This window comes from Lycium barbarum, chromosome 6, assembly GCF_019175385.1.
Source record: "Lycium barbarum isolate Lr01 chromosome 6, ASM1917538v2, whole genome shotgun sequence".
NCBI classification, from domain to species: Eukaryota; Viridiplantae; Streptophyta; class Magnoliopsida; order Solanales; family Solanaceae; genus Lycium; species Lycium barbarum.
Window position 1 is genome coordinate 132969285 of NC_083342.1, and position 143846 is coordinate 133113130.

At 33.9% G+C, this 143846-nt stretch overlaps 11 protein-coding genes, 1 long non-coding RNA gene, 1 other non-coding gene and 1 pseudogene across 23 annotated transcripts; 7 read left to right on the plus strand and 7 right to left on the minus strand.

Moving 5' to 3' along the window:
- The first annotated feature begins 10967 nt into the window (after positions 1–10967).
- On the plus strand, positions 10968–18033 carry LOC132599145 (tyrosine--tRNA ligase 1, cytoplasmic). The gene is made up of 12 exons (XM_060312380.1): positions 10968–11093; positions 11381–11480; positions 12039–12128; positions 12486–12633; positions 14959–15248; positions 15335–15431; positions 15907–16012; positions 16114–16196; positions 16388–16533; positions 16633–16738; positions 17284–17343; positions 17766–18033. Exons 2-12 carry the CDS (start codon positions 11398–11400, stop codon positions 17784–17786), a joined length of 1230 nt encoding a protein of 409 aa, XP_060168363.1. The 5' UTR covers positions 10968–11093; positions 11381–11397; the 3' UTR covers positions 17787–18033.
- Positions 18034–19042: 1009 nt separating this feature from the next.
- LOC132599146 (probable 1-acyl-sn-glycerol-3-phosphate acyltransferase 5) lies at positions 19043–22406 on the plus strand. The gene is made up of 4 exons (XM_060312381.1): positions 19043–19252; positions 19814–20513; positions 20684–20814; positions 21947–22406. The coding sequence occupies exons 2-4, from the start codon at positions 19954–19956 to the stop codon at positions 22354–22356; spliced, it is 1101 nt and encodes a 366-aa protein (XP_060168364.1). The 5' UTR covers positions 19043–19252; positions 19814–19953; the 3' UTR covers positions 22357–22406.
- Positions 22407–29229: 6823 nt separating this feature from the next.
- On the minus strand, positions 29230–41708 carry LOC132599149 (UPF0496 protein At4g34320-like). Of its 4 annotated transcripts, none has more exons than XM_060312391.1 (2): positions 41588–41708; positions 29230–30594 (listed from the first exon to the last, which is right to left on the minus strand). In XM_060312391.1, exon 2 carries the CDS (start codon positions 30549–30551, stop codon positions 29439–29441), a length of 1113 nt encoding a protein of 370 aa, XP_060168374.1. In that variant the 5' UTR covers positions 30552–30594; positions 41588–41708; the 3' UTR covers positions 29230–29438. The 4 variants fall into 4 exon arrangements, with proteins under 4 accessions (XP_060168374.1, XP_060168373.1, XP_060168371.1 ...); XM_060312390.1 differs by having other exon boundaries at positions 41532–41670; XM_060312388.1 differs by having other exon boundaries at positions 40873–41598.
- LOC132600251 (probable 1-acyl-sn-glycerol-3-phosphate acyltransferase 5) lies at positions 33705–37175 on the plus strand (annotated as a pseudogene).
- Positions 39338–44126, minus strand: LOC132599147 (UPF0496 protein At4g34320-like). Of its 5 annotated transcripts, none has more exons than XM_060312386.1 (2): positions 44082–44126; positions 39338–40667 (listed from the first exon to the last, which is right to left on the minus strand). In XM_060312386.1, exon 2 carries the CDS (start codon positions 40622–40624, stop codon positions 39512–39514), a length of 1113 nt encoding a protein of 370 aa, XP_060168369.1. In that variant the 5' UTR covers positions 40625–40667; positions 44082–44126; the 3' UTR covers positions 39338–39511. The 5 variants fall into 5 exon arrangements, with proteins under 5 accessions (XP_060168369.1, XP_060168367.1, XP_060168368.1 ...); XM_060312384.1 differs by lacking the exon at positions 44082–44126 and adding an exon at positions 41764–41905; XM_060312385.1 differs by lacking the exon at positions 44082–44126 and adding an exon at positions 41588–41711.
- A 15842-nt stretch (positions 44127–59968) lies between these two features.
- On the plus strand, positions 59969–60566 carry LOC132600252 (putative lipid-transfer protein DIR1). Its single transcript, XM_060313327.1, has one exon. The coding sequence runs from the start codon at positions 60038–60040 to the stop codon at positions 60347–60349; it is 312 nt and encodes a 103-aa protein (XP_060169310.1). The 5' UTR covers positions 59969–60037; the 3' UTR covers positions 60350–60566.
- Positions 60567–61382: 816 nt separating this feature from the next.
- Positions 61383–63933, minus strand: LOC132600253 (adenylate isopentenyltransferase 3, chloroplastic-like). The gene is made up of 3 exons (XM_060313328.1): positions 63712–63933; positions 63012–63266; positions 61383–62000 (listed from the first exon to the last, which is right to left on the minus strand). The coding sequence occupies exons 1-3, from the start codon at positions 63875–63877 to the stop codon at positions 61591–61593; spliced, it is 831 nt and encodes a 276-aa protein (XP_060169311.1). The 5' UTR covers positions 63878–63933; the 3' UTR covers positions 61383–61590.
- A 3821-nt stretch (positions 63934–67754) lies between these two features.
- LOC132601036 (small nucleolar RNA snoR83) lies at positions 67755–67893 on the plus strand. Its single transcript, XR_009567483.1, has one exon. It is a non-coding gene; the product is annotated as a small nucleolar RNA snoR83 (small nucleolar RNA).
- A 5527-nt stretch (positions 67894–73420) lies between these two features.
- LOC132599150 (dolichyl-diphosphooligosaccharide--protein glycosyltransferase 48 kDa subunit) lies at positions 73421–80357 on the minus strand. Its single transcript, XM_060312392.1, has 13 exons — positions 80010–80357; positions 79667–79803; positions 78939–79064; positions 77867–77920; positions 77653–77766; positions 77100–77155; positions 76978–77019; positions 75483–75558; positions 75235–75306; positions 75012–75137; positions 74827–74931; positions 74283–74366; positions 73421–73694 (listed from the first exon to the last, which is right to left on the minus strand). Exons 1-13 carry the CDS (start codon positions 80275–80277, stop codon positions 73647–73649), a joined length of 1308 nt encoding a protein of 435 aa, XP_060168375.1. The 5' UTR covers positions 80278–80357; the 3' UTR covers positions 73421–73646.
- A 781-nt stretch (positions 80358–81138) lies between these two features.
- Positions 81139–84978, minus strand: LOC132599152 (probable NAD(P)H dehydrogenase (quinone) FQR1-like 2). The gene is made up of 3 exons (XM_060312393.1): positions 84269–84978; positions 83467–83690; positions 81139–81846 (listed from the first exon to the last, which is right to left on the minus strand). Exons 1-3 carry the CDS (start codon positions 84545–84547, stop codon positions 81588–81590), a joined length of 762 nt encoding a protein of 253 aa, XP_060168376.1. The 5' UTR covers positions 84548–84978; the 3' UTR covers positions 81139–81587.
- A 1306-nt stretch (positions 84979–86284) lies between these two features.
- LOC132599153 (deSI-like protein At4g17486) lies at positions 86285–91637 on the minus strand. 3 transcript variants are annotated; one of them, XM_060312394.1, is made up of 4 exons: positions 91273–91637; positions 88632–88885; positions 87786–88073; positions 86285–86887 (listed from the first exon to the last, which is right to left on the minus strand). In XM_060312394.1, the coding sequence occupies exons 2-4, from the start codon at positions 88840–88842 to the stop codon at positions 86637–86639; spliced, it is 750 nt and encodes a 249-aa protein (XP_060168377.1). In that variant the 5' UTR covers positions 88843–88885; positions 91273–91637; the 3' UTR covers positions 86285–86636. The 3 variants fall into 3 exon arrangements, with proteins under 3 accessions (XP_060168377.1, XP_060168379.1, XP_060168378.1); XM_060312396.1 differs by lacking the exon at positions 91273–91637 and adding an exon at positions 91037–91179; XM_060312395.1 differs by lacking the exon at positions 91273–91637 and adding an exon at positions 89605–89741.
- Positions 91638–98561: 6924 nt separating this feature from the next.
- On the plus strand, positions 98562–99668 carry LOC132599155 (uncharacterized). Its single transcript, XR_009566775.1, has 4 exons — positions 98562–98656; positions 98783–98831; positions 99077–99202; positions 99502–99668. It is a non-coding gene; the product is annotated as an uncharacterized LOC132599155 (long non-coding RNA).
- A 21-nt stretch (positions 99669–99689) lies between these two features.
- Positions 99690–105671, minus strand: LOC132599154 (pseudouridine kinase). 2 transcript variants are annotated; one of them, XM_060312398.1, is made up of 10 exons: positions 105413–105671; positions 105191–105316; positions 103331–103433; positions 102660–102707; positions 102222–102319; positions 102021–102135; positions 101827–101909; positions 100637–101195; positions 100413–100480; positions 99690–99911 (listed from the first exon to the last, which is right to left on the minus strand). In XM_060312398.1, exons 1-9 carry the CDS (start codon positions 105470–105472, stop codon positions 100422–100424), a joined length of 1251 nt encoding a protein of 416 aa, XP_060168381.1. In that variant the 5' UTR covers positions 105473–105671; the 3' UTR covers positions 99690–99911; positions 100413–100421. The 2 variants fall into 2 exon arrangements, with proteins under 2 accessions (XP_060168381.1, XP_060168380.1); XM_060312397.1 differs by lacking the exon at positions 99690–99911 and having other exon boundaries at positions 100180–100480; positions 105413–105666.
- Positions 105672–128501: 22830 nt separating this feature from the next.
- Positions 128502–132845, plus strand: LOC132599156 (polyol transporter 5). The gene is made up of 4 exons (XM_060312400.1): positions 128502–128737; positions 129349–129711; positions 130717–131000; positions 131773–132845. The coding sequence occupies exons 1-4, from the start codon at positions 128587–128589 to the stop codon at positions 132571–132573; spliced, it is 1599 nt and encodes a 532-aa protein (XP_060168383.1). The 5' UTR covers positions 128502–128586; the 3' UTR covers positions 132574–132845.
- Positions 132846–143846: the final 11001 nt, after the last annotated feature.

Below are 143846 nucleotides of genomic sequence, written 5' to 3' on the forward strand. Positions count from 1 at the left end.
ACCTGTCTACAACCCCCCGCTAGATTATGAATCCACAAAAACTTTCGAACTAGACATGACCTTAGTGCAACCCTAGATATGTAGGCAACTCAAAACTAAGATTCAGCCATAATTTTCCATAATTCCTTCGGACCTCATCATATTTTCCATCAATTTTCCTAAACAGTACTTTCTTACAAACTCATTCGTCGGTCCGAACAAAATTGGCTACTACGTCAACTTCTTCGCCCGAAGACTCTTACATCATCTCCGTTCGAAGAGGGGCATCTGTTGACACCCAATTTTGTCCCTCTTTTATTTAATTTTACTCGGGTTTCTAAATTTACTGACGAGCTAAATACTTTATTTTTTTTTTACAATATTTTATTGCCACTACTACTAATATCATTACTTTTATTTTCGACATTACAAGTATTACTTTACTACAAATTTTAGATGATTCGTCGCCATTTCATTTTTTTCGGGTTTGGACTCGTTAAATTAATTACAAGACAACACTTTGCAAAATATTTATTTTTACATATTTATTATCTTTACACAATATATATATTATACCAGTTATTAAATTAGAAGCCCAAAAAAATAATTAAATAGCGGAGGAAGGAACAACAATTTTCAGCCAAATTCATGACCCGAAATATAAATACAATATCATTTCCCTACCCAAATAAATAACCCACATTTTTTATACCCAACCCACATTTTAAACCCACATTTTCAGACCATGTTTAAATTAATGGGCCAGCCCAAACGGACCAGCCCATTACCCGCGACCCGACCCGGTCCACTTCCACTCCTCTTCATCAGTTGAAACCTAAACCCATTTCACTCTTTCTCTTTCACCCTCATCGCGCACCCCTACCCTCTCTCTTCCTCTTCTTTCTCACCTCTGTCACCCCCATCGCTGCTCCACTCATCCCCACGTTCCCCTCCATTTCTCTGCACATCCACACTCCCTTGTCCCCCACGCCTCTCTGCTCCTCACCCTCCTTTCCTCACGTTCTCTCCACCATCGCCACCTCCACTTACCATCGTCTCCCTCACGTTCTCCCTCTGCACCCCACTCTCTCTTGTCCCCCCACGCCTCTGTCTCCTCTGTCGCCTTTGTTCCCCCACTCGTCGCACCCCGCTCCTCTTCCTCTTCCATTTAAACCCTAATCACAATACTATAAATAATCCTAATTTGGGGAAGAGATCGGGGGGGGATTTTTTTGGAATGGTTTATTTTTAGGAACAAAAGATCGAAAAAACGAAGGATCTAGAACCAAAAAGTCCCTACAAAACCCAAGTTTAATCATCAAATATAGCGGGATTCCAAAAAGAGCAGCCAACGATTACTCTATCTGTTGGTTGAAAAAACTTTGGTTTCTTTAATCGATTTCGAGTTCGTCGCGTTCGAGTGTAGATTCGAGACATTGACACCCAGTTCACTGTACCCAAACAGGTCAGAAATCCTCCTTCTCTCTTTGCTTTTAATTAGGATCTATACAGCTTTGGGTAGCTAAACTAGTTTAATTTAGTTCATTATCGTTGTCTATTTGATTCGCTGTGATGATTAGTAACTTAATTAAGTATGTTTACTAGTTTAGTTTGCACTAGTTATAAGAGTTATATTATGTTAGTTAAATCTGCCTTGATCGGGTCATATCTGTTAGCTTAATTGGTTGTTAAACATGTTGGTTATGATCAGATTGAATAATTCCCCATCGAGTTTAATAGTTAAATCTGTTTGGTATGCCCAGATTAGCTTAGTTCAGTAAGTCTTGTATGATCATTTTATTCAGTTAAGCATGATTAGGTATTAATTAGCCCAGTTTGTTCAGAATACTTATGTGTTGGTTTGCTTAGCATGTTTACTTGGTGGATTAGATTAGTTATGTTCCAGTCAAACATGCTTATATGTCGTTTTTTTTTTTTTTTTTGCTGAGTCTCTGGACTATGTCCAAATATCTGATGTTTGGTTAGATTCCCTTGCTTGTTTGGATTTGATCAGTAACAACATGGTAAATTTGTTCGGCATGGTGTTGTGTCGCCTCGTATGCTTGTCAAGCATGTATATCTTGTCGGAACTAAGTCTGATGCTCACTCTTAAATGATTTCAAACCAGTTAGCTACTTTGAAAGATAGTCATCTTATTTCGTAATCCCTGGCAGCCCATTAGTGTTGCGCAGACTTAATTAATTGGTTGAGATATTAAAGCATCTAAGTATTCTTTAAGTTTTAATTTAGATCTGTTCTGTACCTCAACCCTCTCTCTCATTTCTAACTAAATCATTCAAAGAACTCTTACTTTTGCTCCCACCATGATTGAGTATATACTCCCTGAACAAGAGGATTTGATTACTTTAATTTCCTTTGGGATTTGACTGTACCTATGTGTGGAACTTGAGAAAATTTGACCATTTACACATCATGCGTATATCATTGCCTCTGGTTGTTGTTCCTTTCCCTTTTCCCTGCCTATCTTTTCTAAAATCTGTTTTAGCGCGGAATGGGAGTATTCCATCTGATCTTGGCATGAAGTAGTAACCAGTGACTTGTGTGAGGTTAAAATATCAATACATTGCCTTAGTTGAATAGAGTTGCAAACCATTGAATGCCCTAGTAATGTTTCATACTGTTAACTGGTAATGATGTCGACGTGAGAGTTTACTTGATGTGTTTTGTTCTGAGTTCAGCTGAAGAAGCCATCTGTCAAAACTAATGTAATAAGGGGACAAATTGCTTAAGGATATTCGACAGTGTTATTGCGAAAACCAAGAATTGAGACTGCCTATAGAAACTTTGAAAGGATTTTTCTATCTGCTTCTTCTCTTATTTATTTATAACATATGATGTGTCGAGAAACTCGAACATGATCCAGTTTAACTGACTTCTTCTCTTCTAAATTCCAAGTATTAACTCTGCTGCTACTGTTTGCGTATGGGTGTATATGAAAAATGATGTTTGCTTTCAAAATATTTGGTTGCCTTTTGTATGTCCATGTCATTGAGACTTGATGATAAGCTGTACATGGATTGCAAAAGTCTCTCCGAACTTAAAGCTGTGCCCAGTTGGGATTAGGTGACATATGATCTTCGAACTAATCAGTCCCTGTTCCATTCAATACGTTTTTTTTGTTGTTTATGCTTTCCTATTTTCGCTCTACTTCTGGTTTAAAACTCAGCTCATTACCTCTACCCATCCTCCATTTACTTGTTGATTCTTTTGGCATATTGTTTGCATTCACGTGAAACTGTCAACTCGACTATCAAACTGATAGGGGCAGTAAGAATTATTTTCAGTTCGTAACCTATCATGTGTAAGATAACAAGGAGTTAATCTTATGATCAGTTTGAATCCTAGTTTACCAGAGATTTCAGAGTTTCAATGTTGAAAAGAATGATGTTATAAATAGTAGGCGTAGTAAGAATTGTTATCCAGTTTTTCATCTACTTTAGCTGCAATTCCAGTTTGTGGATTATAGTTCAAAGCTTATGGCTTATGAAAGATTTGGCTTTGATTTCTATCTTGTTATATGGACGTATATTAAAACCCTTTTTTAGTTAGCAAATTACTAACCAATGTCTTTTGTTATTTTTTTATTAGCACGATCTGTAAAATTATTTGCCTTTTTTTCCTTTAGCACAAGTCCTTCAATTTTCTTTTCATCCTCTATGATTATTTAATCGAGTTTTGTTTCTAATCCTTTTCGTTTCTCTTCTTTTCTTTTGCATGACACACCGGAGCCGAAGAGTCTCATTTTGAGACTCAACGACACCGCTACCGCATGGAATCCGCAGCCATATACTAAATTTGTTGGACCGAAACCCAAGTAGCAACAGTAACGCAGCAGCAGTCCTTAAAATGGGATGAGCCCATTCTCATCATATCTACTCCTCTATTTTTATTTTGTATGTATTTAACATGTATTGTATGACTAACATTCGTGCTTGTTAATTAAACTCTAGTAACATTAAGGGTTTTAGTTTAGTTGTGGGTAGTTAATTTCACAAAATTACATTCACTTCTAGTTATGTTTTAAACTACTTATATAGTATCGATAACATTTATTTGGAATAATTTTTAAATAGCATGACCATATATATTTGAGTTAAAAGAATGAATATTTATTCCTTTATCTTAGAACACTTGAAATACACATTTGTTAAAACATTAATGTAGATCTTGCAATAACTTTACAAATACATTTTAATTTGCTACATTTTCCACAAGTATTATTTTAAACATTATTATTACACTTTCGTTTAAAAATCAACAACATTTATAAGTCGTGTTTACAAAGTAACATTAGGAATATTCTTTTATACAACTTATTATTTTTACATGTCTTATTTCTAATAACATTATTACCTTTTACTTTAAAAAAAAACTTTAGCTATATTTATAGGTTATTTTCCAAACATTTATAATACTATATTTATCCTTAGCTTAATTAATCATAAGTCCGGTCGGTTAACCATTGTTAATGGGTCTTAAAGGATGCCTAATACCTTCCCTTTAGACTAATTGAACCCCTACTTAGAATCTTAAGTTTCGCAGATATTAAACAGAGCTAATTTTAGAAAATATAACTTTAGGTGTCCTAATTCAACATAAATAATTAGGTGGCGACTCCTTAACAACAAACAAAAAATAGGAATCTCTAATATGTCGTACTTCTACTTTAACTCCCGGGTTAAAATGGGGTGTGACAACTGGATGTTACATTAGATATTTGAAACAATACAATAAGGTAAGTTCCTCATTTCACTACTCTCTCATTTAACGTCGACTTTGTTAAACAAATGTTGCAGTACAAATTAAATAATTAGCTCTAGATATACTTTATTGATAAACTCACCTTGATTTTACGTTGTATCTCGTTAAGTTCATTAAGTTAAATTCAACTCACAGGTTGTATTACTTCCGGATAAGGGTCCTTCCGGATTGGATCATCAATATAATATACAAAAAGAAACTCCAGATAATTGAGATCTTTCTCTTTTGAATAAGATCTCAAATTCAATAGATACACTACAACTAGAATCCCTCTTTTTCAGATCAAGTTCCTTTACCAACGCGAACCCCAATTAGATTCATGCATGTTGTACTTTTTAGTTATTGGAAGAACCCAAGTGTTCTCTTTCGATTAATCCAAATACACATCGTGTATGACTTATTAAATGGGACAAATTCCCTCCATGGGAGTTTTTTATTTAAGGCTCGAATCTAATACATTCGATTAAGGGCGAAGATATCTCATTTATCCCATCACATTTCTTGGTGGTACAATATGTAAGTCGATACGCACAAAATTACACTTCGATGAGATTTGAACATGATCTCTTCGATATTAATATCTTAATCTTGATTTGTTGATCATTAGAATTTTTATTTTGTATTTATTCAATTTCCTTAGGTTATGTAAACAAAAACATCTAAAACAACAAGTTACATAAGTTATGATCGTACTTGTTTTAGCTTTCTTTTTCTCTACCAAGTTCCAACACTTTGCTGTAGTTCACTATAATTCTTCAAAATTAGAAACAAACAAGCAAACAAAAAAAGTGCTCAAAATCATTTTCACAAATAATTTTTATAATAATTATTAAAGGGTATAAAAGTCGTTCAATATTTGAAGGATATTTTGGTCAACAACATTTAGCTCCCGTCTGGGCATAGATTTTGGGAGCATATTTTGAAGATTAAATTTCAAATCTTTGTTTGAGCATGAAATTTTGACAGAATTTGAAAACAAATCTTTAAATGCCAAATTCTGGCTCAAACATGTTTTTGTGTCAAGATCTATGTTTTGGCCTTTTCAAAACTTTTAAAGACTATACCAAACTTTTTTATTTTATAAAAGAGCCCCATCTATTTGTGACCCAACTAATTCTATCTATCAAGTTCCTCCAATAAAGTCATATCTACAATGTTTCCACAATTAAAGCAATCTATTCTATTAAGTGAACGAGCTAAGTTGTGCCCAAATAGTAGAAGAATAAACTCTCGGAAAAATTTCTCTTCATCCTCTGTGAAGATAAAAATTGATCTTTGTATTGTAATTTAAGTTTTAGTAGCGAGTAAGTGTGCTAGTAGTTGTTGTTATTAAAATGTCATGTTCTGCATAATTTAGGATTAGCAAGTAAGTATATTTTGTTTGTTCGGGTATTCTTGATAATTTTTAGAACTTATGGGTATACGTAATGCTTTATGTTTTCCAAAACAAAAAGTGAAATATGTTTTGAAAATCTATGGCCAAACACATTTTCAAAACTTGAAAAAACATCACCAAAATCAAATTTTTCATTTTTTTTGTTTTTGAAATCTATGGCCAAACGCTAGCTTATTTTCATGCTCTTAAAATAGTATAGATATGGATAATAGCACAATATTTTTTTTTTTTAAATCAAGAGAGTAAAGAAACGCCGATTCAATTGGGTACCATGGTTGAACAACAAAATCATGCTTCGTAGAAAAATGGCAAAAAAGTTGTTATGTTTTGATTCTGACAGATAGGAACTCAATTAAAATATCATAAAATCTAAAATACCTGAATCCAAAAGTACACTAAAAAAAATCATCTAAAAAACCTGATCACTTAGGAAAGAAAAAATAAAAATATAGGCTATGTTATAAAATAAAAGCTATAAAGTAAATACATTTAAGATAAGTATATATAGAGATACCAATATATTGCTCAACCTTTAACTCAAGAGAGATTTCGTTGTATAATTCTCATATATTACAAAGTAAAAGAACCTCCTATTTATAACAGGAAAATAACTTGGTGGCCAAGTAACCAACCTTCTGTCAAATTAAATATGCTACCCAACTTGCTTTCCAAGCAATGGACATACTATTTATTTAACCAACTTGGTCTCGAAGTAATGGATATACATGATTAATATTTATAGCAATCTTCTTTAGATGTCCATTAATAGATCACATGGCTCGTTATAACCTTACTAGAACAAGTCCTAGTGAAGGAAAAAAAAAGTACTCATATCTAGTAATACGTATTGCTAGCTGCCTCATTAAAAATCTTACCAGGAAAATTCAAATGGGACAAAACCTTGGCAAAGGAAAAAATAGTACAGTGCGTATTTACTCATCCAGTGCGGAGGTGTGAGAGGTTGGCTATGGACAGTTTCAGAAGAGGTAAAGGGAGGCCGAAGAAGTATTGGGGAGAGGTGATTAGACAGGATATGGCACAGTTTCAGCTCACCGAGAACATAACCTTAGATAGGAGGTTGTGGAGGACTCAGATTAGGATAGAAGGCTAGGTGGCTTATCCTTTCACCATAGTAGTTGTAGTTTTGCTCATTTGTTTATTGTCATTTGATTGCTGCTTACATTTGTTGGGTCGTTGTACTTTGGTTATCTTATTTATCTATAGTAGTTAATGCTCCTTTCTTTCCGGACTGTTCTACCATGACTTTCTCGCTTTTGTTATTCCTTGTTTTCATATTGTTTTCGATATGCTTGGTCCTATCTGACCTTTTGTCTTGTTTTCCTCTCTTAAGCTGAGGATCTTTCGGAAACAGCCGCCCTACCTTTCAAGGTGGGGGTTAGGTCTGCGTACACTCTACCCTCCCCAGACCCCACATGGTGAGATTATACTGGGCTTGTTGTTGTTGTTGATGTACTCCGATCTTGTATACCAACTTATCATATCTTGAGGTTGGCAGAGCATTTGTGATCATATCTGTCAAATTATCATTTGACGAACTGGTTGATGATCTGCATCTTCATTCCTTAGATAGAGTTACATCATCGCCATATAATATTGTTGCAGTCACGCTAAGTACATTTTTAACTTGCTTTATAAATTGATGTTATCTATGATTTGACTGTCAGTAAAATAACACGATATGACAGTAATCCTTCATGGAAATAGATAGCATATCTCTATCGAACTCTTATATCGATCATATGAATGCCCTGTATATCCAAAACACTTGACAATATTTGTTAGGATAAACACATTCATGTCAGGGCTTTCATCTGCAATATGCAATTGATCTATTTCAATGTCTCCATGTAGGAGTAAAACTATATCATGCTCGTATTTATAGCAAGATATATAAATGCATCAATTGCACAATTGTACTTCAGAACCAATTCAATATTCTCATTTTAACCTCTTTTAGCATATAAACTACTACTTTTGGAACCTCTTCAGGAGCTCCAATAATGTTCAAGTCATCAACTTGCATAATAATATGAAAGACTCTAATTATCATAAAGAGACAATGGTAAACAGGATCATCTTTTTTCGCTTCGTCAATGAATATTCACTAAGGTGATTAAATCATATTCACCTTACCTGATTTAACCTATATAAGTATTATGAAAAAGTTCCCCAAGAACTTGTAATGTTTGGACTGCAGGTCCCATAAAGTTTACGCTTACCAAGATGTATCATATCACTTGGTAATTATTTCTACGTCAGCATGCTTTAAGGGGCGGAGAACTCCGATCCTCACAATCGTATAAAATATTGCGTGTCATATTGTATCAAAGATATCACTAACGAGATATCATTTTTTATATATTCGCAATTCGAGAAACTTATTGAGATCTCATCACTTTATCATATTTAGGTACCTTAACCTCCCATAAGGTTTTATGAAGTATTATGTCGTAGGCTCTTCATGAGCACATTGCCTTTTTACTATGATCATTTTGATCATTTGCTCCTCCCTTTTTCAAGGATTATTATATTTGGAACCAATTGGTCTACCATGCTTCGTGCATGTTGTAGACTCTGTCCTTCAGGGATATTAGAAGCATTTTGCAAATAGAAATATGAAATAGTTGGGTCAGCAAATGCTTGCAGCATTTGACTTGAATTATTGAGGATCATACTGATGATAATTCAAAACATATTTCTCAGCCGCATATTCTCTCCCCTTACATTAGAAAAACTAATACATATCCCCATTTTATTTGGGAAATCCATATGTGTGCACCACGGTATATCCATTAATCATATACCGCACATCAAAAACGATAAGATCGAAATATCTAGTTCCTAACCCTGGACCAATTATGAAGGGAGAATTTATCATAATTTATTGGTCTGAAGCAAGTGTGCAATATATCATATCTCTGACCAACATGTGAAGCTCTGTTCTCACAAGCAATGGTTTAGTTATATTATCGAGGCATCCAATACCAAACCAGCTTAGATATAAACCAACATTATCAAGATAAATTGTCTTGATTACATATTTTGGAAATTATGTTTCCATCTCAATTATTTTGAGCAAGCAACTTCGTAAATATCAAACTTACAGTTGACAATAAATGTATATGTGACCATCTCATAGATGCATCTTTCAAGACATCACATTGCAGGTGAATGGGCCCACATTCACCTTTTATATTTTTTTCCAGAATTTAGGGGATTCAATCCCAACATTAGCTGGTGTAATCAACTTATCATGAGAGCAAGCAACACAAACCAATTCTTTTGAATACTCAATTAGCACATCAGATTTAAATCAGGACAACCAAGAAGGTCATATCAACTGATACAAATATTTGTATTAGTAAACTTCAAGTTTATAATGACATGTGCTATTTATTTTAGTAAACTTCTGGTTTACTATTGCATGAGATTTTATGTCATGAACTTTTGGTTTATTGTGACATGTTATCCCATCATGCCCCCGGTAACGTTTCATATGCGTATTTCTTACCCGAAGTGATACAAGCCCAACTCCATCAAGCTTCATAAAGGTGGAGTCTTTGAAGATCATGTGAGGTCAACATAAGACGGCCTTCAAGATATGGGAGATAGCTTGGATGGAAGGCTTCAAGACCATCACATTCAAGATATAAAAGATAGCTTGGGAAGCTATTTGTGGAAAGAGGCTATTTATGCCAAAAGGGACTATTCCATATATTCAAGACTTTCATCCCCTGAGAAGACTACCGAACAAGACCATTGTTTCATTAAGGGTATGATTGTAATGGTCATATTAGTCTTCTTTACTTCGTATATATACTACTTTAGTTTATTTCATTAGGGAGCTTTTTTGATGAATTATGAATATTGTTGTTATCTCTAGAGAGAGAAACTTATGAGAGGTTTATGGAAGGCTCTGGTTGAATCTTGTCTTGTTGAGAGGATTGATTGCTTGGGAATACGAGATTAGGTGCTTACTTGTATTCAATTTGGAGGTCTTAACTAATCTAGAGTTTTGGTTGCCAAATTAGGTCTTTTTTGGGTCAATCTATCTATCTTTAGTTTCCTTTTATTTTCTTATTTCCGCGTATCCATTATTGTATCATGTAGTAGTAACTTGAAGATATTCAATAATCCAATCATTTGTAGTCTCACTATGATAACCAATTTAATTGCTAGTAAACTTCAGGTTTACTATGATCCATGTTCCGATCGTAACGATTATGATCTAGGACGAATGGTGCTATCATATATAACCTCTTCGATAGACTTTAATTTATTTATCATAATCAGATATTATTTGGACACTATTAGTGTCATGATACTTATAGATAAATAATTAGCTCTTCTGCAGCCCTTGATCATTAGTTTCTAGTACCGTAGTTTTGTAATACTTTAATCTTTCCAAAATAAGTGTTCAAGGCAGAGTTTCATACTGATAACGTGTTATAAAATAAAGACTATAAAGTAAATATATAAAAAACAAGTACATAGAGAGATATCGATATATTATTCAACCTTTAACTCAAGAGAGATTTCGTTGTATATTTTTCATATATTACAAAGTGAAAGAACCTCCTATTTATAATAAGAAAATAACTTGGTGGCCAAGTAACCAACATTCTATCAAATTAAATATGCTAACCAACTTGCTTTCCAAGCAATAAACATACTGATTATTTAAACCAACTTGGTCTCCAATTAATGGACTATTTACGAGAGTCTACTCTTTTCCCACGCGCGAACTGCAAGTATGTAAAACGTTTACTAGAAAATTCACACCCCTCGGATCCAGTCCTCGTTACCGACCCGACCCGTATTTCCACCGGTATATTATCTCCAAAACTAGTCTTCACACAAAAGCCCTAATTTACTTGTCATATCGTTTCTCTTCTCCTCTTCTTACGTTTCTGAGGTTTGGTTTTCTTTCTTCTTTTATCTGTTTGTTAAATATTTCAGACCAAGCTTCCTAATTCACCACTTAACTTATATTTATTGAAAGTTGTCAGTTTAAACTGAACGTGAATTAAAACATTACTTATGACTATTTGTATTATTTGAATCAATTTAAAATTTACCCGGATCCGCATTCTTGGCTGCACATGCACGTGGCATAATGCTATTTGTTGTATACTTTAAAGGTGGTAGGATCATCGTCTTCTTCTTTAACCCTCTCCTAACCCTAATTTTGTCTCTCTGCAGAAAAAAAGCTTTGAAAGATGGATAGCAAAGAGGCTTCAAAAGCCGTTGATGCGCTCAAACCAGCGGCTTCCTCATCTGACCAATCTATTTCCACACCCCAGTAAGTATCTCTCTTTATCTACTTGATTGTGGTTGAATTGCTTCATCAAAAGAAAAACAACAACATACCCAGTATATTTTCACAAGTGGGGTCTGTGGAGGGTAGAATGTACGCAGACCTTACCTCTACTTTTTAGGGGTAGAGAGGCTGTTTCTGATAGACCTTCGGCTCAAGATTTGAAAGAATGCAAGAGTAAAAGCTATGATAAAAGATTTCAAGAAAGAAAAGTACTGACAATACAAATATTAAGAATTCCGGTGCTAGGAGAATCGAACCCACATCTTACGAATGCATATGACTCCGCTTGACCTTATTAAGCTGTCATTCGCTGCTATAAACAATGTATGTTTTGTCAGTCCCCAGCCGCGGTGGTATGCTTCATCAAAATCAATCAGACTTATTATTTTGACTATATGGGATGGATCTAAATAGAAGCTTTAGGCTATAAGCTAGTTAAAATGTTGCCAAAATATCTTAAATTCATTGAAGGAACTCAAACAAGATTTAAAAACTTACCAGGAAAATCAGTTAATACTATATAATTCTTTGTGGACGCAGGGAGATGGATAATCAAGAGGCTTCCGAAGCTATTGAAGCACTCTCATTGAAAGCTTCCTCATCTGAGCCTTCTTCCGTTTTAGCTTCCCAGTAAGTATCTGTCTCAATATGATCTCGCGATCATGTAGTTTCTATTTGAAATACTTCTTTTTATGTTTAATTTCCCACGAGCATGTGAAATATGTTAAATACCTGTAATAATCTTGGAGAACCCCTACAAATTATTGAGTATTGGAATGAAACGGCACTGGATAGCACAAAACAGACATAGAAGATCCATATAGATTTTCCACTTAGTTCGGAATAGAGGATTAGTTGATTGATCTAGTGCGATAGTATGTGAAATGGGGGATTTTTTTTTTAATTCGTCTATGAAAGCATATTCCTTTAGTTTTTTAATCTTGTTCATATGTGAGATTGAATTTGTTGCATATCCTGATGTTTTAGGATGACTTTGGAAGAGAAGTTCAAGATTGTTAGGAGTATTGGGGAGGAATGCATACAGGAGGATGAATTGATGAATCTTTTGGAAAAGAAGCCATTTCCCGTTTGCTATGATGGTTTTGAGCCTTCTGGTCGAATGCACATTGCTCAGGTATGTAAACCTGAATTCCACCCACATTTTAACTACAGCAATGAAGATGATAAAATTTTTCCACTTGCTAAGTGTCTGGTTTGCAGAATTTGTGGCTTATTTTGTTTCAGAATTTTACTTGAACATGATTGCTTTTCCATTATCTCCCGATCAGCAATCTACTTCCTTCAGATGCAGGGTCTTTTCACTAGTTAATAAAGTAAAATAAAAAGCAAAAAGAAAGAAACTCATGTGTCGACTTCAAGTGGTTGTCAGATTTGGGGAGGGAATGGGCTGTCTTTGTTCAAAGGGGTGAAGTTTGACGAAACAGCCTCAACTATTTCATATAAACTGTTTGTATATCACAAAATGAAATCAATTCATGATCAATTACTTAGGTCGATAAGCTTATACATCATGTTAATGAAATTAATTAGTGTTTGAATACCTTTTTTGGTAAAAGGATACACCGAGTTGCAAATACAAATTACTTGTCTATAAGTCTCATTTGATGCTTAATTGGTTCATGCTTCAGTTTAAGTTTAAGTGTTTCCAGGCTCCAACGAAAAGAACTTCTGTAGCAAATTCGTGCAGTGTTGATCATGTAACTTAGACAACTTCTGAGGATGTATATATCAATTACTACTCGGGGTAGGTTAATGAGAACTAGGGGTGTTCACGGTATGTTAAAAACCGATCCAAACCGAAAATCGAACCAAACCGATTAAAAAACCGAAATTTACTTGGGTTTGGTTTGGTTTGGTTTGAAATTTTTAAAAACCGATAATATATGGTTTCGTTTTGGTTTTACTAAAAGCAAACCGAAGAAAAAACCTAACCGAACTGACAAATTTTATATATAATTTATATATCTATATATATAAAATATTAATTTTTATAAATACTTTTAAATAATTTGTATACCTTTTAAGCAATTTTATTTGTCTCTAATAGGCTAATGAACTTTATACCTTAAGCCCATCTTTAAAAAGAAATCCATGAATTCAAACTTATTAATTCTAAGAAAAAACTATGAGATTTAGCTAGATTTATTCTTTGTATTTCTTTTAAACTTTATTCACTTAATTGAAACTTAAAAATTCTAAGACATTTTCTCCATATTCCAAGAAAACTATAGCTACCACAATAAAAGGGTAATAACGAATTATAAGTTGGAAAAGAATAGAAAATTCTCTCCTAATTGTAGGGGAAAAAACATGAAAGAGAGAAATATCGTTAGTTCTCTTATAAACCGGAAAACCGTCCCAAACCGACTACAACCAAACCGATGGATATGTATTATATTTGGTTTGGTTTTAGTAATTTTAAAAACCAACTTGATTGGTTTGGTTTTGGTTTTGACCCAAACCGACCCATGAACACCCCTTATTAGAACTAAGAAGGGGAAAAAAGAACAGTCGAATGTAGTAGCTTTAAACTATAGACTTAACTGGCATTAATGTAAGACTTTATACCATTATAAAAGAAAATATAAACTTTACTGGCTTTAATGTAAGATTTTATCCCATTGTCAAAAGAAAAAAATCTCAACTTTACTGGACAGAAAAGTCTGGCAGTTCTGGGATCTGTGAACAACGAGGAAATTTGGGGGCTTGAGGGAAGGGAAAGTACAACATATTGAAAGGTTTATTCTTGAAATGTTATGATGCCATTACCATAACCACCATACTGCCAGTAAGGATAACTGGAGGATCAAAATTATTTGTTAACTATCTTGGCAGAGATTTTTGTTTGGCATGGCCTGCGTGCATAAGAAAAAATGATGACTGAAACATGATACCTTCGCATGATGGGGTCTATCAGGAGCCACCTTTCCAAAGCTTACATTCCTGTTCGTCTTTCTTTTTCTTTCTTTTGAACCCCTAAAAGTTATTTGCTTTTTATGTTTCACCAGAACTTACTTTTAATTTCATCTTTCAAAACTAGAGTTTGAACACCACTTGTAAATAATCGAAGAAGCATGACAGGTACAGGAACTACTAAAGGTACTAAAGAAACAACAAGAACAAGTACTAATTCATCAGCTAAGATACTCCCGTAAAGTTGAAAACCAAGTGATAAGGTCATGTGAAATCTCGAGATGTTAATGGGCAACCAACTAATTATTGGACTTCCTGAAAATGGATGTCAAATTAGATCACTGCTAGATGATACATTGTTGAATAAATCATCAGGAAAATCTATAGTTATGCCATTCTTTCTTCCTGTTACACTTGTACAGGTCCGTTATTGAACTTAGTGGAGGGGCTCCTGCGCAGTTTTGTATTTTTTAGCATCTCATGATTGTGTTTTTTTTTTCTCTTTTACAATTTCTTTGCTAAACAGGGAGTTTTGAAGGCACTAAATGTCAATAAACTGACTTCGGCTGGCTGCAAGGTGAAGATCTGGATTGCAGATTGGTTTGCCCAGCTAAATAACAAGATGGGAGGTGATTTGAAGAAAATTGAGGTTGTTGGTCAATATTTTATTGAGATATGGAAGGCTGTGGGAATGAATCTTGAAGGGGATCAAGTAGAATTTTTGTGGTCTTCAAAAGAGATTAACTCCAGAGCTCATGAGTACTGGCCTCTTGTAATGGACATAGCTCGAAGGAACAAGCTTCCGAGGATTTTAAGGTATAGGCTAAAGCATTTAAACCTCTCTTTTTTCTCCTGAAAAGGAGCAGTCAGTTATTGCTTACATGCTTTTTCTTTATTATAAGATGCTGCCAAATTATGGGTCGGTCTACGCAAGATGAGTTAACCGCTGCCCAGATTTTTTACCCGTGCATGCAATGTGCTGACATATTCTTCCTTAAGGTAATCTGCTTTTATAACTAACTGTTTGGAAATATTTTCTTTCTTGTTCAGTTAGCTGGATAAGTCAAATATAAGCATTTTTTTGAGACTTTAGTAGAAAGAATGGAAGCACCTTCACTGTTGTTCTTTTTTAGGCCTGCAAGTTACCCCTCTATTGTCACTTAATAATCTACTCCTTGCTTGTCTTGGTCAATTCTGCAATGTCATTATGTTTCTTGCTTGTCTAGGTTACCAATGAGTAAAAAACGCGTTGCCAATTGTTTCTATGCATATAGCTGGCTTGCCTTGAGTTTCTAGTTTCAGTAGCATATGCTTCTTGATATTGTCAAATATGAGAGCTGCGTACTTCTTGTTTCATTTGTTGCCTGTACGATTATGTGTGCTTTTGTTCAATCTTTTATGTGTATGCCACAATTGTAATTATTTGTTTAAATTATGATTTTACCGGCTAAATAAGGAATTTTGTTGTTTATAGGCTGACATTTGTCAACTAGGCATGGACCAGCGCAAGGTTAATGTACTTGCTAGAGAGTACTGTGATGACATCAAGAGGAAAAACAAGCCTATCATATTGTCTCACCGTACGATAGTCTTTTCTTTATTCTATAGCATTCAAACTCTATTTTTACTTGACTAACTCTTCTGTTTGATATCTTTGTTTCCTTATGATCTTGGCGTGCAGATATGCTTCCTGGTTTGCAGGAAGGTCAAGAGAAGATGTCCAAGAGTGACCCTTCTTCTTCCATTTACATGGAGGATGAAGAGGTATCTTCAAATTTTACCTCTAGGCTATCTAGCTATATATATTAGTCACCTGTAACACAGTGCTAGAATTGTTTTTAGGTTGAGTGTCAGTGTTAGTAATGGATTTTTCTAACAGTTGGTTTTGTTGCCTCCGAGGTTCTTGTGTAATGACAGTTTTTTTTTTTTTCCTGTGCCATGTATGAACACCAAAGGCAGAGGTAAATCTCAAGATAAAGAAGGCTTTTTGTCCACCAAAGGTTGTAGAAAATAATCCATGTCTGGAGTACATCAAGTATATCGTCCTCCCTTGGTTTAATGAGTTCAAAATTGAGCGAAGTGCTGATAATGGCGGTGACAGGTGAGTCATTTCATGCATTTGCTCATATCCTTCCAGCTGATTTGCTAACAACAGTACAATCATTTTAGCTCATCTTTCGTTTTATTTTTCCCACACTAGGACCTACCAGACTTTTGAAGAATTAGCTGCTGACTATGAAAGTGGGAGCTTGCATCCTGCAGACCTGAAACCTGCATTATCAAAAGCAATCAATAAGATATTACAGGTACATTTGATACAATTCATAATGCCAATCTCCTGGGTAGTCCTTGTATTAACTACAAATCGACACATTTGCAAATTTGCCCTGTTTGTTTTGCATTGACTCTGCATGCTGATATTCTACTTTTACTTTAGTAGCACTGAGGTGAAAAGTGATCTCTTGATTGTTGGTGTTATTACCTCATAGTTCTTTGAGTTTGATATATACAATTAATATATAGCCCGAACACCCTAGAATAACTTCTTTGTTTGTTGCATAGTCTCATGTTATATTTTCAATTTCAAGTTACAAAATCGTATTACTTGATTTAAAAAAATCAATAATCAATCATATCAGCAACTTAATATCAACTAATACTAAATTTTAAGATATTGCAAACTTGGTGCCTGGTATCTGATGAGCCTGAGATTGTATGGTTAATGTTGAATAGACTACTGTCTCTGAAGATCGGGACACCACAAAATTTTTAATCTTTCATAGTTCAATATATTTGTGATTCCACCTTTCTTTCGTTGTCCGCCTGACTTAGTTTTCAATGTGATATGCAGCCGGTGCGTGATCATTTTAAGAATGATCAGAAAGCCAAAGACCTTGTGAAAAGGGTGAAGGTATGTGTTCCTGAATTGCCTAAATGTTCTATGTTGGATAAGATGTCTTGTCAGTTTTAAGTACACTTTGCCACTTAGGGTCAGGGCACACCATTATTTACTTTTCAAAAAACTGTTCAGGGCACACCATTATTTACTTTTCAAAAAACTGTGGAGTGGAACATATTTCCTAATTCTACCTTGTCTAGGAAGTGGCAACTAATGTTAGTTTGTTTAAGTGGCTTTATTTATCAAAAGGAAGATTATTGAAAAAGTAATTATGATTGAAGAATAGAATAGGTTATTGAAGTTCTTCATGAGTTTTGAGAAAAGTAATTCTACTTGGACCATCTTCAAGTTGTGGGGTGGGTTACAATGATCCGCTTGTATCATTCTTTTATGGCACCGTTCTGATCTAAGTTTTGTTGTCTTCTTTTGTGCAGAGTTTCAAGGTAACTAGGTGAGCTCTAGCTGAATGAAGTGAAGTGGATTGAGAGATGGTAATGGCTGTCTGGGAGTTCCGCTACTTGGTTTCCCAAGAAAAAACAACACAGAAAACCCACCATTTTTGATTTCGAATCAGAAGTTTAAATTTTGTTAACTGTGATTTCACTGGGGAAATGCCTCTGAAACATTTGTTAGCTACATGGATGTTTACAGATAGCAATTTTATTCGGGACTTCTCTATATTTAATACCCTTTTTTTATGCACATGAATTATTTTGTCTGATTACAACTCAGAACTTGGCACTTTGATAACCACATTATCATATAGAATATGACGACATGGGAAGAGGCATAGGTGCACTCTTTTAGGCGTGGGAGTGAAGAAAAATTTAAAAATCAACTTCTAAGTGATTATTTTCATCCATTTGATAGCCACATTATCAAATATGATGCTATACTTGTTCCCCCTGTGTATTTCTTCTTACATCTTAATATGTCATGCGTATTTTACTTCAACTTTGTTTTCATTCTTCTTAACTGTAATAACTATATGTTCCAACTACGTTTCTTTTCCGGGCAGAATTGGTGAAAAAAGAATTGGCTAGAGCTCCATTACTTTTGCTCAGAATTTTTTTTGTAGTCAAAATAATCGAATATGAATAGTGTATTTCTTTTATTCTACATTTAAGATGCGATGACAATTTATTTTAACAAAAGCATCTCTTTCTTTTCTAGGTCAAATCAGTAGAAAAAAACTTGGCTGAAATTTCATAATGTTTAGCCAAATACAAAAATTGGCCCAAATAAGAGTTTAGGCCAATTATTTTAATAAAAATTAAGTCCGGAAAAGATCATCCAAAAACCTAATGAATTTAAAAAGGTAAAACATTACTTTTGATAAAATGATATCTGGACAAAAATTATTCACGTGCCATTACGTGAATCACGCTTCCTTTCGGTCGAGGCAGTTCAAGTATTACTAAGTGATTTTTTTTCTATTTATTTAATTTGAATAAATTATGTTATTAATATCTGATAAAATAATTCAAATGCTTGCAGTAAATCTGAACACCATCGTTATACCCATTTTTACAATTCTTTAATTTTAAATTTTCACATGACATATTTAAGACTATAAAATTTAAAAAATATTTTAATACATTTTATATATTTTTATTTTTTTTAAATTTCGTGTCAAATCAAAATCAGCAAACAAATTAACACGAAAATAATAAAATAGAGTAGTGAGAACGTGGTTGAAAGGAAAAAGCAGCCATCATAGATAAACCAACTACTCAAGGACTATAACAAGAGCAATTACTAGAAAGAGCTGCCAACATCATCCCCAGATACGGCCCGACCCGACCCGACCCGACCCGGGCCAAGCCCAATTTACATATACAGTGTGCTCACACAGCAAGTCTCAGCTGAAAGTGGAGCGACATTGGATCCTTCAACTGAACAAAATTTTCAGCTACTTGAGGTATTCTCTCGATTTACAGTTCTGACTTCAATAATTTGTGTTTTAGCCCAATTGCTTTTGTTGTTTTCTTTCTTCTTATAGTTATGTTGACTGCTTAGTGAATATTTTACCCTTAAGTTTTAAGTTGCTGAATTTGGTATTTACATTAGGAAGAGAGCTAGCTGCTTGTTTCTAAAATTAAGTCTCTGTGTTTTTTGAAAGAGAGGAGTTACAGTTATAGCCACATTAACTTTCTACTTAAGTAGGCGTTTGGCCATAGATTTTATAGCCACATTAACTGTCTGCTTAGGTAGGCGTTTGGCCATAGATTCCAAATATTTTTGACTTTATTTAGAATTTATGAAGTTGGAGTTTAAGATAGAGTCGTGTTTTGTTGTACTCTTTCCAAATTTGGATTCCAACTCCAAGTTGGATTTGGAAATTTTATAACTAAATACTGATTTTGAAATAAAGTGAATCATAGCCAAACGGATCCTTAATTTCTGATGAGTTTTATAACTAGTGTAGAGCTGTTCCCTTTCGTTTTAGCTAACAGAATAACATTTTCTTCATGTTTTACAGGGTAGGGGACCAGGGGTAGGGTGGTCTTTGTTTGGCACATGTACCGAATTCCACTTGGGTTGATTGACATTTTGATGCCTAGTGTATGATGGGTTTATGAGACAGATTAGTTGATCTTGTTGGTGCTTGTACTCTTTCCAATGGCTGATGATTCTGGAAAGCAACCAAGGCACCGTAACCTTACCCCGTTGAGGATGATGAGGGGTATTTTCTGTCTAATTGTGTTAGTACTCTCTGCATTTATGGTGTTAATTTATTTTGGTTTTTGGGCTGCTATTCCTTTGCGAACTATCAGTGTCCATTATAGCAGAGTGGGAGTATCCTTCTGTTTTGGATGTTGGTTAGCTTTGTGGCCCTTTTGGTTTGAAAAAATTAACAAAACCAAAGTGGTAATCTCTGGGGATTCTGTTCCATCTGCGAAGCGAGTCTTGGTTATTGCAAACCATCGAACTGAGGTTGATTGGATGTACTTGTGGGATCTTGCTTTGCGCAAAGGATGTGTGGGTTCGCTTAGGTATATACTTAAGAGCAGTTTGATGAAATTGCCTGTGTTTGGATGGGTTTTTCATGTTATGGAGTTCATACCTGTTGAGAGAAAATGGGAGGCAGATGCATTGAAGCTTCGTCAGATGCTTTGCACATATAAAGATCCTCAAGATCCACTATGGCTTGTTGTTTTTCCAGAGGGCACTGATTTCACGTATGTTCCCTTTAACTCTGACTTTCGGATTTATGTATATGTATGTGGGAGTGTGTCTGTGTGGCCTGAATAATTAGTTGTGGGAGTGTGTCTGTGTGGCCTGAATAATTAGTGTATTTTTCTCGCCAGTACTACTGCTAATTGAACTTACTTGCTTCCTTGCTTTACAGAGAACAGAAGTGCATTCGTAGTCAAATGTATGCTTCTGAAAATGGGTTGCCTATTCTGAAGAACGTACTTCTTCCCAAGACGAAGGGTTTTTATGCCTGTCTGGAGGAACTGAGAGGTTCCTTGGATGCAGGTAGCCCTTCTTTTACCTTCTTCCTTATTTAATTATTTGACCGATGTTTGTCATATTATTCCTGTTTATTAGTTTGTGATGCTAAATTGCATTACTTTAGTGGCCCAAGTTCTATATTTACTCTGATCATGAAACTTCCTTGTTGGTCCTGCCTAAACAATGAGGAGTGCTTAGTAAATTCATTAGGTGGAGTCTGCTTTTGAACTAGAAATTTATTTTTGATGGCAGTACAGTAACTAATTGCCTTCAGATATGGCTGTGTTTTGTTGCATTTTGTTGAAACTTGATTGTTACCATTTCCTGGACATCTAATATTCTGTTAGCAAGCCACATTGCATCTTGTACAGGTATTTAGTGATGTTAGAGTCATGCTTTTCCCCTGTGAAGTTAGAATTTGCTCATCTTGATTCGGGGATATTCTTAGATTCATAGGCGGACAGTGGATAAGATGCAGTTGATATATTAGAAGCATGCCATGTCAAAGCTGACCACGGTGGACAAGGATGTCTGATGTGGATAGATCTATTGTCTTTGCTGTTTTCTTTTCCTCTCCATGTATGTGGCATTATTGTCTTCTCGGAACACTCCTTGTCATGCTCTCTATTTATGCAGAGGAAGAGTATTGTATCTGATATTGACTCTTTGCTAGACCTTCTGCATTCCTTCAATCTATAGAAGGATGCCCTCATTTTTTATGTAATCTTTTCAGTACCTTCTTCGTACCTTTTTATTGTACTAATATCGTACCTTTTCATAAATAGAAACATCAAAGATGAACAGTTCTTTTTCTTTTAGATATAGATAGTCACACTCCACTTGAGAGATAGTAAAGAACCGTCAACACAAAATGCCTGTCTTATTGTTTCTTTTTAAACCAATGTACGTTGCTTTTTTTAGTTGCAGATACATTAGAACGAGAACTTCAGAGAACATGCTATATCCATTGTGGTCATGCCCTAATGGTTTTATTTTCATCATCATATTTCAAACGAAGTAGAGTTTCTTCATATACTTCTTTCAAAAGTATACTTTCATCTGTTTGGTAGTCCTTAATGAGGGTAGACTAATGGCAAGCAGTTGTCCCAATTTTCCAATTAAACTTCTTTTGACTGTCCATTTCGTGCTTTTTCAGTTTATGACATCACAATTGGCTACAAGCATAATTGCCCTTCTTTTTTGGACAATGCTTTTGGGGTTGATCCAGCTGAAGTTCATATGCACGTCCGCTGTATTGCTATTGCGGATATACCAGAATCTGAATATCAGGCTGCTTCATGGTTGATGGATACATTCAGTGACAAGGATAAATTGTTGTCCGATTTCCATTCAGAAGGTCATTTCCCTCGCGAAGGAATAGAAAATGAGCTGTCTACGGCCAAGTGTCTAGCAAACTTCATCTTTGTGATAACATTGAGTGTACTTTGTACATATCTAACGCTTTTCTCGTCCATTTGGTTCAAGATATATGTTTCCTCTGTATGTGCATTCTTGGCAACAGCTACATTCTTCAATATTCGGCCTTCGCCCATTGTATCTTTATGAATGCAGTCGCCTTTTAAGATTTTATATAAGCTAGCGTTAATTTAGTACAATTTTCCCTGTGCTATTGTGTTGAATTCACTGTCTGTTGTGATCCCTTGAAGTTCCTTTTCTATATTGTATGATCTGGCCCTATTCTGATTATGTCTTAATGTTCAGGTCAGAGGTTAACAAAGGAATTATTTTACATTTGGTAGATATTTCCAAAAAGAATAATAAGTAATTTTCCTTATTTACAACTACACCTCAATCCCAAAAAAGAAGCTGGGATTGGGCCGTATGAATCTTCACGGATCATGTTCTATATTTGTATTGTGAGGATATATCATAAATCGACTATCTTCATATTGACTGCCAGCCTAACACATCCCTCTTACTATAATTAACTATAATCAACAAGAGTTACAACAATGTTCTCCAAATGGCTACAACAACAAAGCCAAGCACGGAGCAACAATACATAAAAGATAGCACCAAAACTAGCGAAGAAAGGAGAGAAATCACCCCCAAAAACGAGCTACTGTTCGTACTCGAAAACTGGAGCTACAGACCACAAAATTCGATCTCCACCGTTGAAATCGAAGAACCAGATGTTGAAAACCCCCAGTTCAAATTTCAGCACGATCCAACGGTTAACGAATCGGGAAACACAATTTAAAGCGGATTGCTGTAGCAGAAACTTTCTGGACGAAAATCTGCTTTCTCTCTCACGTTTTTCTCTCTATATGGCTGCTATGAATTCACTCTTGTATTCTGAAAATAAGACCTAAATTGATCCTATATATAGAGGAAATTTTGGGCAAAATTGGCCTGGTCCAAATTGGATTGGATTTTATTAATCCAATTCCACATAGGAAGGGAAAACCCAAAAATCTAATTGGATTGGGTTTTATTAATCCAATTCCACGTAAGAAGGGAAAACCCAAAAACCTAACAATTCTCCCCCTCCCGACTATGTGGAGGAAACCGCCATCCCGACGATCAAGCAACAACACTCTAAATCGAGACTTACATCCAAGCCCATAACAACCTGAGTGGATAACATCTTCACAACTGGAGAAAAGATTTCATCAAAATCAACTCCCTTCTTCTGATTAAAGCCCTTAACAACTAATCTAGCCTTGTACCGTGGAACTGGGTTACCATCTTCATGTTTCACCCTAAAAACCCACCTGTTTTTCAAAGCTTTTCTATCTCTAGGAAGCTTAACCAGATCAAATGTATGATTATCATGCAAGGATTTAATCTCATCTTGCATAGCATCAAACCACCTTTCTTTTTCTTCACTATCTATGGCATCATCAAAACTTTCAGGTTCTCCCTAATCAGTCAAGAGTACAAACTCATTGGGAGAATAACGAGATGAAGGTACTTTCTCTCTAATAGATCTTCTGAGAGAACTCTTTGGAACATCATGTCACGACCCAACCTAGGGCCATGATGAGTGACCGAGCTTAACCTGCCCGATAACCCAACTTATGTTACCTGTACTCAAACATGGCATTCAATAGGGTTTATTTAACTAAGTTTGAAAGCTGTAAATAGAATACCAAAGTCGACCTGTAACTCAAAACATCCCAAAACATATTTATATATATACGTAACGTATGACAATGCAAGCCAACGAGGCTGCCAATACTTTTGTACAACAAAACAATGGCCGACAAGGCCAAACAGTATCCATGACACCCACGCTGTCCGCAGACTACTAGAAGAGTATGACCGTGCATAAGTGACGGGACAGGGCCCCGTCGTGCCCATAATGTATACACACAAAATTATACCAAAACAGGAACAGTCTCCGAAGCAAGTGGAGCTGTCTGACTCTCAATGCTGACTCCTCCTAGGTGACTGGATTGTCTGACCACATCCCTGAACCTGCGGGCATGAAACGCATCCCCCTGAAGAAAGGGGGGTCAGTACGGAATATGTAATGAATATGTAAGGCAGTACTGAATCATAAAGCAAGGAAAAGCGTAACAGTAAGCAAGTTTAGAAAGCAACCCGGGAGTAACCTGGAACAACATTTTGAACCATGCCATATGGTCCCTTACACAAATTCTAGCATACACAATATAAATATAGAATATCCTACTCGTAGCCGCTTCCGGCTAATAACACAATAGTCCCTTCGGACGGCCGCTTCCGGCGTAGTCATGATGGCCCCTTCGGGCAGCCGCTTCCGGCTTAGCTAGGGTGGCCCCTTCGGGCAGCCGCCTCCGGCTTAAGAATATCATAATCCAGCTGATCAGGTGGAACAATAACAATACATATGATATACAGTATGAATATGTAATGAAGTTACAAAACGTTGCACCCCTTTCAAAGTGGTTTCTATTACAACTTCCTTTGGAGAGATCTTGAGAACAAGTTTTAGAGTTTCCTTCATTTACCATTTGCTTTGTAGTGAACATGTAAGTATAATGTATCGCAGAAGCTTCCTTCGGATTATCAACAAGAGTATAGCATGAACGAAACAAGACATTGGATATCGACTCCAAATCCAACTAAGAATAGAGTATTTATGTTTTACGTTCTTTAGGAGTCATATAAAAGGGATCATGCCAAAATATGAAAGAAAGGTTAGCTTTACATACATGCTAGCGACTATTCGCAAACCCGTTCGCCTTGTCGCTCTTTTAGCCTATTTAATATAAGAGTAACGTTAACGTTAGTAACGATACTTTCTAGTTCATAATTCCGTAGCCCATTTCTTATAGAACTTATCCTTTAGCTTATACATTCTCGTTTAGGGTTTTCCATTAGTTAAAGACTTAACGAAAATCAGGCAGCATTTCCCCTATATATTCGCCTAACCCGAATTTCTAATTCTCCTCATGTCAACACAGAAACAACAACAACAGCGATATACACATAAAATTCTCACAACTCAGCTCATAACAATTCTAAATCCATTTCAACCCACGATTTCACATAATAACAATTTCATGTATTTTTTTACTTCCGATTTCGTCCAATTCAATTTTAACAATTACATTACAACATTATTAACACAACTACACCATAAAATAGGAAAATCTTACCACAATTTCCTCGGAGAAATTTGTACGCTTAATTGTTCCGATTTTGCAATTTCTTCTTCTCCAACTTAAAATTAAATGTTACTATCACCTCCTTGGATTTGTATTGCACTTGAAATTGATCACAATATTCCAAGATTGATTTTTTTGCTCACCACCATGGCTGGCCGAGAGCAGCCGTGGTTGATCCCTTTTTTTTCTTGATTTGTTTGTGAAAATAGATGAAAAAGATGAACTATGTTCATCTTATCTCATATATATGGGATCACCCCTAGGAGGACACGTGTCCCCCTCCTTGGTGAGTCACAAATCCACCTTTTTTGTTTTTTTTGTTTTTTTTTAATTTCAGGTGGGGCCCACTTAGTAATTAATCTTAATTAATTTAATTAATCACTAATTCTTACTTAGTAATCTAATCACAATTAATTAATCCCTAATCTCTAATAATATTTTTACACTAAGTAAAATTTATAAACAATTTATGTTCTAATTAAAATTGAAAATTAAAGATTTCTAGTTCGTGTCCGAAAATGATCCTGTCTTTAATTTGAGTCGACTTGCTTGCGAATATTTCGACGTATAAATATACGGGGTATAACACATCAATAGCAACTGGTTGCTGGCCAACCACATTATCTTCCACTGGAGCATCAACAACATCATGCTGGTCATTCTGAACATGATCACTATCTTCATTATCAACTTGATCTTCATCATTTTGAAGTTTTTCTTCAGGTGCAATAGTCACAGGAACTGGGTCGACATCAACTAAGCTCTTATTACTCTGAGAATCAACCTTCTCAGCTTTGTCAAAATCTTCAATTGTCTGGTCTTCAAAGAACACAACATCACGGCTTCTAACAAGTTTCTTCTCAACTGGATCATAGAAACGATAGCCAAATTCGTCTTGACCATAAACAATGAAGATACACTGCCTAGTTTTAACTTTCAGCTTTGACCTCTCATCCTTAGGAACATGCACAAAGGCCTTACACCCGAAGACTCTCAGATGAGCATAAGAGACAGCCTTACCAAACCAAACTCTGTCAGGGACATCACCATCCAAAAGCAACAGTAGGAGATAAATTGATAACATAAGCAGCAGTATTAAGTGCTTCTGCCCAAAATGAATCTGGCAGCTTAGCATCTGAAAGAAAACATCTAACCCTCTCAACTAGAGTTCTGTTCATCCTCTCTGCTAAACCATTTAACTGAGGAGTCTTTAGAGGAGTTTTCTGATGCCGAATACCCTGCTGTCTACAATAATTATCAAAGGGACCAATGTATTCACCACCATTGTTTGAGCGGATGCATTTTAGTTTCTTCCCTGTCTGTCTCTCAACCAAGGCTTGAAAAGTCTTGAACACATCAAGTACTTGATCCTTGGATTTCAAAGGAAATACCCAGAGTTTGCGAGAGTGATCATCAATAAAAGTCACAAAGTAAAGTGCACCACCACGAGAGCTTACTTTAAAAGGACCACACAAATCAGAATGTACCAACTCCAGCAAATCATGCTTTCTTGAAGGTGAATGACTCTGAAAAGAAACTCTTTTCTGTTTCCCGGCTAAGCAATGAACACATCTCTTTAACTTTGCTTGTTTCACTCCAGAAAGCAAATTCTTCTTAGCCAAGTTATCAATCCCCTTCTTGCTCATATGACTCAGCCTTCTATGCCATAATTCTGATGAAGTATCATTGTCCACTAAATTTACTGAGTCACCACAAATGGAGCCCTGAAATAAGTACAAGTCAGACATCTTGTAACCTTGAGCCATAACCATTGAACCTCTAATTAGCTTCTACTGGCCACCACTAACGGTTTGATCATAACCCTCATCATCAAGTTTTCCTACAAAAATTAAATTCAGCCAAACATCTGGAGCATGCTTGACATTGTTAAGAACCAACCTCGAACCATTCTTACTTTCCAAGCAAACTGTGCCAATGCCAAGTACCTCAACCTCACTATTATTTCCCATTCGTAAATTTTTAAAATTACCCGGAGTATAAGAAGAAAATAATTCCTTTTTTGGCGTGACATGAGAAGTGGCACCTGAATCCACAAATCAGGTAGACTCATCACAAACAATATTGATATCATTTTTACCACAAGCAACAAGAAGATCATTTTCAGCAACAACAACAACACGATTTTCATTATCGCCTTCTTTCTTTTGCCTTTTCTGGTCTCTCTTAAAATTGTAGCAACGTTTCTTGATGTGCCCTTTCAAGTGACAATAATCACATGTAAGATTCTTGTACCTGGAGGATCTTGACTTGCTTCTACTTTTGCCTCTGTCATTCTGACCTCTAAAGTTACTTCTCCCCCTGTCTTCAGTAACCAAAACATCGGAGTGTGAAGCTGAAGAAGACGAAGCTTGAGATCTTCTTCTCATCTCTTCATTCAAAACACCACTCTTAGCATATTCCATAGTTACACCATCACTAGGAGCAGAATTAGTCAAAGAAACTCGAAGAGTTTCCCAAGAGTCTGGCAGAGTATTAAGAAGCAAAAGTCCCTGTATTTCTTCATCAAACTTGACACCCATTCCAGACAGCTGATCAAGGACACCCTGAAAATCATTGATATGATCAGAAATAGGGCTGCCCTCTTTGTATCTAATATTCATCAATTGTTTCAGTAGGAACAACTTATTGTTGCTAGTCTTTGAAGCATAAAGTGTCTCGAGCTTTTCGCACAAGCTTTTAGCATTTGTCTCATTCACAATATGATTTCGAACATTATCTTCAACCCATTTTCTAATATAGCCACAAACCTGTAAGTGCTCAAATTCCCAATCCTCATCTTCAATAGACTCGGGTTTCTTAGAAGCGAACACAGTTAAATGCAACTTCTTGACAAATAGAAGATCTTTCATCTTGCTTTTCCAAATATGGTAATTACTGCCATTTAAACAAAACCATCTTGCTCATATTTGTCTCAATTATTTGAACAATCAACACAACCAAATACAACCACAAGCTCTGATACCACTTTGTTGGGAAGAAACAAGCAATAACCAAATTGCACGACTAGGTAACAGCGGAAGAAATACCCAAGTCGAAACTTCCCACACTATTTGAACTAAGAGAAGACAATAAACACTAGCACAAATGGAAATTCAGGCAACAACTATACCAACAATAAAATAGCAAAGCAAGCAAAAATAAATCGAATGGAAGAGACACCAAATTTACATGGTAAAACCCCTTCAAGGTGAAGAGGAAACATCCACGGGACCTCCAGCCCACAAAAGCTCCACTATAATCAACAGGAGTTACAACAATGTTCTCCAAATGTCTACAACAACAAAGCCAAGCACGGAGCAACAATACATAAAAGATAGCACCAAAACTAGCGAAGAAAGGAGAGAAATCACCCCCAAAAACGAGCTACTGTTCGTACTCGAAAACTGGAGCTACAGACCACAAAATTTGATCTCCACCGTTGAAATCGAAGAACCAGATGTTGAGAACCCCCAGTTCAAATTTCAGCACGATCCAACGGTTAACGAATCGGGAAACACAATTTAAAGCAGATTGCTGTAGCAGAAACTTTCTGGACGAAAATCTGCTTTCTCTCTAACGTTTTTCTCTCTATATGGCTGCTATGAATTCACTCTTGTGTTCTGAAAATAAGACTTAAATTGATCCTATATATAGAGGAAATTTTGGGCAAAATTGGCCTGGTCCAAATTGGATTGGATTTTATTAATCCAATTCCACATAGGAAGGGAAAACCCAAAAACCTAACAAACAGAGAGTACTTTGTGATTTTTTATTTATTCATGTAAAAGAATAAATGAATAACAAATAAAAGAACTAATTGATATACTTTAAAAAAGAATCCAATAAATCTTATTCTTGATAGTATAAAGGCTAAAGAGTCCTCTAACCATGATATATGTTTCAGATTAAAGTCCCATATTTAACTATGAAAAGCAGAGAAATGTGAAAAGCAAAAAAAAAAAAAAAACTATGAAAAGCAGAGAAATGTTTCAGTGCTAAGGCAAATTCAGCATGCTGTAACCTTCTGTATCTTCAATGGTTTGGTAGTTTGATAATCCTTTGTAAGATTACAGTTCTAGCCCTACGAATATCCCTACTACACACATCAGCTTGCACTCCAAGATCTTCAACATTCTTCATAAAAACATCCAACTTTGTCCTGATCTCTTCTATAGCAATCTTAACAGCATTTTCATCAATAGCAAACTCAACTTTCTTCAAGAGTGATTCGATCTCGATTTCCAATCGATCTATCAGCACCCTAATACTGTCCAAATCCTTAATTGTGATAAAAGTACCAACTTGCATTGTGCTGACCAATTCTTTCTGCCCTTTGAGAGCATCTTCATAGTTCTTGAGAAGGGAATCTATCCATTTTCCCATTGATCCCAACGGAATCGATGATGCAGCAGCCAGAGCAGCCGCGACAGGAGGTGCAGCTATTACAGCAGCCACGACTGAGCAAATCAAAACAGTTGCAAATGTAGCCACAAATATAACATTTGACACTTTTCTCCAAGAATGTATGTACTTAAGCCTCTTATCAAGCTTGTTCTTTTTTAGCTGCAGTTTTTCAAGCATAACCATTTGTTGTGTATAAACAGACAGGAAAATCTGGAAAAATTCCTCTGTGAAAGGATCCTCTGCAGCTCTGAAATTCTTCAGTTCCTCTAAAGTCTTAGTGTATCTATTCCCTTCAACCCCACTTTCCTCTTCAAATTGTTGAAGCGCTACATGAATAAGCAATTGGCTATCGCAAGCACGTTTTAGACATTTCTCTAAAGCAGCCAAGAAATCCAGAGTTTTGAGGCTATTATCAAAATACTCCTCGACTAGCTTGAACAATTCTTGATTCTTCCATATGTCTTCCTTGCAATCCAATATCACCTTCACAACTTCCTGATTAATTTCCAAAAGGCATCTGATGACTTCCTTCAACGAATCAAAAGACAGTGCTCGAACTTCAACCCCATCAGCAAGGGTATTGACAACATGACTGGTTCGAGCTTGTAGAGCTGTATCAAAGGATTGTAAGTCCGTGTCAGCTCTGCACGCGGCTTCATATGAATTCAGCTTGATTTTGTACTGCAAATTGTCGATTGCATCTGAAGTTTCACCAGGCTTTTTGCTCATGTGTCCTCCCATATTGTTTCGCAAACCTCAAATTCAGTACTAATCTCTGCACTAGCTGCAAGAATGCAAAATTTTAGACATGAAATCTCACAACTTGAAACTATGACAGAAACCCAAAACAAATAATCCTCCTTTTCTGTTTAGATAACAGCTGACATTCTTACAAGTGTCCACTGTTTGTGAAGTTTGAGTGCAATTGCTTTAAAATTTGTGTACTTAAGGTTCAGGTAGCAATGGTTTAAATATTGCATTACAATTGCCATAAAATATGCAAATGAAAGTTTGACAAAAGAAGTTCTATTACCTATGACGATGCAATAATTGTCAAGTTTTCTGCAAAATACACCTCTTTATTGTGACAATAATGTTACTATTGAGATTCACTAGATTTTCATTACTAATATCAAACTTTTGGCACCACATTAATTTGTATGCGAATATTATTTGAGATACATTATAGCATTGGAGAATAATCACTCGTTTTCGATATAGATAATTTTATACAACAATCTATACGATTATGTACAGATTCAGTTTTTAAGATTCTTAGCTTTAAACTTGTTAAATTAATTAAGAGCTCAAATCCAATTATGCATTAAATAAACTTTTAATGAATTTCACATGTAAATCTTTACTCCAGTCGAAAATACTGAATTCATATATTCTATATACTCAATGTTGAAGCGCTTGCACCTTATAAGTTTTAAATAAATGTTAATCAATGTAAAGCCAAGAAAATGCAGGACTATTAATCACCCCTTACCCCACCATACTTATTCGTCGACGTTAGTTATTTAAAAGACAAAAAAGAATTCTATTTATTCAATGCAACTTTTTAAAAAGTTATTCAACACAACTAAAGACTCTCCAACTTTGTTAATTGTTTATCCATATATTTATCCTTCTTTCTAGGATTTTTTGACCGAAATAATCCATTATCTAAGTCAATTAACAAAAATAATACATTTTTTTGAAACTTTACAAAACTAGTATAAACGTATTTTCCAGTAACGTATTAGACATTATTTTATTAAAAAATCCAACGGATAAAAACTAACGACTGACGGAGCAAATAGATATATAAAACGTTACTGTCAGTAACGTTTTTATAATTCGTTACTGTGAGTTATGTATTAAGGCTAATACGTTACTAACAGTAACGACTTATACGTGACTTTATTATGTCTTCACTTTTTGATATCACCCAATACTTTTAACTTGGAGTATAAATTTATATGTATAATTTGATTAAAATTGCATTGAATAAGTATGAACCAATTTTTAAAAGTACAATGGGTTTAATATATTAAGAGCTTTAAATATTGAACCAATAAAATTTATATCCTTAATCCAGCGGACCTTGTAGCTTACTATATGATATTTTGCTGTTATTCCCAGCTCTATCATATATGATCAGGTGACGCTACTAGAAAGTAGAATTTTGAGGGACTTTCGTAAAAAAAAATATCAGAATCGTACTCGTGGTAATTGTTTCCGATGGACTTTCAACGGAAATGTCGTCTGATATTCTGATAATTTTAGTCATATGAAGTATTTACATATCTGAAAAATCAAACTAATCGTCGTTATCGTACAAAGAACATAACTGAACACGGATCTTGAATTTTTTATGAAAAGGGTCCTTGTTTTAAAAGGAATAGGTGACTAGGTCATGTCCCAAAAGTTAATTGGATGGATTTTTACTAACTTATAAGGTAAATAAATGTCGAAGGAAGACCCACCTTATTTAATTACTCATTTTTCATATGTGGATAATTATATCAATTATCTTACAAAAATATACGAGATTAAAACTTAATGCTCTAGATATTTTTCGTGTCATATATAAGAATCTAATTTTAAATTAGGGAGATTATATTAATTGTTGTTGTTAAGTCTAAGTATGTTAGGCCGACCATAACATATGTATGAACTCAATAATATAATTCATACTTGATTATCGCAGATGTATTAGGAAACACGTATTAGTGATATCAATAAGTGAAGACATAATAAAGTCACGTATAAGTCGTTACTGTTAGTAACGTATTAGCCTTAATACGTAACTCACAGTAACGAATTATAAAAACGTTACCGACAATAACGTTTTATATATCCGTTTGCTCCGTCAGCCGTTAGTTTTTATCCATTAAATTCTTTAATAAAATAATGTCTAAAACGTTACTGGGAAATACGTTTATACTAGTTCTGTAAAGTTTCAAAAAAATATATTATTTTCGTTAATCGATTTAAATAATGGATTATTTTGGTAAAAAATTCTTCTTTCTAGGAACACACTCTGTGGGGAAAAGTAATGTAGAATCAAAATTTAAGAATGGCATATCCGTAATTTTAGTAATATCAAGGAGTATTTCAATAGAAGAGTATTGCGGTATAATATCTTGATTTTATTTGGTAGCATATTTGTAGGGAGATAATTACCATATATTAGTTAGTTTCCTTGTTTTACTAATTACCATATATTAGTTAGTTTCCTTGTTTCACTAATTACCATATATTGGTTAGTTTTTTTGTTTCACTAATTATCATATATTGGTTAGTTTTCTTGTTTCACTAGGGTTCAAGATTGTATCCTATATATATTCTCTCTTGGTGAATGAATGAACAGGTCAAGATTGTATAGTTTCTACAAAGAGTGTGGTAATGGGAGCTAAAAAAATGGATAAATGAGAAGCAAAGCAGTTATCTTACAAAACAGCACCGTGTGCTTTAACATACTCAGGGATGGTTTGGTAAGATGGATAAGCAAAAATAGTGATGGGATAAAAATTTAGTATCACTTTATCCTTTGTTTGGTTACTAATCATGGAATAAGTTATCTCTGGATTAAAAATAGTGCTGTGATAACTTATACCCATTAGAGGGTGGAATTGTAATCCTAAGATAACTTATCCCAGGATAAAACAGTGAAATTGACTGAAATAGCTCTGAGGTTCTCAAAATCTTTTTTCTACTACATAACGTGGAGGGTATTTTTGTAAACAAATAACTTTTTCTTAAAAGTTATGCAATATATGTTACTTTTAATACAACAAACTAAACAATTAATAAGAAATAATATCATGATAACTAATCCCAATATAAATAATCCAGCATAACCTATCCCACAATAATTAATACCAAACGACCCCAGCCTTATTTCGGAGCTGTTGGACAATTTTATTGAACTGGTTTTTAGGGTGACACGTCAGCTTTATGAATACGTGTCTGTATTTCAGTGGTTGCCGCCTTAATGAGGATTCAAAAGGATTCTACGCTACGTAATATATAAAACCAATCTTTTGGTTTTATTTCTTATCTCACGTGTTTTATAACGTTTTTTTTTTTTGGATGTGTGGGTTCGCTAAGGTATATACTTAAGAGCAGTTTGATAAAATTGCCTGTGTTTGGATGGGTTTTTCATGTTATGGAGTTCATACCTGTTGAGAGAAAATGGGAGGCGGATGCATTGAAGCTTCGTCAGATGCTTTGCACATATAAAGATCCTCAAGATCCACTATGGCTTGTTGTTTTTCCAGAGGGCACTGATTTCACGTATGTTCCCTTAACTTTGACTTTCGGATTTATGTATATGTATGTGGGAGTGTATCTGTGTTACCTGAATAATTAGTGTCTTTTTGTCGCCAGTACTAGTGCTAATTGACCTTGATTTACAGAGAACAGAAGTGCATTCGTAGTCAAAAGTATGCTTCTGAAAATGGATTGCCTATTCTGAAGAACGTACTTCTTTCGAAGACGAAGGGTTTTTTATGCCTGTTTGGAGGAACTGAGAGGTTCCTTGGATGCAGGTAGCACTTCTTTTACCTTCATCCTTATGTAATTATTTGGCTGATGTTTGTCATATTATTCCTGTTTATTAGTATCTGATGCTAAATTGCATTACTTCAGTGGCTCAAGTTCTACATTTACTCTGATCATGAAACTTCCTTGTTTGGTCCTGCCGAAACAATGAGGGTGCTTATTAAATTCATTAGATGGAGTCTGCTTTTGAATTAGAAGTTTATTTTTGATCGCAGTACAGTAACTAACTGTCTAATTGCCTTCAGATATGGCTCTGTTTTGTTGCATTTTGTTGAAACTTGATTGTTACCATTTCCTGGACATCTAATATTATGTTAACAAGCCACATTGCATCTTGTACAGGTATTTAGTAATGTTAGAGTCATGCTTTTCCCCTGTGAAGTTAGAATTTGCTCATCTTGATCCAGGGATATTCTTAGATTCATAGGCGGACAGCGGATAAGATACAGTTGATATATTAGAAGCATGCCCTGTCAAAGCTGACCACAGTGGACAAGGATGTCTGATGTGGATAGATCTATTGTCTTTGCTGTTTTCTTTTCCTCTCCATGTATGTGGCATTATTGTCTTCTCGGAACACCCCTTGTCACACTCTCTATTTATGCGGAGGAAGAGTATTGTATCTGATATTGACTCTTTGCTAGACCTTCTGCATTCCTTCAATCTATAGAAGGATGCCCTCATTTTTTATGTAATCTTTTCAGTACCTTCTTCGTACCTTTTTATTTTACTAAAATCGTACCTTTTCATAAACAGAAACATCAAAGATGAACAGTTCTTTTTCTTTTAGATATTAGATGAGAAAAGGACCAAAATCATCTCATAATGTTTGGATTTGGATCAAAATCATACATATTCTTTCGCATGGTGCACTAATAGTACATTATGTTTGCATAAGTGGTGCACTTTTAGTCACAATCCCAAATAAATTTAACGGAAAAGAACAAAAATGCCCCTGAACTTTTAGAAAAGGTATAAAAATACCCTTTATTCATCTATTTTGCTAAAACTACCCCTCAATTCAACTTTTTGGCTCATTTATTCCCCTTGACTAACGGACAACACTAATTTTTTTAAAAAAAATAAATAAAAAAATTGCACATGACATTTTATTACTGAAAAATTAATTTATTCTTTTAAAAAGAAATCTGAAAAATCGTTATTTGTAGAATAAGGAAAAATAATTTTTCAACATCCATTTCTTTAAAAAAACAAATGTAGTAAGCCTTTTATATATATATATATATATATATATATATATATATATATATATATATATATATATATATATATATATATATATATATATATATAAAAACAGAATTGGATTTTCATTAAAACATGTGGAATTTTTTTAAGTTTGGAAAAAAAAAATTAACGGGTGGAAACCCCATTTTATTTTTAGAAAATTCAATTTTTAAATCTGAAAAACTGATTGTTTTTTTAAGTAAAATGTGCAAAACTAATACTCCATAATTTTCTTCTAGATTTAAAAAAGGATAGTTTTCTGGGTTTTTTTTTTAAACACAGTTTTTCCATAAAAAATTTAATTTTTTCAGATTTTTATAAAAATCCAATTTTTCACATTTTGAAAAGAAAAAAAATTAGTGTTGTCCGTTAGTCAAGGTTTTACTCGTTAAAAAAAAGTTTTCCAAATTTAAAAAAAATCCAAGGTTTCAGATTTCTTTTTAAAAGAATAAATCAATTTTTCAGTAATAAAATGTCATGTGCAATTTATGTTTTTTTTTAAAAAAAAAAAATTAGTGTTGTCCGTTAGTCAAGGGGAATAAATGAGCCAAAAAGTTGAATTGAGGGGTAGTTTTAGCAAAATAGATGAATAAAGGATATTTTTATACCTTTTCTAAAAGTTCAGGGGCATTTTTGTTCTTTTCCGTTAAATTTATTTGGGATTGTGACTAAAAGTGCACCACTTATGCAAACATAATGTACTATTAGTGCACCATGTGAAAGAATATGTATGATTTTGATCCAAACCCAAACATTATGGATGATTTTGGTCCTTTTCTCGATATTAGATAGTCACACTCCACTTGAGAGATAGTAAAGAACCGTCAACACAAAATGCCTGTCTTATTGTTTCTTTTTAAACCAATTTATGCCTTGCTTTTTTTAGTTGCTGATACATTAGAACGAGAACTTCAGAGAACATGCTGTATTCATTGCGGTCATGCCCTAATGGTTTTATTTTCATCATCATATTTCAAACGAAGTAGAGTTTCTTCATATACTTCTTTCAAAAGTATACTTTCATCTGTTTGGTAGTCCCTAATGAGGATAGGCTAATGGCAAGCAGTTGTCCTAATTTAATTTTCCAATTAAACTTCTTTTGACTGTCCATTTCGTGCTTTTTCAGTTTATGACATCACAATTGGCTACAAGCATAATTGCCCTTCTTTTTTTGGACAATGCTTTTGGGGTTGATCCAGCTGAAGTTCATATGCACGTCCGCTGTATTGTTATTGCGGATATACCAGAATCTGAAAATCAGGCTGCTTCATGGTTGATGAATACATTCAGTGATAAGGATAAATTGTTGTCCGATTTTCATTCAGAAGGTCATTTCCCTCGCGAAGGAATAGAAAATGAGCTCTCTACAGCCAAGTGTCTAGCAAACTTCATCTTTGTGATAACATTGACTGTACTTTGTACATATCTAACGCTATTCTTGTCCATTTGGTTCAAGATATATGTTTCCTCTGTATGTGCATTCTTGGCAACAGCTACATTCTTCAATATTCGGCCTTCGCCCATTGTATCTTTATGAATGCAGTCGCCTTTTAAGATTTTATATAAGCTAGCGTTAATTTTGTACAATTTTCCCTGTGCTATTGTGTTGAATTCACTGTCTGTTGTGATCCCTTGAAGTTCCTTTTCTATATCGTATGATCTGGCCCTATTCTGATTATGACTTAATGTTCAGGTCAGAGGTTAACATAGTACAAAGGAATTATTTTACATTTGGCAGATATTTCCAAAAAGAATAATAAGTAATTTTCCTTACTTAAAATTACACCTCAATCCCAAAAAGAAGAAGAAGCTGGGGTTGGACCGTACGAATCTTCACGGATCATGTTCTATATTTTGTATTGTAGGATTTATCATAAATCGACTCTCTTTATATTGACTGTCAACCTAACACAACTAGGGCTGCATATCGGTCGGTTCGGTTCGGGTTTCAAAATTATCGGTTTAACTTATTGGTTATCGGTTTGTAGATATATTAAACCGTTAAAGAACCGTTAAAATATCGGTTAATGGGTTATCGGTTAATCGGTTGTTGTATGTTATCGGTTCGGCTATCGGTTTAACTGTTAAGATTTCACACAACAAAAAAATGTCTTGACCACAATATGAACGGTGACTGGTTAAAATTAAGGTAATTGGCAGGTTTATCCCGCTTAATCATGATTTATAATTGACAACGGGTTTCAACCCACAAAAATATCAAGAAATGGATGTAGTTCCATATATGACTTTTCTTCATTTGAAAACTAATACTGTTAAAAGAAGGTTATTTTGCCACCATCTTTCAAAAGGTTAGATTAAAATCACTCCTAACCCATAAACAGAACATAAACAGGCAGCAATTGAGTTTAAATCTTAACATACATCATATGCAAACACAACCTGAGACTTATATATATACAGAACATAAACAAGGCAGCAGAGCATCTTAAGTGTATAACCAACAAAACAAAATACTATGTTTCAGCCTTAATACTATCAAGAAGGCAGGTTGTTAATCATCTTTACATTTCTCCATCATTCTACGGTCTGCATCTTTACAGGGGTTAGTAAACTACCTATGAACACCAACCCTATTGACAGGACCATAATTAAGCTATAGATTAGAACTTAGAAAACAGCCCATAGAACAACTTCTAGTGGGCACTGGGCAGCAGCGACAAAGGCAAAACAGTGCACAACAACTTAGTTAAAGGGTAGAAGTGTAATTAATTAAATTGCTATCGGGTTATCAGGTAACCCGTTAACAAAAATGGTCAACCCGCGACCCGACCCAATAAGCCATTAAGTCAAAAACACCACCCGGTACCTGAACCGGTAATCCATTAACCCGAACCATTAACCCAATAACCCAATAATCGGTTCGGGTTATTGGTTTAACCGTTAACATGCACAGCCCTAAACACAACCTTCTTACTGATCAGTTTGGTATGGCAAGGTGAGCATAGAGGCAGAGATCATTTTCATAAGTTTGATATTGTAAAGCAAGAAGCTATAAAAACTAACGTGCAAATTTCTTATTTCCTTTTCTTGACCGAATCTTTGATCATGTAACTTAAATCTTTTCACGTTGTCTTTGAATTTTTCTTTCATCTATGGACCTGTTGTATCTAGCAACTTTTAATTTCGGAGTAGGTTGTGAAAATTTCAAAGGGTTTGGGACCATCACCTTGACTCATAATATAAATTAATGACAATGGTCCTAACAGGTCGATCGACTCTTAAATAGTCTGAACGTACGACTGGAAAAGTCAATAATAAGTACATTTTTTCAGCCAAATGAAAGAAAGATGAGAGAGCAAGAAAGGAAAGAAAATTTAGATTTCGAGTTTAACTATCTGCTATTCGAAATTCATGAGCCCAACCAAACTGGATATACACCGAGTAAGCCAGTTAAAGCGGGTAAAACGTTTTCTATCGAATATATTTCTCCATTTTCAGAGAAAGATTAGATTTTGTTGTTCCACCTGAGGAACGACTTGGACACCATTATTGAAGGGAAGCAAATATGGCCACTAGAAAAGTACAAATTTCTACTGTCCCTATAACCATGAAGCCATAACAAAATCCAGAAAAGACTAAAGCAGCCTCAGCATGTATCAAAAGATAAACTTTACATGTATAATAGTAGTTAATAGAGAGTAATTTGTGATTTTTTATTTATTCATGTAAAAGAATAAACGAATAAAAAATAAAGGAAGTAACTAACATACTTTAAAAAAGAATCCAACAAATCTTATTCTTCATGGTAAAAAGGCTAAAGAGTCCTTTAACCATGATATATGTTTCATATTAAAGTCACATATTTAACATCACAAACTATGAAAAGCAGAGAAATGTTTCAGTGCTAAGGCAAATTCAGCATGCTGTAACCTTCTGTATCTTCAATGGTTTGGTGGTTTGATAATCCTTTGTAAGATTACGGTTCTAGCCCTACGAATATCCCTACTACACACATCAGCTTGCACTCCAAGATCTTCAACATTCTTCATAAAAACATCCAACTTTGTCCTGATCTCTTCTATAGCAATCTTAACAGCATTTTCATCAATAGCAAACTCAACTTTCTTCAAGAGTGATTCGATCTCGATTTCCAATCGATCTATCAGCACCCTTATACTGTCCAAATCCTTAATTGTGATAAAAGTACCAACTTGCATTGTGCCGACCAATTCTTTCTGCCCTTTGATAGCATCTTCATAGTTCTTGAGAAGGGAATCTATCCATTTTCCCATTGATCCCAACGGAATCGACGATGCAGCAGCCAGAGCAGCCGCGACCGGAGGTGCAGCTATAGCAGCAGCCACGACTGAGCAAATCAAAACAGTTGCAAATGTAGCCACAAATATAACATTTGACACTTTTCTCCAAGCATGTATGTACTTAAGCCTCTTATCAAGCTTGTTCTTTTTTAGCTGCAGTTTTTCAAGCATAACCATTTGTTGTGTATAAACAGACTGGAAAATCTGGAAAAATTCCTCTGTGAAAGGATCCCCTGCAGCTCTGAAATTCTTCAGTTCCTCTAAAGTCTTAGTGTATCTATTCCCTTCAACCCCACTTTCCTCTTCAAATTGTTGAAGTGCTACAAGAATAAGCAACTGGCTATCGCGAGCACGTTTTAGACATTTCTCTAAAGCAGCCAAGAAATCCAGAGTTTTGAGGCTATTGTCAAAATACTCCTCGACTAGCTCGAACAATTCTTGATTCTTCCATATGTCTTTCTTGCAGTCCAATATCACCTTCACAACTTCCTGATTCATTTCCAAAAGGCATCCAGTGACTTCCTTCAACGAATCAAAAGACAGTGCTCGGACTTCAACCCCATCAGCAAGGGTATTGATAACATGACTGGTTCGAGCTTGTAGAGTTGTATCAAAGGATTGTAAGTCCGTGTCAGCTCTGCACGCGGCTTCATATGAATTCAGCTCGATTTTGTACTGCAAATTGTCAATTGCAGCTGAAGTTTCACCAGGCTTTTTGCTCATGTGTCCTCCCATATTGTTTCTCAAACCTCAAATTCAGTACAAATCTCGGCACTAGCTGCAAGAATGCAAAATTTTAGAAATGAAATCTCACAACTTGAAACTATGACAGAAACCCAAAACAAATAATCCTCCTTTTAAGCTAAACTCCAAATTCAACCAACAAAAGTCCTACCAAGACATTATTTCCATACATACAAAATCAAACACAAAACAACAAGAAACAGCAACAACTGAACAAAAAAGAAAAAAAACTGAAATACCTAGTACCCAAAAATAGAAAAGATCCAATCTTTATCCTAACAGAATCATACTTCATAGATTCCTCAACTTTGCTGCAAGAGATTAATCAAAATCACAAAATGGGCAACTAATACATGTAAAACTTTCAAGATTGTCAGCTAAAATAAGAAGCTTTAAAAATTAAACTTGTGATGCTTTGTTCAAGAATTGAGTTTGGGAACACAAAACAACAAGGTCCCACAAAAAAAAAATCACTTTCACAACATAACAATCAAAGCAAAACAAACAAGAAACTTCAACAACTAAACAAAATAATCCTAAAATAAACAGTACCCATAAATATAAAAAGATCCAATCTTTATCCAACAAAAGCTTACTTCATATATTCCACAAACTTTGCAGCAAGATACTGATCCAAGATCCCAAGCGGGCAACTTATAAATGTAAATTTTCAGCTAAAAAAACAATCTTTTTAGTTATGATGCTCTGTTAAAAAATCTGAGTTTGAAAAATCAAAGAGGGGTAAACAGCAGGTATATATAATAAATGTGGGGGGGGGGGGGTGTATAATTATGAAGAATAAAGATAGAGGCTAGGGATAAAGGAAGAAGCTTAGAGAGAAATGGAAGCGTTAAGAGCCAAGCAAAATGCTTAGGTGGCTTAGGGGTTGACACATTACATTACAAACAAATAGCTTGCACGCATCATGAGTTTAATTTGAACAAAATTTCATACGGGAAGCAATGTTCTTCTGGTTTAAGCTTAATTTCAGAGCTACGTACTATTCTTCTCCAGATAATAATCTAGAGAAATTTATTTATATCCAGTTATATATAAAAAGGAAGGTGTAAATGGAAACAGAGTTAGCTTTAATTTAACGCGGAAAGAAAGGGAGGGGAAATGAAGGATACCTTTAGTAAGAAACTGTGAAACTTCAGCTTAAAGAAAGGGAAGTGTGAGTTAAGGAGACTATAGAAGAAAACATGGGTCTTTTTTATTCTTTCTAAATTTTGTTTGTTTCAACAAGGATTTTGTTTTCTTTATTAACGATAAAGATTTAGGAAATCACCAAAGTCTGTATAAAGTTGGACTCCCTTTTTTCTGATGAAATGACCAAAACACCCTGTTTATATTTTGAGAAGTAAACTTTCTCCCTGATTTTAATTTTTATACACTAAGGTAATTATGTATCTTAATTTAATCAGACACTTAATTTAAAAAAGTAAAAAAGAAATTTTTGAACGTTGTGGTGTTAATAAAAAATGTATAAAATGCTAAAATGTCTTTGAATTTTAAGTTTTTAAATATGTTATGCGGGGTATTGAAATTAAAAAGTTACAAAAAATAGGAAATAATAGTCTTTTTTTAAACAGAGTAAAACAAAAAGTAAGACGTATATGGAGTATAATAATTACTTATAATATGTGAGACTAATAATCTGAAAATAAGATGACAACAAACTACAGTATTGTTAAATTATAATGGTAGTACATATAAAGAAATTGACAGATACTAGTATACTATCAATCGAAGTGGAGCTAGGCGTCGATGCGAAAATTGGGCGACAATGCACTTTTTTGCCTATACTCCATTAAATTCAATTTCAATGTCTTATTTTCCTTTTTGGTTTGTTTCAAATAAAAATCTCTCTTTCTATTTTGATTATAACTCTTTAATTCCAATATTTTATATGACATATTTAAAATTACAAGAACATTTTGATACACATGTGTCATTTTTAATTTAAGACCACTAGATTCAATATTTTTTAAAGAAAATTAATGGTAAATCAACTTAAAACACTTAAATTGGGAGGAAATACTCTAGTCTCTAGTGGCAAAGGAGTTCAGAATTTAAGTTTATAGGATTATATCTCAAATGTGACATTTTTGTAAATTTTTTCCTAATTCATTAAGATTTTTTATTCCTCTACTGCCATCCATGCATGTGTTGTAAGTTAAGGAAATTATTTCCTAAACGTTTTGCATTTGTTTTTCCAATTGATAAGTACCTTTATTTTGATAGATTCCGTGAATTAGAAAAGCACTACAAGTTGAGGGTAGTTGATGTACTCAAGAGTCGACCGCTAAACAATGGATTCCATGGCCAGTGACTGGGAAGTAAAATGTGGACCATCTGGTTTCAATGTTCTGACCAAGTATGAAAAGAACCACAATTCTTTGAGACAGAGAGAGTAGCTAGAATGGAAATGAATTAAGAAACAAATTATATGTTTCCTTGATAAATTATATTGGTTTGAGCTGATTAAGTCGAGACACTTTTTAGACTCGTTCTCTAAATAGATGCAAATGAATGCCCTTTTTAATTAGGCAAAACTATGAGGATAGATGAAAGTGGGTGGGAGTGAAGGGGGGTGAGGGTGGTGGAATGTTGGAGGTGAGAGGAAATAATCAACCCAAAATGCCACTTATAAGATTTTTATATACTTTTTTCTATTTTTTGAAGAACATGCTTTCCTAGAAAAAAAATTATGTTTCAAGACATTTTGATCAATCAAACATGAGAAAATTTAAGAACATTTTCCTTCATATATATATATATACACACACCAAATACATCCTTAGTCTTTTCTTTAAAAAATTCAAATATGGAGCTAACACGGCTGGATACATACGGATATAGCTAAATCATACGAGACGAAGATGGTCCAAAGTTATGCTACCAACATGTATACATGATTCCATCTGAATTAACTAGCTCATGAGATGAGAATTGTCCAACATCATATAAAGAGATATTGTCAGCCCTCCACAATTGATAGGGACAATTTCAACACTCCTTACACACCCAAGTCTGCTAATAGTGGAGCATGACCAACATAATAGGGAAACCCAACCACGGGTAAACTAAGAATTGGAATGAGTCTGACTGTGATACTATGATAAGAATGAACTTTGGACCTAACTTAACTCCAAGACCATGTATAAACGTTCACATCCTTCCACGAGTGAAAAGGCACCATTTTTCATTAGTAAAAAGAACACGTTAATCGCTGAGTGATGCTACATTTGTTAATTGATCTAGATTAGCTTGCTATATATGATCTTCTCAAGGAACAACAAGTTAAGAAAGAAGATCATAAAATCTTTTGAATTCTTTTGGTTCCCCCTATGCAACTTTGATAAATTTTCATCCACTGATTTCCTAATGCATGTTGCAAATGGCATACCATTCGTTAATGTACTAAAGAATGAAGGAGTTAACTTACCGATAATCTCAAAGTGTTAATCTTCAGTCGTACTTGAGAAGTCAGGTAGATTAGCTGTGGCTTTGGGTAAAATTATGATGGGTAGCAGTAATATTTATAGGCAAATTTAGTGATGTGTATGACCAAGCTAAGACAAGTGACTTGCCAGGAAAGTCATTAGTTGTTGCCTTGCTTTTCCCTTTTTATCTATTTGGTCTTTTCGGTTTAGATAACAGTTGTCATTCTTACAAGTGTCCACTGTTTGTGAAGTTTGAGTGCAATGGCTTTAAAATTTGCGTACGTAAGGTTCAGGTAGAAATGGTTTAAATATTGCATCACAATTGCCATAAATTATGCAAATGAAAGTTTGACAAAAGAAGTTCTATTACCTATGACGATGCAATTATTGTCAAGTTTTCTGCATAATACACCTCTTTATTGTGACAATAATGTCACTATTGAGATTCACTATATTTTCATTACTCATATCAAACTTTTGGCACCACATTAATTAGTATGCGAACATTATTTGAGATACATTATAGCATTGCAGTTATTTGAGATACATTATAGCATTGCAGGATAATCACTCGTTTTCGATATATAAATAAAGTTTATTTTATACAACAATCTATACGATTATATACAGATTCATCATTTAAGATTCTTAGCTTTGAACTTGTGAAATTAATTAAGGACTCAAATCCAATTACACATTAAGCAAACTTTTAATGAATTTTCACATGTAATCTTTACTCCTCGTAAAAAATACTGAATTCATATATACTATATACCCAATGTCAAAGCACTTGCACCTCATAAGTTTTAAATAAATGTTAATCAATGTAAAACCAGGAAATTAACCACCCCTTAGCCCACCATACTTATCAGTCGATGTTAGTTATTTAAACGACAAAAAAGAATTCTATTTATTCAACGCAACTTTTAAAAGTTAATTCAACACAACTAAAGAACCACAACTTTATTAATTGCTTATCGATATATTTAAACTCCTTCCAGGAACACTCTCCATGGGAAAAAGTAATAATGTAGCATAAAAAGTTAAGAATGGTATATTCGTAATTTTAGTAAAATTAAAGGTTATTTCAATAAAAGAGAGTTGTTAATGGGAGCTAAAAAAAGTGGATAAACGAGAAGCAAAGCAGTTAATCTTACAAAACAGCACCGCGTGCTTTAACATACTCAGCCTTATTTTCGGAGCTGTTGGACATTTTTATTAAACTGGTTTTTAGGGTGACACGTCAGCTTTATTAATACGTGTCTGTATTTCAGTGGTTGCCGCCTTAATGAGGATTCAAAAGGATTCTACGCTACGTAATCCCCAAAACCAATCTTTTGGTTTTATTTCTTATCTCACGTGTTTTATAACGGTTTTTTTTTTCTTTTTCTGTTGTGTTCTTTTGGCTGTCCATTTTTCTCGTTATTTCCCAACTAAGCTGATCTTCTTTGTGATTTTCACACGGTTTGAAGAAGAGTAGGAAACAGTGAAGATACAACTGGATTCATGTTTCATGCTTAGTAACGTTAAATTTTAATACCAAGGATTCTGGTGGACTTTAATTAAAGGTCTCGAGTTTGAGTATTAAGAAAAATGATAGAATGTTTTTTCTAATTCCTTTAATGAGTCTTATACAATACAAATCCGGATGAATCGAGGTCCCAAAGCGAATTTCGAACATGAATGAGATATAAAAAAGGTTAAGTTTTAATTTATTTGTCAATAAAAATTATTTCAAATAATTACTACTTGAAATTTTATTTGAAACACTAATGTATGTTTTATAATTTGATCTATTATTTCAAGTTTAACTCGAAATAGAGAAGTACTGTTGAAATTGAAACAATTGTTTTGAAAAGTATCTCAATGAAAACAATGATTTTCACTCATGAATTCATTTTCTTTTTTCAAAATGAAATTCATGTAAAACACATGAACTCAATCATTAATAAATGCTCTTAATTTTTTTTCAATTTTAATCAAATAAAGTTGGAGTCATTATAGAAAAGCAAAAACAATAAGCAACCATTGTTGTATCTCCTGAGAGGTTGGGGTGTGCTAGAGGATAGGGTAAGCAAAAAGTAACAAAAAATCCAAAAAAGGGAGTTAAATTAGTGTTATGCCTCACTTTAACAAGAATCTATATATATAATAAAGCTGGGCAATAAGAGAGTGACGTGGCACCTCTTTTAGGCCAGGATTAGTATTTATCTTTTTCCTCTGTTTTTTGAGATTTTCCCCCTTCTTTTGGTCTAAAAATTCTGCAAAAAACTATTAAAAATATCTTATTCATCTCTCCCCTCATTATTACTACAATTTATTACTTTTCCTTAAGTTCTTCCCTCCTTCTATACACAGCCGTTTTCTTCTTCCTATTATAGAATGATTCTCTTGTCAATTAGTCTCATTTAATTTCTTCCCAAAAATCACGTCCCCCAAATTCTGTTTTCTCTAATTTTTTTCCTTTTTTATTGTTTTCATACATCTACTATATTTAATGTCCACATATTTTTATTGCATTAATAAGGTCCAATCTACCATTTTCCCCTAATTAAGTCATATCAGCCGTTTGTTTTCTTTTGCTTTCTCTCATAAAGTGATCATTTGTAACGTTTTTTTAATTTTTAATGAATAGAGCATAAGAATTTGTCTACTATTTAAGTTGGAAAGAAGAAGATTGCAGCAATCTTCCACTTCCAGTTTGTTCATCCTATTAAATTATTGCATGATGGAGTAGTACCATGTTCTTTTGTTCTTCCAAAGATTTGAGGGAGTACTATTAAGTATTTATTTTCTCTGCTAGATTTATTTACATTGTTGTTTTGTTTTAAATATTAGTTTGATTTGTTTTATTATTGATCTGTCAGTTAAATTTTTGTGCTTTTGCGGATTTTACATTGTTGTTTTTTTTTTCGTTTCATTACTCCAGCAAAAGTCTATGAATTACAATTTAATTAAATATTCTTTGATTTCTTCTACCCTTTATCGAAATTAATCTCATGTACCAATTTTTTTTTTCTTTTTTTTTGTTCGTTTTTAGGATGAAGACCTCAAGGAGCTTCGTTGTCTTGCGGAGAATCAACTGCAGGAGTAAAAAAATGTTGAAAGACGGAAGAGACAAGGTAGTTCTTGAGGTTATTGATGTAATGTTGTAATCACAAAAAAGTTACAAAAGAAATTACTAATCTGTTGTATTCTTTTGCAGTAATTTATGTACAAAAGCTGAAGAAGAATTTTATCTTTAAGATATCCGATTCCCTATCTTTGCTTTTCTTAATTATTTTCTAAATATGCAAAGATAGGAGTCAACAAAGAAAATAATGGAGAAGGAAGACAAAATGTGGAGTTGTAGAAATGAAAGGTGGTAAAATCTGCTTATTTCTACCCCTTAATTTGTAGTAATTATTCTTTTTTCGAAAAACTTCGTCACTCTTTGAACAACTAAAAGCATTTTATTTACGCTTAGGCCTTTTAATTTGATAGTTTATTTTGCTGAAATAAGCTATTCTATTGTATGCATATGTGTAAGAAATTTATTCTATTCTATCTCGAGTAAATTTATAACGGTAGCATTTGCACATAAAAGAATTTGACATTTTTCTGAAAAACGAGCATGTGGGGAATTAAGAAGGAAAAATGAAAAACAGATAGGAAAAAAAAAAAGGAAAAGGATAGTAATAAATATAGAAGAGATTCTTATGATTTAATTCAGTGAATTTGGGTTATATTTATTCGGTTTTGATTTTCTATTTTCCTTTCAATCTTCTTTTATTGTTGTTATTAGTTTAGAATGAAAAATAGAGAAAAATATAAAAGTAATTGTCAGAAATAAATTACACCAAAATGTTAAATTTCTAAGTCTACTTCTATAAAATATATCATAACTTTTATTTGATATAATATTAATTATTGTATGCATATACATAAAAAATTTAATCTATTCTATCTCGAGTAAATTTATAATGATATCAATTATATCCCTTATATATTAATGTTGTGGTTGTACCGCGCGAAGCGCGAGCTACTACACTAGTTAATATATATGTTAGATCAAAATTATTTGGTTAAAAAAACATTTAAGAACGACACGAATAACTAAAACTCGGCTAAAATGAAACATCAACAGAAGAGTTGGACAGCCTAGGATTATTTGACCTCACACTGAATGGATTGAATTGTTATTTTCTTCAATTTACATATTTGTTTGATAAATTTTATAATCGATTTTACAAATTGATTGGAGAGTTTACTTCATTAAACTAGATCTGTTTTTTGTCCTCATACGTACGTAGGATATGAATCTAGAAAAGAAGTTCGTCTTTCAAATTTAAAACGTTTAATTAGTGACATGTCATGCTAATATATATGGTGGTTACTTACTAATGTGACAGGTGTGGAAGAATCATGTATAGTCAATTAAAGAAAAATGACACCTTACTTAAAGGCTTACATCACCTAAATTAAAGTACATTAATCCATTAAGGTCTTTGGCGAATATTATAATTGGGAAATAAATGAAGCTTTAACCTTACGTTTATTTATGGTTTGAAACTTTGAACGATTGAATGCCTTTTAGAATTGTAAACCCCATTAAAATGATGAAATCAAGAGTAAAAGTATCGAAGTAATGATGTACCAATTCCATTAAGGGACTTGCTTAGGTTAAATAACTTTCTTTTCGGTTCATGAATCTAGAGTAGTACCACTAAGTTTTATATAAAAAAATAAGATAACTGAAAAGGAATATAAGTTAAAAGTTAGAAAAGTCTCGGGTTCGACTTTTGAATATAAAATCGTCTTTGTTAGGAAACACTTTACTCTTTAATGTGTGGGACTTTTTGACACGAGCCCAAATTTAATTGAGCCTCAATACAAATACCGAACATTGAGTACCTCATCAAGTAAAAGTTAGAAAAGTTGAGTTAAGGAGGGTAGGCTTTACTAATTCTAATAACGATGGTAGAAGACAAATCTATCCTTAATAAACATTCATAAATAAGTATACGGAGATTTCTTAATAATGACCGCCGCTTTAATCTCTTTTCGTACTTAAAATTTTCTTCTTTTATAAAACTTACAAGGCCTAAAGCGTCCCATTTGTGAGGTGAAGACCCAATCTACGTTGTCATAGCCCAAAGGTAGGCAGAAACCCAATTCAAAGGTTGAAATTTTTTCCCCCTTTCTTATTTAGAATTTTTACTCATTGTAGCTTCTTTTAAGATCTAATTATTAATGTTAACTATCTTTTTATTTAATTATATTTAGTAGCTAATTAACTTTTTTAAATTACAAATGATAACTATATCAAAAATACATACTCAAACACATATATCTTTTTTTTTTTCTCAATCACTACCCATTTCAGATTTTTCATTTTTCAAAACCCTAAAAAATCTCTCCCCTTCTCTCAATCACCACCACCATGGCCGCGCCGCCCCTCTCTCTCTTCTCCCTCTCCCTCTATGCTCACCTCTCTCTCTCTCTATTTTCACTCTACCCGATGAGGAGATGGCACAGATCTGGCCGTGTGTATTGTTGGTGGTGGCGGCGATGGCACTGATTTTGAGATGGCGGCGCAGAAGATGACATGGAGGTGGAGAGATTAGGGTTTTGTTGGTGGTGGAAAGATTAGGATTTTTTTGTGGTGGTGGTGTCTCAGGTTAGGGTTTTTGGTGGTGGTGGAGAGAGTAGGGTTTTTGGTGGGGGTAGTGTCTCAAATCTGACCGTGTGTATTTGTTAAAAGCCAAATACAAATACATTCAAAATCTACATCTCACAAATACACTGTTTTTTAATGTTGTCTTTGTATTTTTTTTAGTGTATTTTGTTAATAGCCAAACACACTATTTTTTAATGTATTTGTCATGTATTTGAATTTTTTGTCTTTGTATCTGAATGTATTTGAAATCCATTCAAATACACGAAAATTTGAATATATTTGGCTTTCATATGTAGTTGGAATGTACACAATGTATTTGAAATACATCAAAGAAATACATCAAAAAAAGCCACTGAAATACATCAAAAAAAAAATCAGTAAAATACATCAAAAGAAAAAAATCACGGAAATACATTATAGCAAAAAAAAAAAAAAGAATCATTGAAATACATCAAAGCAAAAAAAAAAATCACTAAAATACATAAAAAAAAATATATATATATATTATTATCTAATTTAATAGTTCCACCGTTAAAGGTTAAAATCAAGGATCCTGTTTTTTTTTTTTTTACCGTGTTTTCATGCATTTGTTGGCAATAAATACACGCGAAAACATACACTATTTTGTCAAAATGTAGCTACAAATAGTAATATTTAAAAGGATAGCTACAAATGGTAGAAGCTACAATAAGGTAATCATTTGAGTAAGTTTGCCTTCTTATTTCCACCTTTCTGGTCCGATCAGGGCTAGTTGCAAGATTATTCTGGCCAACGTACTCCTCCGTCTCAAATTATTTATCACTTTTTTGTTTTACACGCTCCTTAAGAAACTCTTGTTTAAGTTATAATCTCTCCATATTAAATGTTTACTCTATTTATGCGTCATTTTTATTAATGAAAAATTCTACTAAGGGTAATGGAGAAAAACTAATTAATTATGTTTTGAACTTTTAAAATGACAAATAATTTGAGACAATTATTTTTAATATCACGAAAAAAATTAAGACGGAGGGAGTTACTAACGCTTACTTCCAAATTTAAATTTTTATTTAGATAGATTTGAGATGTTCATCGATCATGGGCTTGTCCCTTATATATTAGTCCCTTCTCAATTTATGTGGCATACTTTTCTTTTTGATATGTCCAAAAAATAATGTCACATTTCTATAATTTAACTTTAAAATTCACTTTACCCATAATTAAATGATTTATAGACACATAAATATGTAAAGTAAAATTTTAGATCACAAATTTCAAAAGTCTTTTCTTTCTTTCTTAAACTTCATGTCAAGTCAAATAGTGTTACATAAATTGGGACAGGGGAGTAGTTGTCTAAGTTTTCAAAAGGTTTATAACATATGTGCCATGGTACTTCACCTCACCGCCTTAAATTTTTAGGTTAGATGCTCATATTCTTTCACATGGTATCAGAGTCAAACTTTCGTGAACCTGTTTTGATAATAATTTCTCTCCGTGTTCTATGTGATATTACAAATGGCCACTTTTGTAACCTTCTATTTAAAAGTTGGCCATTTTTTCAATATTAGACCCTTGGGCTTAATACCTAGATGGACCCTTAAACTTTACATGTTTTGTAAGATAGGCATATAAACTTATAAGATGACCAGATAGACACTTAAACTTACTCAAAGTGTATTTTTCAAGTTTTTCAGTTGTTTTGAAAACAAAAACTATATTTTTCAAACACTCACAATTTTCATGGCCAAACAAGCCCTAAATATATCACAAAATATTTTTTTTTAAAATGCAAAAATAAGGCAAACGCATATACATGAGACTATAAATGTGCACTTAAACCAATAAATACTCGCTAATCGCAATTTTGCAGCTTTCAATTAACTCGGTTTTTTTTTTTTGCACTTGAATAATTAAAAAACAATAACTTTAACCAATAAAAATCCTTAAAAAAAGAAATTTCAAATTAAGAAATTTCTAAGTTCAGTATTTCAAGTGTAAAAGAAATTTCAAATTAAGAAAACTGTAAAGCCGAGAAGAAATTTCTTTTTTTAAGGATTTTTATTGGTTAAAGTTATTGTTTTTTAATTATTCAAGTGTAAAAAAAACTGAGTTAATTGAAAGCTGCAAAATTGCGATTAGTGAGTATTTATTGGTTTAAGTGCACATTTATAGTCTCATGTATATGCGTTTACCTTATTTTTGCATTTTAAAAAAAATATTTTGTGATATATTTAGGGCTTGTTTGGCCATGAAAATTGTGAGTGTTTGCAAAATATAGTTTTTGTTTTCAAAACAACTGAAAACTTGAAAAATACACTTTGAGTAAGTTTAAGTGTTTATCTGGTCACCTTATAAGTTTATATGCCTATCTTACAAAACATGTCAAGTTTAAGGGTCCATCTAGGTATTAAGCCTATTCTTTCACATGGTATCAGAGTCAAACTTTCGTGAACCTATTTTGATAATAATTTCTCTCCGTGTTCTATGTGATATTACAAATGGCCACTTTTGTAACCTTCTATTTAAAAGTAGGCCATTTTTTCAATATTAGACCCTTGGTATGAATAATTATTGCTTCTGAATATGAACTTCATGATATAAAATAAAACTATGAAGTTAATACACAGAAGAAATATGTAGAGAGATATCAGATTATCTTACTTCTGCTCTTTCAACATTGCATCTGTGCATCCTATTTATAAGAGCAACATACAAAGGAGATATTTTGCGATATTTTGGGATATTTGGGATATTTTGGGATATTTTGGGATATTTCCAAATTAATGGATATCCACTAGTTGGATATTTATAACACTCCCCCTTGGATGCCCATTAATAGATGATGTACCTCGTTAAAACCTTATAAAAAAAAACCTGTGGGAAAAAGTCCTAATGAAGGAAAAAGAGTGCACATATCTAGAACTACGCTTTGAGAGCTGTCTCATTAAAAACCTTACCAAGAAAACCCAATGGGACAAAACTTGGTTAAGGAAAAAAGAGTACAACGCGTATTTCACTCCCCCTGACGAAGACCAAGATTCAGATGTCGGAGTCTTCGCATTCCAATCTTGAATATCATCTTCTCAAGAGTTGAAGTTGGCAAAGATTTAGTGAACAAATCTGCAGGATTGTCACTTGAACGGATTTGTTGCACATCAATATCACCATTCTTCTGGAGATCATGTGTGAAAAATAACTTTGGTGAAATGTGCTTTGTTCTATCTCCTTTTATGAAACCTCCTTTTAATTGAGCTATGCATGCAGCATTATCTTCATATAATACTGTGGGTATTTTTGTATCACACTTCAAGCCACATCTTTCTCTGATGAAATGTATCACTGATCTCAACCACACACATTCTCTACTTGCTTCATGAATAGCGATTATCTCAGCATGATTTGAAGAAGTAGCAACAATGGACTGCTTGGTCGATCGCCATGATATAGCAGTACCTCCGCATGTAAACAGATAGCCCGTTTGAGATCGAGCTTTATGTGGATCAGATAAATAACCTGCATCTGCATAACCAACAAGATCTGTACTACCTTTGTTAGTATAAAACAGACCCATATCGCTAGTTCCCTTCAGATATCGCAATATATGCTTAATCCCGTTCCAATGCCTCCGTGTAGGAGAAGAGCTATATCTTGCTAGCAAATTATCAGAAAATGCTATGTCAGGTCTTGTAGCATTAGCAAGAAACATAAGTGCACCTATTGCACTAAGATATGGTACTTCAGGACCAAGTAGCTCTTCGTTTTCTTCCTGAGGTCGGAACGGATCTTTGCTCACTTCAAGTGAGCGAACAACCATAGGAGTACTTAAAGGATGCGCATTGTCCATGTAAAACCGATTTAAAACTTTCTCAGTATAGGTAGATTGATGTATAAAGATCCCTTTTGCGAAATGTTCAATTTGCAGACCAAGACAGAGTTTTGTCTTTCCGAGATCTTTCATCTCAAATTCTTTCTTCAAATATTCAATCGCCTTTTGGAGCTCTTCTGGAGTTCCAATGAGGTTTATGTCATCAACATAAACAACAAGTATAATGTACCCTGATTTTGTTTTCTTAATAAAAACACATGGACAAATGGCATCATTTATATATCCTTCATTTATCAAGTACTCACTTAGGCGATTATACCACATACACCCTGATTGTTTTAAACCATATAATGATCTTTGTAATCTGATTGAATACATTTCCCGAGACTTTAAACCAAATGCTTCAGGCATTTTACATCCTTCAGGAATTTTCATATAAATTTCATCAAGTAAGCCACATAGGCCGTGACAGCATCCATCAGTATAAATAATGTGACATCTTCTGTTGTTTGGACTGCTGGCCCAAAAAACATTACGTTTACCAAGATGGATCATTTTACTTGGTAATTATTCTACGTCAACATGCTTTAAGAGACGTAGAAATCAAATCCTCACAACCTTATACAATATTGCGCGCTATATTGTATATTGTCGACAAGATATCATGTTGTATCGGTTCGCAATTCGACATAACTTACTGAGATCTCATCACTTCATTATTTTCAGGTACCTGAACCTCCTATAAGGTTTATGAAGTGTTATGTCGTAGCTCTTCAAGATCACATTGCCTCCTTATTATGATCATTTGCTCCTCCCTTTTTCAAGGATTATTATATTTGGAACCGATTGTTCTACCATGCTCCATGCACGCTGTAGACTTTGTCCTTCAGGGACATTAAGATCATTTTGCAGATGAAATATGAAATAGTTGGGTCAACAAATGCTTCCAATATTTGACTTGAATTATCTGAGGATCATACTGATGATAATTCACAACATATTTCTTAGCTGCTTATTCTCTCCCCCTTATTTTAGTGACATATGTCCCCATTTTCTTTGGAAAAATCCATCTATGTGCATCATGGTATATCCATTAATCATGTACCGCACATCAAATGCTAAAAGATGGAAATATCTAGTTCCTGACCCTGAACCAAATATGAGAGGAGAATTTATCAAAATTTATTGATCTGAAGCATACAAGTGTTGTTGTATGCAATATATCATATCTCAGACCAACATCTGAAACTTTGTTCTCATAAGCAATGGTTTAGCTGTATTATAGAGGCATCCAATGCCAAACCAACTTAGATATAAACCGGCATTATCAAGATGATTGTCTTGATTACATATTCTGAAAATTGTGCTTCCAACTCAATTATTTTGAGCAAGCAACTTTGTAAATGTCAAACTGCCAGTTGACAATAAACATACATGTGACTGTCTTAAATAGATGCATCTATTTAAGACATCACATTGCAGGTGAAGGGGCCCACATTCACCTTTTATATTTTTCAGAATTTTGGGGATTCAGTCCCAACATTAGCTGGTGTAATCAACTTATCATGAGAACAAGCAACACAAACAAATTCTTGAAGAATCTTCTAGTTCTTCAATATGTTTTTTAATACTCAATTAGCACATCAGATTTAAATCAGGACGATCAAAATGGTCTTGTCAACTGATAAAATTATCTGTACCCGTAAACTTCAAGTTACTATGACGAGTACTATTTCTTTTAATAAACTTCTGGTTTACTATTGCATGAAATTTTATGTCAAAACTTCTGGTTTATTGTGACATGCGATCTCATCATGCTCGGGTAACGCTTTACACACGTGACCCTACCCGTAATAAGTTGGAGATATTCAATCTTCCAATCATCTGTAGTCTCAATATGATGACCATTTTTCTCGCTAGTAAACTTCAGGTTTACTATAATTTATTTTTCGATCGAAATAATTATGATTTGAGATGAATGGTACTATCATATATAAGCTCTTCGAGAGACATCAATTTGTTCACCATAATCATATATTATTTGGACACTGCTAGTGTCATGATACTTGTAAATAAATAATTAGCTCTTCTGGAGCCTTTGATCATTAATTTCTATTACCAAATATTTCTTAAATACTTCTGGTACCATTAAAGAAAATTTCGACACTACTGGTGTCACGAAATAAACATTGAATTCTAAACTTCAATATTTCAAACATCTCCTTCAGGGAGATTCATGATTAACTGAGTATTTTGTATCTAAGCTCAAACACATAATAATCAAATCCTTCATAAAGAAATATATTAATTGTTATTTCCTTCAAGGAAATCAATAACAACTAACCATAATGTATTAATGTGGTTATAGGAGAAAGCATTATACTCTACTTCCTTTTGCCTTAGAAATATGTTTCGACGTACGATAGGTACATGTAGCAATGTCTGAATTTCATACCACCAGAATATAACATCTACATTCCTTGTATTTTATCCCTCCAGGAGATAAGTTGTGGTATTTGTTCATTCACTTCGGGGAATGAAACCTGATTATTTAAATGTGCTTGAAATACGATGCTCATCAATAGCTCGTTATTTTGCTCAAACACAAGAAAACATTGCTTCAGAGTATTTCTCAGATATTTTGGTAATTCTTTCTGCTTCGGGAGTAAAGTTTCACAGTTTTACTGCTTCGGGAGTAAAGTTTCAAGTTTACCACTTCGGGAATAAAGTTTCAAGTTTTACCACTTCGAGAATAAAACATATAATATTCAGAATATTTCTTCTCAATTATTCTACCTCTTCTGGAGATGGATCATGATATTTTCATAATCAAATGCATGTTTATATTTATAGGCTTTACTACATATTATCACATTCACTTCAGGGAATGGATCTATATTTATAACATTTATCAAAAGTTTTAATTCTTCAGGAATAAAACATAATTATCTGAACGCGCCTTAAGCATATCAAATCGTGATAGCTTATAGCTTCTTTTATGATATTGCTACTTCAGGAGCAAATCGAGGCATACATATAATGTGGAGAATTTTTCTCTAACACATCTTCAATCATAAACACAATAAGCCCGTAAAAATATTACCACTTCTGGTGTTCACGGATATAAACTCATTTAATCAATTCATATTTGCGAACTAACCTTCCAGTAGAATATTGGCATAAGGCCTTCAGCAACTTTGGTTTCAAGATATTTTGGCAAAAAGAGGCTGAAGTGCTATATTCCATAGTAATATTTAAAAAAAGAAAGGCCATGTTTCTTACTACGTTGATGGTGAGATTCTCCCAAAAATCAGTTTAAAATTTTCATAGTTGTTAAAGTCAACAACAATCAACCATCAAAACAAAGATAGAAAAATACTTGGAACATGTTACCTGAACTGTTTAGACTAAATAAGTACTGCAAATCCTTTACTTTATCTCCAGGAGGCAACGACTTGTACTCGGTGTAATTCCAAGAATTGCACCTTCGAGACTTTCAAAGTTTTTCCTCAAGATGGCTGAGGCTCGTGCTGATAACGTGATATAAAATAAAACTATGAAGTTAATACACAGAAGAAATATGTAGAGAGAATATGTAGAGAGATATCAGATTATCTTACTTCTGCTCTTTCAACATTGCATCTGTGCATCCTATTTATAAGAGCAACATACAAAGGAGATATTTTGGGATATTTTGGGATATTTGGGATATTTTGGGATATTTCCAAATTAATGGATATCCACTAGTTGGATATTTATAACACTTCAGAACTTTTGAACTTTTCTAATTTATAAAAAAGTGGCTAACTTCTAAATATAAGGCAACAAAATGGTTATTAGTGCAAATCTTCCCATATTCTATCACTTGAGGCTTTTCTCTTTCATCTTTGGACCGTTGTTAATTAATGTAGGAACTTTTTGGGGAAAGATCGCACGTGCCCTCTCAAATCAAAATAATTACCCTCTCATACTTTCATTATTGTTGTACCTCCAGGAAAAATCAAAACTATTTACCCGAGATTCCCCCAAAATTACGATACCAACATGGTATATAAATATACTGAAATGGTATCATGGAAGACTGCTCCAGTCCTTCTCTTAGTCCTTCACGATATCATCATGGTATATAAATATACTGAGATGGTATTATGGATGATCATGTTCATTTATTCAAAAAGACACACTTTTCTCAAAAAAACCCTCTATGATACCATCGTCTTATATACTACTGTGATGGTATCACGGATGACTGCTTCAGTCCTTCAATGAGACACTCCTCAGGACCATGGTACCATCGTGGTATATAAATATAATGAGATGATATCATAAAGGACTGTTTCAGTCCTTCTCTTAGTCATCCATGATACCATCATAATAGATAAATATACTTTGATAATATCACGGAGGAAGGGATTTGGGCAAGGGGGTATGTCAGATAAATATTTCCGACCGGCTGGGGTAGAAGCAAAATTACTTTAGAAGGGACATAGGGCGGGTAAATATTTTATATTTTAGGAGTATTTGGTTTTGTTTTCCCAACTTTTTTTTTAAACATGCTAAAAATGTCACAAGACCTGTTATTTTCTAAAAACTCCAAGAAATGTGCCTAGTTTGTAAATGATTCTATTCCGTATAAAACTGATACACCAACCACTTGACTAGGCCTGCTCATTAGCCTGTTGAGCTGAATTTCTTTTTTTCCTCTACTCCAAGCCCAGTCACAATCTTAGGTTTTATAGATGGGAAATTGACGTTTTGATACAAGAGTTAGATAGTATTGGCATAACTTTAACAAAAGACGTGGGAGCATAGACTGTTCCAATTTTCTAATGACATAGGCAAGCGGAGGGAGAACTAGACGTATCTTGCTAGGCAAAGAAAGGGATAAACTAAGTAGGTGTTTACCGGCCATAAAAATCAAATACTTTTCACTTTATTTGGAATTTTTGAAGTTAAAGTTGAAGATGGGAGTTGTGTTTGGTCATAGCTTTGAGAAATAATATTTGGCTGTTTGAATGTACTGAAAGTGAAAAAAGTGAAACTAGGGTTTTAAGTGTTTTCCAAATAACTTCATGTCCAAAAGTTGTTTTTTAAATAAAAAGTGAAAAAAATGGGGGAAAAAGTGAATAATTCTCATGTCAAAACGGTCCTAGTATATTTTGGGTTCCTTAGCTTGCATATTATTCCTTGATAAATCGCATTGATCTATGTTTTATCTTTTACTTCTTTTATCGGCTCACTTAACTCCTTTCCGTTTTGTTGAACTTCAGAATATTTTAGCCTATTTAAAAACAATTTTTTTCACTAGAATCTGAACTTATTCACAAAAAAAAAAAAAAAAAAAAAAATAGAAGTAACGGCCAGTGCATCCTGGCATTTCTTACTATTTATATCAAGTTCTATCCCTATACTATTTTATTACTGTACCAAATAAAAGAACCTGTGAAGTGTGAACAACACAACACCATGGGCATCAGTAACTGGTTTTCACTGTACTTCAATGCTATAAGGGGAAGGTCAAAGTTGTCATATATATTAAATAATCGAAATTATCACTCTCGTGACCCCTAAATAATTATTGATTAGACAGGCCAAAAGCAATACAAATTTTGTTCCTACTCTCCTTAAAAAAGATTCATAATTGCAAATAGTATTAGGGAAACGTAGTCCGTGATATGTGAAGCCAATTTTGCCGACTTCCCCTCACGAGCGACGAGATATGTTTGCCACTAATCAGCACCTCGATGCTTGTTGTTAGTAGGTGTCAATATTCTTTCAAAGTTATTCCTTAATCACTTATTAGCCTTGATCCGCTAGTCGTGATGTCTACCTTCGATCACTACTAAAAAAAAAAAAAAAAAAAAAAGAGAAGGGATTAAAGGGATAAGTTTTGTACCTAAACTGCAAAACTCGTCGTTAATTCGATCTAGTAATGAATTATCACAATTTAAAATTCTGTTAGCTACGTATGAAAATTAAGCGACGAGGTTCGTAATTAATTTCAATTTTTTTTAGTGTTCGTGTTAGTGATGACTGATACAATGTAATCAGAATTTTTACTAGCGTAATTAAAGAAATAAAATGTAAAAGTTGAGGGATTCAACGTCTATTTATATATATATAATGTAATTTTTTGAAGAAAGAGTTTGGATGAATCCTTTAAAGTCCCTAGCTTCACTATTATACTAATCTTTTATAGTACTTTCTTTTTATCTTAATCAGAGAATGTAACGGTGGTTTAGGCCAGGGACGAAATTTTGTTCCTATATTGTAAGTCCTAAAATCATTATATTTTACTAGGACATACCATGATTCCAATTGGAACTGCATGTGAAATGTCATTAACCAAAAAATAATAATTAATCATCAACTAGCAAGGACAGCCTAAATACAAGGTCTTCATAATCCTCTATATAAGCCCTTAACCACTTTCACAAAAAACACACCACCCAAAAAACTAAAGTAAAAAAGTTCCAAACTTGAGAAACATCAATATGGAAGCAAGGCAAAACCTTGTCCTTTTTGCAGCACTACTGATGGTGGCAGCCATCGGAGTCGAAATGGCCACTGCAGAGGACATGTGCGGCTTAAGCATTAGTGACTTAATGACTTGCAAACCAGCAGTATCTGGGCCTAAACCATTGCCACCATCTGCTAATTGTTGCGCTGCTTTAAGCAAAGCAGATTTGCCTTGCCTTTGCACTTTCAAAAACAGTCCAATGCTGTCTATTTACAAGATTAATCCCACTCTTGCTATGGAACTTCCCTCCAAATGCAAACTTGATTCTCCTAATTGCGCCGCTTAATCATTCTACTGATCACACCCTTTTCACTTTTGCGAGTGAGTAGTGAGTTGTGAATGTTGGTTTAATTTGTTGTTTGTTTCAAAGTGTGGTTCCTAGTTTCAGCTAATTAGTGTTTCCGTTTTATTATTTTCGATTTCATGTTATGGCAAGAGTTTATGTTGATCAACTTTGCGCGGTTGATCCCAATAGTTATGTTATAGTATTAAGTTTGACGTTATTGTTTGTTGAGGTAACAAAATCAATTCTCTTTTTCAATGGTCGTCTGATCGATCCGTTCAAGTTTAAACAAGTTGACGATTTGTTTATCGACTTGATCGAATGGATTGGATTCAAAATACCCCATAAGATGTTGGGTTAAAACAAATCAAAATAAAGTAATTAACCTGACAGATAAAAAATGCAACTCAACCAAACTTAGTAAGTTCACGTTTGGAGTTTGAGAAGCATGTAAATTCAAAGGAATTAAGATGATAATTTAAGAAAAATACAATGATTCTAATTCTTTTTTTTTTTATTTGTTTGGTTGGAGCAAATTTCAACTTCAATTTCGTATCATGGTCTTAATCCCAAATCTCCAAAAAGTAGGATTTGGGATTCCAAATAAACGATTTTAATTTTTTTAAATGTAAAACTTAACCCATAAGTTTGTATGTTTTTTTAAAAAAGACCCATCATTTTAAAAATTTGAAAAATAAAATTCATACTAGACTTGAAAAAATTGTCCAAGGATTCTATTAAAAAATAGTACTATTGTTGCTTTTTGGATCAATAAATCTTTGTCAAATTATGTGTATTTAAAAGTTTGTAATAACATATAATTGCAAAACATTTATTTATAATTAGAGGAACATGGAGATATGTGATTTAGTAATACGGCGCCTTAGGATATTCCGATACCTTGTTAATGAACTATGATTTGATCATTTGGTAAATTGTATATGAGTTGGAAATTTTTTGATAGTTTTCACAAATTGTTGTTTTTCACGATTATAAGAAAAAAAATACACATAAAAAATTCAAATTGCATGTCCAAACAAAATTTTATAATTCAAATTAAACATAATTTCAAATAGTTGAATAATGGCCAAACGGGCCCATGGGAGTTCACCAATCAAGGTACAAAGATGGACCCTCACTATAGTCCTCCGTTACCTTAATCTCGAAAAGTAAAAGAAATGGAAATACTTAATACTAACACTTCAGCTGCTCAAAAGGAACGAACTATATGGTCTAGTATAATACTACTCCATTAGTTTTGCAGCCTCAACATTGATCTTCTGATCATCATCTTTGAGAAATTCTTCCACAATTTCCAAGCAGGGTTTCCACACAATTTCCTTCCATGCATTATCAACACTTTCTTTTTCAACTTTTCTGAAAACACTAGTTGCATCAATATGATGCAACGGCCACATTTTTTCATTCCTAAATTGTCGAATTTTCGCAAGTTGGCGACAGATTAATTCGCAAGTATTAAGCTTAATTTCCTCAATTGCAGATTCAAGAAGTGTCTTCTTAGATTCTTCATCGTTGTCTAATTTGTTTTCTTCTCTTAAATACTTGTCCATTTCAGGGACACCAATGGATCTTCGGATTCCTTTAGTGTAATCTGCATCTGGAACAAATATTCCCCGTACCTCATTCACTAGCCCTGTATACAACATAAATTCAAGAATCATTTGAATATAGCTTTGACAACAAAAAAATTATTAGGTAAATCACAACAGAAAATACAAAAATAATTATTTTTTCATCTGCGTGAGCCTTGGTAGATTGATACACTATATTCAATAGAATAATTATAGCGCATTACCTTTTTTGAAATTAAAAAAGGACAAAGGTGCAAATATACCCCTCAACTTTGCGATTTAGAGCAGAGATACCCCTGATTACAAAAGTAGTGTATATATACCCCTGCCGTTGCAAAATGGTGCAAATATATTCTTTTCGCTGACCGTTTTTTTTTTTTTTTTTTTTTTAAATCATGTAGGTTATTTTTTAATTTAAAAAAATGTCACGTCACTTTAAAAAAAAGTCTACCCATTTTTTTTAGTAGACATGCTTTTCTAAAGCCACGTAGTAATTTTTTTCCTTGATGTTTCGGGTCTGGTTCGTTTAAAAAAATGGGTAGACTTATTTTTTAAAAGTTACGGAGATATTTTTTTAAAAGAACCATACCCGACACACAAGAAAATTTTTTTTACCATAACTTTAGAAAAATATGTATACTAAAAAAAAATAGGTAGACTTTTTTTAAAGTCACATGACATTTTTTTAATTAAAAAATAACCTAAATGATTTTTTTAAAAACTCTCGTTAGCGAAAAGGGTATATATGCACCATTTTGTAATGACAGGGGTATAATTGCACCATTTTGTAACGGCAGGGGTATATATACACCACTTTCGTAACGAAGGGTATATCTATTCTAAATCGCAAAGTTGAGGGGTATATTTGCACATTTGCCCTAAAAAAAAATATCAGCTGGTGAAATTAAAAGAAAAAAGTTATTAATTCTCTCTAATTCAAGAGTTATGATAGACTGATGGTGTAATTATAATTATGAGTGTGTATATGCGAAATGACAAATCAAACGTCACACATCTATTAATACAAATCCACAATAAACCATATAGATATGACGAAGAAAAATTAAACTGACCTGCATTGACCATTTGATCAACCCTTACGCGAACAAAAGAGAACAAGACAGGTAAGGCAACATCAACCCAAATGAAGCAACAATCGTACTTAGATTTAAACATGAACTCAGGGTCTTCAACGAGTTTTTCAATGTATGAATTTGACCCTCCTACGATGATTGGAACGCATCCAGACTTTGAAATGCTTTCTATATAGAAAATGGCTTGAGAACAGAAATCCTCAGCCGTGAACTCAACATCTGGCTCAATTTCACCTTGCAAATGTGGAAAAAGTAAACTGTCAATGTTTACAATTGATAGGTTTAACATGTTTTTTTCATACACGTATATTTATAAACATGGTCAAATAATATGCTTTGGATAGCACTCAAGGCTTTGACTTAGTGATTAATGAAGTGGATCGAGAACCATAAAGTTTCAGGTTCAAAGTTTTAGCGGTGAAGAATACACTAAATAATTTCTTCTCATATATTCATACTTTGGTAGAAATAATTACGGGTACTTATACCGTGTCTAAAAAAATAATATGCATTTCCACTCAAATTTGTAGTCGCAATAATTAAATTGATTAGACATCATCATTATTAAAACATAAAATTTTATAAAATAATATGCATTTTCCACTCAAATCTATAGTTACTAATATTAAATTGTTTGGGTAGCCGTTTGGTATAAGTACAAAGCGCGAATAAAATTTACCTAGCAAATGATGTGGTACACCTTGTTTTTCATAGTCTGTGATCTTGTTGGTAACAATGTCAAGTCCCTTGTACACTTGCATTTTGTCGGAGTTGATGATTTCTCCTTTAAAATGGGTTGCAAGATGAACAGAGAGACGAGTTTTTCCAGTTCCTGTTGCTCCCATTACAAACACAACTTTCTTCTTGTTCAACTTATTGTCGTGGTTGGTGAAGGTGTTCATTTTTCTACAACTTAAAGTCTATTAATTTTTTCTCCAGTTTGGAGTCAATATATAGACATACCAAAATTAGCATAATCTAAAAGGGTATTAGCATAATCTAAAAGGATATAACTAAGAAGGTAATAAAATAAATACATCATATGCAGAGAATCTTGACTAAACATACTAAAAATTAGTATATATATAACTTATAAGGTAGGAAAATAAATATACAATCAACAGTAAAAGGAAATAAATTAATTACGTTGTAATTGATTTAATTATATCCTATATAGCTTGCCGATGCTCCACCTTGATTTTGCGTATAATTATCTGACATGCCCAACTTGCCAATTATTCACTACAAGAAAGAAGACATTTGGCAACAATTTTTTGTTGTTGCCATAAATAGGTTATTGTTGTAAAAAATACTTTTGACAACAACATTTTTTTTGTTGTTGCATAAACTTTTCCCAACGGCTGTTATTGCAACAATGTGCAACAACTTTTTTTTAGTTGCCAAAAGTACTTTTTGCAACAATAGTCAATACTATATGGCAACAAAATTAAATTTTTGGCAACAAAAAAAGGTTAATTTTTAAAAGATTCATCATATATGCCAACAATTAAACTAAGTTGTTGCCAAATATTGACTTTTGACAACTATATTATTTTTGTTGCCCAAAGAGCTGTTGCAATTTCTATACTTTCTTGTAGTGATTGTTATCAACCTGTATTCATTATTTCCTTTAATGTTCGGTTTTTTCTTTCCGCAATTCCATTGGATTGTGGTGTGTAAGGGGCAGTAGTTTGTTGGCCGATTCCATATTCTAAACATATCACTGCAAAAGTAGATTCATACTCTCCACCCCTATCACTTCTTATCATTATGATCTTTTTATTCAATTGATTTTCAACTTCAGTTTTGTATTGCTTAAATGCTTCAATTGCTTCATCCTTACTATTAAGCAAATAAACATAGCAATATCAAGTGCAATCGTCAATATAAGTTATGAAATATTTTTTCCCAGCGCGAGATGGTATAGACTTCATATCACAAATATTTGTATGAAGTAAGTCTAAAGGATTGGAATTCCTCTCAATAGACTTATAAGGATGTTTAACAAACTTAGATTCAACACATATTTGACATTTTAATTTATTACACTCGAATTTAGGCAATACTTCTAAGTTGATCAATTTCCGCAAGGTTTTGTAGTTGACATATCCTAAACGAATATGCCATAAATCATTTGACTCCAATAAATAAGAAGAAGCTGGAATTTTATTAATATTGTCAACAACCATTACATTGAGTTTGAAAAGGCCCTCCGCGAGATAGCCCTTTCCAACGTAGATATCATTTTTGCTTACAACAACTTTATCAGATAAAAAAACACATTTGAATCCATTCTTGACTAGTAGGGAAGTTGAGACTAAGTTCTTCCTAATTGTAGGAACATGAAGAACGTTGTTAAGCGTCAGCACCTTGCTGGAAGTCATCTTCAAGAATATCTTCCCATAGCCTTCAACCTTGGTTGTTGCAGTATTTCCCATTGAAAGCTATTCTTCGGGTCCTGCTGGAGTATATGTAGCAAATGCTTCTTTGACAGCACAAACATTTCGAGTGGCGCCAGAGTCAATCCACCACTCTTTTGGGTTTCCAACTAAATTGCATTCCGTGAGCATGACACATAGATCATCAATGTCATCATCTTTTCCCACCATTTTTGCCTGATCTTTTTTCTTATTTTTCTTAGGGATCGGACAATCTGGAGCCTTATGTCCAGCTTTCCCACAATTATAGCAGTTGCCTTTGAATTTTTTCTTGTTTTGATTTTGTTCCTTCCTCTGTCCTGAAGGCTTCTTCTGTTTCTTATTCTCTGGAGTAGTTTTCTCAACGATGTTTGCTCCCATAATCATTGTATTTCCACGCGACTTCCTTTTTGCCGCTTTATCAGGGTTCTAATCTAAATCGATAAAATGGGTGATATAATTTGGGGCTGGTCGGGTTTGTCGGGGACGTGGGTTGGAATCCGGTCAACATAGTTTAAAATTAATTAGATTATTAATTATATGGGGTAACCAATTAAATGATGTCACGTCATAAATGAGATGGGGCTGTTAGAAATCAGGGTATATTAGACCCCATAGGTGGATGACAGGGGTATTTGGGGGCTCAAAGGTGGATTGAGGGTATTTTTGCACCAATTTTAATGGTTCGAGGGTATTTTAGGCCCTTTTCCGATATTTTAAACATCTTCTTCAGGAAAACTAATTAATATCTGAATATTTTGTATTAAAACGGCAACCACATAGTGATTACATCCTCCAAGAAAAAATAAATGAATTGTGAGGAAATCAATAAAATATAGTAGCACCCACTTAACAAGATCTGTTTTCATTTGCCTTAGAACGATACTTAATAATAAAACTAATCAAGATATTTCCACGTATGATGGGTACGTGATGCAATAACTTTTATATCACATGAATAGTATGTATATCCTTTATTATTCTATCTATCCAAGAGATAAGTTGTGGTATCCGTTATGATATAAGCTTTCTTTTAAGTAAATCTGTTGCTACAATTTACTTTATATTTTTGTCAATGAACTGCTTTCATGGACGAAGTAACATTAATCAATCAACTATCAAGTGATACTAAGGTACCGTTTGGACATACGGTTTCAAATTACGATTTTAAGTTTTGATTTTCAATTTGTTTTTATTTATCTCATTTTGAATGAAACCTTAACTTCTAATATAAAATTTGGATTTCAAATTTCAAGTTCACCTTAAAGGTAGAATTTCAACTTTAAATTTGATATTTCAAACTTTCTAAAATTTAAATTTTGACCCAAAATTTAAATTTCACAAAAAAGAGACCTACATTTATTGCAAAAGTAATTACTCAAGCCTACTTTGCTCCTACTTTACCAATCCATATTTATTAAAAACATAATTCTTCCACAATTGCTTCGCTCTCTAAACCCAAAAACCATCCCCTTCTCCAAACGGTCACACATGCTCAACCCATATTTGGGGAAGTTTTGCTATTTTTCATAAATTATGGGATTTTAATGTTTATGAGAAAAAATATAATTTTTAAAATTCAAAATGTATGTCAAAATAAAATTTCAACTTCAAATTGAGTTTGGCAGAAATGAAATTTATTTGGAGGAAAGAGAGTAGGAGTGACTAAACTAGCCCATAAAATCAGGACCCCTCCAACCAGTTCAAGTTTAAGTAGGTCATTAACCCGTTCATTTATCGGCTCAGCTATTTTGACTCGCTCAATTCTGCCCATCTAAAATTGGGCTAATAGTCGAAATCGACTCATGAGAAAATTTGTCATGATATTCTTTAAAAAAAAAAATCCTTATATGATATGTCATATATAGTCATGAGAAAAAATCATTAGGTACTAAAACATTATTAAAAAAAAAAACACAAAGAAATCAAAACTTAATAAGAACTAGAAGGATTGAGTTATGGACTTGCTTTTAGCCCATTCCATTTCAACTTATTTTGATCCGCCCAAACTTAGCCCAACCCGTATCAATAGGGAAATAGTTGTATAAATAGGGGCAACAAGTGAATTTGAACAAATTAAGGGGTCAAAATGGTATAATGATAGGGTTCCGGTTCGGTAGCTAGGGGTATTTCATGAATTTGATCACTATATAAAGTCATCGCCGCACACATCCCTTTTACTTATTGGAAGCTCTCGTTGCCTGCAGCCAGCTAGGGTTTATATTTATCCATTTTTTGGTTTCCTTCTATCCTCTTTTTGTTTTGTCTTGTTTTTATTTTGATGTTAGTGTAAATGGCTTTCATAATCCCAAATAAGGTGAGTTTATACTCAGTGCTTATTTGATTCATGGGAGGCCTAAATCAATTACTAATGTGGAGGTTTCGCTGATAATGCCTTTTCTCTTTTTTCAAGGAGGCGTTTACTAGTAACCGACCATACATACTTTCTACATTTTTCTGAGTTTTTTTTTTTCACATAGTATTTGCCTTCCGTTATGTTTAATTATAAATGCAGCAACTTGTCAGCTTCTCTTGGACTTGGATCTACTAATAGAATAAAGATCTAAAAAGCTTAAATTAGAAATCATACAGAAGAGCTGGTTTGCTATATAACTTATACATATTCCATTGTTTTAAAAGGCAGTGTCAGACTCGCCCCGGGGCTCGTCTCGGGGCAGGGCAGTGGCAAAACGCCGGGCTAACGTGCGGGGCTTAGCTCCTATGAGGCTTACGCTCTAAGCACCCAATCGTACGTCCTAAACATGCCTAATGCCCAACGTCCAGGACTCGCTTAACGCCCAACGCCCAGGACTCGCCTAACAGTTCTTACACAAATTATATTTTAAATTTCTTAATTAAAATTATTCACCCTCATAATTGTTTAACAAATTAATGATACTTAATAGTTTTTCATCTATAGAAATAGAAGATTGGGTGTAACTCATATAACAAATCGTAGTATTGAATATTTATTATTTGAGAACGTCGTGAAGGTGATTATCACTTATTTTTTTTAAAAAAAAACACACAGCGAAATTGTACATTTTCACTTGTCATTGGTCATAATTCCTATGTATCAGAATTATCATATAATTTTATTTTTTGTTCATGAAGAAGTTATGTTTTAATTGTAATATTGAATAGGGAGATAAAATAAATAGTATAATAGTAATAGTGTTTTAAGAAACTGTGTTTTTTTTCCTGTTTGAAAGTTAAAATATTAAAATTGATTTGCATTTCATAATAGCTTTTATTTCATTGTATTGTTTATACTTGTAAAATTATGTTATATATAATTACAAGTTATAAGCGGTGTATAATGGATTGCGGTGTATAATGGATTGCTTTAATCATTTTTTTGTGAGGATCCAGCGCTCGCATATATATATATATTTCATTTATTTACAGTTTTCTTTTATTTATTTTTTATGTAATTTTATCTATTTAAAAATATTTATTGTAATTATATTATTTTAAGAAATATTAAAAATTAAATACCCATGAGACTTACGCCCCGTGGCTCGAGTCTTACGCCTCGTCGAGGCGTATGTAAAACGCCTCGCCTTACGCCTCCGCCTTTTAAAACATTGACATATTCCAAAAAATAGGTAAAGAAGAAATAGATTGTAATTAATGATAACAATCGCAATACTAATTTTTTGGTTCATCTGCAAAACAGTTGATGACAACCGACAAGTCGGGCGGAGGGACGGTGACTTTACTATGATTAATAAGATGTTAAAAATGCATTTTTTTTCCCCTTGTTAAAGCAGAATATTCATTAATAGTAATTGGAGTAGAATATTAGAATTAGCAATGCTTCTTGGTCTTATACCCGAAAAGTACTTTCCAAGTGAGGTTTTCAAAATATATTGGTTGGGTCAAATATTTTTGCGGAAAACATTATTTCACGGAAAATATTTCCTACATATCAAACATAACCCAAACTTATACTACCACGATACATGATATAAGAAAAATGAATACATAAAAAAGAGTTAAATTCAAATTAAAGTAAATCTTAAAAATTTGCTAGAATTAGACTATATTGAAGATCACTTTAAAATGAGTTATGTTGGGTTGAACTAAAATCAATCCATTAACCAAATTATCTTGAGTCCAACCCCAAAACATTGAGCGGGTCATTAACTTTTGGCTAGAGGTGGCAAAATGGGTAAAAAATATGGTTATCCGCCCGATCCAATCCATTTTAAATAGGTTGGATACCCAACACATTTAATATGGGTCCAATATGAGTCAACCCATATTATCCACTTAAAATATGGATAAATTAATGGGTAAAATAGATAAAACCCACAACATATAGTGTGTGTTTGGTATGGAGGAAATGTTTTCTAACTTTTTCATATTTGGTTGGTCAAAATATTTTAAAAAATATTTTCTCTAGGAAAACAAGTTCCTTAACCACCCCTCCTTACCCCCCACCCCCACCACCCCTACACCCCTACACCCTCACTACCCTCGCCCTACCCCACCACTTAACCACCCCCTCTTACCCCCACTACCTCCCTCCCCTACCCCTATCACCACTTACCCCAACCCCTACCTCTCACCTCCCTACCACCACCCCCTATTAGGGCTGGGCATGAAACACCGAAAACCGAATTATCGAACCGAACCGAGGGTTTCGATATTTCGGTAATAAAATTAAAAAAGTTCGGTATTCGGTTTCGGTATTCGGTAATTATAAGTTCGGTAATTCGGTATTTCCCGAATACCGAAATATTTATTAAATAGAGGGCTATTAAATTAATAGTCCAGCCCATCTGCGATCTGCCCATCAGCCCATGTCCTTAGCTTAAACATTTCTTTTATAGTGAAAGTTCTCATGCTCTCCTTATATTATTAACCGTTAGCGTAGATCATGTTAATTGCATTTTGAGCACTGATTGTTGAGAAAAACGAAAACTTGTTATTCTGATCTTTTACATCTTATAATTATTGCAGATGATTTATCAAAAACTGTAGTTCCAACAGGCCAAGGCAACTGAAAGTGGAAAACTATGAGTGAAATACAGAGAGCAGAGTAGACGACTATAGCAGCATTATGGTCTCATTGTCAATATAGAGTGGCTGGCTTTATATTTTAGATTGAAGGATCTTAACTTAAACGAAAAGATCAATAAATTACTTCAGAGACTTTATAAAGCATGCACAGTTACAAAGACTAATATTAGGCAAATGACAGAGAGCCTACCAACCCAATTACTATAAATTCTGCCATTCTTAGGTAGACATCATTGCTAGGGAAAAATTATCTGTCAAATGGATCATCACATTGAAGATCACCAACTGCGCACTTCCAGATATCACAAATTTGGGTATCCAAATTTACAGCTAAAAAAATTAAGAAACCCCAAATCTGTGCTTGTTATCTAACCATTGATGTAATACAGTGAACTCGACTTAATATGGTATTACCGAATACCGTACCGAACCGAAGTTTGATTTACCGATTACCGAATTACCGAACCGAAGTTCGAAAGTTCGGTATTTGATATCTACTTTCAATTACCGAATTACCGAACCCGAACTTTAAAAATACCGAACCGAATAACGCCCGCCCCTACCCCCTATCTCTCAACTTTGCAAAACTACACATTTTGTGAAAGTAGTGACTTTCAAAAATAGCAACTTTACAAAAGTAATCACATTACAAAAGTAACCGCTTTTTCAGAATATTACTTGCGAAAAATAGCTACTTTTCAAAAATAGTCATTTTGCAAAGTAGTCACTTAAGAAAATAGTCATTTTGCAAAAGTAGTTACTTAAGAAAATAGCCACTTTGTGAAAGTAGATAATTTTTAAAAATAGTCACTTTTTGAAAGTAGTAATTTTCATGAATAGTCATTTTGTGAAAGTAGTTACTTTAAAAACTTACTACTTTGCAAAAGTAGCCATTTTTTTTTAAAAATAGCCTCTTTGTGAAAGTATTAAAATAACCATTTTTGCAATGTGTCATTTCTAAGATAGTGGTCACTTTTGTAAAGTAGCCATTTTTTAAAGTGACACAAAAATGGCTACTTTTGTAAAGTGGCCATTTTAAAAAAATGACAAAAAAATTGCTATTTTTGCAAATTTGCATTTTCGGTCATTTTGCAAGAAATATATTTTTGCAAAAATAACTATTTTTATGTCACTTTTAAAAAATGGTCAATTTACAAAAATAGCCATTTTTTTGTCACTTTTAAAAAATGGCTAATTTAAAAACATAATCACTTTTTGGGGTCGTCTTCAAAGTGCAAAGTAGTCATATATTAAATAGACGCTTTGGGAGGGGGCTGGGTGAGGGTTGGGTGGAGCGGTGATGTGGGATGGAGTGGAGTTGGGGTGGGTAGGTGAAGATGAAGTGCGTTCGAGGGTGGTCGTTGGGTGGGGCTGGGATTTGGTTGGGGAGTGGGTGGTGGGGGTTGGGGTTGGGTGGATAGTTTCCAAAAAAGATTTTCTTTGAGGTCGTGTCATTGGAAAGGTTCGTAGTTCTATTTTTCCCAAAAATGTTGAGCAACTATGTACTGGATTTGTGGACAAAATGGTAAATTAATCTTCTTCATATTGGCTACATGAAGCCAACATCTTTGAAGTAGCTTTGGATAATATAGATATCCATATTATCCGTCGGGTAACCCATTTTTAACCGTGTTAAATATGGGCGGGTTGGGTAATTAATCCGTTTTTTATCAACCCATTTTCAACCCGACCCATATCCGACTCGACCCGCCCGTTTGCCACCCCTACTTTTGGCCATCTTTCACACCCCTAGTTTGAAGTCTTGTCCGACCTAACACAAAACATGTGACTATTGTTTTCAAATGTTTCTTCTATCCCAGATAATGGAACAATTATATAAAGCTTTTTAAAATAAGGTGAGTGTTATGATAAATATTAAAAATAATATCACCAATCACAAAGATAATGAAAACTCATAAAACAAAAATTATATAAAGCTTTTTAAAATAAGGTGAGTGTTATGCTAAATATTAAAAATAATATCACCAATAACAAAGATAATGAAAACTCACAAAACAAGAAGGGCAGCCCGGTGTACTAAGCTCCCGCTATGCGCGGGGTCCGGGGAAGGGCGGGACCACAAGGGTCTATTGTACGCAGCCTTACCTTTAGTTTGTTTTTTGACTTTATTTGAGTTACTACTAACTATAATTTTATTAGATTTATTGAACCATCTAAAGTTGTAATTTCAAAGCTTAAATAATATGTGAAGAAACATAAACAATGAACAACAACAGCATACCAGTGTGATCTCACAAGTGAGATATGGGAAATGGAAGAAATACTTAGGTATTACATCATAAAAAATACTTTTAAGTATAACTTTTTAAAAAAATTATATATATGTAATGTTAGTTTAACTTGATTTTGGTTCGACTTTTTCAGTTATACCAATTTTTCCAAATCATTGGTTTGTCGGTTTGGTACGGCCATTTTTCTATGTATTTAGCACTACTTTGTTGCTAGTGGCAGAGTCTTGCTGACGACAATCCTTCCGAAAGAGGTTATAGGGGCATCTATATGCTATTGTTGTAAAGTAACACTGATGCTAAAGTAGATAAAGCCTAGAACACGAAAATGAAGGGAATCGTACTCTTTTATGTTTAGCTATTCATCTTATTCGTTATCAGTCCTTGAATTCTGTAGTGGTGAATTTAACTATTATGAATGAAAGACGAGCTCTGCTTCGTTTGTTTGCTCAACTCATAGCCACCTCAAACGACATTTCTATTTTGGGTAACTTACTAACTTAAAGTTTACAACTATTTTCATCTGTAAATTCTCATGCTAAAACACTTTAAAGCCCTCCAGAGACCGGTCTCTGTACTGCAGGGAAAATAACTAATTAAAGGCGATCTAAAACAGGGATACTATGATACCATGGCGATTATGATACAATGGTAAATCATAGTAATAACTAGAAAGAAACCGAACAACTTGCCAAGACCAAAAACTCCTTGGGATTGTAAGCATGAAATTATCAATGGATGTATTTTCAAATATTTCCCAATAATCCTTGGCTGCTAAACAAAGTGAAACTACATTTTTTCGTTCCAATAAACACTACAGGCTAGAGCCTCTACATCCTCGATTTCTAACTTTAGAAGTTTAGACCAAATACAAAAATTGCACCTCTCTTCATGTAGTCTTGATTGCAATCATCTTTCAGCTACTTGTGGTAGAGATAAACCAAGGAGAAGAGGAAGAAACCACCCATCTGTCATACAAGCAAAAAAGAATCCTTACAAAATATCTTAATAGCACTTCCTGTTTAATAATCAGACAAGCGAAGTATCTTAATATCCCATGCTAGAAGAGAGGTCATCGCAGATTCGTTCAACTAGGATGTAATACGTAATAATCCAGCAAATCAGACATGAAATCAGAAGACAACCTTACCATATTGCATGTGTACTTCATTTGGTTCCCCCCTCTACAAAGTCCAATAGTTTAAGACGACAAAACAATTATCCAACAAATACTTGACAAACAGTATATATTTTAGAATATGAACTATCCAATCTCAGATTTTTATAGGTCTCCAAATAAAATATTGTAATATTAAGTTGTAATCTAAGACTCCTCAAAAGATACTTTCACAATAGGACACCTACTGCAACAAATTTTCTGCCTGCTCAGATAACATGACTTCTCATACTCCCTAAGTCTTGGCAACTTGAGAAGGAATTTGTCTAAACAGAAAATCGATGCTTTGAACTATATTTGCCGTTAAAAATATGCAGATGGTACAAATTATATGTAGCAGAGAGAGGAAAGGGAGAGGGATAGAGAGAGGGAGGTGTACCATAGAGAAGGATGCTCCATAATAAGGAAAAGCAGCTGTTATAAATCTCTCATATTCGTTATGTCTGAATGGTCGCACGGGAATCTGCGTGTTAAAAAAATTCCTCAAGGCATTAATGCAAATGACTATACAAGGTGCCATCAATAACTTCCATCATTGAATTTTGGAAAAACGACATAGCTAAGACCAATTAAATGCACAAGCTGTTTGTCTTGCACTTCAAAGCTAAAGCAATATGGAGAGCATAGCTGTCAATTAAGGCTTACGGGCTTTCATAAATCAATCTCTTAAACCAGTATCTCTTATGAGTAGCAGGGCACTAATGGACAACTAATATTCACTGTTTTCAGCCAATAATATCTAGAAACCAGAGCAACAAAACAAGTGATAAAACACAAAACGAGCAAAGTGCAGATACAAGAATCTCATGAAAGTGCATCCTACCTCTTCAAGTAAATAACAAGCTTGAAGTATAGTGAGTAAAATATTCTAAACTTATAGATGCCTCCATAAGAGACCATGCTGTAGATTCGAAAGGATGTACCTGCTTTGCAAGGCTCAAGCTTGTGACTCCTAATTTCTCATACTCAACCTTAAACTGGAATACTCCATAAACATCTGGAACCTTGAATGATGTATAATAGACACCCTGTATGAAATGAAATTAGAAATACTAATCTAAGTGATGAAACAATTCCTACCATGTCATTCTGGAGCACTTAAGAGTACCTTCTTATCGGTCGACATGGTTTTTAGAACGTAGGGGCTCATCATGTAAAACTGAACTTGAACATCATCTGCAACATAAGGTTCCCAACTTGTTCCAGACCATTCATAAATCTCAAGAGAATATTCCTTTAATCAAAATTTCAGTTTCAGTACTCATCCAAAACCATTAAGTATACATTATATAAGAGTGACAAACTATAACAAACTTGCAGTGTAGTAGTACCAGTTCATCATTGATTCTGTATATAGAAGGTTCATCTGCCTCCCCAACTTTGTGATGTCTTACATTCCCAGCCTATATACGAAAATATAGATATAAATTCCCAATTCACATATTGAGAACAGCAAATATGGATCGTGAGATACAGCCAATTGAAGTGCATTCCTTTTATGACTACTAGAATGCCCAAAGTAAAATATAAACAGAGAAGAAGGTGGAAATGAATAAAGAAATTATATCTGATGCTGCACCTTGAGATGACCTCTTTCATGGAAGACCCACTTGCTAATTTCAGTCACAAACTGCTCATTCCCAGATTTCTCATGGCTGTGATATGGGATAAAATTGTGGTCAATCGAGTCAGAAAGCATAAAAAAATTAATAAGTTCTGCATCGTAGTTTACGTGGAAAGGACAGAAAAGGAAAGTAAAAGGCACAATTAGCTTCAAGATATTGCTTCTCTAGTAGTAGCATTAAGTGAAAACAAAGAAAATGAGAAAATAAATCAAATAACATGAATTTACATGCTGTTCAAACTAAAATTGCGGCCACATATTATTGTGTGGATCCGCATAATGGTCCGGTGCATAACCTTCTGTAACCCCACTCCCACATGTCCACATAAACTTGTATGGTCCGCATACTTGAGTTCTGCAATCCACATAATTTTATGCAGTCTGTATAATCATTAGGGAACTTTGAATTCTACAGTCTTGTTTTGACACTTCCATACCTTTGCGTTGTTCTTGATTCACTTTCCCTTTCTATTATACTTCAAAGAACAATCAGTGGAGATTTTGAGTTTTCCATTCAATCTTATTGAGTTCATTTTGATCAAATGTTACAATGCTAAACTTCTACACAAACTTAAAGTTGAAGATGCTTTACTTGTAGATTAAATTTCAAAAGAAGTAGATGGCACAACAGTGCAGAGAAATGAAGGAAACAAGTGGTAGAATAGAGAGGGAAATAGTGCCATGTGCTTCAATCGGTTGTGAAAACCATGAACCTCATGACTTCAATTAGCCAGATCAAGTTAGGCTGAAGCTACCCAAATGCTTCTATCGAGCAAGAAAGATTGTATTCAACAAGATCAAATCTTGACATGATTCAGGTTACCAATTTCTTCACGAATTTCATGCAAACTCTACGAAACCAAATGTTTTCCAGAGCTATCAGTTTGAGGTCTTCCCATTCCACCTCTATCAAAAACTAACTTTACAACAAGTACATTCTAGTTATTGTTTTTTTTTTAATCACGTAATATATTTCTTTAGAAGGGGGAGGAGGGGGGGGGGGGGGGGGGGGGAGTAAAAACACGCCCATATACAAGAAGAGTATACCAAAAAGCAGAAAACCTTAGAATACATTTTAGTTACTGTTCTTATTACTTCCTCCCAATTTTCAGCAATGAAGGACCTTCCAACATCCAAACACTATGAATTTTTGTTAGTGGACCTCCTTCTGGTAGTATCAACAGGAAAACATATATCCATATCAGGATATCAATAGTTGGGAAACCTTTTCACAAATGATGGATATCTTACTGACATATCAATGATGTTCTTAGCATCTGCTTCTACTAGAACATGAAGTCTTAGAGAAGTCCAAACAATACTAAGGCTTTTAGTTTTTTTTTTTTTTTCCTTTTCTAAGTCAATTGGTGCTGAGGTTTCTACATGCATCATACTCAACGTATTATCATGTCAAACAAACAGATGGAACAGAGTATCTACGAGAGCTTACTTGATTGTGCTTCCAGCCTTTTGCACCCCAGATCTGAAGAATCTGCATATCAGAAAAAAGGTTTGTCAATTCGAGCAATTCAGATTAGATATACTCCACCCAAAGTCTCAAAAGTTACTTACCGATTGCTAAACATGCTTAAGGAGCCAGATATAAGAATCCGAGCATTATTTCTTGCCTGCAATTGGAAACAAATGTCATTGATTTTTTCACCCACGTGTTGTTGACCTTATTTTAAACAACAACATTGAATTGTCAGCAACAAAAGGAAGGACGAAGGTTTTTGTGCATTATGAGGCAAAGATTGTCAGCGAAGTGTGCAGTCTTTAAATATGAATACTGCCATGGTACTTCATCATCATACTAACCAGATCACATATAGAAGTTATCTAGCTACAGCAAAAGGTCCAACCTATAGCCTACACCTTTCCATCTCCCATTTTTCTTTTATTTAAAAAAGGTAAATTATGATTCTTTTTCTGCTAAACTTCTATGCAAGCATCCCTGCGTGATTTCATTATCTTTAAAGCTAAACACAGCCCTTTGAACAACTTTTGAGGTTCAAGGTCAATAATCTGAATGAACAGAGAGAAGAAGAAGAAGAAGACTTAAGTGACTGAATAAAAAGATATTAAAGAACGTGATTCGTAATAGGTCACATATTGGATGACAAACCTGCACAACTGAAACAAGACTGATCGCAGATCCAGTTAGTGTTGGTGGAGTTGACAGTTTGGATTTAGGATTAGCTGAATATGCTGAAGGAGAAGCTGAGAGGATTTTCAGCACCTGCAAGCATGATGGATGCACCCTTTTGACAGTAAATAACAATACAGAATGTACTTCCCATATATGTATGTCCAGAAATAAAGAACTTGCAGAAACTTACCAAGCTATTGGCCGGATTTACAGAATGACCAATCCCCTTGAACAGTACAGGAGCCTGGATTGATATAACAGAAAAAATGAGTTAGAAATCTGCTGCTGCATCAGAGCAGGACTTGAGAGCTGTATATTCTGATAAGCAATCACATGCCCAGTGTAAAGAGGAAAGAGGAAAGAGCAAACTGGAAGTGTGTAAATAAAAAGTTTATGACCCAACAAGTATCAAAATAGCATCATAAACGCCTCAAAAATGTACATTGTAAAACTCAAAGATATAGTGGTCATAGCTTATAGACCAGACCCTGTTCAAGTACGATGATCTCAAGAAATGCACATTGTATTTTATATTAGAAATGAACATATTATTTCACAATGTTAAGAAGTATACTGAAAGACGTGAGAGAATTTAGTGGTCCATAAACTCAATTAGTTCCATCTAGTTTTATGAGGGCTTTGGCCAAATAGGTTCCTTGTTGCATCAATTCGAGCTTGCTCATTCTGTTCCATCGCGACCTTAAAATGCTACAGCATCACTGGTCAAATGGCTGGTTTTCTTTCAGTCTTACGATTTATCCACTAGGTCAATCTGGTTGGCTGTTGCACCTAGATTTGATGTAGTGGCTCTATTCAAATTCATCCTCTTTTTTCCAACAGCTTCATGATTTACCCTCTTTGTCGTGATTCATGAACTAATTTTAATTGGAAACTTGAGGTTGAATATACAAGCTTGTTCAAACCATTCCAGCTAAATAATAAATATAGCATCTTCATAAGAGCTCATTGTTTTTATGGTTCGACCCCTTGATGTTGGCTCTTCCCCACTTGGGCATGTGGTGTATTCCTAGGGTTGGGCCATCAGCCTTTTAAAGTGTTATGTGAATTGGGTTCTTGGGTCTATTTTCGATCTCTCTTATTAACAGAAATCAAAGAACTAGCATTAGACATTGTCCACCCATAATGGGGATGGGTGCTTTTGAACTAATCTTTTATTGACCGAGTTGATTCCATGATTAAATAGCAAAGTAAACTCAAAGATCATGATTATTTTATAATCAAGATAAAATATAGTGCCTTACCTTGATCTTTTCTCTGCCCAAGATCACATCAGACTGAATGAGATTATCACCAGCAATTAAGGTATGGTCCCCTTCTGTATCAGAAACTGCAAAGCTTGTATGATCAATGACCATAGCTGCCTGATCCTATAATGCAAAACAGAAAAGTAGAAAAACGTGAGTCAGCATATCATGCTTAACTTCGGAGGAGTACGAGTACACTTATCACAAGGATGCAATTAACCATAAGAATGCAAGTGATTGACTACATGCAGTTTCTTTTTTTGATAATTGTGGTGTCCGGGCCAGCTTGCACGCATGTCGACAAATTCCGCAAGATACCTGCCACCTCCTACCAACCATTTGCAGGTACCAGGTAACTCTGTCCACCAAGGCTAGGACAGATGGAAAGATATCACCTAGTGTTTTTGTCTCAGCTGGGATTTGAACCTGAGACCTTATGGTTCTCGACCCACTTTATTAACCAAGAGGCCACACCCTTGGGTGCGTGAATGAGTACAGGTAGTGGGTTTAGAAAGTCATAATTTAATGTTCATTGTTTGTTTCAAGAACATGTACCCCATTAGCGACATCTCAGTCGCTAATCAAATTCACTTGACCACAGTGAAATGCTAAGCAAAGGTCAGTCCATGTATGCAATATAGATCATTCACTTAAAACACAAATATTTTTTCGTATGAAATGGGCCTAATAGGGCAATTTCCGATACAGAGACGTATTTCCGATACCTCATCGAAATCAACACCACACTCAGTAGCAATCTCTCGAATCAGATCAGATGCAGATGCATCAGCGGCAAGGATCAAATCATGACCAGAATCAACAAAATCCAGAATAGCTGCCGCATTAAGTGATCCACCCAAACCTTAAAAGGAAAAAACAAAAACAAAAACAAAATCAATTTCCATAAAACAAGTAATAAACACCCAAAAGATTTAATCCATTTCGATCTAGCCCTACACAGCGGGTTCACTTCACTGGATCTATATACATATGTAACATAAAACAGTATATACATACATCCGAACTCTGTAACACAATAATTATTGGATTTTGCAAGGGGATACTTACTTTCAATGGAAGGGGAGAAGAGGATTAAGGCGTCATATAAATACTGGCCGTAACGTTGTAATGCGATTTTAGGATCATCAGCGAGCTTGAAATCGAGATCGAAACCGCGTGTTTGGAGAGACTGAAAGTATAGAGAATGTGAAGATTTGATAGAGAAATCATCGAGGAGAACCAAGATTTTCCGATCTGTAGGGTTTTCAGGAGAAAATGCATTACAAACAACAGCCAGGAAACTGACGAGTGTGAGTAAAGGTAGTGCTCGAGCCATCTTGAAAAATGCTCGCAAGGCAGTAGTAGGGTTTGGAACCTTAAAGATCACTTCAGCGTTGACCACTTCTTTCAGTCTTTGTATTTGCGTCCAGTGACGAATAAGTTACGGTCCAGGTAAATCGCGCTGCATTGTTTGGCACGTCGATATTAATAGGTAATTTTATTGAATTAATCATGGTTAACTATTTAATTTCATGGTAATTACTCAACTTTCAGTTTTTTCACCAAAATAACTAACATTATATTCTGTAATGAAAAAAAGTTATCAACTTTCCTTAAGTATTATACAAGCTCCTTGAATTATTTGTTGTAACCAAAAAGTAATTAAATTGAATATTTTCTGATTATTAAAGATAGTCCAATGACTTTGATATAACAAAGCAAAGATTGAGTGACCACAAGTAAAATTAAATCAAAATAGTGGTGTTGCCATAATGGAATATGAATTTTGATCGATTTGTTGTTCACTCCCTTTTTAGGCTATGAACATTATGTCGAAAAAATAATATACTTATTTTCTTCTTCTAATAGAATGAGTTTGTTTAATAATTCTTGAGCATATTTTGTTAAGGGTGTCAATTTGTTTCAAGGCATTATTATGGATTGAGCTACACAGTAAAAAAATCCATCGTGTGTCACTTCTCTTCTCATGTTATCATAAGAAAGTATTTCTAACGTCAAAAAGAAGCTAGAAGGCTCATCTAGACGCTCCAATGTCTTCAAATCACCAAGACTTTGCCGGTCCCGTCAAAATATATTAACAAATGGAACACAAACCATAATTCATTGGTTATAGTACATCAAATTTCATCCACTCCACCCCCAAATCCATTGCAGGATCTAGAAAATCAAATAAATATATGAAAAAACATGACCTTTTAAGGACACACAGATATCGATACATAGAGTTTAGGATGTGTTTATAAGGAATGAACAAAAATTACATGTGATTTGTTCACAGAAAGGGTAAAGGTACAACTCTACTGTGTGAAATATCTTAGTTTTACTATTCGTTACTTTGAGGGGCATTCACACCCTTGCAGTTTCTGACCCTAACGGAACTTCAACCTGAAGTACAACGGAAGGTAATTTTAAACTAGAGGGGTAAATCTGGACCTTTCACCTGAAGTACTTTGACCTGTGGATGTCATCTGGTTCACTTCGGAGCTCTGTTAAAGGCAAAGACAAATACTAGACGATTTGCTAACAACAAGGGTATGAATGATCCCAAAGTATAATGGAAGATAAGATTAAGATATTTCAAACAGTAGAGGAGTAAATTTGGACATTTTTCTGTTTCTAAAAGCGTCAGCAGCTGGCATTATCCGGTGGCAACGAATAGGGGTGAGCCAGTCTTTTAACTGTCATTGCCATGTACTTGCCCTGGTGCTCGGCCAGCGCCAACTCTGGTTCACTAGGTTCACGACTACCATCACCAGAGAAGGTTCCTGCTCCATATGGAGAACCTCCTCTTATTGAATCCATTCTAAACATCCCTGCTCCAAATGTGTATCCTATTGGAACATAGAGCATCCCATGGTGAGCTAATTGAGTGATTGCTGTCCACCTGCAACAAGATAAATATTGGAAGAAGAAAATCAATGGATCATCACAAAGAAGAAAACATAACAGAAGATACGGATATAGAGATTGCATAAGAGCACAGCATAGACTGATAAACTATGTTAATATGGGAAGAAACTGTCCTGTTAAAGGATTCTATGACAACATGTACGAGCAAGCCATTTTCATAAAATAACTAATCACCATCTGAAGTTTAAACTCATATATCCATTAGCACGATCACTTCCCAAGGTTGCTAAACCAGCAACGAAGCCACAATTATGAAATGATAATTATGCTTCAATGAGCATGAATCATTAAGAACAGTGGGTGAAGGACAAGGATAACTCCCATCAATGAAACCATAAACTCCATGACCTTTGAATACGGGCAAAAAGAGTTCCCTCCAAAGCATATAATTTGTGTAATCAAGAACAGTGGGGACGAGATTTTTAATGTTAGAGAGAGATGGCAGAAGAGGACGAAACTGGAAGGGATGAAGAATCCGCCATCATCAGACTAGTGGTGGAAGAGCTAGATGTTGATGAAGAGGTTGCCATGGCTCTTGGAGCAGACGCACGTAGAGAAAAAAAACCTAAGCAATCTGATACCATGTAACAGAGTATGATTCTTAATAATATTGTGAACAGCGTACAAGATATTAATAGGGTGTACAATGATGTGTAAAGACTACTCTACCCTTACAAACAATTTATACAAATATATTTATCAGATATCAATAGGAACATGTAAGGGTTTTGTTTTTCCTAGGAGAATAATAAGTGTCAAGGTTGAAGTAAAATTGTTCGTAAATGAATATAAAGACATGTATCGTTGTGTTCTTAGTTAGCATGCATATGAACATCAGAATTGTATACTGTTATCATCTGCAAATAATAAATTATCCAAGAGACCTATTAGCCAAGAGAGGTACTACAATTATAGCAAAATATTTAACAAATATTCCTCCAAGCTGGTTTCGGACCAAATATGGTCTGAATGACAGTAGATGATGCACCTATGGAGTAGTGGCTACAGCTACAGATCTCTGTCTCTATAATGGACGGTTACCCCAGTAGCTATCCGGTTAGCTAACTGAGATTCTATATTGACAATTGTTAAGTGATCTTGCTGCCTTATTAGCCAGTTGTAAGATCAATAAACTACATTTCTTAAGTATTTCAGACATTTGTTGGAAGATCAATTAGAAACTGCACTTTTGGGTTCTCTAGAGCCTTCTTCCTCAATGATTCCTTGCAAATCATGAAATGACGGGGTTCCCTAACTTTGTCAGTACCAGTTAGATGGATCACCAGTTGAAGGCAATACTTTCGATGCTATAGAGAGCTACATGCAAATCTTGTAGGGCTGGCGAAATGATTTTTCAGACTAGTCACTATTAATGACATATACTTTAGTCATTTTTCAACTTTGTCATATTACTCTCTCCTTTTTTTTGGTTTACATATATGTAACATACACCTACTCATTTTCCAAATGCATTATAACATACAACTGGAAGTTGCAATTAGCTAACACAATGATCAGACATCGTTGATGACATATAAAGAAACGATTATTAATAGTATAAACACAGGTAAATGGATGACAAAGACAGACTTACGCAGTGGTCTCCTGTCCACCTCCTTGTGTACCGGTACTCACAAAGAAGCCTGCAGGCAATCCAGCAAGTTTCTGTTCTCTCCACAATGTTCCAGTCGAGTCAAAAAATGCCTTCATTTGAGCTGCCATACATCCATATCTTGTAGGAAATCCAAACAAGAATCCGTCAGCTTCCACCAGCTCATCCACAGATATCACTGGAATCTCACCATCTCTTTGCGGGACCTTCACTTGAAAATAAGAGAGAAGAATAGTTTAGTAATGCTCATTGTTTAAGCAACAGTGACACAATCAACATTTACAATACACTGGATAATAAACTAGGAAACAAAAGATACTTGCCATTGTACAATCCCTTCATCTAAGAAGATTACAATCTCTTAGGGTGTGTTTGGTATTAAGGAAAACATTCTTCAGAAAATTAAGGCCTTTTCTGGTATTTGATCGCCCGCAAATATTTTCAGGGAAAACGTTTTCCACCAAAAGCGGGGAAAAAATTATCCAAGTCATTTCATTCACAATTATCTCAACTCTAACCTCATATCATTGTTTTAGCCAACACAATCAATCTTTAATACTCAAGGAATTCATCAAAAAACTGTCCGATTTGCTAATACTATTATCAATCGATATGGTAACGATTTTCCAATTGCCAACCAAACACCGGGAAATATTTTCCAGTTTTTTATTTGCAAAAGTATTTTCTGAGAATATGACTTCATCATACCAAAGACACATTAATCTAAGAAAATAAAATAAAAAGAAAACATGTGGATTGATTTAGGAAGAGAAAATCTTAATACCTTCATTTGTTCCAAAACATCTGGTGTCAAGGTTTCAGGAACCTTATACAGAACCCCTTCAACACCTTCAATCCCATCAACCCCTTTTTTCATCCTTCTTGCTAAGCTTTCAATATGTCCATACATTGAATAAAACACAATGAAAATTCTCAACTTTTTTAGCCCCTCTGCTTCTGATCCTGTTACATCAGTTCCTTCAGCTTGATTTATTGGTCTCTCGGCTGATTCAGTTATAGGAAACTTATTCTTGCTTGGTATACAACCCCCTCCTTTACCCATATAGTTAGATTCAATTCCAAAAAAAAAATAAAAAAAATCACAACCCTTTATCTAATTATGGCTTGTGAATCATCTGAAGTAACCCAAGTTATAAGCTTTTTCTTCAAGTGGGACTTTCTGCAAATAGGGTGTAAGCAATTCTTGAATTGAAATTTTGAAAAGACCCTTTAGCTATTTGTAGAAATCCAAAATTGTCACAACCCTTTATCTAATTATGGCTTGTGAATCATCTGAAGTGGCCAAAGTTACCAGCTTTTTCTCCAAGTGGGACTTTTTCCAAATAGGTTCTAAGCAATTCTTGAATTGAGGGATTTGATTGGGACCTTCAGCTATTTTAGATTATCTTGGTTTAATTTGCTGAATTGGAGTTATTACAAGCATAGTTGACCAAAAGTCCTAAGCTGTTTTTGGAACTTTCTACTAGAAGCTTCGCTGGCAAGAACTGACTTGCTGCCAACTTTAAAGTGGATTCCACGATTCAAATGATTTTGACAGAGTAATACTCTCTGGTGATGACAAAGTGGAACTTTCTATTTATTTATTTATTATTATGACATACAACTAGTATGAAATATATTGAAGTCATTCCCTTGTTTACTTGAAAGTGTCTAATAGTACTGAGCAGCATAAGTGTTCAATACCAACAAGTCAGGTGTCAAAGTAAAAAGATACAGACAAAAATAGGAGCCACTTATGACTTTAGCCTATATTATAAACTTTAGAACTCTTGTAAAGTTAAAATAAATTCAAGGCGATTCAAGATGATATAATTAAAATATTTCTACAATTGATGAAAGATACGTAGACTTTACCTCTACCTTGAGAGTAGAAAAAATTATTTTCAATAGACCCTCGACAAATCATTTATATTTCTATTTAGAAGATTCACTGTAATCAGATTTAAGTTAGCCGTTAATTCGTTCCAATCAGAACAACTATATTTTATTAGTCTTAAGACCAAGAGTCCGTTTGGATTGGCTTATAAGTTGCCTACAAGCTGTTTTCAGCTTTTCTGAGTGTTTGATTGGCCAACTTAAAGTCATTTTGTGTTTAAAATAAGTCCAAAAAATTAATTGGACCCGTTCAGTTTCGCTTATCTAAAGCAGCTTATAAGCTGTTTTCAGCTTATAAGCCAAAAAAAATAAGTTGGACTACCTCAATTTTTTCTTTTTAGCTTATAAGCTGCTTTTTTTAAGCCTATCCAAACAGATTCCAAGTTTGTCAGTAGTCAAAAGATTTCCTTTGATACGACTATTAGTTCTAGAAGACAGCTAACGGCTTTGGTCCATTTGGAGTATGATAAAGCTGTCGCACATGTTTTGCCAAATTGTTTCAGTTGGCCATATATATCTCACCTATTATAATTGAAATCACTTCAACTTCATAGCTGTATAATACAGGGCTTAGCCAATGTAGTTGCAGGCTTTGCAGCTAGACTACCATATGAAAGCAATAAAAGGACAACTCAGGGTCAGGACAGATATCATGTTGGATCTTCTCTATGCAGCAGATAAACTGGAGCTTCACATAATCTTCTATATCTAAAACTATCATAATTGGCTATAAGATGCATTGAGACATGCAGCCAAATTACGGTACACTGCAATATAACATAGTATAGTATTATGTTTCCAATTTACTAAAAGAGGATACTAGCACTGGCTTATGCAGGATTTTGCCTGATGTTGGTATATTTGTCATAATTTGGTTAGTAAGTGGGTTTGAGTCAGACTATGGTAATACAAGAATAAGAATATCTTTAGCAAATTGCTCATGATCCTGAAAATTAAATTTCTACCACCTGAGAAACAAGAACCTCTCAGTTTTAAGTATCAAACAAGAAACTGACAATTAACAGACAAATACATTTCTGGGACTGATGCAAAGATTTGATCTTTGGAAAGATCAGCATATGAAATGGACAGCAGAACTTGTAACACCAGAATCTCAGCAGCAAGCACTGTTCATTAGTCAGATGAGAGCCCGGAAAATATTTCAACAAGCTCGCGGAATGGCTAGATGTAACAATGGTTATCTGACAAAGAAGTCAGTATTCACACAGATTTCCATATAGAGATTTACGGAGACCTTATCCTTCCTTCAAAGACCGGCTTCTAGATTTTTTGGATTCCCAAGGTGGCAGACAGCCTTTATAGTGGGAGTGCATGAACAGCGATGATATTGATACTTCTTTCTCACCTTGACGCATTGAGATAGAAGACAAACAGTTGAAAGAACTTCTTAGTCTTCTCTTCTCACTGTCATAGTTTTGCACATTTGTGCCATGTTGTACTGTGGAAGCTTTTAGGGCTTCTGGAAGTATGCAGTTGCAAAATGAACCTATAAGAATACCAAAAAAAGTTTGTTTTTACTTTAGAAGACAAGAAATATGCAGTCTTATTAAGTAAAAATAACATAATATATGATGTAACACACAATAGATCTAATTTTCTTGCTCCTTTTCAAATTTACTACAACTTCAGTTCAACAAGCTGAATGAGGACGCACAAGATACAAAAAGATTCCAATGATCTCTACCAAAGCAATTATTTTGTTACAATTATATCCATGGAACCAAAAAAGTGGGCTGACATATGTGTCTTAACAGTTGATTCATCTTATAAATCGGCTTCCCCAATGCAGATAACTGAACAACAACAACATACCCATTACCAGTGTAATGGTCTGGGGAGGGTAGGATGTACCCCTTGTGGGGTAGAAAGACTGTTTCTGATAGACCCTCGGCTAAAAACAAAAGTACCAACGCAGGATTGTACCAAAAATAGAAAAGTAAAATAGCAGCAGATCACTGAAGAGAGAAGAAAAATGAAACAAAGAAAGAAAGAAGGAAATGCTTGCAAAAAGAAAGATAATTATAGGTGGGAAAATTACATTTTTGGACTGCTCAAAAGAATAATAGCCAGCAAATATATAGATTTTTTATATTAAATATAATAAAATATACATATAATATGCATATTATATAACCCGAAATATACATACATAATATAGATAAATATACACATAATATACATGATCGGAGTACAGGTTTTGTACAGTTTGGCTAGCGTCCGTAATTAATTTCGGCCGACAGGCCAAAACTGAAAAAGCCCTTTAAAGTTTCATGTTGAAGCACCCAGAGAGGCAAGGAAAAGCTTTTGTTTTAGCAGCCTTGAAGCATCTAGTATCGGGAAGTAAAGAAGAACTAGAAACACAGTGAAGATGATGGATTACAGACCTACTCTTGCTAGCCGATTCACCCATTTAGGTATCCGTTTCCCAGTCAACCTGTAACAGATATCTTCCGAGAAATGATTACAGTTCTTAGCAATTAAATGGTATGAGTCACCATTGTAGTTTGCTGATTGGCGCTCAATGAATTGTCTAAGCTGGATGGGATCCAAATATGTTGTCCCCATGAACACCGACTTTCGAAATTTAAAGCCAGGGCACTGTCGAGGTTCAAGCTCAAAGACTCCACTTGTTGGATAGTCATGTGCTCCAAAAGCATATTCAACACCATGAACTGCAAATATGATAAACGCATTTGAGAAATAATATATTATTTATAAAGAATACTTGAGAAAATATTTGTACCAGAAAATACTATTGTGTCATATCTTAAGGAAAAGCAAGTAGACTGAATTTGAATTAGTACTTCCCAGATAATTAATACTCAAATTTTCCATTGTAGTGCTATACAACATATGGCTAATATTTTTGTTATTGCTCTAAATTCTAAGAACAATTTAAGATTCTGATTTTGCCAAGGATGGATTTTTAGGCCCAATGAGAACTTATCATAATGTAGATGCTACAAACAAATGCGAATTAGTACTTCCCAGATAATTAATACTCAAATTTTCCATTGTAGTGCTATACAACATATGGCTAATATTTTTGTTATTGCTCTAAATTCTAAGAACAATTTAAGATTCTGATTTTGCCAAGGATGGATTTTTAGGCCCAATGAGAACTTATCATAATGTAGATGCTACAAACAAATGCGATAAATGTTCAAAATTCCAGACCAAATAAGGTTTTGATCTCAAAAACATACATCAAAAATTAAATGTGGACTCACCTTCCACCCCTGTATGGAAGACGCCTATGCCTGCCCAGTAGAAATAGCCATTAACAGGTGTCAAGTCATATACATTCAGGTAAACAGGTGTGTTGCCTGGACTGCAGCAAGCTGACTTCACTTTAGGAAACATGCAAAAACGTGTTGTAGATTCACCTTGTAAATGAAGAGGCACCACAGAACACAAGCCATTCTTTAATTTTGATTTCATGTTCAAGGCAAAACTAGGAATGCTTCAAATACCTAGTTTCTACCTGCAACAAGGAAAATCAAGTGTCAACTACTCCAAGTTCCGCAAATATAGGATGCACAAACCCACAAAATTGATACACAAATATGTCCATATCTTATATCTTTTTTATTTTTAACTTTATGAAGCAAAAATATGTCTGCTTTCATGATCCTTGGGAGAGAAGAAAGCCAAAAAAGAAATCATTTTGACTGAGAAGAAAAAGATGGTGAACCAGGTTCAAAGTTTTTTTTTTGGGGGGGGGTTCACATGATTTTCGACCCTTCTGCATTAGATGTAGAAAAGGTAGATGGGCACGTTCACCAAGAATCTATTGAGGGTTCCAAAGGTTTGTGTGCCAAAGGACTTCCTCATTAATTAGTCCTTACAAATTTCTTATGAATGGGTTTTATTCGTGCTCTTTGGCAACATAACCACTGTGATATCTGAAAATGTTCCCTACAGCATCTTCAAAAGATATGTAAATTAGTAATTGAGTGGCAAGTTGGTTAAAGGCTAGCTGCATTTTGCTCAGCAGGTGTCCAATACACATTGTAAAATGGCATATTATGGGACTTAGAGATGACAAGCTAGCTTCTAAAGAAATTACTTTTGGAGATGAGATATCCAAAGGGTTTAACGGTAGAGAAGCTCAAAAAAGGGCAGCCCGGTGCACAAAGCATCCCGCATTAGCAGGGTCCCGTGAAGGGCCACACACCAAGGGGTGTGATGTAGACAGCCTACCTTAATGCAAACAATGGTGGCTGCTTCCACGGCTCGAACCCGTCACCTATAGGTCACATGGAGACAACTTTATTGTTGTTCTAAGGTTTATTGTTGTTCTAAGGCTCCCCTTCAATGGTTGAGAAGCTCAGCAAAAAACAAAAATGGTTGATATCGGTGACCTTCAAAGAGATATAGCAAGTCCTACTCAGAAACACATCCACTAAATCATGTACCTTATCAGGTCTATATTAGGATATAAAAATTCTCGAGGCTGATCATCATTAGAGGACTTAATTATCAAATAGGTCAGACCAATTTATGAACTTCAATATTAGTCAGTTCACAGGTAAGGGCTCAATAAGTACATTGTATTCAAGTAGCACTGGTATAATAGAGCGATAAACAAGGGGAATTTGGACAACAAATATCTCAGACTTGAGTATGGACAACGGAGACTCGAATTTACAACGTCAAAAAGGAGGTCTAATTAGTGTTACACCTCCAAGGATTGCCAATTCTGCTGAGAATTAGGGAACGGCTTAGTCGAGACAACTTTTCTGTAGAAGGTTTATCAGTTATGACTAGAAGGAAGAAAAACGTCATCGTCTTCCATAGCAAAATCTAGCAATGGATGATAACAGAAGCTGGCTAGGAAGGCACTAAATTCCTCTTTCTCGCATGGGAACAGCTGGTCATAGATTACTTGATTTTACTCTTTAATCAGAATAAGGCAGCAGGGAGCAAACATGTGACTTTATTTAAGAGCTATGGTCATTGGGAATGTCAACTTTAATAAGTTTGAATAGTAGTTAAAAACACGGAATTCATATCTAAATATAGCAAGTATAACTACATCTTAGATTAAGCATTTGCTTTTGTTTTCCTTCTCTCCTTTCTCCTAATAATAAAAGAGCATTCATACCTGAAAGATTTCTCTACTCATTACCTTAAAGTGGACTTCAAAAGGAAGGCAAAGGGCGCGAAAATGATTTAGGTACTTTCGAGTAGAATCTGTTCCAGTAAAATACTTAAACATACAACATTCTAACCAACCTAACAAGTAAGGTCTGAAGAAGTAAAATCATGTTTCTAGCTTTAATTTTTTGAAGGAAAATGGACCTGTATTCACTGGTTAACACAAACAGAAACAAACAAATGAAAAAAAAAAAAAAAAAAAGTAACGAACAGTGTATCAAATCATATCAAGTTATAGGTCTTTAAATCTACACCAACTGGCATAATACTTCTCTTCAAAGAACATCTAGAGATTAATGGCTTAGCCTCTTTCTTTTAGGACTTTAAATGGTAACCATTCTGTCCTTAATGAAAAAGGAGGGTAATAAACTATGAATGAAGAACTATTTAACACCAACTTAAAGGACCAAACAACTCAAAAAAAAGATACACATTGCTGTAATTCGATGAGGCAAACAAGCCATAATGGGCTTACTCATTGGCATTTTGGTAAAGAACCAAAGTTGGATCTGAACAGAAACAGATACATATGCAACTTATTTCCAAAGAACTCAAAAAAGTGTAGATCAGATTTACAAAAAGAAATCCCAAAACGACAATTTTACACAAATGCAGCTCGCCATATGTACATTAAAAAAGAAAATATCCAAGAATTGAAGAACCCCACGTAGTAAAATAAAAAAATTTTAAAAAAAAGATAAACTCAAATACCTTTTTAGGCAATAACACTCATCAGAGCAAGAAAAGAACGTATCTACGCCAAGATTCCAAAAGGGTATTCATAGTCAGGGTAAAAATAGAATTTGTGCTTGAAAAAATATGCACATTGTTCAACAGTTGACAGCGTGTGACTGATTGAAAGAAACTAAAGCTGCAGGTAAAAAAGAATCAGGTGGGACTGTTGTCTTGTGAAAATGAAAAGAAAAAGGAAAGTGAAGGTGATTTATAAAGGATCCAAAGTTTTATTCTTTTCATTTTTATTCATCATAGAAAGACCTGACATTTTAGAGGTCCAACAAGTGAGATAAGATAAATTCTTTTCAGTTTTCATGATCATTTTTTGCACCTTTTGACAAAAGATAGAAACTCCATTATGACAAAGACATTGCTTAACACAAAAGATTGTTGACATTTAGGGGTCGTTTGGCAGCTCGTTAGCAGTAAGTTATTCAAATATTATAATATTGTGTTCGGTAGCTAGTTATGAGATAAGTTATTCATGTATAAATTTAATTTGGTATTTGGTTTATAATTTAAAAATTCGCATAACTAATACATGTATAATTATGAGGGAATCTATGTATTATTTTATGCAAGGCAAAAGGTGAAATAGTTAATAAATAACTAATTAAATCCTACATAATTAATATCTACATAAAATAATATAAAGATTTTCTCATAATTAATTCATTATTACTAATATATGCATAACTCTAACCAACTACCAAGGGACCCCTAAAATATTATGGCCCTAAAGTTTTTAATACAGCTCCTTTGTAATAACCCAAATTGTCATTAATTCATAATTCTTTTATTTTTTATTTTAAAATAGAGGTTGTTTTGTAATGAGGTCATAGTATATAGTGTTGGATTTGAGTGTATTCTACTCCTTTTGCATTGCATTTATAATCCATTAAACTTTGTATTACTATTATATAGTGTAAAGTACTGAAATAACTTCAATTCCCTTATTTACAATGTGAAAGATATAAATTGAAGGTTGGATAAAGAATACTTAGTTCAATTACAAACAAATATAGCATTGTTTTAATCCATGTATTCTTTGTTTTTAAGATGCTATTTTCATCTTAAAAAGTGACTATTTTCACCGTAACTAAACTTTAATTGTTAGTTCAAAAATTGGTCATCTCACCTAATTTTGTCCGTATATGCAAGAAAGAGAACTCTCAGTCTTTCAGTTCATAATACGCAATCGTGTTTGTGATCTAATTACTTCAAAAAAAAATTAGAGTAATATTAAATTTTGTGTCTCGATAGTCTGCTAAAATAAGACAACCAAAATAATAGGAAGAATAATACAAATAAAATAGGACTTTCGAATTAATTTGCTACTAGCACTATTGTTTTATCCCTATTTCTGTCTTTTACTGTTGACCCTCATTCGTAGGTACGGAGTGATGACCGTATTAATAAAGCTCAAGGCGTGGTACCTCGGACAGATCCTTTTGACGAGTCAATTACTAAAAGGATGGATTAGTATTCTGAGTTTCTTTTTTTATTTTGGTTTTTCACTTTAAATTCCCTTTTTATGTTTTAAATTAGTACTATTATACTCCATCTCATAATTAATACTCCCTCCGTTCCAAAAAGTTTTTTTTTTTTTAGTCTGTCCCAAAAATATTGTCTCCTTTCTATATTTAAAAATAATTTAACTTTATGAGATGATTTACAGCCACACAAATATCTAAGGCTTGTTTTGAACCACACATTTCAAAAGTTTTCCTTTATTTCTTAAATTTTGTATCAAATCAAAAGAGGACAATCTTTTTGGAACGGAGGGAGTATCTCTTTTCCTCTAAAATTATAACTTTCTCCCAAAACTATTCTAACTAAAATTCCACACCTCTCTTTATCTCTTTTACTTCCTCCGTTTCAATTTATATGAACCCATTTGATTGGGCACGACATTTAAGAAAGAGGGAAGACTTTTGAAACTTGTGGTTCAAAATAAGTCTTGAAAATTTGTGTGGCTGTAAATCATTCATAAAGTGAATTTGTTTTCAAATTAGAAAAGAAGTCATTTATTTTGACACGAACTAAAAAAGAAATAGGTTTAAATAAATTGAAACAGAGGAGTACTAGTATTCTTTTTATTTTCAAAGCCTAATCTGCTTCATGGATTTATTTTTGAACATTTCAAATTTTGTATATATGTATCTTGAACCTTCTTTTTGGTTGTTTGTACCTTCTTTTTGGTTGTTTGTATTATCGCTAGTATCGAAAATTTGCATAAAATTTTAAAAAGATTCACGCCATCCCATCATAGTCTGATTATTCAAAAATATTACATTAAAATAATTGTATATTTTAAAATAAAGGGTAAAAATACCAAATCATTAATGCAGACGGGTTCATCTAGGCCGTCGATTCAAGATCAAAGGAGTTATGTATCCCAATCAAAAGGTGGCAGGCCCATGGTTTCCCAAATCCCAAAAGGTTTAGGAGATTAAACGGAATCCTTCAATAATCAAACAGCTAATTAAATTTACCGGTTAAAATTTGAAATTGAATATGATATGAACTAGTACTCCTTGTGCCATCCAGATTTCATGTGTATAATGCTCTCTTCTAATTAATTTGCATGTTTGCTCTTTAATTCTTCGTTCGATTAATTTTGTGCTAATCTGTAAACAAAAAGATTGTCAAAATAGACAGATACATTGAACAATGGTCACAGTCAAGATTCCGGTGAGCTATATTTATTTCCTTTCTTTTTTTCTTTCTTTATTTCGCTCTTCAATTTATAATAATTGCTATATTTTACCTTGCCGGTTGTGCTCTTCCCTGCACATCAATTGATGTTCTTCTTTGGTTGTTTCTTTAAATTTCTTCTCCATGATCTGTTAAATTTAGTATCTTAGTTGCAATGGACTCATCGGTGGCCTAGCTACCTATGGTGAAGTGGTTTCAATCAAATCACCTTCTATGGATAATTATTGTACAAAAGAAGTATTTTTTTTTTCTCAAAAAAAGAGGGTAAAAAAATAAATTCTTTTTATAAATAGGTAAAGGCCCCTAATAACAGGTTCAAATCTTATGTTTAATGCTTTTACTTTTTTTTAGATCCTCTAATACAAATTATTGGCTCTACTACATGTTCACATAATTAATTGGTTATTTAGTTTTGAATGGCACAATCATCTCATTTAAAAGTTTAAGCTTATTATGAGATGATTACACACTCCAATATCATATGAGACCTTGTTTTGGACTTGAGTCTCAACCCCATCATTATATTAAGATGAATTTTCACATGTTTGGATTGTGAAAAAGAATCAGGTCACACGTGAAGAGTGTGTTAAAGATATAATAAAGTAAATAATGTTTGCTCCGATACCATGTTGAATTGTGTTTCAACGACACTTATTAATGGTTATTATAAATATTTACCTGTAATCATTTTTATAAGTGCTCTACCAGTGTATATTTTTTGAAGCATAAATGTTAAACTCTCTATGATTTGCTAAACTTCTTGTGACCTTTCCTTACTATTTTTTCCAGAATGTGGCAGCGACATGTGAAAAATCTGAACAAAGTGAAATATTTATGAAATTAAACTTGAGGACTGAAAGTCATGAGAGGGGCCAGTAAAGGTGTCAACCAGTTCATTGTAACCGGACCGGTTAAACCGGAACCGGTATAACCGGTTAACCGGATATTAGTTTACCGGTTCGGTTTCAAAATTTTTTTAACCGGAACCGGACCGGTTAAACCGGTTAAAATAATTAAAAAAAAAAAAAAAAAAAAAAAAGGAAAGAGTCGTTGGGTCTCGGTAATGGACCGTTGGCAACGGTCCATTTGCAAAAATGGCCGTTGCCAAACGGTCATTTTCTTAATTTTTGGCCCCCAATTTTTTTTTTTTTTTTAACACTTTAACCCCTCCCCCACCCCTATATAAACCCTTCTTCATTTTCATTTCAATTCACTCTTCTTCATCTTTCTCTCAAATCTCAATCTCTCAATTATAGTTACTTTGCAATAATTAGCCACAAAGTCTTATTATAGTTTCAACTTTCAATTATTAATTTTGCAATTATAATATTGTTGGTGGAGTTGGTGATTTTGCAACAATCCGAAGTAGCTTTGGTGGATTTGCAATTCTAGCCGCCTTCGCTTTGTTGGAAATTAATCCGGCAATTTGGTACCTTCGTTCCAACTCTATCTTTAATTTTCGCAATTTAATTCTAGCAATTTATTTTTCAAAATTTAATTTACGCAATTTAACTCTAGCAATTTATTTTTCGAAATTTAATTCTAGCAATTTAATTTGTTGTAATTTATTTTCTTGTGATTTAAATTATTTCTATTTAATAATGTCAAAGAGATTAAGACGTGGTGCCGGTAGTAGTAGTCGTACTGTTAGGGGTGCGCTTAATGAGGAAATATTTGTGGAAGAAACACCTAATTTAGGTATTGATGTTGGTGGAAATAATCCACTTTTAGGTCATGAGGCAATGCAACAACATTTTACCGACACTTTTAATGAAGACTTAGATGATGATGATGATGAAACACAACCCCCCGAAAATCCCATAGGAGATACAGGTCCTGCACAATCACATACACAAGACAAACCGCCTAGAACTCGTAAGCCAACAGCTAAAGTTTGGAAATTTATGACTAAGGATAGGGAAAACCAATCAGTTACATGTACCCTATGTGGATAAGTATTTAGTTTTAAGCAAGGAACTGGTAAGGATGGTGGAACGGGTACACTAAATGCTCATATGAGAACCAAACATATGGATGTTTGGGGAGAGCAAACGGGTTCAAATGTGGGGGGGATTCAAATGACGATAGACCCACGAACCGGTAGAAATTTTAAGTATGACAAGAAAAAAGAACGCGTAGAAATAGCTAAAATGGTAGCTTATGATTATTTACCATTTTCCTTTCCCTCAGGTTTGGGGTTTGGGGTTTGTTACTTACATTCAACGTTGTTATAACCCGTTATTTGAGGGTATTCCTAGAAGTACTTGTAGAGCCGATGTTATAGATTTGTTTAAAAAATATAGATTTTATTTGCGCCATGTATTTAATTCTTTAAATTGTAATGTTTGTCTTACCGCTGATTTGGGTCTTAGTATTAACCATTTAGATTTTTTTGCTATTACATGTCATTGGGTTGATGACAACTGGGTTATGCAAAAAAGAATTATAGCTTTTTTATACGACGAAGGAAAAGGTCGTCACGATGGAAAATTTTTAGCCGATTCAATGTCTACTATAATGAGATTTTTTAACATTTATAGAAAAACACTTTGTATTGCTTTAGATAATGCTTCTAATAATACAAAGACAATTGGTCTTTTAAAAAGAGAAATAAACCCTCCTCTAAGAAATATTTTTCATGTAAGATGTAGTTGTCACATTTTAAATTTAATTGTTAAAGATGATCTTATGCATTTTGATGATTCTGTTCAAAAAGTTAGAAATGCTGTTGCGTTTCTTTTTTGTAATGCTAATAGGGGAAGAATTAGAGATTTTAAGAATGCTTGCGTGGAAAATAACCTTAGACCTACGAAAATTCAAGTAGAAATTGAGACTAGGTGGAACTACACTTACATTATGCTACAACAAGCATATGAGTATAGGATTCCCATACAACAAGTTCACAACAAATATAATATTGATAGTGAGGATTAGTTAACTTTTAGGCATTGGGAAGATGTTAAAGAATGTATTGAACTCTTAGAAATTTTTTATAATGCAACTCTTGCTTTTTCTAGACAATTCTATCCCACAGTAACTGGAATTTTAGTCTACTTAGCGGAAATAGCTAGAGTTTTACAAGAGTATAAATATAAATCCGATTATCAAGTGGCTATTTTTGAAATGATAATCAAATTTAAGAAGTATTTTTTTCCCATCCCAACTTTATTTATATTGGGTTCCCTTTTAAATCCTTGTTTAAAAGTGTCTTATACTAAAAATTTGGTTAGTCAAATTTATACATTTTTAGAAATTGAAGAGGGAGTTCAACCATCTTTAGCTGAAGCCGATCTCGCTATTGATGATGAGTTTAGAAAAGTTTTTACTCATTATTCTAGTTTGGAAGAACGTGCTACACCCGTTGCTCCACGCCCTACTACTTCTCAGAGTAGCAAAAAGGGCTTGTCGGATTTAAAAGTTTTACATTCACAGCCAACTTCTTCTTCTACTGCAAACTTTGATGAATTTAACTTTTATTTGATGCAGCCAAATGTGGATATCAAGGATGACTTGGACGTCTTAGCATGGTGGAAGAAGTACAAGGCAAGCTATCCGGTACTTTCAAGAATGGCTCGAGATATCCTTATGGTTCAAGTATCAATCGTGGCTTCGGAGAGCGCATTTAGCCAAGGAAGACAACAAATTGGAGACCATAGACATTCATTATCCGGCTTTAGCTTGCAAGTACTAGTGTGCATTCGAGATTGGATTATATCGGAGCGACGCAACCAAAACTCAGAAGCGGAGCAAGGCGAAGAGGAAGAAATTGAAGATTTGATAGCTAGTGGACTGGACCAAATGGAAGACTTTGAAGATATTTCCATGACTGAATATGATGTGGGGGAAATTAACGAAATTGTTCAAAATTGGTGATTTTATTATTCTACTATTTTTGTATAACTCATGTATTATTTGCAAGTTAAAAAAAAATACAACTTGCAAATAAATGTTATCCAAGAATGAATAAAATATATGACTCATTGAGCTTTCTTCTATTTACTTGTGTTCATATTTTTACTTTTATTAAGTTAGGAATATAAGTATAGGTAAGTATATATCGTATATAGTACATATATAAGTAAGTATATATAGTATATAGTACATATATACAAGTATATATAGTATATATATTAAGTATATATTGTATATATAGTAGATATGTATATATAGTATATATATTAAGCTATACCTATATATAGTATATAGTACATATATATACATATATATAGTAGTACATATATATAATGTAAGTTATACATATATATGTGTACGAAAAGCACTATTCTGTACTGCTGACTTGCTGTTAGGCTGTTAGTCAGTAAATATTTAAACTTTAATTATAAAGTTGTATAACATATGTAAATATACCTACAATATACAAAAAAAAAAAAAATTTTAACCAATCCAAACCGGACCGGTTCCGGTTTGGACTTTAAAACCGGTTAACCGGAACCGGTTAAACCGGAACCGGTTAGGCGGTTCCGGTTTTGAAACCGGAACCGGCCGGTTTCCTAACCGGTTCCCGGTTGGAACCGGTTGACAGGCCTAGGGGCCAGGAAGATGTAGAATGTGAAATTGGGCCTATATCAGAACGTATTGAGACAGATGAACAATATCCTGCAATTACTCGGACTTTAAAAAGGTGCTTTAAGACAAATGACAAATTTGTTAAAATTCTTCCCTAATCATATGTGATGTACACTCTTCTTGTTAATTAGGTTTTCACATTTTCTCAGTTAATTCTGAACTGGCTTTGTTTTTTAAACAGCGGGAATGAAGATCAATCAGTTGATGACAATTCAAAAGCTTACCGAAGTGTAAGCACTTGATTTTAATTCACTTATATACCATGTAGAAAATTTTACACTACCAATATTATTCAACCTTTTATAGCATATTATCTAAGCCCACCCCCACTCTTTTTATTTTATGTCCCTAGTTCTGCTTAATATATTGGAAGTTGCATATTACCTTTTAAGCACTGATAAGCAAACAATTAGTTTTTCGCATCTTTTTGACATACTTGTTAGTCCTTTCTTATCTATTGTTTTCACCCTTGCAGGAAAATGATGATGCTTTAAAAGCAAAGATAGGGGAATTGAAGAAGGAAAATTCCACACTCTCTTCTGCAGTGAAGAAGACTGCAGAATCTTTCAGGCGACTTAATATAGAGAACAAGAACTTGCTGGTCAGTGGATTTTTTCATTTATTTATGAGTGTAATTTTATGCACTGACGATGAATATTTTATACGATAATTATGAACAAATTTTTATAATAAACTTAATTGATAACTTGATAAAAATGATAACTAACATGCTGTTATACTGATTGTGTAAATATTTTTGTACTGTCCATGCATAGAACTTAAATCTTTTTTCTTTTTCTTTTTTTCATTTTGCACTCTTTACTACCAAGAAACACTTTCTTTCCTGTAATTTTAAGGGAGATACTAATATAAGTTAAATAACATGTGTAAATGGAGCAGCAAGAATTGAAGAAAATATGCAGCAAGGATGAGATCTCAAGACTTGAAGCCACGAACCCTGCTGGAAATTCAGAATCTGTTGATGACGATGAAGAACACTACCAGACTACTTCAAAAGCATCAAACGACTTTAACACTTCTGCAGATTTATGTTATTCTGATCCACTCCCACTCTTGCAATTGAAAAAGGAATGAACACATTTTGTAACTGAATGATGTATGATGTGCTTGTACGTTCATAGAATTCCAAATACACTGGAGAAGTTATTCATATTATCTGTAGAAGGTTTAATTTATCCTTATGGAAAGCTATTCACCAGTATGCTCTCTCTCTCTCTCTCTCTCTCTCTCTCTCTCTCTCTTTTTGCTTGCATCCGCGACTATTTTACCGGGTACATGTCACCTTCCACCTACACAGCTACCGGGTAACTCTGACCACCAATGCATAGTTAAAGGGATGATATCATCTAGTATTTTTTTGTTCAACAGTTTGCTCTCTTTACATGTGAGGATCAAGATTTACTATGAATGTTAGTCACGAAACATGGCTAATTTTGTGAAAAGGAGTAGATAAAGAAATGGTGCTGTAAAGTTATATGCTAGATAAAAGTCTTTTTTTTTTTTTTTTTTAGTCTTTTAAATCAATAAAACCAGTACTGCTGTGAGTACAGAATGATACTGAGTAATGACAAACAGAAGACTTTTCCTCTGTTGGTTTTTCTTTGAAATAAGCACGGATGCTTTTGAAACATTGGAATGTTTGTTCTGCTTTAATTGAGTATATTTTTTTAAGAGTATTCCAGGGGTAGAAAAAGAAGAGAGAAGTGATGAGGCACAAATCTAAGGATTTCTTAGTTGGATCAGATTACAGCAAGAACAGGCAATAGAATTAAACAATAGAACTCACATACTTTGGTGACCTACAGCTTGGATTGAGATAGAAGCATGGTGGCCCCAGAGTATACAGACCTTGCATTGTCTGCAAAATTTGAACACCCGATGTTAGCGGAATATTAGAAAAACCATGCTGGCATATTCATGATATCCACATGCAATGTCCATCGAGAATGTGTATGATGTCACACATACGGGCCTAACTATGTAGAAACATATCGGGAACATAACGTGAATATACCTGCTAGTTTGGCCAAACAATATTCATCAGGGACATTGCTTTCTACTTCAACAACTACTTTAGCAGCTGCAATCCCAACTGCTACACTTTGCATGACATCTAAACCAGCACACAAAGAAGCTATCGTTCCACCAACTAAGCAATCTCCAGCACCTGTAAGCCTCACTACTGAAGCAGGAAGTGCAGGAAAATGGACAGCAAAAAGATTTGAGATCTGCTCGCACATTGAAGCACCAAATAATTGATCCCTTGGGCAAACTGTATTAACAGCTTCATATAACTCTCTACTGAGGTGAGAAGGCTGGTTTTCCTTGAAAGCAAGTTTCTGAAGATTGGACTTTCCTTTGGAACATAAGAGTACCCCTTCTGATCCAAGTGTTACAACAACTACCTTAACACCTTTGTATAGTAAAACCGATATAGCAGGTTTAAGCATTTGGAAGAAAGAGTCCTTGGACAGCTTAGTACTACTATGGCGAATTGGTTGAAATATGTCTCTGCCAGATATTGCATTTGCCATGGCTACAAGTTCATCTTCATTAGGTGATGCAAAAGTTACCTGCAAACACCTTATTATTTAGAGGTTACTATAACAATGATATTACTTATCTAAGAAGAGAAACTCAAGCAAAATGACCTTCTGTGCCTCCAAGGAAAGATATACAGCCAATCGAAAAAGACTCTTCCTGATTCGTGGAAGTTCCCAATGCTAGAACTATTTAGACACCAATATTTTCTGCTAAAAGTGCTTCATGCCAAAATTGCTATGTCACATTCGTGTTTGAAGCTTTCAAGTTCTAATATTTATCACAACAAAGAAAATTTAGCAGTATATCCTTCAATAGAGCACGAATACAACACGTTTTCTCGCGGGTTCTTTGCCTCTAAATGTAAAAGAAATGGCTACTATTTGACCCATTCAGGATACAAGAAATTCATAATTACTGTGCTCAAGTCCAAATTAAATATCCAGATTCGGTCTAACAACAGCAATGCCTACACATATTGTCGGAGAAACACACTCCAGAAAATACAGTTGAAGGGTTTTGCATTTAGTATCATATACCAACAGAGCTAGTTATTCTTAACAGACTTATTATAATATAAACATGCAGTACATTTTCCTCTTTTCAGATCTGAAATTTAATATCCAAACGAAAAGGCATACACACAAGATGTCAAGAACTCACATACTGGACAACTGAAGCAATTCTTCTAGATTTGGCAACTGATACAGGCTCAAACCAGACTGGAGTATTAAACTGAGCAGCCACTGAGAGGAAAATATTTGAAATGGTTCATAAATATCTATACGTATTGGAAAATATATACAATGAGAACAACAAAATGCAGATCATGTGACTGTATAGAGGGAGGTATTTACTTTGACAAGATGCTTCAAGAGAAGAAGAGTTCAAGTTTGCATCAACCATCAATATCGGAGTGGAGCTTATTTTGCACTTGAACTTTTCTATCCACCTTGGAGTGAGAAACTTCTCCTGTTTTAGAGGAATTAAACACACATTAATAGTAGGTAACAGGGAGTATTAACTTCTAACTGCTTCATCTTTTGAAATCAACTCACTATTGACTCTACATGAGCTACACCAGCTGCCACTTCACCTTTCTGATCAAAGATATGACAAACAACAGCAGTTTCAATATTCTGATGTCTCTGGATACCTAAATAGGGATGACTAATCAGATTCTGCAGTTGATCTTTACTACATGAGAAGACTCCAATATCAAGACATGACTAGTGATCCATTTAAATGGTATGCATGTAGCCTTTGTTTGGCAGTATGCAATCTGCTTCCATTAACCGAAAGCATCATTCCAGTTCCAGAGTAGGCAAAATGATTTCTCAAGCACACGAGAATGAAAAAATAAAACACTTGGGAATGTGTTACAGGCAGGAAAAAGAGGAAGTAAAGGTGTAGGTAGTTACAGAATAAACCCTCTTCCCATATCAACATAGTTAAATGGGGAAATGATCGTACAGGTTGGCAGTTATAAAGGTTACCTTCTATGGATAATCCAGCAGATTCCCAGTGTTCCAGTAGCATATTTCCTACAAAAATAGAAACACAACGTGCAACTCCTCAGTCATCAATCCAAAAATTTTGCTGTTCTAGAATGATAAGACAGAAAAGCTTCTACGAACAGGAGAATGGGAAGTTCACAAAAGAACCTAGAAATAAATTTTCCTTGCAGGCTATCTGGAAACATTAAGCTATCCCATATTGGAAATTTCAATGCTGAGTTATATCATAATCTACATATGTGCCTGTAAAACAGCACTTGACTGTAGACTCTATCAACAAGGTCATAGCCATAGATTTGCGTGTAACATTAAGAAGGTGGAAATTCAAATAAATTTCCTCTTGCAGATTTTGTTTTCACTTGACATGATACTTCAAACTATAAGATGGGCGAGAACATAACCTACTTACACCATTCACGCTAAAAGTTGAGTTTTCTTGGAATAGGTGTCAGAGATAGTAACACTTATGAAGGTAGACCACCTTTCCAAACCTGACAGCATGTTCTTTCAACAAATCCAATCTGTGAGGAGTCGAAAGTGTCTAACCATCATGTTGTGGGAGAGTTTATCAGTTATTACCTAAAAGACCAACTCAATAAAATGTAGGATGAGTGGCAACAGAACTGTGCTAACTAGAGAGAAGAACTCACCGGCCATGTCAAATCCAACAGCGCTTATCATGAATGGTCTTGCTTCAAGCTTTGAAATACAATCAGCAACATTCCTTGCCACACCACCCAATGAAAAGATAACCTGAATGGCAGAGTCATATATCAGGATATGAATCTTTTTGCATGCTGCAGAGAGGCTGGTAAAGAAGCCTTGTAAACCTAGTTTTACAGATTAGGCTTCTGTCTGAATTTAATTACTCTGTAGGACAAATACATATTTTCAGTCTTAACATTTTCATGTGTATTTCCATGCTGACATCTAATTGTAGTACTTTCTCTCATTGTGGGGTATTTAACGTCTTTTCTAGAAAAATCTCTGATGGCTTTTAATGAAAATTAGTGCATCCTAGTGGTCAATGAAGTGGTTGCAAACCTTGGAGATTAGGTTTCAAATCCCAACATAGTCCAAAAATGCTAGATGATCTCTTCCAATCTGCCTAAGCCAAATAGTCCAAAAATTCTAGGTGATCTCTTCCAATCTGCATAAGCCTTGGTACGCATAGTTACCCGTACCTGTGTTGGTGCGAGGTAGAAGGCACCCGATGGAAAGATCGAGGTGCATGAAAACTGATTTGGACATCACTTTTATTAAAATGGGTGACTGAGTAGTCCTTGTATGACTATTGTGTTCCCCACATGCAAAGCTTTAGAGGAAATAGGAGTGGACTTAAATATGGACCTCACGGAATTCGAAGCAATCCATTATGTATTGCAAGAAAGTCCTATGTTTACCTAATTAAAGCCTTAACAACCTCTTAACACCTACCTGCCTAAACGAAGCAAGATTGAAAAATCCGCCCATTACCAACAAGATACTATATGGCTCGACTATAAAAAGCGAGTGCCAAGCACGAGCCTTATTGAAAATGCCCTAGCAAAACAAGCAATCTTTCTAACAAGAAGCAAGATTCTTGATTTTTTTTAATTTTTTTTTTTGTGTGTGTGTGTGTGTTCATTGATGTTTCAAAGGCATATGAAGAAATCTCTCGTGAATATTTCCCATGTGCTGCATTTTCTTCAATCATATTTAAGAATTTGAATTCCTCTAGAGTTCATTGAAACCAAAAGGGATGGCTCATTTAGTTTCTCTAAGCTACAAGGTGAGATTTTAAGTAATTAACCCATTGAGAATATAATGGTCATTATGTGATTCTATCACAAAACTTATGTATGAAATATCTGTCACTCATTGTTCTGTCTATTGTGTTTTGTTGATTCTTTTTTTCCCATTATCTTAATGACTTTTCAATATTAAGCTGATACATTGGGCTTTCATCTGCAAAACCAAAACCATGCAGCCTTGTGCTTCAGCAATCGTGACAAGGCACATGCTGCAATTATCAAAAGCTAACTGACTTTCACACTACAGTTTAATTCTTGGACGGGACTGATATGTTGAAGAAAATTTGAGTATCAAGCATTACACTCAGAGGTCGTTTGGTTGCTGTTTAGCAGAGTAATTATTCATGTATTAAAATTAGCATAGTTAATACCGCGTGTGGTAACTTTTTAGTTGCTTAGTATAAAATTCAACACACCAAGTATAGTGTTGGTTATTATTTTACAATCCCACACAACTAAAAGATGTAGTATAAGTTATGAGTCAATTTATGCATTATTTTATGCAGCACAGAAGATGGAATAACTAATTAATATTACATGAATAATTAAACCCTGCATAACTAATTCCTACATAACTAAATCTCTGCATTACTAATACCTGCATAACTCTAACCAGCAAACAAACAACCCCTTATAGACTAAAGTAGAAAAACATCATTCATGTACATGCACTTATTTATGATCCAGGGAAAAAAACATAGTTAAGAAAGTTGATACCTTTCCAGGAGTGGTGGTCCTTGGATTAGCATGCATGGAAGATGTGGCATTTACATCCAAGACCATACCCCCAATCACTACTGGCTCTACTCTACACTTTTTAACTTGCCCCTCTTTGCAAAAACCCTAAAATTGAGCATAGATAAATATGAATTACGAAATCAATATATGTTGAACAGTAATAGAAAATGATCAATAAATATTCTGTAGGAAAATGCTTACTGATTGGATGCCACCAAGGGTTTCATTTTCCGGTGAACTCTTATCGGAAAAACGATTCATTTGACTGGAAATGTTACTTTCACTGTCACTGTGCTGTTTGCATCACTGGTAGAGAAAGGTAGAAATTTGGGCTGGTAATTCATATCTGATATTGGGCCTTTTGTAATCTATTCACTTTTTGGGCTTCTATTGTAGTTTGTAACTTGAAAAAGACTTTTTTTGCGCAGATTGTTCTTCATCTGGGGCGGTCTTTAATTTTTGGCCTTTAAATTGGTGGTCTTTAAGTTTTACCCTTCGCCTAATACCCTGAAGTTGTGGATTCGAATCCCAACTCAATTAAAAAATAAAATCTCAAGTCAGAATTTCGTGAGGCAGAATTTGCTCAAGGCAGACAGAATTTTGCAAATCTGACCATGCAAATTCTAACTGAAGGACAAATTTAAAGACCACCATTTTGAGGGATAAAATTAAAGACCAACCGCAGCGAAGGGAAATCCTGCAAATTGCCCTGAAAAGGAAGAATTGATATCATTGGACTGAGTCAAAAATCCTAGAAAAGCAAGTAAAATTCACAAATAGCAGTTACCAAAAAAAAATTCACAAAAAGTAACTTTTCAAACCGCGATTGAAAAATAGCTGGTGTCATAGAGTTTTACATTCCGATGAAACGAGCATCACATTTGGAATTTACAACTTCTTGACTGACTATATATGTCTTAAAAAAACAGGGTTAAAAAATGACCAGTAAACATTATTTCTGAGCACCATTTTTGGGGCATGAGAAATAAAGGACTATATATATCTTAAAAAAACAGGGTTAAAAAATGACCAGTAAACATTATTTCGGAGCACCATTTTTGGGGCATGAGAAATAAAGGACTAGCATTCTTCAGTGTTTTGATATCACATTTCAAGTTGCGCTGCTCTTGTTTAAGCATTATAGTGACAGTATGTTCTTCCTAACTCTTGATAAATAGGTAAATCTTTTTCTAAGGAGAAACCAAACATAAGAAGAACACTTGTTTGCCTAAATTTTGCTAGGTAAATTAATTGTTACATGTACGGGTGGGAGATCACATATACCTGATGAAATAATCAGGTGGGCGCAAGTTGGTCTATACATATCATTATAAAAAAGGAAAAAAAAAAAACATGCACATTAAGAAGAAAGTCAAAAGAGTCCTTAGCAGCATGGCAAATTGGCAATAGACTAATTAATCCAAAAAGGGTAGTGTGTGGGTGAGCATGAAGGGAGATAATTTGAAATCTTGTGCATTACCAGTAGTCAACAGTATGGACTTACTGCACTTGTCCCCAACCAAATTGGATTTTAGTACATCATCTGACTTTGACTCTGAGAATTAATATTAGTCTTCTTGACAGATATGTGTAACCAACAAAAACAAAAAAAAAAAGATTGAGCACCGGACATACTCTTTATTTTACCTTTCATTCAAAAAAAAAAAAAAAAGTAGACTAAACAGACATACAAACGTTAATTTTCTATTCTCCGCATGATTTAATTTGCTGTGTCCGCCGTTTGATTATTGTATACAACTCTTGTACAGTCTTATCTCCAACAACCATCAATTATTATGTCGAACAGAGTGTCTCTTTTTTTTTTCTTTCTAATATTAAAATCTTATCTAATAAATTTTTGAGAAACAAATGTAAAGCATCAATTTTCCTTGACTAAACATAACATAGATACAACGAATATCCTCTTTGCTGAAACGTATGAAATATAGAAACAACAAAAGTATCATCATACTTTTTAATTCTTCTTCTGTCTTTCGTTCGAGTCGAGTCCTAAATGACACTAAGATATTCACAAAAATAATCATTAAATCGAATTAATTGAGGATATTTTCAACTCGACGTTATTGAACAATATCTTCATTTCTTGCATTAACGAAACCTACTAGAGAATTCAAGTTAAGTTGGTTACTAACCAAATATAATCCATAATTTGTTGATTCATTTTACGCTCTTCAAGTCAAAACTATGTACACATGCATCGAATTTATCGTAACATTCACTTTGCATAAACATAGAGATCTCTGGTAATTTACAATTATGCCGATCAAATCCTAAGTAAAGTACGAAACTAATCAAGTGCTACTGTGCTATCTAAGTAAGATATTAAAATACAACATCTTGGTATAAAGAAAAGACAATATCCTTAATCACTGCGAACTCAAAGAAACTAGATAAATTCATTTTTAAGAAAACTTTTTGAAGCCACATTAGTCCTCCAAGTTTTTGTCAAGCCTTCTCTTGAGTAGAGGATCTTTCGGAAACATTCTCTCTATCTTTTAAGGTAAAAATAAGGTATGCGTACACTTTACCCTCCCAGACCCACATTGTGAGATTTCACTTGGTATGTTATTGTATTAGTCCTCCAAGAAAAGGACTCGATTGAAGGATCTATATTTAACCTTCTTTTTTTTAGGCAGTCCAAATCAAGGCCCAAAATTGGGAGTATATGACAAGATAATAGAGCTGGCAGCAAACTTAGAAAAACAGCAACAAAATTCAAAGCCACGCGAAGTGGACTTAGGGCTATTTTTGGTGAAATATTCAAAAGATTCAAATGCCCCTGTATCACTGTTTGTTACGTAATTAATACTCACATAACATCATTTTCTATCCTTGTCTTCATTTAATCGGGGCGAAAATGAATGATATGCAGCTTCATTGCATGTGGCCAGTTAACTTGGTCAAAGGTACACAATAATAGCCCTTAATATGTCTTTAATTAATCTAATAAAACAACCTTTGTAAAAGTACAATTACTAATTGTTAGATTTAGCAAATGGTTCAACGCAGAATGCTACCTATTGATAAAGACAAATTTTTAACTTAATTCTAAATTAGAGATACTATGGGGTAGGCAAAACTGGTGAGACTTTGATGATTTTAGCATTTCATTAAATAGAACTTTTAAAATAATAGAATTATCGCACGTCATTGTTATTTAATAGCCTGTTGTTTAATTCGACGTAAGCATGAAAAGTTTTGGAATTTGGACACATGTACTCCCAATTATGAATCCAATTAGTAAATTTATAGGTTTGACGAGCATTAATCACTCTCTAATAAATACTCATTCAATTAGCTAAGGGCAAAATTGGAAAAAGATCATTAATTATTTTTTGTTTTTTTCTAAAATGATAATACTTTGAAACAATTATCTTTGATAAACATGACAACTAAATAAGAATGGAGGAAGTATTAAGTGACAAATACTATAAAGAAAAACTCAAAGACGTGTTTGAATCATCATACCGTTCGCTCTAATTTGAAACATATTATACACGATTCAATCAACACTAAATTAGCACAAAGGACTAATATAAATTTTAAATTGTAAAGTTAGCCTACCAATCTTTATTTTGAGAAGTTGAATTGTCTAACTTGCCAGAAAGTGGGCAGCCATAATTATAATTATATCCAACTAATTAGAGAAGCTGCTATTATTGAAACCTATGACACATGAGTTGGTTGACTAGATAATATAACTAATATATACCCAAATTAATTATTACGTGAATGATTGAGCTAATTATAAGATGTGGAGTATATTATTCCTTATTCCACAGAGAAATGCACTGGTATATAGGAAGTATAACAATAATTCCCTGCTAAAAAATGTTGAGCAAACCTAAATTTCTTAATTAAGCTTAATGTGTTGAAATTAGAGGATACATTATTGTTTTTAGAGTTGACAGAGTATCTTTAGTTTCCAATTGCTCATGTGGACGTATCTTTCGGGCTATTTTCATTTTACAAATTCAGTTATTTATTGGTATTTGAAAGGGACTCTTGGGTGCCAATTTTATTTCCTGCAACTACCAAACTTTGAAACATATAGTATTGCTTGTTTTCCGGTTTTGGGCATTAAATACAATCCTATTTTTCCCTTTTCCCATTTTCACTTTAATTTACCATTTTGCGAAACAAAACAAAATAAAGAAGGGGAACAGAATTTCTGAATTTTGACTTATCAAATGACGACGATAGACATGTTTTCAAAACGATTTTTAGAGAAGCTTTTATGCATTTGGTTAGAAAATTTTGTAAACACATAAACATTTTAGATACTCGTTGTTTTTAAGAAGTTAAACATAGGATTGCACCTTTCACGGTTCAAATGAGGGTAATGATCTTTTTTTATCAAGGAAATGACTGAACATAACCTTTTACAATTTAAATAGAAGTAAGAATGATTCTGCAAAGATTTTTAATGTATAAGAGGATCAAAATTTCTTATAAGAAAAGATATATGTTTTGTCCATGCATTAATAACTTGGTTATTTTTAGATAATAGTAGATAGAAACAATGCTTGTAAGAAGTCTTATTAAAATCAAAAAATATAGGCCTGCCTGCCATGCACACCATAATAATTAGAGTTTATTTGTAGAAAGTTATAAAACCAATACCATGTAAGAAATATAATATTCCTACTCAGTGGCGGAGCCACACTATGCCGAGGGTGTTCATCCGAACCCCCTCGGTGGAAAAAAATATTATTTTTACAAAGTTAAAATTATTTTTTATATATATATAGTAGATGTTGAACCCCTTTAAGCTTCTTCGTATGTTTACTTTTTTATATTTTGAATTCCCTCAGCGGAAATCCTGGTTCCGCCGCCGTTCCTACGTAACAAAGCAGTGCATATATTCCTACTTTGCCGTCAACAAAATTAGCTCTGATGGTCAAAACTCAATAATAGGATGCAAAATATAGAAATATCCAATTCCCTCTGTGTGAATCAGCTTTCTCCATGAATCGCTTATTTTGAACAATTGACTCATAAGAAAACAAATTTCACATTTAGTTAACTGATACAGACAGATGGACTAGTTGCAATAATAATTTATATACAGAGGGAAAAGAATCAGTTATGGATTCGTCTATCCTAATTAATTAGTAAAAAATATCCACTGGTCATATCCGCTGTGGCCCTGTGGTCTAGCGGTCCATATTTAATTTGGTCCTTATGTTATGAAAACTAATTTTGTGCGGCCCGTGCTTAACGTGTTAAGCCTGGGCCCAAACCCAATATATAAAAATAGATATTTTAATTAAAGAAATATAATTTATGTTATTAATATTTAAATCTCATATAAGTATATTTTCAATATATAAAAATAAAACTTTCATTTCACTCCTTTAATATTGGGATAAGGCATCATTACCCCCTCACCTAGTAGCGTTTTTGCTACGACACACCTTACCTAATTTTTGGTCCTATCACCCCCCTAAACTATTTAAAACCGTAATATTTTACCCTTTTAAGGTTGACGTGACAAGGAGAGTGTGTTTCACTCTCTTTGAGAGAGTGAGAAACATAAAAAACGGGAAAACTTAATTTTTTTTCTTAAAAATCTGTATTTTCTTAAAATATGAATATAAATCTAGTTTTCCACATTTTAAAAATATAATTAATTTTTTCAAAATTTTATAAAAAATCAGTTTTTTTTTCAAATTTTGACAAGAAAAACACTTTTTCCGGATTTTATTTGAAAAATAAAAGTGTCCCAAGAAAATGAAATCATGAAAATCAAGATCTTTTAAGACATTTTAAAAAAAAAATCAGGTTTTCCATATTTTTAACAAATCCATTTTTCCATATTTTAAAAAAAAAATCATGTTTTCAAATTTTTTTTTAAAAAAAGCATTTTAAATTTATCTTTTTTAAAGAAAATTCAGTTTTTTAATTCGCGTTTTCAGTTTTTTTTTTTTTTATTATTTTTAAAAAAGGGGTTTTAAAAATATTTTTTTTAAAAGAAAAATCAGTTTTTTATTCTTAAAAATTGACACGTAAGCTGGATTTAAAAAAAATAAATGCACATGTGGCAAGGAGAGTGTATGTCACTCTCTCCCATATGAGAGTGGGCATCAGCGTTTAGGGGGGGGGTAATTATTCCGTTTTAAATAAGTTTAAGGGGGTAATAGGACCAAAAATTAGGTAAGGTGTGTCGTAGCAAAAACGCTACTAGGTGAGGGGGTTAATAATGCCTTATCCCTTTAATATTTTAACTTTCATTTTGATGAAATTATTGATGGTCATGAATTCTGGATCCTAATTTTTTTAAAGTTATTTTGTTCATTAATAATCAATACATAATTAATGAACTTCTAAGACAAATACAAAATTTGTGCAGCAGATGGGGCTAGGGGTCACGGGTTCGAGCTTGGGTATGAAAAAATCTTTGGAGGGAACGCTTTACTAGAATAGGCGCTACGCAATGCAAATTATGTGGATTAATCGGGCTCAAATGCGGATACTGGGCACGGATAGAAAGCCAAAAAAATAGCAAAAACGAGGTAGGAGGTTCGACAGTTTTCAAAATAGACCTTAAGAACAAAAAGTAAATTTAATTTTAAAAAGTAAGATTAGGACCTAGAAATAATTAATTGAAAAGTTTGACATTTTATTGAAAACTTTTGTGAGGACTACAAAAGCCTCTTAGTTGTCCCTTATATATAATGGTAATATTTATTTTGAACTAAGTATAAAAGTTAAAAATATTGCTCTATAATATAAAACTAAGGGAGTAAAGAAAAAAAAAAAACACAAAAATTTATTACAATATCAATATACAAATTAAAGAGGCAATCGAATGAACTTAAGAAAAATAATTGGTGTTAAGCATTGAGAATAACTAACCAAAATGCAACAATTGGAACACACTTGATGCAACATAAATGGTCAATAAAAAATGCGAGTGACTACAAAATTTGCATATTCTCCCTTATATAAGTATAAATATGATGTGTCTGTTGGACTCAATAATATGGTGCGTCTGTTGGACTCTCCCTCCCCGTTTATTTAAGAACTAAAACAACAATTATTGAACTTGAATATTGTCAGATGATCCACCAAACGACCTCACTACAAGAAAAAAGATATTTGGCAATAAAATTTTTTTGTTGCCATAGATCGATTATTTTTATAAAAAGTACTTTTGGCAATAAAAAAGAAAAATATTGTGCATAAAATTTACCCAACGGTTGTTATTGCAACGACGTGCAACAACTTTTTTTTTTGTCAAAAGTACTTTTTGCAATAATAATCAATACTATGACAACAAAATTAAATTATTTAGCAACAAAAAAGTTCATTTGCCAACAATAAAATTAAGTTGTTATTTCTATACTTTCTTGTGGTGGATCAGTAATAGTTGAGGGTCATCGACCCCTTAAATCTTGGGATAACACACAAAAAGTGTTTGAGATTTTCAATGATAAATCTTATAAAGATTTTGATTGAAAAAAATAAAATAAGGCTTAACTCAACCATAAAAGCTAGTTCACGAGCATTGTTCAACATCACATAAAAATACGAAATCTACATCCCACAATCGATGTGGGATAAGCTCAACACCCATCGCATGCACAAGACATCGGGAATGATCTGACTTTGATATCATAATAAGAAAATATATATTAGGTTTATAACTCAATCCCGGAAGCTAGTTAATGAAGTGAGAATTTACTTAAGACCAAGACCAAATCCCCGTCCACGACTGTTGTGGGACAAACACAATAAATCGATAAAAGAACATATCTCATTGTATCGAAGAATCAATGAAGAGCATTAGCGCGCACAGCATTGTGATTTGAGCTGTAGCTCCCAAGATATATAATTCATTTGAGTTAAAAGTATAATACTTGCAATTTCATCCTGTTTTAATTCCGCTAAAGTTGGTCCGTTCCTCTTCCTATTTCTTTTCTATGTTATTCATGCATGTAGGTATGACAAGCGCGGTACAGTACAGTGCGAGTTTTGTACTCACAATATTTCAACCCTCACCTCGCATAGGTTCAAACTCGCCCCACATCCTCATTAATTACCATCCCTGATTCATGGGCCAACCCCCCAAAGAATCTTTTTAAGTCAAAGGAATAAACATAGTAGAAGAATTGTATATTTGCTATCACAATATATATATACAAGAGAAGTTGCAGGGAATTAGGTGGATGGGAAAGCCAGCTAAGGCCTATAATTAACAACTGGTATTTCTACACCATATAGCTCGCCATACTAGCAGATACACTTGCATTACAGACTTGAGTAACAAGTGCAGAAAACAAGAAACAAAATATTGTTAGAAGAAAACAAAATACCAAATATACCTCGGCGATACCACTAATATTATAATATACCAAGTTTCAAGTGCTCCCTGTCATTCATTAAACTAGTTTACCAAATAATGTGTATTACATGAAATAAGAAAACATTACGAACAGTGGCATGGAGTCAAGAATTTTAATAAATGAATTTTAAAACTACGTATACTACAAGAAAGAAGACATTTGCCAATAAAAATATTTTTGTTGCCATAAATAGACTATTGTTATAAAAAGTAATTTTGAACATGTGGCCTAAAATAACTGTTTAAAGTGTAATTTTTTGACAGGAGAGATATATATTCTATCAAACTTGTTTCGGACAACTTTCAGCTCATTAAAAAAAGACATTAAATGAGTAGGCGAAATAAGCATCACGGCCCCAGAACAAAATAAGAGACCAACCAAAACTAATTTATTTGTATTTAAAAAGGGTATTTGATTTAGATTTTGCTCTAATTAATTGTCACATTAGTGTCGAAATATAGATATATAGATGAAAAAGAAATTCCAACAAGTTCTAGTGTGAATGAAAATAGCCAAAGATGGAATGAGGACTTTTCTAAAGACTTGACTAATGAGTGTGGGTCCGTTATGACTTTGTTTCGCTTATAGAGTATACCAAGCCCGTCAGTGTTGACTCCCACATATCAGCAGTTATTTCAAAATTGATTTAATGCACCTCTCCTTTATCCAAATTTTCTTTCTTCTTGGGAAATCATTAATTTGACTTTACTTCAATTTGGAAAAGCAACTCTTTATAGATACTCAAAGAACTACGTTTGAGTACTAAATATCCAAGAGTACGGCCTATTTTTCCTTTTTAAATATGACTTTGAATTTTATGCACCGTCAGTTTGAATATTTTTTTATATCACTAGAACATCTAAAAAGTATCTATAGGTAAGCCTCCTTGAAATATAAAATTTAAAATCTTAAAAATAAGATATGTACCTGTTGTAACAGGTAAAAGTAACCTAATGGTATAGAAATTATTTAAACTGCCCGTGTATACTTAAACTCCTTGAATATATATATATATATATATAGAGGTCACTGTTCTTTTTCGTATGTTGATTGATCTGGTTTTCTCCTTCGACTATTGTATTACTTTATTTTCATGATTTATTGGTTATTTCTTGTTTCACACTGCTTTGAATTCCTTGTTCTTATGCCGAGGGTCTACTGGAAACAACCTCTCTACCCTTCCAAGGTAGAGGTAAGGTATGCTTAGACTCTATCCTTTCTAGACCCCACTTTATGAGATTTCACTAGGTATATTGTTGTTGATCTGGTTTTCACATGAACTATTTATTTGACTTATCGCACTAAAAAAAAAAGACTTATCACGGTATGGAACAGAAAGGAAGTATCTTAGCTTTTTCCTAAGTATTATTAGGTCTAATAATAATAATAATAATTGCAATATAATAATATTCTAATAATCGTTTTCTCGCCGGAAATAACGTAAGAAGATATGGATAGGCATCATCGGCGTGTTCCGCGAAAACAACTACTGCTGCCGATTACTTAGAATGATGAAATTGTTAGTGGCAAATGCAACTAATACACGTATTTAATGTCTTCGGTACGAAGGAAAAAAAAAGATTCTTCTATAGGAAATGTTTTTGAGAAAAATAATTGAGTTCCTTATTTATTTTCTTGTGGTCGGTACGTAAGCAAAGAATATTATCCTAAAAATATTTGTATATAATCTAGACAATTAATGAGGGAAATGGGGGTGAGGGTGGTAGGGATGAGGGGTTGCCTACCGGGTGGGAGTGAAGATGAGGTGTGTATTAGAGGGTGGGAAGGACACAATAAATGTGGAATGCTAATTGCGGAACTTGTTTTCCTACTTGCACTAGGACTAAGTAAGTTATTTTTCTCATTTCTTTAGGAATTTGTTTTCAGAAAATATTTTTCAAATTTTTTTTCCAATCGAACACACTCTTACCATCTTCATAATTCAGGGAGGCAGTTTATTTAGTGATTAAAATGTCTCTGTTTTGAACTGCAATTAACGACTTCAAAATCAGTTACCGTTGGCTACTTCTATAATTAATTTAATATAGCACGAAAAAAAAATTGACATATATAGAACAAAGTTATAAGAACCTTATGTGTTGGCTTGGCTGCAATAAAATTATTTAATTCGTATCATTATTCAGAGGGAAAAGAAAGCAAAAGAAAACAAGAAGAAATCTTGTATGTGAATGGGGCCAAACAAGAAAAATAAGGCAAACACAAAATAAAAGCAAATGTTGTTAATTTGTTGCGTCTAGGCCAATATGTTTTTAGTTCATGCAACTTGCAGCTTGAAACCAGCACAAGTGGTACTTTAATTTTATTTTTATTAACATGTGTAGTTCTCTCTGGTTTTTATGAGATCATGTGAGTGAGTTTGGAATATGGTGCAAGTTATTTTCCTTAACGTCAAAATCATTGGTTTTGATATTGACTGCATTAATTATAGTGGTAAATTGCATAGCGTGTTGTTCCTGCCAAATGTGTGGAATATTCAAAGATTATTAGATTGTGATATGTAAATTCATGTTCGCCAAGCTTTAAAAGCAGTTCCTTCTTTCAGTAAAGAACAATTACTTCACTATGTATAAGCTGAGAAATTCTAATTTCTATGCAAGTAGACAAATTTGACAAACATATATTGTTTGCTTTGCCTTTCTTCTTGCGGAAAATAAAGAACTTTTTACCAAGAAGTTTGGAGTTGCAAAATCCAATTTAAAGATTGCATCATACAGCTTAACTGCTACAATTAGCACGTGGATGTAGCTGTTTTCTAGGTTAATAGCTTTAGTGCTTACATCTAAAGCGACTCCAAAAAAAAAAACTTATATCTTGTGCAATATAGAGTAGATATTTTTATCCAGGTAAGTTAACTTATTATAATATCAAAGTACACTTTATGTCAAACTTGATATGATAGCTTGAAAAAAAAAAATAACCTCTTAAAATTGAATAAACTGCACTAACAATGTAAAAGTTATTTACATTGTGAATATATGAATATATATAACATAAACTCACCCTTGAGATGGTGTGCATCACGTATTTCTCAGCAAATATTAAGCGCTTATATGTTTAACTATAACCTTATTAATCGTGCAAATTTGAACAAGCAAATTCGGGAAAGAAAAATAAAATTAAAAGACAAACAACAGAGAATATACATTTTCTTGCTCATACAGTGTACATACCATAACCATTAAAAATATCTTAGTATGATCATGCAGTACCCAATTACTGTTCGGACTCCAAAATTCATTTTCTTAGATTAAGAAACCTTGATTCAGATATAATAACGCATCACTCTGAATTAGTATAAAGTAATGTTTTGATCTGGCTACATATGACTAATTAACTACAAGGTTTGACAGAAAGAGCCAGCCAGCCTAAATGGAGGAACGGGATAGGGATAGGGATAGGGTTCATTGGATTCCTAAAATTTTAAAAATGCCCTGCCCTCCTAGCTATGGCCGAAAATGTAGTTGACTTTTCTCATCTTCCAAATGACTAAGGAGTCCGGAACCAAAATGCCCAAAAAAAATCATTTTGAACCAAAATATCCCAATAAAAGAAAAAGTTACAAAATTACCTTTAGCGCAGTAAAATATTGCGCTAAAGCAATTCACGGAGACGGAGCCGTTAACTGTTTTAGCGCAGTATTTTGCTGCGCTATAGAAGCAATTAAAAAAAAAATCTATAACGCAGTAAAATAATGCGTTATAGAAACAGTCCCAAAAAAAAAAAAAAAATTGGCCAACTTTATTTTTTGCAACACTTAGTGTTTTTATCCATACTTTGACCAATGATTAGTCGGGTGTCAAGATTCCGAAACATCAATATTTTATATAGAACCTGATATTTTTTTCTGCGTACAATAATGTAGGCTTAATACATCAAGGATACGTAAACGTTCGGATCGTCATTTTAGGGGTTGAAAAGGTACCCGAAGTAAGCTTTATTTGTAAACTTTAAGTTTAAGTGTTCTATATCTATAGACGTCCATTTTTGTTTGAAGACTTGTTGTCATTAGCTTAAGGTTTTTTATTTTTAGGGTTTAGATTTATTGAAAATAAAGCCGTTGCCAAAAGGTTTTTAACTGCTTTAGCGCAGTATTTTACTGCGCTAAAGAATATATATATTTTTTTGTTTGTATAGCGCAGTAAAATAGCGAGCACTAAAAAAAAATTGCACTAAAAAAATAATTGGCATTTTTTTTTTTGCAACACTTAGTGTGTTTTTTCATACTTTGACCAACGATTAGTCGTGTGTCAAGACTCCGAAACGTCAATATTTTATATAGAACTTGATATTTTTTTCTGCGTACAATAATGTAGGCTCAATACATCAAGGATACGTATACGTTCGGATCGTCAATTTAGGGGTTGAAAAGGTGCCCGAAGTAAGTTTTGTTTGAAAAAATTTAGTGTTTGACTGTAAGGTTATTTTAGTCAACTTTATATGTCGAGAAAATTAGTCAGCTTTATTTTCAAAAATTGAAACCGCAGAAGTGAAATTGACATTCACAGCTACATTACCCCGGGATTTTTACGGTGAAATCTATTGCGTATCATCATCTTATAAGTAAATAAAACTGAAAATTTCACGCCAATTTAGGGGAAAATTGAAATTGAATGGGATAAAAGGTGTTTTTTTTAAAATCGGCTCGGCCAAACCGCCTTGCAGCGTTTGCCCGCATAGATCTCGAAAAAATACACAGGTTAAACAAAAAACGCATAAAACGGACATCCGAGCGCAAAGTTATGACCATCTAAAGTTTGACCACTTTACAACTAGTTTTTCTCTATATATTTTTTAGAATTATATTTATATTCAAAATAAAGTTATGTCTTGATTAAAAAATAACACGCTTAAATCAAAACCTTAAAAAATAAAACACTTAAGCCTTAAACAAAACTTACTTCGGGTACCTTTTCAACCTCTAAAATGACGATCCGAACGTTTACGTATCCTTGATGTATTGAGCCTACATTATAGTACGCAGAAAAAAAAATCAGGTTCTATATAAAATACTGACGTTTCGGAGTTTTGACACACGACTAATCGTTGGTCAAAGTATGAAAAAAACACTAAGCGCTGCAAAGAAAAGATTTATTAAAATAAGATGTTGCGATCTTTTTATGGAAAAAAACACTAAGTTCCTTAAGTGTGCTATTTTTTAATGCGTAACTTTCTTTCGAATATGTTGCAAAAAAACAATCGCGTAAATTGGACGTCCAAGCGCAAAACAACAACAACAACAACAACCCAGTGAAATCGCACAACGTGGGGTCTGGGGAGGGTAGAGTGTACGCAGACCTTACTCCTACCAAGGTAGGATGGCTGTTTCCGAGAGACCCTCGACTCAATAAAAACATAACAAGAGGTCAGATACGGCTAAGAGATTCAAAGCGATGTGGAAATGAAGTAACGCAAGCAACACAGATAACATAGAATAATCAAAGCACAGGAAATAACAGATAATAGCATAATAGCATAAATTAGAGCACAAGAAATTATACTACGATAATGCGACTATTAATAAGGCAGGGTAATGAGACTATCTACTAGCCTTCTACCCTAATATGGGTCCTCCAAACCCTCCTATCTAAGGTCATGTCCTCGGTAAGCTGTAACTGCGCCATGTCGTGTCTAATTACCTCTCCCCAATACTTCTTTGGCCTACCCCTACCTCGTCTGAAACCATCCATGGCCAACCTCTCACACCTCCGCACTGGGGCATCCGTGTCTCTCCTCTTCACATGCCCAAACCATCTCAATCTCGCTTCTCGCATCTTGTCTTCCACCGAGGCCACTCCCACCTTGTCCCGAATATCCTCATTCCTAATCCTGTCACTCCTGGTGTGGCCACACATCCATCTCAACATTCTCATCTCAGCAACTTTCATCTTTTGAACGTGAGAAACCTTAACTGGCCAACACTCCGCCCCATACAACATAGTCGGTCTAACCACCACTTTGTAGAACTTTCCCTTAAGTTGTGGTGGCACCTTCTTGTCACATAGCACTCCGGAAGCAAGCCTCCATTTCATCCACCCTGCCCCAATACGATGTGTGACATCATCGTCAATCTCCCCGCTGCCTTGCATAATAGACCCAAGATACTTGAAACTACTTTTCTTCTGGATGACTTGGGTACCAAGCCTCACTTCCAAGCCGGCCTCCTGAGGTGCTTCACTAAACTTACACTCTAAGTACTCTGTCTTGGTCCTACTCAGCTTAAACCCTTTAGACTCCAGAGTTTGTCTCCAATCCTCCAGCTTAGCGTTAACTCCGCTACGAGTCTCATCGATCAGGACTATGTCATCCGCGAAAAGCATACACCATGGCACCTCACCTTGAATTTGCCGCGTCAATCCATCCATCACCAAGGCAAATAAGAACGGACTAAGAGCTGATCCTTGATGCAACCCCATCACAACTGAAAAGTGCTCTGAGTCTCCTCCTACTGTCCTTACCCTGGTTTTGGCTCCCTCATACATGTCCTTGATCACCCTAATGTACGCCACAGGTACACCTTTAGCCTCCAAGCATCTCCATAGGATTTCTCTTGGGACTTTGTCGTAAGCCTTTTCTAGGTCAATGAATACCATGTGTAAGTCCCTTTTCCTCTCCCTATACTGCTCCACCAGTCTCCTCACAAGATGGATGGCTTCTGTAGTTGAGCGTCCCGGCATGAATCCGAACTGATTCTCTGAAATAGACACGCCTTTCCTCACCCTCATCTCCACCACCCTTTCCCACACTTTCATAGTATGGCTTAGTAGCTTGATACCTCTATAGTTGTTGCAACTCTGGATATCTCCCTTGTTCTTGTATAGAGGGACCATTACACTCGACCTCCATTCTTCAGGCATCATTGCCGTCTTAAAGATGACATTAAACAACCTAGTCAGCCACTCCAAACCTGTCGGGCCCGCACTCTTCCAAAATTCCCCAGGAATCTCGTCAGGTCCGGTCGCTCTTCCCCTGCGCATCCTACGAACAGCACCCTTAACCTCCTCAACCTTAATACTCCTGCAATACCCAAAATCTTGACGCCTTCCAGTATGTTCTAGATCTCCCAACACAATGTCTCTGTCCCCTTCTTCATTTAAGAGTTTGGAGAAGTATGACTGCCATCTCCGTCTAATGAGAGTCTCCTCTACCAATACTTTGCCATGCTCGTCCTTGATGCACTTCACTTGAACCACATCACGTGCCTTTCTCTCCCTCGCCTTGGCTAGCTTGAACAATTTTTGATCCCCTCCTTTCTCTTCTAGTTCAGCATAAAGGCGTTCAAAAGCTGCCGTTTTTGCCGTCGAAACCGCCAACTTCGCCTCCTTCCTCGCCATCTTATAAAGTTCCCTATTCGTCCACTGCTCCACCTCATCCTTGCTTTCTATCAACTTCGCATACGCCACCTTCTTTGCTTCCACCTTCCCTTGAACTTCTCCATTCCACCACCAGTCCCCTCGATGCTGGCCACGACTACCTGTCGAGACCCCCAACACTTCCCTTGCTACCGCCCTAATGCAACTAGCCGTCCTATCCCACATACTTGTCGCATCCCCACTGCTATCCCAGGCGCCCATAACCTTCAATTTCTCTCCCATCTCCACGGCACTAGTCGTGGTCAAACTCCCCCATCTGATCCTAGGTCGGTCATCCACGACCCTCTTCTTCCTCGGCATCTTGATCCCTAGATCCATCACCAAGAGCTTATGTCGAAACAAGTCTTCAAACAAAAATGGACGTCTATGTATATAGAACACTTAAAACTAAAGTTTACAAACAAAACTTACTTCGGGCACCTTTTCAACCCCTAAAATGACGATCCGAACGTTTACGTATCCTTGATATATTGAGCCTACATTATTGTACGCAGAAAAAAAAATTAGGTTCTATATAAAATATTGACGTTTCGGAGTCTTGACACACGACTAATCATTGGTCAAAGTATGGAAAAAAACACTAAGTGTTGCAAAAAATAAAGTTGGCCAATTTTTTTTTTTTTTTGGTACTGTTTCTATAACGTAGTATTTTACAGCGTTATAGAAACTTTTTTTTTAACTGCTTCTATAGCGCAGCAAAATACTGCGCTAAAGCAGTTAACGGCTCCATCTCCATGAACTGCTTTAGGGCAGTATTTTACTGCGCTAAAGGTAGTTTTGTAACCTTTTTTTTTTGTTGGGGTATTTTGGTTCAAAATGATTTTTTTTTTGGCATTTTGGTTCCGGACTCAATGACTAAGGAGGGTTGGATCTTATTTTTTCCCATTTAATCATGTTTAAATTTTAATTATTAAGTACGTTTGTATTTACATTTTGAATCTTAATAATTCAGCTATCAATCACTAATTAAGTGTGTTTGTTTTTTTATGTATATTTTATAACCATAAATGATATGAATAGATTTGAATGGTTGAAATACATCGTAAAGTTTTAATATCATTAAGATGCCACTCATTTTAGAATTTCTCCAAATATGACATTTCACCACTACTTCATCAACTTTTCCCGCTAATTCCACCATCATCATCGTTCACCATTTTCAACTATCATTATTGATGTTGTCCATCATTATCAACTACCATCACCCATCATCCTCAACCAGCATCCTCACCAGAACCACCACCACCGTCAATCATTACAGCCGGTCGCTACATCACTAGTAATCATTCCACCAATCACCATTATTACAACAACTGTCAATCACAACCGACAAATCACCACTAGCTATCACGGTCATCCACCAAAATTATTCAATGCCACCAATAGAGGTGGAATAAGGATTTTGAGTACTTTTTTAATGGTTTTGGATTCTAAAATATGCAACTTAATTACTAGGTTCTTATAAATTATTTATTCATAATTAAGTGAGTTTTTTTGACATAATACAAAATTTAAATCAAAATTACTGAATTCTAATGAACTCATAAACGAAGCGCTAGTTCCGCCTCATATCACCACCGGCAACCGCCATTATCAATCATAATTTTTATGAAACAGAGTAATTCTTGTAATTATTCATAGATTCACTCTGTCATTTGTCATACCCCATTTTAACCGGGTTGAAGCGGAGTACAACATATTGGTGATTCCTAAATTGATTTGTTTTAAAGAGTCGCCACCTAATTAATTTTACGGTGAATTAGGACACCTAATTATTAACTAAGGTAAAGTTAAAACTAAACCTCTGTTAATGGTCTGCTTAACCAATGTGATTCTAGGTAAGGGTTCTATATCATCCTAAAGGGAAGGGGTTAGGCATCCTTTAGAATCCGTTAAACACGGTTATCCGGCCAAACTTAGGTTAATTAATCAATGTTGGATACAGTATCAAATTTTAAGAAAATAGTTTATGCAGATAAGGCTTGTAAAAATATAGCAATTTATGCAAAAGAGGATTTTAAATGTCATTTTATAAAAAAAGACTTCAAGTAATAAGGTTGTCAAAATAGAACTAGTAATTCGCATGAGAGGGAATTTTAGAATGCTATTTGAAATAGAAGTTTATAAATGTTGCTAAGATTTAAAATAAAATACTAAATAAAACTTATGAAAAAAGAAGGTAATGATTTGTATAAAAGGAGACTTCAAATGTCATATAATTTGTAAATATTGTTAAGGTTGAAATATAAGAAAAAAGTGCGGTATAAAGTGAAATTTTATAGAAAAAAAAATGTAATAATTCGCGTAAAAGAAACTGCAAATGCCATACGAAAATAACTTATAAATGTTGCAAAGATTTTAATTAATGATGCTAATAGAACTCGCATGAAATGTATAAGCAAAAAAAAAAAAAAAAAAAAAACGCGAGTTTGCGTAATGCTTTAACAAATATTTGAAACAAACTAAACGATGATGTATTGATTAACTTTTGCATTTTTGGAAGTTCAAAATGTTCTTTAATTCCTATTTACGTGTTAATGACGTTTCGAAATTCCCGAGATAATAAAGCGTGAATGCTTTGACTAAAAAAAAAATATAAAATTAGGCCATTTGTAAATCAGTTATTCTAAATAAGATAAATATTAGATGCTTATAAATAGTTTTGACATAAAAGAGAAGAACACGACTTATGAGATTGATCGTTAGTCTTTTTATCTAACTAACCCTTTACTAAACTATCTACTAATCCTCAATAGTTCAACTAAGCTAAGGAAGAACGGAAAATACGAAAGTGTTAGTCAAATAATACATACAAGTTAAAAGACATAAAATAAAACAAAGGCATAAATAAAATTAAGTGGGCTTAGCCCATTTTGAGATTACTATTTGCGGTTGGGCTTCGGCCCAGCAAATTTTATTACTGGACTGCTGCTGCTGCTATTAGAATTGGGCTTGGCCCAGAATTTATTTCCTTAAACTGGGCTGCGGACAGAGGTGGGTTGAGAAGAAGTCTTGTTGGGCCTTTAGCCCAACACCAAACGCGGAAGGAGACGAGTCTCTCAGACTCGTATGCGATGGTCATGCAAAGGAACGAGAGAAAAGGATTAGAATATAATCAAACGAATAAAACACATAAGATATACACTCAAAGCAAATTATGTATATGCCATGTATAGTTAATGTATATCTCATACGTACATATGCACAGCCAACCTAACCTGCTTGTAATGTAGCAAAACACACCCCAACATGCTCCATAGGACACATTAGAATGTCAACAGTTTATCCAGATTTGAACAAGTATATATATATATATATATATATGAGGTGGTACACTTAGTTGTTTCATATGATTGTATGGGGTTTATCAAATGCAATTCGTGTGCGTATGAACTTGAGCAAACGCAGATGCAAAACTAATATCAGGATTTGGTAGTGGTAGTGCCTAGACAGAGATTTGAACATTTTTATTTGACGAGATAGGCATCATATTTTAACCATGCACTGTTAACAAAAGGATCAATCAAATATCAGCCCGTAACTCTTTGAACTGTGACTACAGTCTCCACTGAATAAGCAAATTGTGCTCTTTTGAGTATGATTTTTTACACTAACTGCAACACTCACACAGGACAAACTTAATAACTGGGCATGGCTTCATACCCAACTGTGTGCCAGCAAACCAATTTGAATGTTAAATGCAGTTTTTTATCAGTTTCCAAAGTAAACAAACAAACTAAAACAGCTGAAGATAGTTTCTTGCCAACAGCAACACCAAGCAAACACTAAGTGGCTAAACACATATCAACAGCTCATGTTTGAGTAGAAAATGAGACTAAAGCAAGCAGGGGAGTAGAAGCAAACCAAGAGAGATACCCAAAGGAATATTTCAGACACGAAGGGAATAAATATCCAATTCAAAACAAACTATATTAGGGCCTTTTATCTGAACTTGGACAAAATTTAGAACAAGCTGTGAGATGAAGTCAACCAGTTCATGTTTGTATTTTTCAGATCTCTTAAAAGAAATGACAGGAAGAGGATAGCAAACAAGGGTCATATCATGAAAGGTTGTATTCAATTTGAAAGAAACATCAAGGATTAGACCCATAAGCAAACTGCCAGATAACAACAAAATAAGGAGACAGCCCGAGAGTATTATAATAACCTGACTCAGAATTACAATAATCTAGTGTCCATTTTGAAAGATAGAAACAGCCATCGATTGTTTATCTACTCCAAAAAGTACCCACTAGTCTTTTAACTATAACAGTTCCAAACTCAAAAATACAGTAGGCATGGAAGGTTGCAACATGATACCAGCAAAACAACTACAGTCCTAGGTATTAGGCAAGAGATTTTGATCAAGTAGGCTACAACATTGCAAATAACTCATCATACAAATTTAACCACAAAAAAAACAACTTAGAATGATGTATGACAACTGGACTGAATCATGATCCAACTAACAGCAATAACATGGCAATCCCAAGAGATCTCTACACCAAGCAAGATTTACTAACTGTACTAATAATGTGTCAAATCATACTAAATATGTTTTTTGCAAATTATAGATGACTAAAACCAATAAAAAAAACAAGGGAACAGAAACAGGTACCAATGAATTTCCAAGGGGTTATGCCAAACTACAAAAGACTCATAAGATATGTTTCCAAGGGGATTATGCTAACTAAATCAATCTTACACATAAATCATATAAGATATGTTTTAACTACATAACTGGAATGACTTAACTAATTTTGCTGACATATCAACATATTTTAAACTGCCAATCTAAGATAAACAGAGCAGGGCTAGCAAATTACAGGAAAACCAAACCAGTTCAAAACGAACACATAGATGGGATACCCAATATCAATACAGAAGGACTAACATATTATACTGCCCTTAACATGAATCATATGTGCACACCAGATTCTTAAGTTAACAAACTTCACATCTAAACTTGTTCAAACATTGTCAACTGGAAAAACATGCTAACCGAAAACTAACAAATGCTTTAAATCAAACAGGGTCCAATTAATCGATAGACAGGCTATTTAAATGAGCATTTAATGAAAGCATTTGATTAAACAGCGTTCTAAGGACTCCCAGTCAAGCTTATTTAGAACGTTCTGATAATTTAGTCAAACAAACAATTCTATTAGCATGTCTTTACCCTAATCATGCTCATTACATAACATCTAAACAATAACTCTAGTTAAGCAATGTATGCATAAAATATTTAACCACTAATCCTGCTTACTAACTATAATTATAACTAAACAAACTAATATAACTTAATCCTAATCATGCTTACTACTGTAACTCTAACAAACAACAAAATTATCCCAATCAAATTTACTACTAATATGGGATTAAACACATAGCCTAAATAGTATAAACAACAATTCGAACAAACAGAAATAGTTAAGGAAGGGGGTTTACCTTCTTCGGATGCAGCGAAGTGGAGCGAAGGTTCCGATCTAACCTCGAACACTTCAAATATACTTCAAAATACTAAAATCCCAAATTTTATACACCCCTGAACCCAAACAGATGCCAAGGGAATAACAGAACACAGTGATGTGGACTTCGACTCGATATCGGGTAATACTGCTAAAAAACCTAATGTCGTTCGTGGAGGGGATTTCTTAGGGTTTAAACGAATCTAAAACCTAATTTCTAGGGGGATTTTGACGGCTAAAACAAGTTATTCCTGGGGTTTCCCCAATCAAAAGTGAAACTGTTCTTGGGGCTTTCCGTTTTTATCCCTTTTTTTTTTTCGTGTTTTTCTCTCTGTCCTCCCCCTCTCTTGTTGTTGTTGTTTACTGTACTTTATAGGTTTTTTTTGTTTTCGTCGTTTTGTACTGAAAAAGGGGAAGGAGGAGCGGGAGAGAGAGAAAAGTGGGGGACAAGGGTGAGTGGGGAGCGGAGAAGAAGGAGGGAACAAGGGAGAGTGGGGGCGGCGGCGAGGGAGGCGGGAAAGGAAGAGAGGAGACGAAGGAATGGGAGAGGAAGAGGAAAGAGATGAAGCGGCGGGGTGCGAAGGAGGGAAAAGAAAATGAAGGGAAACCCTAAAAGGGTTTCCCTTATTTTGCTGAGAAATGAATTGGACCCGGTCCATTTGTGGACCGGGTCAAATTTTAGACTGGGTATTTAAGGGTGGACTAGTGAATTAAAACATGGACTGGTCTAAAAATTGAGATAGAAAATATGGTCTAGTAAAAAAATATTAGGAATTAATCAGACTTTAATTTGGGGTCCGGTAAGTCAAAATACGGACTGAGTGCAAGAAATAGTTTGGCTTCTAAATTTGAATAAGAGACACATTTTGATTAACGATGTACTAAGGGTGCCAGAATATCACCTAATACGGAAATATGTAATTATAAAGACCCGGTAAAAAATTATATGATGTCGCAAACGACCGTGCAGTAATATTTAATAACAAATGCTATCATTAAAATGTGCGAAGTAAATGTGATGCGTATGCGGAAGTTGGTAGAAACGTTGAGAAATGCAAGTTTCAATAATACTAAATAATAACAGCAAATAAATAGCGGTAGTGATACTGTTAATAACAATAATGATAATGGTAATAATGATAACGTTGATGATAAATGGTGATAAAAACAATAATAGATATAATAATAATAGTAAATAACAAATATTGATAATTAAAAATGATAATAATTAATAAAGCTAATAAAGATGATAGTAATTAATAATAAACGATAAATAACAATTATTGCAAATAACTAAATGATAATGAATTAATAATAATAACAATAATAGGGGTAATAATAAAATAATAATGATGATAATAATAAGAGAAATAATGATGATAATAATAATAATAAATAACAATTATTGATAAAACAATGATAATAATTAATAATAAAAATAACGATGATAATCATGATAAATAATTGATAACAAAAAATAACGCTGATAATAATGATTAGTAATTAATAATAATAATAATAATAATAATAATAATAATAATAAATAAATAACAATAATAATAATAATAATGAGAATTAGTAATAATAATATTTTAAGGATAATAGTAATAATTAATAATAATAATAAAAACGATAATAATGATAATAATAATAATAACAATAGCTGCAGTGGAATAATACAACGTGGGTGTTAATGAAAGACTAATAATTATAAAAATACATATTTTTTATTTTATTTTATTTATTCTTTTTTTTTTTTTTTTACCAGAAGTATAAATAGGTGTTTCGGAGGAGAGGCGGGACAAAATTGGGTGTCAACATTATTGAGACGTGGTTTAGTGTATACCGGCCATGAACTAGATGTCGGCATCAGAAAAACAAGCAAATATGTAATGAGCTTGTTGGATTTAAATGTGAGAAAAAATATCCACATCAGAAAAAACGAGTCAAGTAAAAGATCCAATAAATAACAAAATTAAAATGGACCCCAGGAGCTCAATTATTTATTACATTGGGTCAATATTAGGGGCCCTTTTCTTCTATATAAATAAAGCTGTGTGATAGACACAAGATGAAGACCATACACTCTTGGGTGACTTTCTCTAGGATAAATACCTTCTCTCTGTAGCTATTTTTCTCTCCCAATCATGGCGGACGAAAAACTAGCTACTAATAATGGCCAAGTAGCCCAGATTGCTAGTATTCAGGATTTTGATCCTCCAAAGAAACCAAAAACAAACAAATATGCAATTGCTTGTTCTTTTCTAGCTTCTTTGGCTTCAATCTTGCTTGGTTATGGTAACAATTTTCCCCCTTCTCGTCTATCTTGCGGTTCTTACACTTACACTTGTCCTTCTATAACATGCTTGTTAATTACTGTTTATTAATTATGAATTTTGTAAGAAAGATACTCTTAATTTTTGCGTTCAACATGTTATGGAAGTTGTTTAAAACTTCATATAACAACCCTTTTCTTCCATTTTCTTATCTCCCTTTTTAAGTATATATAGTTATATGTGAAAACATGAAGGAAAATATATGTGAAAACTTTAAAAGCACAATTGTGCCGTAAAATAGATTAAAAGAAAGAATTTAAGTCATATGCATTATCTGGGTAAAAAAACAAGAGGAGATAAGCTTTGCTTACATGAAAACAAACATTTCAAGCGGCCTTTATTTATGGGCGAAAGGAAGATACAACCTTTGGTACGAAACATATATATTCAAAAAATATTACTATAAGTTTGATAAATATTGACTTATAAATTTATAATTTCAGAAATATAATGAGGTCAAAACTAAAAATGTTAAATGTTAAATTTGTCTTGTTTAAATCTCATTCTGATACAAGACCATTATCTTGAATAAGAACCTAATGTTATGGCTATTTAATTTTTTGGTCCATGCAGATATTGGAGTAATGAGTGGAGCAATCATCTACATACAAAAAGACCTCCATATTAGCGATACCAAAGTGGAGATTCTAGTAGGAATCCTCAATGTCTACTCTCTCTTTGGTTCCGCCGCTGCCGGCCCGACATCCGACTGGATTGGCCGCCGTTACACTATGGTGGTGGCCGCTGCGATCTTCTTTGCCGGAGCTCTTCTGATGGGGTTCGCTACCACTTATGCCTTTCTCATGGTAGGTCGATTCGTCGCCGGAGTCGGAGTTGGGTACGCTCTCATGGTTGCACCGGTTTACACTGCCGAAGTTTCGCCGGCATCTTCTCGTGGTTTTCTTACTTCCTTCCCCGAAGTGTTCATCAATGGAGGTACGTGTTACTCGCCGTACAAATAATTCTTTTACACTATCAAGTATCATGTCACTCATAATATATATTTATGATAAACTTTAATAAAAAGTGAGATTGGTAATTTTAAAAATATAATAATTAATAATGTGATTTTTTTTAATTAACAACAAATATGACCTAAACCTTTTAGTAATTAGCTCTTGCTTGGTCTCTACATCGTGGGACTTTGAGTTTAACGTTGAATTGTCGTTTTCTCTCGTGATGGCACGAGTCTGTCCAATAATAATGAAAAACAACATTGTCTTACGTACCATCATTATTGATACGAAAGAGAAAAATATAGGAGTATATAATTTGACAGTGGAATCCCTGAAGGCAAAGACAAAGACCAGCTTTCCTGTTCCATTATTTTTTTTTTGTGTATGCAAATCAAATTATAAATAATATCCTTAAAATAATTTGTACTTTAGTCAGTTGTAATGAATATATTACGTGCAATTCACCAACTCAATTTTAATTTACTATAAGTTTTCTTTTAAATAATTTTATGTGTGAACAATTATTTATTTAGTAAGCGTTTAATTTCTTTATGTTAAGACTTGGGAGAGATTTTTCTATTTTCGATTTCTTGCTTGATGTAATAATGTCCTGGTTGGTCACATAGAGACATCATGATAATATCTATTAGGAGTGAAATTAAAATAGTCAAATAAAAGTGTGACAAGTTATTGTAATTAGTCTAAGTTATTGACATAACACTAAGGTGACAGTAGACATTTTATAAGATATCCATATAATTGAATAAAATTGTTCCCTCTTAAGACTAGTCAAAGAAATATTGCTAATGGCAAAGGTACCAATTCATTTTATTCAACACTTAAAATGAAGAGAAAACGTAACCATATTGGATTTTCTCTAAATTTTGAATGTGACTGCTTGTTTGAACGGAATTATATTTACTGTGCTAAAAAACACATTATTCTAACATACTGTTAATTTTGCGGTTAATTTTGTTAATGACAGGTATATTGCTGGGATATGTATCTAACTTCGCATTCTCAAAACTTCCAACTCACTTGAGTTGGCGATTCATGCTTGGAATCGGAGCAGTCCCATCAGTACTCCTAGCCGTGAGTGTACTCGCCATGCCCGAGTCACCGCGTTGGCTCGTGATGAAGGGTCGACTCGGCGATGCAAGAAAAGTTTTAAACAAAACATCCGATTCCTTAGAAGAAGCTCAATTGAGACTCGACGATATCAAAGAAGCCGCCGGCATACCCGAACACTGCAATGACGACATCGTCCAGGTATTGAAAGAAAATATTTTATTCATAAGCTCTATAAATACTTGAATGCTTTTTATAATATTCATTATGTGAAAATAGCTAAAAATATCTCTATTTATAATATTTTCTTTGTCTAAATTTATGTGATATAATTTGAATTTCGAGAGTCCAACTTCTTTATTTTGACTATAAATTCAAACATAAAATCTTTAAATCCTTTGAAAATAATTTCCATATAGAATCTACATAAAAAGTATAAGTCACAATGATTAATAATTTAAAATATTTAAAGAGCATAGGAATAGTGATGGAGCCAGAATTTCCGCTAAAGGGGTTCAGAATATGAAAAAGTAAACACAAGAAGAAGCCAAGGAGGTTCAACATCTACTATATATACATAAAAATAATTTTAATCATATATAAACAGTGTAATTCTTCGCCGAAGGAATTTCGAATGAACCCCCTCAGCGCTTCTTGGTTCCGCCCCTACATACGAATAAAACGTTGATCCTACATTTACTGCTCAAAACTTTAGTGGATTGATTCTATTGAATAAGTTAATTCCTAATTATTATCTCCCATCATGAATAATTACGCAGTTATTATTATATCTAGACAAATATTTTCTTGTTTAGCTTTCGAAATCTGAATTGTGTTTCGTAGATTGTGACAGAAGAAGTATTAGTTTTAGTCTATTTTAACTCAAAACTAAAAAATCTATCAGTATCTCTGTATAAATTTGACTATATATAAAAATCCTAACGCTTTTACAACTTTGAATTATTTTTTCCAGGTGCCAAAGCGCCCCAAAGGCGACAGCGTATGGAAGGAATTAATCTTCTCTCCAACACCAGCTATCCGACACATTTTAATCACCGGCGTTGGAATCCATTTTTTTCAGCAAGCAAGTGGAATAGACGCCGTCGTTTTATACAGTCCAAGAATATTCAAAAAGGCCGGTATCCAGTCCGATCACGACCAATTACTATGCACCGTAGCCGTTGGATTCGTCAAAACAATATTCATCTTAGTAGCCACATTTATGCTTGACAAATCTGGTCGCAGACCGTTACTCTTAACAAGTATCGCAGGAATGGTTTTATCGTTAATGCTACTGGCTACTGGACTCACAATCATCGACCAATCAGAACAAAAGTTAGTTTGGGCAATAGCACTTTCTATAACAATGGTGTTAGCTTACGTGGCACTTTTCTCAATAGGAATGGGTCCCATAACGTGGGTTTATAGTTCGGAGATTTTCCCGTTAAGGTTAAGAGCAACTGGGTGTAGTTTAGGTGTAGCAGTGAACAGGGTAACAAGTGGGGTTGTGTCAATGACGTTTTTGTCCCTGGCAAAGGCAATAACTATTGGAGGGGCATTCTTTTTGTATGCTGGATTAGCTGCGTTGGCGTGGGTGTTTTTCTTTACATTGATGCCGGAAACTCAAGGGAGGACTTTAGAAGACATGGAAGTATTGTTTGGAACTTTCTGGAAGTGGAGAAAGACTGCGAGAGAGTTGAAGGAAATGAAGAATGGTGACGATAATGGCCAGATTCAGATGGGTGCTAGTACTACTCCAGCTATTAGCAGTTAAAAAAGTTGGGTTGATTAATTACATTGTTTATTGGGTTTTACTTGAGGGCATTTCTGTCGATTTTGATGACCTCAAACATTTTTCTTCGTGGGAGGAGAAAAATGGAACTTCAATGAAAAACAAAAATTAGCAAAATTATGTTGTACTTAGCAGATAGAGGTGATAAATTGGGGGAAATGAAATTGTATTAGAGCATTATATGAAAGGAGACATCAATTTACCAATTGCATGCATTGTAACAATTAGCAAAGCAATGTAAATTTGAAAAATCATACTGTTCTACTTTTTTATTTATTTAAGAAGAATGTGAAAATGTCGCCGGTAATGTTGTGATCGTTTGGGTAACAATAAGACGAGGCGTTTTCAAAACCGATAGCATGCCCTTAAAATTTATCAAGCTTGTCTCATTACCCAAAAGTCATAATACATAAATAGGCTCTCAAATTTGACTTCAGCTGGCAAGTATGCCCTCCAACTTTGAGTTTGCACAAGTTGACAATTCAATTTGTATAAAATGCGTAAAGGCAAATGCTGACGCGACACATAAATTTTAGAAGTGTCTAGATGATCATTTTGTAAGTTGAAGTTAGAGCTGTCAAAACGGGTCAGCCTAGCCCAAGGCCCTTCGCTTGTAAGGGCCTTTTTTTCCAAAAATTTTTTAATAAGAAAAATTGTTTTCAATCTAAATTCGAACCTCTAAGTATACCAATTTGTTATATTTTCAACATACAATTATATGGAAGTACATAATTTTATGACAACTTATATAAAATAAACAGTTATACATCATCAAACACATTTGAATCCGTTTGTGATAAAGGTGCCTTAATTAACATCTCCATCTTAGTCTACACTCATATGCAAATTTAATTAGTTAAGCATTATCAAATAACTAGATTTTAGAAACTAATACTTAATATTTAAATTCGCTTAAAATATTACCATTTTGAATTTAGTAAAGCTCTGCAACTAATTTCGAGTAACAACAAGTTTTTGACAATTTCATGATGGAACTTTTATGCTTGGTGATTAGAAATTTTAGTAGGTGTACTTGGCGATTAGGAATTTAATATTAGGGATTTAACGCTAAATAAGAAAAATATGTAAGATACTAAGACTAATTCGATAATAACTACTCCTATTTTTTTACTTCTTTTTTCACAATTTTCTTTTAAATTTCAATCATGAATACAACTTCTATACTTGGTGATTAGGATTTAACGTTACATAAGTAAAGTAATGTGTAAGATATTAAGACTTATTTGGTAATCACTATTTCTAGATTTTACTTCTTTTTTCAAAATCTTCTTTTAAGGTTTTAATTAATCTAAATAGCCTTTTGGCCCACAGGCCGGCCTCGGCCCAGCCTCGGTCAGGCCTCAAGGGCCAACGGGCTGACTTGGGCTGGGCTTATAAGCCTCAGTTTAAATGGGCTTAAAAAATCTTAGCCCAACCCTACCCCAGTAGCGGGTTGGGTTGGGCTAGCCTCAAGGGCCAAACCCATTTTGACAGCTCTAGTTGGAGTGTTCAACTGATAAAGTGGAGACAAGTTGAGATGTCTACTTGTGCACACCCAAAGTTGAAACACATACTTGTCACCTGATATCAAATTTGAGAGTTTGTTTATGTATTATGCCTACCCAAAATGCTAATAAAATTTCTCAAATTAATGTTGCCTTAAATGTTAGGAGTATTTCAATAGTTACCTCCCGTCAGTGAAGTGGCAATATCTTATACTCTATTCTAATTGGTTTATTTAGCAGAATTCGATAACAACGATACATAAGAGGTAAAGGAAAAATGGAAGAACATGTTTCACAACATTCTTTCGAACAAATTACCAAAGTCAGGGATGAACATTTAGCTCGTACTTCTTCACCCTTATTGTTAATGGGCTAATACAACCTACAAAGGCGTCAACTAAAAACTTGAAGCATAAAGAAGCACTCTTGGAGTGAATGTTCGGCTACTAAAATCAAACACATAGAATATATGTCACAGATAGCAGATGCTAAGATGAATGTAGTCATATAAAATTAGACAAGATTGAAAATGCTCACAATTGCTAGAAGGTGCAAGTAGAATAAATTGGATGCAGTTTGAGATGGTTTGATTATTGTCCTATGTTGACTTTTAGATGCACTGGTTCGTAGGTGTATAACTATAGTGAAAGGAAGGATTAAAAAGGATGCAGCTATAGTGAACGAAAGTATTAAAAAGGATGAGGTAAATCCAAAATCACATGAAATGTAATTATCTCGAAAGCCCTATCAACTTTTGGAATCAGTGAAGATTTCGCAAATGATAGGACATGTACAGTGGAGGAAAACGATTTATACAAGTGACATGTACAATCGAGGAAAACGATTTATACAATTAATTGCAGATATATCATTGTCAATTTATACAATTAATTGCAGATATATCATTGTCATGTTTATACCATGCTTACTTCTTCTTTTTTTAATGTACTAATTACTATGCTCTGTAGGAATCTTTTAAGACTTGTAAGAGATTCTTAAGTCAATTGGAAATATTGAGAAGTTTTAGTATTTTTCAGGTTTTTTTTGGTATAATATTGCTCTGAGATAAATTTAAATGGAAAATATGGCAGTTAGTATATTTCTATATGTTGGATTTTAAAGTCGATTTTAAAGAGGAAGTGTGAATTGGGAAATGGAGGGAAATGAAATTTTAGAAAAGTAACTTTTCCAAGTAAGCATTCTCCCACATTGGTGGTGAAAAGTGATATGTGTGTGCTTATATGTAGAAGCACATTTTCTATCACATAAAGAGTTGAGAAGAGGACCTCCCCTCACACTAACGTCGTCGCTCGGATTCGGTCAAATGATTAAATTTAAATGAAAATATGGCAGAGCATTCTCCCACATTGGTCGTCGTTTGACTTCAGATTTGAATTTGGTCAAATGATCTGATTGATTGATATTTTTTTTGGATCAAATTTATTTTCCACTTTCATTATTTAATTTTCCTTTTCCTAATATTAATTCGTGAATTTTCAGAGGCTTCGCCTCAATTTTACACACTGCAATAACGAAATTTAACTCTCTGAAAAAAAAAAGTCTTTCATCCCATCTTCTTGCATCGTTTTCAAAACAAAACAAAAAAAAACAGTAGGTGTCATTCTCCCACATTGGTCGTCGTTCGACTTCGGATTTGAATTTGGTCAAATGATCTGATTGATTGATAATTTTTTTGGACCAAATTTATTCTCCACTTTCATTATTTAATTTTCCTTTTCCTAATATTAATTCGTGAATTTTTAGAGGCTTCGCCTCAATTTTACACACTGCAATAACGAAATTTAACTCTCTGAAAAAAAAAGTCTTTCATCCCATCTTCTTGCATCGTTTTCAAAACAAAACAAAAAAAAACAGTAGGTGTCATGTGATTACACCGGTTGGTTGAGTTCGCTGAAGTTCTGCAAGTTGAGAAGAGGACCTCCCCTCGCGCCGTCGTCGTCATTCGGCTTCAGATTCGGATTTGGTCAAATGATCTGATTGATTGATAATTTTTTTGGACCAAATTTATTTTCCACTTTCATTATTTAATTTTCCTTTTCCTAATATTAATTCGCGAATTTTTCAGAGGCTTCGCCTCAATTTTACACACTGCAATAACGAAATTTAACTCTCTAAAAAAAAGTCTTTCATCCCCTCTTCTTGCATCGTTTTCAAAACAAAACAAAAAAACAGTAAGTGTCGTGTGATTACACCGGTTGGTTGAGTTCGCTGAAGTCCTGCAAGTTGAGAAGAGGACCTCCCCTCGCGCCCTCGTCGTCATTCGGCTTCAGATTCGGATTTGGTCAAATGATCTGATTGATTGATAATTTTGTTGGACTAAATTTATTTTCCACTTTCATTATTTAATTTTCCTTTTCCTAATATTAATTCGCGAATTTTCAGAGGCTTCGCCTCAATTTTACACACTGCAATAACGAAATTTAACTCTTTGAAAAAAAAAGTCTTTCATCCCATCTTCTTGCATCGTTTTCAAAACAAAACAAAAAAACAGTAAGTGTCATGTGATTACACCGGTTGGTTGAGTTCGCTGAAGTTCTGCAAGTTGAGAAGAGGACCTCCCCTCGCGCCGACGTCGTCATTCGGCTTCAGATTCGGATTTGGTCAAATGATCTGATTGATTGATAATTTTTTTGGACCAAATTTATTTTCCACTTTCATTATTTAATTTTCCTTTTCCTAATATTAATTCGCGAATTTTCAGAGGCTTCGCCTCAATTTTACACACTGCAATAACGAAATTTATCTCTCTGAAAAAAAAAAAAGGTCTTTCATCCCCTCTTCTTGCATCGTTTTCAAAACAAAACAAAAAAACAGTAAGTGTCGTGTGATTACACCCGTTGGTTGAGTTCGCTGAAGTTCTGCAATTTCGATTGCCAGTATTGCAGAATAGAGTTTCATTCTATCCTGGGAGGAATTAATCCAAACCTTGGGCAATTGTGAGGGGATTAAACAGTTTTTTGTGGGCTCGAAATTACACTTTCATTCTTATATTTTCTGATTTACAGTTTATACGTTTGATTATAAAGATAACACTATAGTCGATCCCAAATCCCAACTTACTTGAGATAGAGAGGTAATAATTGTTGTTGTAGTTGAGTCTTTCACTTTAAGTCATACAGACTAAATTGCAACATCATGGTAAAATAGTACCACTCAAATTTCAACTATCTACGTCTTCTTGCAACTTACGACTCTCTTTCATTAGGCCTATCTTCCACATTTCTTCTCCGGCCCACCACTAAAATATTTGCGAATTGCCCTTCTTTTGGGGTGGTCTTTAAATTTTGTCCATCATATTTAAAAATTTTAAATTTTGTTCTTCGGCTAAAATTCATGGGTTCCAGGTTCGAACCCACACTCAGTCAAAAATTTTTAAAAAAATCGCAAGACAGAGTTTAAATTTCGCTATGCCCCCACCGGCATACACTTGTTAAGGAATTACCAAAGTTATGCCGGACCCGGCATACTTACGCCTTATTGGCAGACTTGGCATAAGTATGCCGGGTCCGGCATAACTTTGATAATTCGTTCACAAGTTTATGCCGGGGCCAGCATAACTTTGGTAATTCCTTCACAAGTTTATGTCGAATCCGGCATACTTATGGGCAAACTTTTAGTTAAGCCTTAACTAAAAGTTTTTTCCTAGTTATGTCTTATAAGGCAGACTTTTAGTTAAGTCATAACTAAAAGTATGCCCCATAAGACATAACTTTTCCTTAAGACATAGACTTTGTCTTATAAGGCAAATTTTTCCTTATGCCATAAGGAAAAGTTATGTCTTATGGGGCATACTTTTAGTTATGTCTTATGGGGCATACTTTTAGTTATGCCTTAACTAAAAAGTCTGCCTCATAAGACATAACTAGGAAAAGACTTTTAGTTAAGGCTTAACTAAAAGTTTGCCCATAAGTATGCCGGACTCGGCATAAACTTATTAAGGAATTACCAAAGTTATGCCGGACCCGGCATACTTATGTCAAGTCTGCCCATAAGGCATGAGCATGCCGGGTCCGGCATAACTTTGATAATTCCTTAACAAATGTATGCCGGGTCCGGCATACACGCGACCCAAACCTTGCCTTGTAATTTTTTTTTTAATTTATGCTTGAGCGGGGGTTCGAACCCAGAACCTCATGATTTCTCCGTGAACGCTCAAGGTTGCAACGCGAAGGGCAAAAATTAAAGACCAGCAATATGAGGGGCATAATTTAAAGACCACAAATATGAGGGACAAAATTTAAAGACCACCCCAAAAGAAGGGCAATCCGCGCAAAAAAATGAAATATTTATCGTCTTTTTCAAGATAGAAGAAGAAGAATTTTAGGCATTAACCAGAGATTTGGGAAATGTCATTTTGTGCTTGAACTTATATTGGATTCCTCACAGATCCTACAAAGTTCTTTTGCCATTGTGTCGGTCTGTTAAATATGAAAAGACTGAGAGTACACACATAATCTGGCTGATATGATTGCTGAAATGGCCCAGGCCTTAAAATTTTGGTGGTCCTCTTAAGTTTTTCTACTCGTGCCATGTGCATGCATTTAGCCCAAGTGCTAAAATTGTGGCCCAAATTTCATGGTCCAATTACACCACCATCTTTGTTTCTCTTTTCGCTTTTAACTCTCTTTTTGTTCTTTTTTAGCTAAGCATTAGTGCTCAATTTGACGGTGACGGCTTTGAAAGTGGAGTTGTGATCCTAGAATTTAGGTGGATAGCTAAAAAAGCAATTAAAATTTAGCCGCTATTTCAAATAAATTTGAAAAGCAAAAACTTTTTAATGCAAAAATAAAATTTGGAAAAAGGTACAATTAGTTAAGCTAAAGTTTGAAGATTTGATAAGGTTTTTCTGTGTTTTAACTAGGGATATTTTTATCATAATTTTATTTTCGTATTGAATGACTAAACACTGAATAGTTTGGAAATAGTGGCTAAAACTTAATTAGTGATTCAAAAATCACTATTTGCCAATTTCTTCCAATGTGATCGAGTTTTTATTTTTTTTACTCCTATTAGTTTATTTTTACGTATTACCATGCAACACTAAAGGCACTTTCCTTTTAATTGTAAGGATAGTGCTTTTTCCTTGTAAATTTAAGTTTTCTTTTACTTTACGACTACTATGGTCAAATTTATAGTTCCGTGAAGATTATCGTAGTTTTTTCTTTGTTGATAAAATTTAGTAAAAGGAAAAAGTTTATTACTAAACTTTCTTGTCATTTTACGACAACTCGGTCATCTTATAAATCACTAGATGGTGTATGCCCGTGCGCACTTTGGATTATAGTGTATCTATGTGTATGTAGTTGTGTTTGGGTAGAGATAATATATATATATATATATATATATATATATATTATATTGTTAATAAACATATATAAGTTTGCACTGTTTTTATGCATGCATGTATATATATATATATATATATATATAGATACACACACACTATGTTCAAAACACGATTAATATAACATTGTAGTTTGTGCTCCTTATCCAAAACTTTATTATATTAGTGTTTGCTACGAATACAAAGTTTGCAAAAATTTATTAATACTTTTTAAAAGAGAAGACTTATTTAAAAGGAAACTATTTTGCTCTCTTTGAGATAAAATAATAGCAATATTTAAGCATCAGTTGATACTTTGAATTTTAATTCGATTAATTTAAAGGTGTAAAATACTTATTATTTTTTATCAAATTTTGATCAGGATAATTCTAATTCAAAATTATTAAATTAATTTACATGTTTAAAACGAAAAAAATAGAAATGTGATTTTCTATTTAAACAAAGAACTACTATTTTTTAATTTTTGGTAAATATTATTGGTTTAGCTCATTTTACCTGCCATGTTGTCTTTTGCATGGTTTTTTAAGGAAACGTCAATTAGAATTATAATTTGACTAATTTACCTTATTAATTATTTGATCTCCATTTAATATTATTTTTTCTTTTATGACATTAATCTCCTTTCACGTTTATTAGAGTAAGAATAAAAATGAAAAAGTAATTAAATTCTATCTTATTTTAAAATATAAATATTTTAAATATATTTATTTAGTAAACATAACAAATAAATGACATGGCGGAATAGCAAATACAACAGTTAATATCTAGATTAGATCTCAAGCTTAACCTTTTGAAGAAAAGCAATAATATGGAGTCCATGTTTTTTGCTGTACAATAATTTCATTTGCTCCCACTAATGGGTTGATACGCATGCGGCAATGAATCCACCATTATTGACTTAATGAAGATACTTTGGAATTACATGAATATTGTTTGATTTTTTAATATGGGGTGCACTTTTTTTTTTTTTTGACATTGCTTGTTTTTTTAATATGGGGTCCTTTTTTTTTTTTTTTATATTGCTTGATTTTTTTAATATGGGGTCCACTTTTTTTTCATCAGTTTGGAGATGGTAGGGTCCACTTTTTTTTTTTTAATATTGCTTGGTGTTTTTAGTATGGGGCCCACCTTATATTTTTTTTTAAAGGGTGACTGACGACGAAGCATGGGTAAACCCAAAAGAAAGGAAATTGTATGGTTTGACTACTTAACCTTTTGAAGATAAGCATTAATATAGAGTCCATATTTTTTACTGTACAATAATTTCATTTGCTTCTTAACCTTTTGAAGAAAAGCAATAATATGGGGGTCCATATTTTTTGCTGTACAATAGTTTCATTTGCTCCCACTAATGGGTTGATACGCACGTGACAATGAATCCACCATTATTTAGTTAATGGGGATACTTTGGGAATTTCATGAATATTATTTGATTTTTTAATAAGAGGTGCACGTTTTTTTTTTTTGACATTGCTTTTTTTTTTTTTAATATGGAGTCCACTTTTTTTTTATATTGCTTGATTTTTTTAATATGGGGTCCACTTTTTTTTTATATGAGTTTGGAGGTAGTGGGATCCACTTTTTTGTCCTTTTTTTTAATATTACTTGGTGTTTTTAGTATAGGGCCCACCTTTTTTTTTTTTAAGGGATGACTGACGACGAAGCATGGGTAAAACCCATGCTTCTATATAGTACTAGATGGCCTAGGCCCGTGCTGCTCACGGGCCCAACACTTCAGATTATAGTGCATCTATGTGTATGTAGTTGTCTTTGATGATTATATATATATACACTATATATTATGTTCAAAACACGATTAATATAACATTGTAGTTTGTGCTCCGTATCTAAAACTTTATTATATTAGTGTTTGCTACGAATACAAAGTCTGCACTTTTTTTTTTTACATTATTTATTTTTTTAATATGGGATTCACTTTTGTTTTTTATATTGCTTGATTTTGTTAATATGGGGTGCGTTTTTTTTTTCCCCGTGAGTTTGGAGATAGTGGGTTCCGCTTTTTTTACTTTTTTTTTTTAATGTTCAAAACATAATTAATATAACATTTTAGTTTGTGCTCCGTATCTAAAACTTTATTATATTAGTGTTTGCTACGAATATAAAGTCTGCACGTTTTTTTTTTGACATTGTTTATTTTTTTAATATGGGATTCACTTTTTTTTTATATTGCTTGATTTTGTTAATATGAGGACCAGTATTTTTTTCCCGTGAGTTTGGAGATGGTGGGTTCCACTTTTTTTACTTTTTTTTTTAATATTCAAAACACGATTAATATAACATTATAGTTTGTGCTCCGTATCTAAAACTTTCTAATATTTGTGTTTGCTACGAATACAAAGTCTGCATTTTTTTTTTTGACATTGTTTGTTTTTTTAATATGAGATTTACTTTTTTTTTATATTGCTTGATTTTGTTAATATGGGGTCTACTTTTTTTTTCTCCGTGAGTTTGGAGATGGTGGGTTCTACTTTTTTTACCTCTTTTTTTTTTTTTTTTTTTTTTAATATTGGTTGGTTTGTGTTTAATATGTGGGCCCACAAATTTTTTTTAGGCCCACAAACGGACGACGAAAAAGTGCCCTACTATGTTCAAAACACGATTAATATAACATTGTAGTTTGTGCTCCGTATCTAAAACTTTATTATATTGGTGTTTGCTACGAATACAAAGTCTGCACTTTTTTTTTTGACATTGTTTATTTTTTTAATATGGGATTCACTTTTTTTTAATATTGCCTGATTTGTTAATATGGGGTCCACTTTTTTTTCCCTGTGAGTTTGGAGATAGTGGGTTCCACATTTTTTACTTTTTTTTTAATGTTCAAAACACGATTAATATAACATTGTAGTTTGTGCTCCGTATATAAAATTTTATTATATTAGTGTTTGCTACGAATACAAAGTCTGCACGGTTTTTTTTTTTTTTACATTGTTTGTTTTTTTAATATGGGATTCACTTTTTTTTTATATTGCTTGATTTTGTTAATATGGGGTCCACTTTTTTTTCCCCTTGAGTTTGGAGATGGTGGGTTCCACTTATTTTACTTTTTTTTTTTTTTTTAATTTTGGTTGGTTGGTGTTTAATATGGGGACTACACTTTTTTTTTTTATAATATTGGTTGGTTTGTGTTTAATATGTGGGCCCACAATTAACATTGTAGTTTGTGCTCCGTATCTAAAACTTTATTATATTAGTGTTTGCTACGAATATAAATTCTGCATGTTTTTTTTTTGACATTATTTATTTTTTTAATATGGGATTCACTTTTTTTTTATATTGCTTGATTTTGTTAATATGGGGCCCACTTTTTTTTCCCATGAGTTTGGAGATGGCAGGTTCCACCTTTTTTTACTTTTTTTTTTTAATGTTCAAAACACAATTAATATAACATTATAGTTTGTGCTCCGTATCTAAAACTTTATTATATTAGTGTTTGCTACGAATACAAAGTCTGCACGTTTTTTTTTTACATTGTTTGTTTTTTTAATATGGGATTCACTTTTTTTTATATTGCTTAATTTTGTTAATATGGGGTCCACTTTTTTTTCTCCGTGAATTTGGAGATGATGGGTTCCACTTTTTTTACTTTTTTTTTTTTAATATTGGTTGGTTTGTGTTTAATATGGGGACCACACTTTTTTTTTTTAAATATTGGATGGTTTGTGTTTAATATGTGGGCCCATAATTTTTTTGGGCCCACAAACGGATGACGAAAAAGTGCACCATCCGGTGCTTCTAATATAGTAGAAACTAGATGTTGATACCCGTGCGAAGGCCTAATATTAGTTAACGACAAACATAATATTAGTATGACAACATTTTCGTTTGAAAAAGTATGTACAAGAAATTATTTGGTTTCATTTCATCTCAAAGTTTTTGTTCCGTTGAAATCTTTACATTCTACAAGTCCAAATCAAAACTTTAGTAGTATAATTTAATAAAGTAACATAACTTATTATTTTTTAATTGTGATAATATTCATTTCTTAAGTTGTAAAGCACCGAGGGCTCGTTTGATTGGAAACAGCTTATCGGGATAACTAATCCCGGGATTAGTTATTCCACCTTCTACTAATTTTTATCCCAGGACTATTTTTCTCTATCCATCATACCAAACGAGCCCTAAGAATCTAACATTCTATCTGCCTTTTACTATCGCTTATTGCTATAAATTTATTAGGTTTGCAAAGATATATATTTGCTTCTTAGATTGAATTGTATTTTATACAACAACCGTGAGTCATTATACATTATTCTTCTGAAGATCAATCATTTCTTATTTATCATTCACAAATAAAATTTAGAAAGTTCAACGCATAATTCAAATGCATAATTTATCTCGACAGATAGCATAAAAGTTATTAG

What these genes read in the sequence shown, in the direction of transcription:
- LOC132599145 (XM_060312380.1), top strand. Translation starts at nt 11,398, where the DNA reads ATGGATAGCAAAGAGGCTTCAAAAGCCGTTGATGCGCTCAAACCAGCG. An exon ending in CTGACATATTCTTCCTTAAG is followed by an intron (nt 15,432 to 15,906) that starts GTAATCTGCTTT and finishes TGTTGTTTATAG; the next exon opens with GCTGACATTTGTCAACTAGG. An exon ending in GCCTATCATATTGTCTCACC is followed by an intron (nt 16,013 to 16,113) that starts GTACGATAGTCT and finishes CTTGGCGTGCAG; the next exon opens with ATATGCTTCCTGGTTTGCAG.
- LOC132599146 (XM_060312381.1), top strand. Translation starts at nt 19,954, where the DNA reads ATGGCTGATGATTCTGGAAAGCAACCAAGGCACCGTAACCTTACCCCG. An exon ending in CCAGAGGGCACTGATTTCAC is followed by an intron (nt 20,514 to 20,683) that starts GTATGTTCCCTT and finishes CTTGCTTTACAG; the next exon opens with AGAACAGAAGTGCATTCGTA. An exon ending in GAGAGGTTCCTTGGATGCAG is followed by an intron (nt 20,815 to 21,946) that starts GTAGCCCTTCTT and finishes GTGCTTTTTCAG; the next exon opens with TTTATGACATCACAATTGGC.
- LOC132599149 (XM_060312391.1), bottom strand. Translation starts at nt 30,551, where the DNA reads ATGGGAGGACACATGAGCAAAAAGCCTGGTGAAACTTCAGATGCAATC.
- LOC132599147 (XM_060312386.1), bottom strand. Translation starts at nt 40,624, where the DNA reads ATGGGAGGACACATGAGCAAAAAGCCTGGTGAAACTTCAGCTGCAATT.
- LOC132600252 (XM_060313327.1), top strand. Translation starts at nt 60,038, where the DNA reads ATGGAAGCAAGGCAAAACCTTGTCCTTTTTGCAGCACTACTGATGGTG.
- LOC132600253 (XM_060313328.1), bottom strand. Translation starts at nt 63,877, where the DNA reads ATGGGAGCAACAGGAACTGGAAAAACTCGTCTCTCTGTTCATCTTGCA. An exon ending in TGTACCACATCATTTGCTAG is followed by an intron (nt 63,267 to 63,711) that starts GTAAATTTTATT and finishes CACATTTGCAAG; the next exon opens with GTGAAATTGAGCCAGATGTT. An exon ending in TGATCAAATGGTCAATGCAG is followed by an intron (nt 62,001 to 63,011) that starts GTCAGTTTAATT and finishes TGTTGTATACAG; the next exon opens with GGCTAGTGAATGAGGTACGG.
- LOC132599150 (XM_060312392.1), bottom strand. Translation starts at nt 80,277, where the DNA reads ATGGCTCGAGCACTACCTTTACTCACACTCGTCAGTTTCCTGGCTGTT. An exon ending in TGGGCAGAGAAAAGATCAAG is followed by an intron (nt 77,921 to 78,938) that starts GTAAGGCACTAT and finishes ATATCAATCCAG; the next exon opens with GCTCCTGTACTGTTCAAGGG. An exon ending in GCTTGAGCCTTGCAAAGCAG is followed by an intron (nt 74,367 to 74,826) that starts GTACATCCTTTC and finishes TTTAACACGCAG; the next exon opens with ATTCCCGTGCGACCATTCAG.
- LOC132599152 (XM_060312393.1), bottom strand. Translation starts at nt 84,547, where the DNA reads ATGGGTAAAGGAGGGGGTTGTATACCAAGCAAGAATAAGTTTCCTATA. An exon ending in ATGTTTTGGAACAAATGAAG is followed by an intron (nt 83,691 to 84,268) that starts GTATTAAGATTT and finishes TTTCAAGTGAAG; the next exon opens with GTCCCGCAAAGAGATGGTGA. An exon ending in GGTGGACAGGAGACCACTGC is followed by an intron (nt 81,847 to 83,466) that starts GTAAGTCTGTCT and finishes ATCTTGTTGCAG; the next exon opens with GTGGACAGCAATCACTCAAT.
- LOC132599153 (XM_060312394.1), bottom strand. Translation starts at nt 88,842, where the DNA reads ATGAAATCAAAATTAAAGAATGGCTTGTGTTCTGTGGTGCCTCTTCAT. An exon ending in CTTCCATACAGGGGTGGAAG is followed by an intron (nt 88,074 to 88,631) that starts GTGAGTCCACAT and finishes TCATATTTGCAG; the next exon opens with TTCATGGTGTTGAATATGCT. An exon ending in GAATCGGCTAGCAAGAGTAG is followed by an intron (nt 86,888 to 87,785) that starts GTCTGTAATCCA and finishes GTATTCTTATAG; the next exon opens with GTTCATTTTGCAACTGCATA.
- LOC132599154 (XM_060312398.1), bottom strand. Translation starts at nt 105,472, where the DNA reads ATGAATCGTTTTTCCGATAAGAGTTCACCGGAAAATGAAACCCTTGGT. An exon ending in TAGCTCATGTAGAGTCAATA is followed by an intron (nt 102,136 to 102,221) that starts GTGAGTTGATTT and finishes CCTCTAAAACAG; the next exon opens with GAGAAGTTTCTCACTCCAAG. An exon ending in TTGTTTGGCCAAACTAGCAG is followed by an intron (nt 100,481 to 100,636) that starts GTATATTCACGT and finishes CAAATTTTGCAG; the next exon opens with ACAATGCAAGGTCTGTATAC.
- LOC132599156 (XM_060312400.1), top strand. Translation starts at nt 128,587, where the DNA reads ATGGCGGACGAAAAACTAGCTACTAATAATGGCCAAGTAGCCCAGATT. An exon ending in CGAAGTGTTCATCAATGGAG is followed by an intron (nt 129,712 to 130,716) that starts GTACGTGTTACT and finishes TGTTAATGACAG; the next exon opens with GTATATTGCTGGGATATGTA. An exon ending in GCAATGACGACATCGTCCAG is followed by an intron (nt 131,001 to 131,772) that starts GTATTGAAAGAA and finishes TATTTTTTCCAG; the next exon opens with GTGCCAAAGCGCCCCAAAGG.